Consider the following 124,837-nt stretch of genomic DNA (forward strand, 5'->3'; position numbering starts at 1 on the left):
CATCATCTTACTCCAAGGTGAAGACAGACGTTAGAGTCGGTGTGTACTTCACCATCTTACTCCATGGTGAAGACAGACGTTAGAGTCTGTGTACGTCACCATCTTACTCCATGGTGAAGACAGACGTTAGAGTCGGTGTGTACTTCACCATCTTACTTCATGGTGAAGACAGACGTTAGAGTCGGTGTGTACGTCACCATCTTACTCCATGGTGAAGACAGACGTTAGAGTCTGTGTGTACGTCATCATCTTACTCCAAGGTGAAGACAGACGTTAGATCTGTGTGTACTTCACAATCTTACTCCAAGGTGAAGACAGACGTTAGATCTGTGTGTACTTCACCATCTTACTCCATGGTGAAGACAGACGTTAGAGTCTGTGTGTACGTCATCATCTTACTCCAAGGTGAAGACAGACGTTAGATCTGTGTGTACTTCACCATCTTACTCCATGGTGAAGACAGACGTTAGAGTCTGTGTGTACGTCATCATCTTACTCCACGGTGAAGACAGACGTTAGAGTCTGTGTGTACGTCACCCTCTTACTCCATGGTGAAGACAGACGTTAGAGTCTGTGTACGTCACCATCTTACTCCATGGTGAAGACAGACGTTAGAGTCTGTGTACGTCACCATCTTACTCCATGGTGAAGACAGACGTTAGAGTCTGTGTACGTCACCATCTTACTCCATGGTGAAGACAGACGTTAGAGTCGGTGTGTACTTCACCATCTTACTTCATGGTGAAGACAGACGTTAGAGTCTGTGTGTACGTCATCATCTTACTCCATGGTGAAGACAGACGTTAGAGTCTGTGTGTACGTCACCATCTTACTCCATGGTGAAGACAGACGTTAGAGTCGGTGTGTACGTCACCATCTTACTCCATGGTGAAGACAGACGTTAGAGTCTGTGTACGTCACCATCTTACTCCATGGTGATGACAGACGTTAGAGTCTGTGTACGTCACCATCTTACTCCATGATGATGACAGACGTTAGAGTCGGTGTGTACGTCATCATCTTACTCCATGGTGAAGACAGACGTTAGAGTCGGTGTGTACGTCACCATCTTACTCCATGGTGAAGACAGACGTTAGAGTCTGTGTGTACGTCATCATCTTACTCCATGGTGAAGACAGACGTTAGAGTCTGTGTGTACGTCACCATCTTACTCCATGGTGAAGACAGACGTTAGAGTCGGTGTGTACGTCATCATCTTACTCCATGGTGAAGACAGACGTTAGATCTGTGTGGACGTCATCATCTTACTCCACGGTGAAGACAGACGTTAGAGTCGGTGTACGTCACCATCTTACTCCGTGGTGAAGACAGACGTTAGAGTCTGTGTGTACGTCATCATCTTACTCCATGGTGAAGACAGACGTTAGAGTCTGTGTGTACGTCACCATCTTACTCCATGGTGAAGACAGACGATAGATCTGTGTGCACGTCACCCTCTTACTCCATGGTGGTGACAGACGTTAGAGTCTGTGTGTACGTCACCCTCTTACTCCAAGGTGAAGACAGACGTTAGATCTGTGTGTACGTCATCATCTTACTCCATGGTGAAGACAGACGTTAGAGTCGGTGTGTACTTCACCATCTTACTCCAAGGTGAAGACAGACGTTAGAGTCTGTGTGTACGTCACCCTCTTACTCCATGGTGAAGACACACGTTTGCAACCTGGTGACCACCTGGGGCCTACTTTCACTCTTTGCCTATCTTCTATATATAGTGCAAGCGAGATATTGTGAAAGTGACACCCACTTTGATGCCTGACAACTCGTGTATAAAATACTTCCTATCTACCCCCTCGACATACCAACCTTCACGGTGGAGACGACCTGACCTGGGGGCTTTCTGTTTAATCCGTGGGAGAGTCGGGGTGGGGTGGGGGTGGGGGGCGTTGTTGGGTTGAGGGGTGCATTATGGTGGGTGGAATGTTAGTGTGAAGCGGCGGGGGACAAACGGGGAGTGGAGTGAAGCTTTGGAACTGGTGACATCGCACTTTCGTTTTCAATGCCACACGTTTTAAGTTTAAATATTTGAGTGCACTTTCAGCTTGTTGTGTATATAAATACAGTTAATACCCCTTGTTGGCCTAGCCTATGGATCTGTGTGTGCGATTGAGGACAATGCGTATTAGGGTAATATTTGCGATAAGTCGAAGATGGTAATGTAATGTAAGCTGTCTGCTCAGCTCATCTGATGAGTCATATCTGCAAAACCGATGTCGACTGAGGAATGTTTGAAATTAGAGAGAGACGATTATTTAGACTATTATATAGACAGAGGCTCAGTCTGCGTCTTGCACAGTTCAGTTCTGAATGATAACTTGACAGTCGACCACCTATTGGACAAGTACAAAGATAACGTGTATATTTTATACTATGCGTTGACAATCACTGCGTGTTATGTTCATCTAATAGTCAGAATGTTGTGTTCGAATCTGGGTGGATTGTGAGCGTTGTTCGTTGTGCGTTGTTCGTTGTTCGTTGTATGTTGTGCGTTGTATGTTGAGCGTTGTACGTTGTGCATTGTTCGTTGTACGTTGTGTTGTACGTTGTGCATTGTTCGTTGTACGTTGTGTTGTACGTTGTGCATTGTCCGTTGTGCGTTGTATGTTGTGCGTTGTTCGTTGTGCATTGTTCGTTGTACGTTATGTGTTGTACGTTGTTCATTGTTCGTTGTGCGTTTTACGTTGTGCATTGTTCGTTGTACTTTGTGCCTTGTACGTTGTATGTTGTACGTTGTATGTTGTGCGTTGTGCATTGTTCGTTGTACTTTGTGCGTTGTACGTTGTGCGTGGTACGTTGTTCGTTGTACGTTGTGTGTTGTGCATTGTTCGTTGTGCTTTGTTCGTTGTGCATTGTTCGTTGTGCATTGTTCGTTGTGCGTTGTATGTTGTGCATTTTTCGTTGTTCTTTTAGCGTTGTACGTTGTGCGTTGTTCGTTGTGCATTGTTCGTTGTACGTTGTGTGTTGTGCATTGTTCGTTGTGCTTTGTTCGTTGTGCATTGTTCGTTTTGCTTTGTTCGTTGTATGTTGTGCGTTGTGCATTTTTCGTTGTTCTTTTAGCGTTGTACAATGTGCGTTGTTCGTTGTGCATTTTTCGTTGTACGTTGTGCGTTGTGTTTTATGTTTTGTGTTTTGTGTTTGTATATCTGACTCACTGACATGGCCACAACAAACAACGACATGTCTCCATCAAAGCGGCTTCAATTCTTCATCATCAATAACCTCCACAGGGGTCTCGCGGCTTACACGTGCTGTCACCCCGCCCTTCTACCCTCCCCAAGTGTGGGAGGACTCCCTGACCCCACCTCACTCTCGCTAACCCAGCCCCTCCCTCTCTTTTAGAAGTCGTCTCTGCGTCCCATGTCAGCCGACAACACCAAGGCAATGTCAACGAACTCCAATAATAGCGTGTCAAGTGAAGAGCCTCCGCTCTATTTTGTCAGTAAATTAAAATACGCCTTTCAACTCCAAGTGTCAACGCAGCGTAGCTCAAACTCCTGTTCATATTGTAGAGACATATTGAGGGGTTGGGTGTGTGTGGGTGGTGGGAGGGGGGGGAGGGGGGGGAGGGTATCCGTGGGATCAGCTTTCAATGAACGTATTCACACAAGTGCACCTTCCCCATTCAGCGTTAACGCTGGAAACAGGCGGGAGACGAGACGCCAAGGCGACCGTTGCTTCACACAGAGTGTTATTAATCGTAAAAGTGCATGTCTGCCATGCTGATTTAAAAAACGAGTCTTATTTGAAACCGAAATTGCTGTTAACAAAGGTTTACATGTCACTCTACCCCGGCTCTTTCTAAAGACTTGCTCTGTCAGCTGTTCTTTTAACGTAAATATGCCAGTGTGCACGTTTGCAAATTAATCGACAAAAACAATTCGTTTTCTTTACGAATTTAAAGATTTCTTAACAGAAAGTATATAAGGTATCTTATATTTCTATTATTATTATTATTTTTATTATTTTAAAATACATTTTACGGTTATTATAAGCGTATCAACGCAAATTCCTCTTTTTACTTAACGATCAGAGTACGCGGGTTATTAGGTATGAAAATAATTTATAAATGGATCAGTATAATGTGGACAACCTTTGCGATACAACACGTCACTTTATGATTTTTGTTTGTTTGTTGTTTAACGCCGCACTCAGCAATATTCCAGCTATATGACGGCGGTCTGTAAATAATCGAGTCTGGACCAGACAATGATTAATATCATGAGCATCGATTTACGCAATGGGGATACGACGGCATGCATCAACCAAGTCAGCAAACCTGACAACCCTATCCCGTTAGTCGCCTCTTCCGACAAGCAGCGTAGCTCAAAACCCTGTTCATGTTGTATAGACAATATTCTCTACCCGGTCCGTCACCTTATGAACTATTTTATAACATATAGCTATAACTCTATCCATTGCATAAAAGCTCTTAATAAACCCACACGCACTGATTTCAACTGTCAATATACATGTACATATTTGCATTATGTAAAACTCATGTCTATGTTGAGTGCTTCAAACACGCTGGGTTTGATTTAACTGGCCTCGTGCAGCGTTCCATTAATCCTCGACCGGCCTCCTTGTGTCCAATAACCCCATGCATTGAAAATGTTAAAACTGTTCGCTTAACGTCTAAGTGTCAAGTTTAACACTTAACGCACCCCGAACCCGCCGTCCCCAACAGAGCGCAGAGAACCAATATCACCCGGTGTATGGAAAGCTATGTCTATTTATTTATTTGATACAGATAACGTATAATTGGTTTCCAACCGAAATGACATCTCGCAGACCACCATGTTCAATGTCGCGGCAATTGTTCCATTCTTTCGTCTTTGTATACTATCTTCACGAAGGTGTATTAAAGCAGATCCACATAAAGGTACATGTAATATTATCTATATCAGCGTGTGGGGATATGGTCTGTATAAGTACATCAGGCCAGGGGGACTATTGTCTGCTACCAGAGGCTATAAGCCTATGCAGTTTGGCAAGTCAGGCGTTAATGGTTCGCGCTGTTTCCAATTCGCTTCTAAAAAAGTCTGCCTTGGATCAGAATCTCCAACATGAGTTCAAACGACTCTATAAAGTAATAACCCGAGATTGATTTTATGCCTGACCGATTGGTCAAAACAGGTTGGCGATCTTTTGGCGTTTGATTGGCCCATGTAAAGTCAAACTGGCTCATCTACGTTGTCCAATTGTACCTTGTTTGGATTCCGAGACCATGTTTTGTTTGTTTGGTTGTTTGTTTGATGTTTAACGCCGCACTCCGCAATATTCCAGCTACATGGCCACGGTCTGTAAATAATCGAGTCTGGACCAGACAATCCTGTGATTGACATCATGAGCATCGATCCACGCAATTGGGATACGATGATATGCACCAACAAGACAGCGAGCCTGACCACCCGATCCCGTTAGTCACCTCTTACGACAAGCATAGTCTCCATTTACGGCAAGCATGGGTTGCTGAAGACCTATTCTATCCCGGATCATCACGGGTCCAATATACATGCACTCCCCGTTGCAACTTTGTGTTGGTACTATAATGTCGGTCCATCCTTTCCCCCATTGTCATATTGAAAACTATAACTTTATACTCAAAATAGAAAGGGTTTTATAATCTAAGGTTGTTCGTTATTACAACTGAAGCTTGAAAATGAATATGATTGTATGGGCTTGCATGACGTGTTCACCCATCCATCTGTGTACATTACAGTGCACTTGTCTGTCCAGATTAGAGTGAGTGAGTGAGTTGGGTTTAACGCTTCTTTTAACAGTATTCCAGTTATATCACGGCGCGTCAGCTTAAGGTGGGAGGAAAGCCCGAAGTGATGCAGGTCTCAGACGATTACCACTTCGGTAAAACCCACGAGCACGGGTATGGTGCTGACAAACCTAGAAACATAATCGAGGCGAACCGGGATTCGAACCCACAATCATAGGTTTCTGGCGTGCACAACTCTGCACAGCGAATCGCGGCGCCTTACCCCCCCCCCCCCCCCCCCCCCACACACACACACACACCCCATAACTGACCATTGTCCTTCACATAACAGGCGAACCTTTGACCATTCCTTGGAACATAACTGACCACTGACCTTCACTCAAAAGGCGAACCTTTGACCATTCCTGGAAACATAACTGACCATTGTCCTTCACACAAAAGGCGAACCTTTGACCATTCCTTGGAACATAACTGACCACAGACGAACCTGTATCAGTAAATAAAGCGACAAAACCCTTTCCATGTCCAATAGAAATTCCGACTATATCAACTGTATATGAATCACTATCAAATAGTAATGATACCTTGTGTTCGCTAATAGGAGAGCGTATCCTGCCCCACCGGTGGGGAAATACCTGTGTCGTAGGATGTTACACTGGACTAAGATGCGCCTGTACCAAGCACGCCACATTATCAAGGGGTGGACAATATATTTTAAAGCAAAAAAAACCCCCTGGTCCTTTATAAAACACGCTAAATGATAAAACTGTAACTGCCGTTCACTGACCACGCTCGATGCCCTGAAAACTGTGTTGTCAGGTGTGTTTTGCGCCACCGGCAGGGAATCATTTTGTATGTTTTGAAGCGCTGATTGAGAAAAAAAATCCTTTCTTAAACAACACGCCAAGTCCCCTGCGTATTTGTGTACGTATACTTCTAAACATGGTATAGAGAAGCAAACATTTCGAGAATTTATTTTAATGTCATTATAATTATGAAAACCGCTTGTAATTATGTGACAATGATGAACAAGTAAAAAATATAATGCGAATAAATTTTTGACACAAGCCACAACAATCTTCGGCTTCGATTACAACTATGAAATTGTATGCATCCTTTTCTCAGTGTATTTATAAAATTTATAAAAAGGGTTCATTTATAGTAACATGCATACAACTCCATTGTTTAAATCCGAACTCTCGGCCTGTACATCAGCTGATGTATTATATGAAGTAACGTTTCGGCAATATCGGCTCCTGTGGTTGTTCAGCGATGTGCAAATAGCTCCGGATAAACGCCACCAGATACCTTGAAATTAATGACAATACGAAAAGTACATTTCACGGACTGCACGTGCAATCTGCAGCTGCCTTCCATTGACAGCACGTGCAACCTGCCTTCCACGGACAGCACGCGCATCAGACATTCGGAAGATATGTCAGCCACACTTGACACAAGGAGCGAGGGCGAGAACATCGCGAGTGTGTAAACAGCAACGCGAAAAGCTGTGAGCTCAGAGTGTGTAGGCCAGACACATCTATGTCATATACTAAACAACGAGTTATATATTCAGGATTAAATCTGCTCCGTAAATTGTTTAGAGTAGTGTGTATCTGTCAAATTAACTATATAATAGGCTTAATGATTGTTGATGTGTCATTATTACTAAGGGTGAATAAATTGAAAAAAAAAAGTTAAAATATTTGTCAAACACAGAAACGACAGGCTTATCAATTCAAACATTTTTTGGTAGAAGTTCAGAGGAATTTACTGAATATGACCGGTCCCATGCTCTGACCTCTACTGAGTCTTTTCAGAACCCCTTACTGACCCGTGAAGATCCGGGATAGAATATAAAGGTCTTCAGCAACCCATACTTGCCGTAAAAGGCGACTAACGGGATCGGGTGGTCAGGCTCGCTGACTTGGTTGAAACATGTCATTGATCCCAATTGCGTGGATCGATGCTCATGATGTCAATCACTTGATTGACTGATCCAGACTCGATTATTTTACAGACCGCCGTTATATAGCTGGAATATTGCTGAGTGCAGCGTTAAACAAACAAACAAAACAAAACAGAACCCCTTACTGTCAATGAAAATAGTGTGAGTGGTCGCTGCTACCGATTGGGCAGCACGTGCTTATCTTTTTCCGGTAACACCCGGTATCATCACTAATTTTCAGTGATCCATTCATATATTTTTCATCGCTATTTCGCCTTCTACGCCCAATGGAATATATTCGAAAGATATTCGAAACTTATTATTCTCTGGCGTTGACGTTTTAACACACAAATTCGATTTTCTGTACGTGCATATTCAGATCTTTCGCTGTACGAATAATTGAAAACAATTAGAATTCGCTTGAATTTCACAGTCAATACCTCCAGCAACGAGTATCGTTCAAGTTGCTTGCTTCTTTTTATTTATAAAAAAGTCATATCTGCTGGGTTGTATAATCCCCAGGGAGCTAAGAATAATGAAAGTTGAGTGCATACTGATCCAACTTGGTTAGTAATAATGAAGCTTCTTGAATATTCACTTGGTGAATTAATTGTGCACTATAAATGGACTTATGGATTATTGTTATGATGATTATTATGATGATAATAATAATAATAATAATAATAATAATAATAATAATAATAATAATAATGATGATGATGATGATGATGATGATTGTTATTATTATTATTAGTAGTAGTAGTAGTACATTCTTTAGAAGAGGATTAATAAATTAAAAAAATTCTTTTCCGATCGACATATAAAAAACATGTTTGTAACTGGTTACACGTTTGATTTGCGGCAGCGTTTTCACCGGTGTGTAAGGCCATAAAGTGGGCCAAAGACCCACAGTCTGGTGTCCATTTCCAGGCTAGGTCTAGACAACTGTCATTATAGCGCTATGTATAAAACTGACATTGCCTCCGTGTAATTAGGCCGCAAGCTACCATTGGCTCTTAGATCGATATAACATGACAGAACTGAAACAGCAGACAACTAGAATGTATTTGAACGACTTGAACCAAACTTGCTAGGACAGCCAGACCTCTTTAAAGATAGACATAGCTAGGGTATCACTGTTCAACATATTTGCAAATTCCGTACATGATTTAACGCGAGTTGAATTCAACCGTTGTAGCTCGCCGAAACACGTCAGGTATTTCGCACACAAAAAACGATCAATTATCCACCGTTATTTGCTACTGTATAAGATACAGGCCATATGTGCATTCACTTTGTAAACCCCGATAAGATTATTACAACCGCCGGAAGTGACGTCTAACTGCATTAATTACATTTTCTTCTCTCGGTACGATAAGTGCGCGACTCTTAACTTGAAAAGGTTTCACGGTAAGCAGCTTAAGAACTCCGTACAATGTGGCGTCCACGCGCGGCTGATGTTATCGGACCAGGTATATACACAGTTTATTAACATACAAGGCCGTCTGTGAGGATAGACTAGCTGTGGATTCTCTAGCAGCTTGGTCAGGGTGAAGATTTTAGGCTTGTGAGGTGGTAGGGTAAAGGCTTTATCAATCTGGGATTATCGGATATACCTGTGTCTTAATCTCTCCGTCACTAATCCACCCAACAACACCCAGCGTTAATCTGTTCGAGACCAAGCTATTGCCAGGAAGAGGACGCTTGTTGACAACTGTGGACGTTGTGTGTCGAGTTGGGGCCGTCTTGAGTCGAGTTTGTAGACATTTGGTGACAATGCTGGATACTTGACTGTGACACTGAGATTGTATATCACCTGGGATCACATTGGTTGAATAGTGACGCCCTGTCCACAGAGACGTGAGTGACTATATTTTTATTCTTGGGTCATCCTGACCAAATGGTATTGGCCGAAAGGGAACAATCTTACCAGACCATTGCGTGATGTGGAAAATGTAACGGGTCTGTTTATGATTGTCAAACTGACCGCGTTATTAGGACATAGTTGTCAAGTTCTGGGGGACGCGAGATGGCTCCTTTTTTAAAGTGACGTTATCGTGTTTCCTTGTGTAAAATAAACATTGACATATTTTTTTATACATTGATATGTTATGGGGGAAAAGCGAGGGGTGGAAACAAAAAACATGTATTTGGTATGAACTAATGTGTGTACTCTGAAAAAAATAATAAATTATTCAGCAATGTGACGAACACATCATATTCGAATATAATGCTCTGTAGCCGGTGAATGTTATATTATTGATGTGAAAAATACTGCAATCTTCAGTATATGTAAATCTGCAATATATTTAATGTTTTCTTGCATTAGGAAGGTGCGGGTATTTTATTTAGGGTGTGGGTGTGGTCACAAGAACAATAATGCACCCCCTCGCTGTAGTCCCGTCTCTTAAATAAGCAAACAAATTCTTTGTTATAATGATAAAAGTCGAACGCAAAAATTACTCTGATTGTATAACTTTTTTGTTTGCTGAAAATGAGTATACTTATTATTTTGAAGATGTGGTCTTTATGTTAAACTAACCAGTTGTCAAGACACATCGGGTGGTTTAATGTCGTGTTAATGTGTATGGTTGAAAGAGAAATATCGCCTCAAACTGATGCACACTTCTAATAAGGAATGAAAATTCAAGAACACAAAATGCTTCGCAAAATTTCGCAAAACGTTTTATTTGAGAAATGATTACGATTAATAGAAAAAAAATTATTTAGAAAGCGTAAGGGGTCCACCTGAAATCGAACACATGCGTTATCTTTAATCTTCAAAGAAAAAGAGTGACTTTTGTTTATATGCTTTTCAAAGTCATTACAATGTATATGATATAGGAACATGGTCACCGTTACTTTAGTTATGAGTTTATTTAGTCAAGATCACTTAAAAGTTTTGTATACTTATTTTGAGCAGCGTCAACATGCACATCTACCCGTCTACGTAATAGCCTAATAATGTAATCAAGTACGTTACTTCATATCTGGAAATATTTTCAAGTCGAAATGATACCACCGGCTCTATTGAACAACGTCATTTCAAATTGCCAAAATATAGTGCAAAAGGGCAATCGCACATTCTGGTATTCAGAAAATAATTTTAGCATGACATTACCGCCATTTACAAAGAGTTGTGGTAAACACTGCACCAATTATCTCCTGCACTGCGTTTCTGTATGTACTGATCTAGGCCGTTCACCTGTAGGAGCGGTCGTAATGACTTTCTGAATAGCTAATAGTGTTTGTAGGATGTGTCTATTGCTTGTTTATACGCTACTCTACCTGTCGTTTTCTGTTTGTTATTACCTTCACGTCGCACTATGTAAATCGATATTGTCTTATAGTTCATTGTTCATACTCCACATGTTCATAGTTGAACCAGTCGTCTAAGGCGCCGCGATTCGCTTTGCAGAGTTACGTCCCATGGGCACGCCAGGAACGTGTGATTGTAGGTTCGAATCCCGGTTCGCCTCGATTATGTTTCTAGGTTAGTCAGCACCATACCGTGCTCGTGGGTTTCACCGAATTGGTAAACGTCTGAGACTTGCATCACTTCGGGCTTTCCTCCCACATTAAGCTGACACGCCGTGATATAACTGGAATAATGTTAAAAGCGGCGTTAAAGCCAACTCACTCACTCACTCACTCACGGTATGCACACTAGATTTTTTACGGACTGCCGTCATATAGCTGGAATATTGCGGAGTGCGACGTTAAACAACAAAGAAAGAAAGATCATAACATCTTGTAGAAAATATCACAAAATAATTAAAAGATAGTAAATATAATAGTGACAAAACCCTTTCCATATCCACATGAAATCTCTACTAAAAGTAGAGTCGATTGTACGCATCTGACTGTATCATGAGCGTGTGTTTATGATCACTTTTAAATCGTGATGACACCAGGTGTTCGCGAAAAGGTGATGCGAGTCATCTCCAGATGGTATCATACGCGAATTACAGTATTTTATTTATGGAGAGCTCCATTAAATGTATTTGGCTTAGCCTGTGTCGTGTGTAGAAAATAATGTAAAAATATAAACATTACTGTGACAAGCCGACACGCCGTGAAACAACTGTTTGTTTGTTTGTTGTTAAACGCCGCACACAGCAACATTCCAGCTATATGACGGCGGTCTGTAAATAATCCAGTCAGGACCAGATAACCCAGTGATTGACATCATGAGCATCGATCCACGCAATTGGGATACGATGACATGCATCAACCACGTCAGCGAGCCTGTCCACCCGATCGCCTCTTATGACAAGCATAGTCGCCTTTTACGATTTAAGTACAACAGTTAATGAGATTATGTCGGTGACATCTAAATACCCCATAAATTATTCACCCCTAAAAAAAGTACTAAAAACTTATTCGCTAATCCTGAACTGACAACCCGGACAATTTCTCTTGTGTCCCATACCATCCGGATTAACCCTTGTGATATCAATATTTGGGATACGATGACATGCATCAACCAAGTCACCGAGCCTGACCACCTGATCCCTTAGTCGCCTCTAACGACAAGCATAGTCACCTTTAACGGCAAGCATGTGTTGCTGAAGACCTGTTCCACCCCGGATCTTCAAGGGTCTGTGATACAACTTGAATAAGGTTAAAAGCGACGTTAAACCCAACCCACTCATGGTATTTTTTTATGATTGTCCTATCTAACGCTAAATTACAAGCAAGATCGCCTTCCTTCCACCTGATGGGGTAGCCTAGTGGTTAAAGCGTTCGCTCGTCACGCCGAAGCCCTAGGTTCATTTCCCCACACTGGTACAACGGAAGCCCATTTCTTGTTTCCCCGCAGTGCTATTGCTGGAATATTGCTAAAGCGGCATAAAACCATACTCACTTCTCTCCCCCTTTTTATTCATCCTTCCTCATCCTCCTTGCTCATGTCCCCATTCCCTGCCTCTGAAGCCGTCTTACAAAAACTATATCCTACCGAGATGAGATACATGACTGATTCCATCTAGCCACAGGTACTTAATGTTTCCTAGCAGTACATCACGTGATCCTGCTTATGCCGATCTGCAACCATGAAAAAGGGCCACCTCTCCGGTGCGTTGTTGCATTTAATACACCATGGATATCAGTAACAATTTTACTCTTGTTCCTGAGACAAAAGGTAGACATTGCAAATGACTATAAAATGACCTCCTGTACTATGATATAGATATGACGGCATGTGGTTGAGAGAGTCATTGCCACACCCATATCCTCTGTAGATGGATTTGTCTTGACATTGGGCGAAAACCGACACAGCGTTATCTTGTATTGTAATCGCCGCCAGCCGCCGATGTGACCCCGATGTCAAGACTAATTTACCATACGTTGAGCTGCCATGTGTGTTGGCCCTCCCATCTGCAGGCTGTACAGACTGCTTAAGTGACCAAATCACACAAACACTAGTGACTGAGGTGAAGTCGGGTCCATTTGATAAAATGAGTGAGTGTGTGTGAAGGTCATTGTGTTGAACAGTGTTAAGGCCAACGTGTAGATCAGTGTGTTGAATAGTGTTAAGGCCAGCGTGTAGGCCAGTGTTTTAAACAGTGTTAAGGTCAACGTGTAGATCAGTTTGTTGAAAAGTGTTAAGGCCAACGTGTAGATCAGTGTTTTGACCAGTGTTAAGGCCAACGTGTAGATCAGTGTGTTGAAAAGTGTTAAGGCCAACGTGTAGATCAGTGTGTTGAAAAGTGTTAAGGCCAACGTGTAGGCCAGTGTGTTGAAAAGTGTTAAGGCCAACTTGTAGATCAGTGTGTTGAAAAGTGTTTAGGCCAACGTGTAGATCAGTGTGTTGAAAAGTGTTAAGGCCAACGTGTAGATCCGTGTGTTGATATGTATTAAGGCCAACGTGCAGACTAGTTAAATAACAACCACATTGTCTGGAGGCCAAGTATTGTCCTTAACACCTAACAAGGTGTCAGCTTAAAGCCGACTTGAATAAGCCCCTAATAGAGTAGCAAGTTTGTATTTTAAGATAAAGAAAATATATTAGCGATCAATGAAATCAACCGCTTTGTAACAAGCTTCAGTTTGACAGTGTCAACAAGCAGACCGGCGGGTCAAAGCGACGTATGCCTCCATGCCGACATAATGTATACCTCCACGACCCACCTCGTCTCAATAGTCAATACAGTGTTGTGTTTTAGAAGGTAGTTGACTTGCCTCCCCGGTCTGTCATTTTTATAGAATGCGTGTCAGTAGATAATTTATGATAGACCGTTTGGCTTCTTTTAAAAGGTCATATTCCGTGGAAAAGTTACTCTGTAAATTGTGCTTATTAATCACAGGTCGACATGAAGTGTTCTCGTGATTGACTGAAGATTGACCCATAGCTCAATATATCATCACTAGTTGATAGTGATTCATTAGCACATGCTTATGATGTAGTCAGAATCGTGCCATCGACTCTGCTTTAAGCGGCGATTTCTTGTGAGAATGGAAAGGGTTTAGTCGCTTTTAATTAGATATATTTCTTAAATATGTAACATTTAAACAATTTAAAAAGTCCAAAGAGTGCCAACCATTGTTTGTGTTATTTACACAAGCTTATGTGAAAGATCTAGTTATTCCCATCCCTAATTAGATACAGCAGGTATAGAATTGATAGTCAAATTGAGATGCAAAGTCTTTTTCGCGGTATGCATTAAAATGACATCATTCTACCTTTGTGGCGTATTGCATACACAGGAGATTGAACCGTGTTTAACGTTACAAAGTACACGTCATCATGATTATTATTTATTTTCTGTTATCAAACAGTTTATATACCAAAGTTACGTTTACCTTGGACATTTTCTTTTTTTTATATTGTAGTTAGACTCAAACCACCTTTTCAATGTAGGTCAAATTCACAACCAAACACGTGAGAATAACATTGAATTAATGTTTAAATTACAATATATGTGTGTCTTTCAACCCAGACGATATTTTACCAATACTACACAATCATATACGACTGTTAACTATTCATATGTATTTGTTGTGTGAGAATGGTTTTAAGCCGCTTATAGAATATCGCGGCTAGAGACACCGAGATTTGACCACATCCAGAGTACCCAATAGGGAATCAAACCCGGTCCACGGCATGATGACTGATGCTTTAAACAATAGGCCATTACGCCATCATCTGTTCTGAACACACTGTAAATTCCTTGTTAGCTGGGCATGCTTCCATGTATCAACATTACCGTCGTCTCATCGTTTCATGGAGGAAGTGTTAGTATCCGATGTCCAGTTATTCCAGTATTTTATTGGCTGTCAGTAGGATTGAGGAGAGCTCCAGACCCTTACTCGATCCTTTCCTTTTCAAAAGTACAGAATGATAATAATAATAATAATAATAATAATAATTTATGCCTTTGTATAGCGCAGCATTCACTGAGCATAATGATCAATTTATCAATACATGCAAACAACAGTGTTATTTACAACACAAACATAATTGGATACAAGAGCAAGAAGTAGGCTAATCTTTTTGTTGACAGAATATTGTACAGCTTTAAAAAGGAATTAATTGAAACTGTCATCAGAGGTTGAGACGCCATGTTGATTAACGTACACCAAATTTGGAAAACTCAATAATATTCTACGAGATTTAATATAAACGTCAATGCCAGAGTATAACCAGTCTTGATTATCCGCCGAAACAGATTCCATTTGGCATAAAGGGCAAAATAGCAGTGTAAATTATATGAATGGACCTGAATGTGATCATGAAAATTATATGAATTACGACATTCGATGAAATGATGCAAAACACTTTCAGAATCTGAACCACAATTTCACATATGATATTTTGAATAAAATAAAATTTAAAATTATTGCATGTGTGCCTTGGATATAAAATATGTGCTTGCCTATTTCCTCTCAGATAAATACAAGGCACATTGGTTTGATTTCTGGCATATTTTCTGTTTAAATACTCTAAAGAACATTCTCCTTTCACTACTGTTTAAAGTTGATTCCACATTTATCTACTATCATAAATTATATCCGACATCTGTCTACAGACATACTGGCTTTTGTAAATAATTCTTCCATCAACCCAACCACTAACAATGAAATATTTTGTTTGTTTGTTTGTTTGTTGTCTAACCCCGCACTCAGCAATATTCCAGCTATATGGCGGCGGTCTGTAAATAATCGAGTCTGGACCAGACAATCTAGTCATTAACATCATGAACATCGATCCACGCAATTGGGATCGATGACATGCATCAACCAAGTCAGCGAGCCTTACCACCCGATCCCGTTGGTCGCCTCTTACGACAAGCATAGTCGCCTTTTACGGCAAGCGTGGGTTTCTGAGGACCTATTCTACCCCGGATCTTCACGGGGCAAAAAAAACATGTAGTACAGGTGAATTATTCCATGTAGATAAGTAATACTGAGATCACCAACACCTCGGACAGTTTTAAAGCTCATCTAAAAACGCCAATAGTTTTGTACTGACCCGAATGACGTATACCGCCAGTCGCGCAATCTCCGAGTACTAAGCCTGTATGTACTGACGTGGATCGATATGGAATAGACATCATCCAATCTCCCTCGCGTCACAGAAATGTTTATCTCTAGTACAAATGGTCACATTGACAAGCGATTATACTTGTATATGAACTATGAAATATTACCCTATCTAGCTCACCGTGGAATGAGGGACCGGGTGTAGATGAGGTGGATTTTAACTCAAGTTTGGGCGGGCCGTCAGAGCACGTACCATTTGAGACATGACACGAGGACTTGGTTTTATAATAATTTGTTGTAATGACAAATATTTCTGTTGAAGTATTGAACGTTCTGGATTAATAATGTGATTAATAACATTACTTGATTATATTTGCTGATATGTTTGTCGCTTATGATTAATCGAAATTGCGTCAGATTATTATCACACTTTATTCAAAGGGCATATGTTTTTCATTTAATTCTATGCAGGTGTTTTCTGTTCGCGTTGAAACCCCACTAGCTCAGGCAGGAGTCTTGGAAGAGTAACCTCCCTTTGATTGATCAACTTGACTCGTTTTGAATTGGGTGCATGCTCGATTGCAGACAGTACCATGCTGACGTCAAGACGTTTATTAGTCTGTATGATAATACCTGAAGCATATTTGGCTTTTCTTATCATATATCATGTTTATTTTATCGAGTGATCTGACAAAATAGATATTTTGTTTAAATGTCAACGTTTTAAGTAAGGTTATTAGATGAATAAGACATTTTTTTTTTACAATGGTTCTTTTTACCATATATACTTTTACCTTTGTTTGAAAAGCAGTGCCATCGGAAGCCCACCATTCTAAAGCGCCACTAGTCGCAGTGCGGAGTTGCGCCCCTTTGTCGTACCGGAATCCGGTCATCGTAGGTTCGAATTTCAGATTCGCCCTGATTATGATTCTTGGTTTATGATAGACATCTTTCTCTTTCCACGGGTTTCGCCTAACTCGCACACGCCTAGAACTAACGTTATTTGGGGCTTAGATTCCCCTCCCACATTTAGCTGACCCGCTGTGAAGATAACTGACCGCCTCCGAGGTCTAGTGGTAGAGCGCCCGGAGAGGTACGGGGTTCGATAACCGGCTGCGTCATACCAAAAGACGTTAAAAATAGTACTTGTTGTTACCATGTCTGGCGCTCGGCATTAAGGGGCTAAAACAAGGACTGGTCGGCTCGGAGTCAGTATACTGTGTCTGAGTGGGGTATTCATGTTAAACTGCGGCATGGTATCTCAGTGTGCTAGCAGTATAAATCGGCATCAGTCCGGACTAGTACAAGCAGCCACACACACACATGTACACGCACGTCGCTATATAAATGTAATAATCTTAACGACGTTAAACCACATTTCACCTCACCTCACCCGTGATATAACTGGAATATTGTTCAAAGCGGCGTAAAACCACTCTAACCTTGGTGACAAGTTTGCGATGAAACCTCTGGGACTGTTTTTCCTGAAACGATTAACAAACACGACTTTTCATATATATGTATGTATACTTTGTTTTTTCAGCATGAAAAACACATGACGCTCCCCCAAACAAGACCCACCCACGTCTACTAGCCGCTGGCGACGCCATGGGGAGCGGCTTCAGCACGTGCAACGGCCCAGCGACGGTGGCCGTGAGGTCAAGCATCTCCAGACATGACCAGGAGGGTTTGGCTCTGTCCGACTCCCACGACTCGGGGATCTCCGAGGTCGGGAGGGGCCGCCCGGGGGGTGTGGACGTGAGGGAACTCGAACGCCACTTCTTCGAGTCGAACCAGGAAGGTCCTGGAACACCCCGGTTGTTATACGGGTCGGGATCGCGACATCGACCGGAAATGGCGCCCACTGACCACGGCAACAACTACCGCCTTCATCTAAGACGTAACCACAGCTTGTCAGAGTTCGCCATCACGGAAGAAGACGAAGAGTCAACGCCCACTAGAACCCGGATGGTGAGACCTAAGAGTGCTAACGTGCGGAAGAGGCGTGGCTTGAAGTCTGGCAGAAGACGATCGGGGACGGAGAAAAGCCGGAAGACGGAGTCCACGGGGGGTCTGAGCAGTGACGCTACTGACAGTGACCTTGACAGTGAAGATTCCGACGTCCTCTCCATACCGGATGAAACCGGTCCTTTCCGGTTGAACGATGATTGGTGGAGATTAGATTCGAGCGTTACGCGCGATCCACGTGACTATGGCAGCTTTAGCGTTCGTAGTGTTCACGATGTGAATATCGCCAAGAAAGCAAGTGAACGCTCAATATCCAGTATAATCTTGTTTGATCCAGTTTCTACTAATTCTGATTGGTGTGTCTTTACTAACCCGGATGCTGCTAATATTATACGAAAGGTAAGGTGAACAAAATGTTCCTTTGTTCTAAGAATACAATACATTTTCTCAACATTAATTGGTCCTATTTATACATTGATATAACGCTATCGACATCTTAATCCAATTTGTAAAAATGGATGATATAATGAGCACAATTACACAAAACGTTCATTTTAAGCCAAGTAACCAATTATGCGGTAGAAGTTCCACACCGAAAATAGGGGTTACAATTGATCTTCAGAAACCCATGCTTGTCGTAAGAGGCGACTATCGGGATCGGGTGGTCACACTCGCTGACTTGGTTGATGCATGTCATCGTATCCCAATGGGTAGTTCGATGCTCATGATGTCAATCACTGGATATTTACAGATTGCCGTCGTATAGTTGAAATATCGCTGAGTGCGGCGTTGAACAAAAACTAAGAAATATTAGTAACAGTATTAAAGGGGGTGGAGGGTGGGTTAGAGCCTTGTGGTCAAAGCGTTCGCTCGTCATGCCGAAGACCCGGGTTCGATTCCCGACATGGGTACAATGTGTGAAGCCCATTTCTGGTGTCCCCCGCCGTGATATTGCTGGAATATTTCTAAAAGCGGCGTAAAACCATACTCACTCACTCACTCACTTAGGTTCTGTTCCAGACATCGGTACTCAAGCTAATATATGGTATCCTTGACGTGATATTGTTGGACTACAACTAAAATCGACCTAAAACCCTATTAACTCACTCATGCACTGTTTTGAATCTTCTATCCGATTCACTAACGAATGTGCACGCACCGGATGGTCTGTCTGAGTTTGCATGGACAAGTTCCTATCATATTACATATAACGCATGTGTCAAAGACATGGAATGCCAACTAATACGCATGCCCTGTTGTTTTGAAGTGGTGTAAGATCTCCTTTAAATAACTGCCCAATATCTCTGCTTTTGTGAAGAGCATACGAGAGCACTAACGTGTACAATAGTTTGGAGTGACGCCGTTGTTCCTAACTGTTCTGCAGCACCGAGATGAAATATGTGTTTTCAGAGTGATGCTCATATAACTGCTATGTGCTTCTAAATAATTTGCAGCCCCTTACCAAAACGCCACTTTAAAGTTCCGAATATGTGACTGTGTAATGTTGTTACTATGTGTAGCCGGGTGGCCCAGTCGTCTAAGGCCCCACATTTCTCCGTGCAGAGTTGTGTCCCTTGGGCACGCCAGAAACCTATGATTGTGGGTTCGAATCCCTGTTCGCCCCGATTATGTTTCTAGGTTTGTCAGCACCATGCCCGTGCTTGTGGGTTTCACCAAAGTGGTAAACGTCTGAGACCTGCATCACTTTGGGCTTTTCTCCCACATTAAACTGACACGCCGTGATGTAAGTGGAATACTGTTCAAAGAGGCGTTAAACTCACTTCACGAAATCATTCGCATACGTTAATCTCTCTCTGCCTCTCTGTCTCTGCCTCTCTCTGTCGACCGCCTCCGTGGTCTAATGGTAGAGCATCCGCCCGGAGAGCGGAAGGTCCGGGGTTCGATCCCCGGCCGCGTCATACCAAAAGACGTTAAAAGATGGTACTTGTTGTTACCCTGTCTGGGGCTCGGCATTAAGGGTTAAAGCAAGGACAGGTCGGCTCGGAGTCAGTATACTGTGTCTGAGTGGGGTATTCATGTTAAACTGCGGCATGGTATCTCAATGGGCTAGCATTATAAATCGGCATCAGTCCGGACTAGTACAAGCAGCCACACACACATACGTGCATACACGTCGCTATATAAGTGCAATAATCTTGGACGCGACGTTAAACCAAATTTCACCTCTCTCTCTCTCTCTCTCTTTCTCTCTCTCTCTCTCTCTCTCTCTCTCTCTCTCTCTCTCTCTTCCTTCGTGTTCAGCAAACGTAGAAATTGTGAATTGTTGTAGTGGTTCCACGCACTTTCTGTCCGAGTGTCTTAGTTAAATGGGCGGAATTACCTGTCTGAGTTTCAACTTGTAGCGAGCACTTTTTCAGCACAGATGCCACTAAGGTCAACTCTACCTGTACCAGACTTGCGATCATCAAACCTTAACGTAGCTCTTTGGAAATGTAATTGAGTCCCGTTTCCCAAAGCAATCGTAGCATACGACTGATAAAATTAATAATGAACCTATAAAACCTACGCCACTAATGTTCCCGTTCCGCAACGCGATCATAGCTGTGAGTATCGTAAGTCTATGTTTAAACCCAAGGTCCGCTTTACGAAACAATCTTAGCGTGCGACTGTCTAAAATGTTAACATGGACGACGTCAGTCATAGCGCTTAGATCGCTTTGTTGAACGGGTCATTGGTCTTAATATCCAAGCTTAACATCTGTTTGAATGGGCTTTCCCCAACAGAACATTACAGAACTAGAAGAGGAACTGTGGACGGGAGTGAAAGCGGCGTCGGAGGACTGTCGTGGAGAGATTGGGGACTTTGTCCAGCTTGTGCGGCGATATCGGTCTAGTTTCACCCGCCTCGTTCTGGAATACAGGCAGGCGTCGGAACCCGCCTCCAGCTGGAACAGGGACCCGGATGAGGAGGTATGTTGATCAGTGTTGACACCATTAGGGCTCACCTTGTATAGCATATCCTTGATTATTAAAAGTACAATTACCTATCTCCAGTCTTACTAAAATCAGATCATGACCTGACTATCTCTACCGTTGGTCTTCGCGATCGGGTCAAACGAGATGCGTCTACCCCAAGACATATCTTCTTAATACGAGATCATAAACGTTTCATATACAGAAGACCGCCTCCGTGGTCTAGTGGTAGGGCGTCCGCCCGGCCGCGTCATACCAAAAGACGTTAAACGATGGTACTTGTTGTTACCCTGTCTGGCGCTCGGCATTAAGGGGCTAAAACAAGGATTGGTCGGCTCGGAGTCAGTATACTGTGTCTGAGTTGGGTATTCATGTTAAACTCATGTGGGGTATCTCAGTGGGCTGGCACTATCAAATCGGCATTAGCTCGGACGAGTACAAGCAGACACACACACACACACACACACACACACACACACACACAAACACGCACACACACACACACACACACACACACACACACACACACACACACACACACACACACACACACACACACGCACACACAGGCATGCACGTCGCTATATAAGTGCAACAATCTTGACGCGACTTTAAACACCATTTCATCTCTCCTCAGCCTGTCGTAGTTACCTGTATAGAATCTACATTTTATGGCATTGTCAGTAGTGTATTCCTGCGCTTGTTGGTTGCACTATTTTGAGCACCCGTTTAAGACCTGTATCAATGCACCTTATTCATCGTGACGTTACAGAAATACTGAATTAATCACTTGTCCACAATTTCTTGCAGAAGTTGAAAGCATACGAGGAACAGTTTGCTGAGGGGCTGTACTATCGACAGGCCACGCTCACCCGGCAAGAGTTGTCTACCTTTCTAGCAGAACATCTGCAGCGCATAGAGGGCCAGTTAGAGGCGGAAGTGTGTGGAGCTAGTCATCTTGGTGATAGCGGAAGTGACGTAATGGGTGCTAATGATTTGTTGAGCTCTTCTGAAGTTGACAGTAGATGGGCTAAGGGCACCGCCCCCAAATTACGGGAGGTACCAAATATTGAACAGGTGCGTGCATTTTATGTAAAGTCAACAGAATTCCGTCGGTGTCATATGCCACATTAATTCATACATATCTTCAAAGGCAAAATTAACTTTGCTTATGTTCTCAGACTTACTGGAAGAGCATCAATAAAAAATTCTCTCTTTTCTTTGAAGATTTTAAGTTTTTTGGCATTCAACTTTTCTTGAAGATAGGGGGCGGTCGGGTAGCCTTGTGGTTAAAGCGTTCGCTCGTCACGTCGAAGACCCGGGTTCGATTCCCGACATGGGTACAATGTGTGAAGCCCATTTCTGGTGTCCACCGCCGTGATATTGCTGGAATATTGCTAAAAGCGGCGAAAAACCATACTCACTCACTCAACCGGCTGGGTATCTAAACATCTAAAACAAACTCAAGGTGACATGTTCAACGTTGCAATTTTGGTGTTGTACGCAAGTTCTAATGTGTGGTTTGTGGTTCGTTTTGTATTAGAAGTCTGATCAGCCTGTAAGGCCATTTCATGCATATAATCATTGCTATGCATTATTTTATCGATACATTGGTATGATTAGTTACAGTTAACTTTGTTTATAAGTTTAAACAGTCAATATTGAACTCGTGACATTTTAATGAAACGAACAAACATAAAATACTATGTACATGCAACTGAATGCCATCCTCGATTGTCCGGTGAATTATATCTCCATTCTATTATGATACGTACCTTGAGCCCATTCGCTACCACAGCCGAACCTTAAAGATCCGGGGTAGAATAGGTCTTCAGCAACCCATGTTTGTCGTAAATGGCGACTATGCTTGTCGTAAGAGGCGACTAACGGGATCGGGTGGTCAGGCTCGCTGACTTGGTTGAAGCATTTAATCGTATCCCAATTGCTTGGATCGGTGCTCATGATGTCAATCACTGGATTGTCTGGTTCAGACTCGATTACTTACAGACCGCCGTCATATAGCTGGAATATTGCTGACAAACAAACTAACAAACAAAGGCTTCCATAGCCTCGTTTGTTAGATGATGCAAGTCTCCCGTATAATTACTCTCACACATTTGCCACGTGCAGGATGTCCTGAAAGCATTGGGTTGTAAAAAGGTGATTGTCCAGGCCCTCCCTTCAGAGTTAGAGATGCTTATCCTGAAACAGTGACAAAAAACATAATCTGTCTCCAAAATCGCAGGACCCCTTTAAGACTACATGGTCATTAGGGGAGGTCAGGTAGCCTAGTGGTTAAAGCGTTCGCTCGTCACGCCGAAGACCCGGGTACGCATTCCCACATGGGTACAATGCGTGAAGTCCCCCCGCCGTGACATTGCAGGAATATTGCTAGAAGCGGCGTAAAACCATACTCACTCTCTCATTCACATAGTCTAGCTTAGGGTCTTGCCATTCAAATTGGATTATTTACAAATATATGAAAACCAATTGCCCCATGTTTGACGGTAGCTAGAACGAAGCAAACAAGAAATGTTTATTCCAAGGTGATGTGTTTGATACGGGTATTATAGTCGTGTTTGGACATTACAGTGTTTGCAGTGTTTCGGCGACTGTGTTAATCCTAGTAACGTTTCGGTTACTTTCGTACTTTTTTTTTGTCAAATCCAATTTTCATGTGTATATTTTCTTTTGCCCGGCATTTTATTTATCATAGTTGAGTCGAGAAATAATACACTGGATAATCGAAGTTCTCTGGATAAATGCGACACTTTTTTCTATCCTGCAGTTGACAGATGCTTTGTCTTTAGTCCTTACTCGGAATCGTGTAGCCGTGACCTTAGATGACCTTCTTCCGGTTATACGAAGCCACCATCCACGTGTTAATGCACTTGTGAGTATGACGCATCTTGATAACTCACTCACTCAACTCACGTTGACGGCAAACCCCCTCCTACCAAACGTTGAATTAATCATTCAACCAGTTGGAGGAACAGAATCAAATCGTTCAGTACAGTAACAGATATATCGGTTTACGTGATACCCTAGTCCACCGAGTTCACCCCGTCTATATGTCCATGAAACAAGACTCTGTCACGATATAAGACCACTTCTCACCAAGTGTAGGTAATGCGGCTTGATCGCCTTTAAAGAGGTTCAGATGATCAGGATATTAGAATGAAGCGAAGCCATACCGTCAATACAGACCCTCACACAACCCCTTGGCAACGCTGCAGGGCTAGGCGCGTGGCTGACTGCCCTCGCCTCTCCCGAAAACTCCCCATGCACTGGTAGTCTGTTTGCCTCGTACCAACTGCACTATGTGATGTTTACATAGCTGGTGTAATGTGGCTGTTAGTCACGACCGATTGGTGAAATCGCTTACCCTGGTCACGCTCAATCATACAATATTATGTGATCAAAATGACTGACGGGTGGCAATCATTTTTTTGTCATTCACCCTTGTGCCTAGCCCCCACGCGGACCTGTTTAATTAGCACTAATCTGACACGAGGTTTAACCAACGTGCTGTAGATGGTATTATCAGCTGACGGCTGGATTGTAGCTGACATTGACAGTAACTCGTCACAGCTTCTGGTAGAGCTCATTCTGTTCTGGTAGAATATAAGAGAAGTCGGATGTATTCATTTATGTTGTGGATGTAATTTCATTGGAAGATGTGAGCTGTCATAATCATCATCAGATTCCGTTTGAAGCAGATGTGGATTTTAAACTGTATATATACAAGGACATATTTGTGTTGTGTGGATAATATCGTCAGCCGTGGGTCTGTTATCGTGTCTGACGGGAGTGAAGAGTGACCATCATATCTACCTGTTCGTGTGAGCATTAACCTAAATGTATTCTTTATGACTACGAACTCTTAACGTCTGTATTGCACTTGATAGAGGCAGACGACACCCTCAGACGACCTTAGTCAGCAGACGAGAGTTCTGTAATCTCACACCTTGCTGCTAGACGCATTGCTTGTACTTACCGATTACATCCGTAAGATCTAAACAAGTAATTCAATGGGTTTAGTTAATATTTTAGAAAGTAAATATCACATCGTGCAGACGACAATAAAATCAGAACAATGATCACGGTCAAATTAATGTTAATAATCAATATCGATTGTCGTGTATATTGAGGGTCATTTATACTGTACAAGTCTAACGCTCTCTACATGCTTAATCCGACTCCACGTGAATCCCTATTGATTGAATCTGTTATGAGTTTTATTGTTAAGACTGGGCTCATTGAATCTTGGCTATTTATATTTGTGCACGAAGATGCTCCTTGCCTGGTGTCCACTAACAGTTAAGTTTAACTACCAAGTAAATGAACTCGCAGGTTTTCAGACTGGCTGTGTCGCCTACACCAAGAGACCCGTTTCATCTAATAAGCCGACACATATTAAATTTGTCATAATAGACAAATACCTCCGACACAGGGCTATAGGAAAAGACTGTTTTGAGCGGATATCTTTGATCCTGTAGTAAATGAATTAGTCCACCTAGTCAGATCAGCGTCAGTCATTCAGAAGTAGCCATGAAGTATTTTCGACGCTTTCAAAGGTTAGGCCAAATCAGCTAATGTTCAATTAGTTCCACTGGCCTACAGATCTGATGTGATTAAAACCAGAGCCAGTACCTGTGTCAGAGGAAGCGCCCAGGGGCTTCGGGCGAGAAACGGATAGTTTACACAGGTCTTAAAGATTCTTTGTCGACAGCCTCTTTGATCCGAGACGGTAGCTTACGAACGAAACGTATAGAAGTTCTGATAATACTCGTCACTTGCTCTATTGTCAGAAAATAGTGTACAATAACGACTCGGTCCGAAGAGCTTTATGGAATTGCCGTACAAATAGGTACAATGGTAATTTGATATTAACAGGACCGCCTCCGTGGTCTAATGGTAGAGCGTCCGCCCGGAGAGCGGAAGGTCCAGGGTTCGATCCCCGGCCGCATCATACAAAAAGATTAAAAGATGGTACGTGTTGTTACCCTGTCTGGCGCTCGGCATTTAGGGGCTAAAACAAGGACTGGTCGGCTCGGAGACTGTATACTGTGTCTGAGTTGGGTATTCGTGTTAAACTGCGGCATGGTATCTCAGTGAGCTAGCACTTTAAATCGGCATCAGTCCGGACTAGTACAAGCAGCCACACACACGTACATGCACGTCGCTTATATAAGTGCAAAAATCTTGGACGCGACGTTAAACCCCATTTCACCTCACCTAGATATTAATATGGACGTTGCGAGACATTATTATAGGTAAAACAACCGTTTCTGGTGAAGATTTTCGATGGTTTTGCTGATTCCAAACCTCATTTCAGCGAGTTTTACACAATTGTCTCACGGTTACGTCATGGCGGCCTTCAAGTGAGTGAGTGAGTGAGTTTGGTTTTACGCCGCTTTTAGCAATATTCCAACAATATCATGGCGAGGGACACCAGAAATGGGCTTTACACATTGTACCCATGTCGGGAATCGAACCCGGGTCTTTGGCGTGACGAGCGAACGCTTTAACCACTAGGCTACCCGACCGTCCGCGGCCTTCAAGAGGAGGGCGGGGCAGAACCAGACAAACCAGTGTTAATAATCAGAATCGTCGCCGCTTTCATACTCATGTACAGTAAACTAGGGTTATAACGAACTCAAAGGGGCCACTAATTTTAGTTCGTTATAACTGTAGTTCGTTATAAGCACATATACCACATAACTACAGCAAGAAGTTGTTCCCTGGTGCAAGCAGTGTAGCGCAAGCGCTGCCTGCCCATGGAACCAGGCTGTGTTTGGGATCACCTCTCACCATAATGGGGGGACACGGGTGGCCCAGTCGTCGAAGGCGCCGCGATTCGCTGTGCAGAGTTGCATCCCTTGGGCACGCCAGAAACCTATGATTGTGGGTTCGAATCCCGGTTCGCCCCGATTATGTTTCTAGGTTTGTCAGCACCATACCCGTGCTCCTGGGTTTCACCGAAGTGGTAAACGTCTGAGACCTGCATCACTTCGGGCTTTACTCCCACATTAAGCTGACACGCTGCGATATAACTGGAATACTGTTAAAAGCGGCGTTAAACCCAACTCATTCACTCACACTCAATTCAATGCAGACAGAGGGGACATAATACGCTTTAACGTACATCCTGCTCCTTTAGATGTTAAGCTTCAGCGTGCCCTAGAGGAACTGACAAAGGATAAATTTTACGATTTCAGTAAAACGACCTCGTGGAATGATATCTAGTGTTGTGTGCCTGGCTGTTGGTTATATGTGCACTGATGGCCGTGATCACGTTTGTTTCTTCTTGTAGAACGTGCGGGACCCCAACCTGGAACTGGCCAAAACGTTGGTAGAACGTTCACGACACGGTGGGGTGTCGCGGGAGGAGCTCCAATCGGCAATAGACGTCCACCTGTCCGAGTCACCAGCTGGACCGCGGAGGGCGGTCAGCAGCGCCAAACCAGGAATCCAGGTGAGCTTTCTTCAGTTCCTAGTGCTGCTGGAATAGCAGAACACGCTCTGAACACGTTCATGTACAGGACACGCGCATCCACCCCGTGTCGTCATTGACACTTAGCAATATTGAGTCAACTGGGCTGTGCCTGTTTGTACAGTATTTCATTTATATCGCGCTGTTTGGATAGCCCATAATAATTTATGACGTTACTATGGTGATACAATACCAGGGTTCATAATCGAGAAACCCACGTGCATGGATATGGTGTTTACAACCATGAATCATAACCAGGACTAATTTGGTTTTCGAAGAACAAGTATCGGAGCCTGGTGCGGTTACGGGAGGTAACTCTTGACTTCGAAGTTCTGGCTCTTGGCCACCTGAATGTCTCTCTGACATTGCGAGGTATAAGAATATATTAATTTTGTTATTTCTATCATGCGATAGCGGTCTTCTGTCGTCTGTGGCACCTGCCTTGAGGTACGATGGGATTGTTGGATTCAGAAGTATTTAATAGGTGGACAAACAAATATACAAGATGCTCATGTTTATTTCATGTAACAATTAAATTTTAAATATCATTTCAAATGTGTTATGTCATGGCGTCGTTGCTTCGATTGCCGTTATAGACGTTAAACTTGAAATCTTTCGTATTTTCCATTGTAAATTCCCCTTTGGTCACAGATCGGAGGTCATGTTGACCTCCACATGGACCTGACCAGTGAGCGGAGCAGCATGAGGTCATCTAGACCTTCCACCGTGAAGAGCCAGGCCAGTACAAGTCTCATACAGACTAAACTGGTAGAGGTGAGATTTATTGTACACTTCAGTGTGAAAGACTGAGTTTTCCGAAGTTGTGAGTGAGTAAGTGAGTATGGTTTTACGCCGCTTTTAGCAATATTCCAGCAATATCACGGCGGGGGACACCAGAAATGAGCTTCACACGGCGTGACGAGCAAATGCTTTAACCACTATTCTACCCGACCGCCCCTTGAAGTTGTGAAAAGTGATATATTCATCGCAGTGAACATAAGACTTGATATTTCACTGCAGTTAACATAACACTTGATATTTCACTTCAGTGAACATGACAATTTGACGAACTATTGTCATACAAGAGTCACCTCCCCTCAAATTGTCTCCCTTTATAGCAAGTGTCTAGCCCATACGTAAACTGTTGACACCCTCTTTACGTGTGTTCCACATTGACAAGGCAAAATAATGACAGATGGTCATTTATGGAGTTAATTTTTTATCGATTCTTGCCGTTTGTCATTCTCTCGAAAATGTTTCGTAATAAACGAGTGGACTTACTAACAATGGTATCCAACGAGAATGAGTGTGGTATTTTATTTATTACCCACGTGAAAGATGTATTTAAGTGTAAATACATAACAACTTTCGTTCGTTAACAGACCAAACTGAAAACGGTTGCAAATCTGGATGTGCACGAATTTTGACATATACCCAAATATGGGCATTGTTGACATTTCTATGCATGCGCATTAACAACATGTTACTGCTGTTGTGTGTGCAAACATTACAGTGCCAAGGCTCAAGATCCATTTTAAGAATTTCTTCAACCTATGGTTATTCAACGCTTTGTTGTCAGTGACTGACTGAGTGAGTATGGTTTTACGCCGCTTTTAGCAATATTCCAGCAATATCACGGCGGGGGACACCAGAAATGAGCTTCACACATTGTTCCCATGTCGGGAATCGAACCCGGGTCTTCGGCGTGACGAGCGAACGCTTTAACCACTAGGCTACCCGACCGCCCCCTTTGTTGTTAGTACACAGGACAACTGTAAGAAAACTAAAAAGTCAGTATCGGCAGACAAAACTTGTAGAGGTGAAGTATATAGACATACATGTTTTCAGTCACTGCATTGCCAATGATCCAGATCCAGATCCAGACTAGATTATGGGATGATTTTGGTGGCATGATCACGCGTTTGAACCCGGAAATAACAAAGACTGCCTTGCAATGTAGTGATACACCACTCAGTGATACATTTGAGACCCGTGAAGATCTGGGGTAGAATAGCTCTTCAGCAACAACCCATGCTTGCCGTAAAAGGCGACTATGCTTGTCGTGAGCGGCGACTAACGGGATCGGGTGGCCAGGCTCGCTGACTTGGTTGATGCATGTCATTGTATCCCAATTGCGTTGATCAATGCTCATGATGTCAATCACTGGATTGTCTGATCCAGACTCGATTATTTAAAGACCGCTGGATAGCTGGAATATTGCTGAGTGCGGCGTTAAACAACAAACAAACAAACAAACAAACAAACTTCGTGGAACGGGCTCTGGGCCTCACCAAAGTGGTTCCGCAAACAGTTCTTGAGTTTACTGAAATGTTGTTCAAAGCGGCGTTAGGCTCAACTGACTCACTATTCGATTCGACAGTGGCCCATTTTGTTGATATGATACATTTTGATTATTTTAAGACAACATTATTGAAATTCGGCTCTATCTCTATGTGTTCCCTTATATTATTCCATGAGTATACGTTCTATCGATTGAAGCGTCAAGTGAAGTCAATATGACACAAGGAAACTGCAATTTTAATAGCTCTAAGCTTAACAGGCATGTTTACAAGGCCATAAAAGATTATACAAGGTTTTAAGTGCTCTTCGTCGAGACTAAATCAATATTAAGACTTCATTTATAAACGATTTACTTTTCAACTACAGCTAAAAGCGTAACATCGACAAGTCCGTAAATTATGACTGCACCAAACACGTAGGCGTTTCTTGGGCCAGAAATATTTTAGAAGTTGTGGTTCAATATTGATTCAGTTGTTAAACAGCGTACGCGTATGTCGCATATAATTCGATTTCAATGCAAAATGACGTTCGAACTAGACAATAGAGTGAGTGAGTTTGGTTTAACGCCGCTTTTAACAGTATTCCAGTTATATCACGGCGTGTCAGCTTAATGTGGGAGGAAAGCCCAACGTGATGCAGGTCTCAGACGTTTACCACTTCGGTGAAACCCAGGAGCACGGGTATGGTGCTGACAAACCTAGCAACATAATCGGGGCGAACCGGGATTCGAACCCCATAATCATAGGTTTCTGGCGTGCCCAAGGGACGCAACTCTGCACAGCGAATCGCGCTGCCTTAGACGACTGGGCCACTCGTGCCCCCACTAGACAATAGAAGGCTTGAGTGAATGACATACAGTGCCGGGGTAAGACGGAGTTATTTCGAGATAGAATAGATCTTAAGTGGCTTGCCACACCGGCGCGGCTCTCTGTTGAGCGGGAGTTTATACGCATAAATCCCATTATCTCTTGCACAAAGGGTCGCTGCTCTGGTGGCTTATAGTGAACTCCGGTCCCTTGGCGTGAGGCTACCAACGTGGAATGCCACTGGACGCTGTCTGGCACGGCTTGTCCCGAAATACAGTTGACACTACTCGGCAATGCCCAATGCTATTAAAATGACACGAGTTGTCACGAATGATATATATGTATATACTGACGTAGCGGAATTACCCGATATGGTCCGAATGGGGGTGTTTCTGAGAAGGGTATTGCGGGTTTAGGTTAAAGGCACCTGTAGTTTGATATCGGCCTTAATCGGTTAATTGTTAACCATTGCAGAAGTGATGCCTGGAGAAAGCTATTATACTTGAATATAGTCTCGATAATGGGTAAATTTTAACATAGTCGCTCCAATGTGCTTTTGGTGGATATTGACACGTTGTTGACATTCCAAATGATATCAAATCTGTGGCGATAGTCGTTGAAAGGTGAAGTGGAAGTCAAGTACAATCATGAACTCTTAAGCGTTGATCAAAGCGGGGATCAAAAGGGGAACGTGCATAGTTTGAAAACATTACCCTTTCTTGAAAATAATGACAGCCATGATACAGTTCTAATGTTGGAGAGGGGCGGTCGGGAAGCCTAATGGTTAAAGCGTTCGCTCGTCACGCCGAAGACCCGGCTTCGATTCCCGACATGGGTACAATGTGTGAAGCCCGTGATATTGCTGGAATATTGCTAAAATCGGCGTAAAACCATACACAATGTTGGAGAGTGCGGCGTTAAGCAACAATCACACTTTACAGAAATTTACAATCTGGAGTGAGTGAAAGAAATAATTAGTAATTACTTATCGCTTAATCAACTGTTTCGAGACTACAATTCTGAAACAAAAGTTTTTGTTGGCTGAAACAGTTGGCCATTTTCAGATCGATCTGTCGATGTCACAAACCCCTTTTTGTGTAATGAAATGAGGTGGTGAAATTGGGTTTGGCTGCTTGTACTAGTCCGGACTGATGCCGATTTATAGTGCTACCCCACTGAGATACCATGCCGCAGTTTAACATGAATACCCCACACGGACACACTACACTGACTACGAGCCGTCCAGTTCTTGTTTAAGCCCCTTAAAGCCGAGCGCCAGACAGGGTAACAACAAGTACCATCTTTAAACGTATTTTGGTATGACGCGGCCGGGGATAGAACCCCGGACCTTCCGCTCTCCGGGCGGACGCTCTACCACTAGTCCACGGAGGCGGTTTCATGCAATGAATGAAAACACGTTCGTTTATACAGAATTTGCTAAAAGCTACTATGTCATATGCATGTGTTAATGAATCGCTATCAAATAGCGATGACATCAGGTGATCGCGAAAATGTGAGAGTATCCTGTCCCCACCGGTGGCACCCGACACAAACACATGCAAAGGCAAGGCTAGGGTTCACTGAACAAACACGATACATACGGTACAAGTCAAAATGGGTAACTGCATCCGACACAATTTAGAGCACTGATGCGTTACATTTGGAAATGTTCTGCACATATGTTTACGATAAAACGTTTTGAAAACTTTACTGAGGCCTTGGATGTCGTGTCGTATACAGCGTATGCTTCACTTTACCTAATACGTTCGATATGGTCGATTACCCTATACGTTGGATAAATGTGTACCACGAGTTCAAATAAGCATAATTTGGAATTATGACATATCCAAACTGTGTGTGTACTGTTTCCAAACTGTTTCCATAAAATCTACATTAAAGTGCAGTAAACTACGGTTATAACGAACTCAAAGGGATCACAAGTTCGTTATAACCGTAGCTCGTTATAAGCATATATACAGCAAATGGGCGGGACCAAAAAGCAGTTCGTTATATCCGGCAGTTCGGTATAAGCGTGTTCGTTATAAACGTAGTTTACTGTAAATTCTATGTACAGATACCATCGTTTCACCTCCGCGGCATATAGGAGGGAAGGTTTAATAATCCTGTTAAATAAATAGGGGTAGCATGTGTCCAGTAACGTGGCGCTCTGGTTGTTGGGGGTGACTGGGTACTGACGAGGTATCTGTGTCGCGGAGTCCGGGAGGGTGGGATCCCCCCAGTCAGACAGACATTGAATTATAGCCAGGTCTAGGCAGGGGGTCTGGAGAACGATCACACACTTTCCCACAAGGTTATTCGGTTTTAAGTAGATTTTAGTCCTCAGCACACTCGTGATTAATCCTCCGTTATGCGAGCGAGATTTTGGGACTCTACCACAGAGAAACGTTCTGCACCACTCACGGGGATATACAGGTAAACCGCGCCCAACCGTAACGACTCTATTGTTTAGTGTGTGTAGTGATATGTTTCGCATAAGTCCATATACGCTGGTGTGGGTGGACATGCAGGTAACGGTTTCTTTATAACCCCATTCTGTGTGATCTGAAGGGGGAACCAGTTTGATTAATTCTGCCTGCTTCCCGTTAAGTATGCAGTGCACGTACGTCTGACACAGTGGTTTGTAGAATGCATATGGTACGTTTGTATTGTCTGGTAGGTGTGTGTTGTCTTGGATGTTAAATGGTGTGACATTGATGGATATATTTTGTATCATGAGACGAATACGGGACATAATATGCTTACATTATCTCACCCAGGCAATGGATTTCTTTTTGCATGTCATGTAAATAATATGTATGTGGTCGTTCGCGGGATGTGCCCGCTTGATTTAGTATCACATGTACTTTATAAATCTCTGTCATCCGGTTATGTTGAGGCGAGAGTTGACGTGCATTGTGTATCGGCATTCAACGTCGTGGGTTTGTACATTAATATTCTGGTTTGACTATAGACGTAGATCAGGTATAGCTCTTACGGCTATGTTGAGGCGGGGGAAATGTTCGGAAGTTCACTTTAAGGTTAGGTAATGAAAACCACCGTGTGGATGTTTATGGATTCGGGTATCAAGGCCTTGAGATATTGGTGGGGTATGTGCAGGTGGTAGATATGGGAGATTCGCGTGCAGGATGAGTGTTTCGGAGAAGCGGCTGTTGTTTGAGGTGTGTACAGCGGCTGTTGTTTGAGGTGTGTACAGTGGCTGTTGTTGTTGGGGGTTATTAAGTTGTTGTTTTGTTGTTAGAGGTTTTATATTTGTTGTTTGTGTCCAGATGGACGTCAAGCAGAGGCTGCGACCCGACAGCGGCGTTGTCGTGACGTCGTCGTCGTCAGGTAGCTACTCCAGTTCGGAGAGAAGCAGAGACAACGACGTGGACACAGCGTCCCTAGACTCCTCCTGGATTTCAGCCTCGCTACAGCTGCTAGACGGGATCCTCAGGGTAAGACGGGTGGAGGGTGGATGTGGGGGGTAGAAGAGTCGTGGGTGGATGTGGGGGGTAGAAGAGTCGTGGGCGGATGTGGTGGTAGGAGGTAGTTGGGGGAGGTGGTGGGCGGATGTGGTGGTAGGAGGAGTCGAGGGTGGATGTGGTGGTAGGAGGAGTCGAGGGTGGATGTGGTGGTAGGAGGAGTCGTGGGTAGTTGGGGGAGGTGGTGGGTGGATGTGGTGGTAGGAGGAGTCGAGGGTGGATGTGGTGGTAGGAGGTAGTTGGGGCAGGTGTTGGGTGGATGTGCTGGTAGGAGGTAGTTGGGAGAGGTGGAGGGTGGATGTGGTGGTAGGAGGTAGTTGGGGGAGGTGGAGGGTGGATGTGGTGGTAGGAGGTAGTTGGGGGAGGTGGAGGGTGGATGTGGTGGTAGGAGGTAGTTGGGGGAGGTGGAGGGTGGATGTGGTGATAGGAGGTAGTTAGGGGAGGTGGTGGTAGGAGGTAGTTGGGGGAGGTGGAGGGTGGATGTGGTGGTAGGAGGTAGTTGGGGGAGGTGGTGGTAGGAGGTAGTTGGGGGAGGTGGAGGGTGGATGTGGTGGTAGGAGGTAGTTGGGGGAGGTGGAGGGTGGATGTGGTGGTAGGAGGTTGTTGGAGGGGGGAGGTGGAGGGTGGATGTGGTGGTAGGAGGTAGTTGGGGGAGGTGGAGGGTGGATGTGGTGGTAGGAGGTAGTTGGGGGAGGTGGAGGGTGGATGTGGTGATAGGAGGTAGTTGGGGGAGGTGGTGGTAGGAGGTAGTTGGGGGAGGTGGAGGGTGGATGTGGTGGTAGGAGGTAGTTGGGGGAGGTGGAGGGTGGATGTGGTGATAGGAGGTAGTTGGGGGAGGTGGAGGGTGGATGTGGTGATAGGAGGTAGTTGGGGGAGGTGGAGGGTGGATGTGGTGGTAGGAGGTAGTTGGGGGAGGTAGAGGGTGGATGTGCTGGTAGGAGGTAGTTGGGGGAGGTGGTGGTAGGAGGTAGTTGGGGGAGGTGGAGGGTGGATGTGGTGGTAGGAGGTAGTTGGGGGAGGTGGAGGGTGGATGTGGTGGTAGGATGTGGTGATAGGAGGTAGTTGGGGGATGTGGTGGTAGGAGGTAGTTGGGGGAGGTGGAGGGTGGATGTGGTGGTAGGAGGTAGTTGGGGGAGGTGGAGGGTGGATGTGGTGGTAGGAGGTAGTTGGGGGAGGTGGAGGGTGGATGTGCTGGTAGGAGGTAGTTGGGGGAGGTGGAGGGTGGATGTGGTGGTAGGAGGTAGTTGGGGAAGGTGGAGGGTGGATGTGGTGGTAGGATGTGGTGGTAGGAGGTAGTTGGGGGAGGTGGAGGGTGGATGTGGTGGTAGGAGGTAGTTGGGAGAGGTGGAGGGTGGATGTGGTGGTAGGATGTGGTGGTAGGAGGTAGTTGGGGGAGGTGGAGGGTGGATGTGGTGGTAGGAGGTAGTTGGGGGAGGTGGAGGGTGGATGTGGTGGTAGGAGGTAGTTGGGGGAGGTGGAGGGTGGATGTGGTGGTAGGAGGTAGTTGGGGGAGGTTGAGGGTGGATGTGGTGGTAGGAGGTTGTTGGAGGGGGGAGGTTCGAGGGTGGATGTGGTGGCAGGGGGTAGTTGGGGGAGGTGGAGGGTGGATGTGGTGGTAGGAGGTAGTTTGGGGAGGTGGAGGGTGGATGTGGTGGTAGGAGGTAGTTGGGGAAGGTGGAGGGTGGATGTGGTGGTAGGAGGTTGTTGGGGGGGGGGAGGTGGAGGGTGGATGTGGTGGTAGGAGGTAGTTGGGGTAGGTGGAGGGTGGATGTGGTGGTAGGAGGTAGTTGGGGGAGGTGGAGGGTGGATGTGGTGGTAGGAGGTAGTTGGGGGAGGTGGAGGGTGGATGTGGTGGTAGGAGGTAGTTGGGGGAGGTGGAGGGTGGATGTGGTGGTAGGAGGTAGTTGGGGGAGGTGGAGGGTGGATGTGGTGGTAGGAGGTAGTTGGGGGAGGTGGTGGTAGGAGGTAGTTGGGGGAGGTAGAGGGTGGATGTGGTGGTAGGAGGTAGTTGGGGGAGGTGGAGGGTAGATGTGGTGGTAGGAGGTAGTTGGGGGAGGTGGAGGGTGGATGTGGTGGTAGGAGGTAGTTGGGGGAGGTGGAGGGTGGATGTGGTGGTAGGAGGTAGTTGGGGGAGGTGGAAGGTGGATGTGGTGGTAGGAGGTAGTTGGGGGAGGTGGAGGGTGGATGTGGTGGTAGGAGGTAGTTGGGGGAGGTGGAGGGTGGATGTGGTGGTAGGAGGTAGTTGGGGGAGGTGATGATAGGAGGTAGTTGGGAGAGGTGGTGGTAGGAGGTTGTCAGAGATAGAGGGTGGATGTGGTGGTAGGAGGTTGTTGGAGGTTGAGGGTGGATGTGGTGGGTACTGGGTGTAGGGTGTCCGGATGCGGAGTGTCAGGGTCTACGATATGGTGGCGTAGAGTGTATTTCGGGTGTTATAGTTACGTGGGACGTGTGCACGTGCGTGTGTGCGTGTTGGGCGTGGGCGTGCTTTTGTGTATTAAGTGTAGGGACCAGATTGCCTAGGTTTTGAATGTGTGGGGTGTATGGATTTATGAATGAAACATACAGAGAAACATAACAGATGAGTGGTGGTGAAAGCACGTTCGATCATAGGTTCCCTGTTTTAGTGTGCAAAGGATGCTTGAATGCATCTGAGAAGGTACAGAAGGAATCCGACCCTTCTAGCCAACACGTCATGTGATGGATCTGGCCACACCCATACCAGCTTCTCGAGGCAAGGGAGTTAACTGACTAAAAACGCCCAGTTTCAACGTGGAAACAGAACTTTAACATTCAGTTAACGCCCTTGCCGCGGGAAAATGTACCGTTACACGAAACACATCTCCAACACCTCCCCGTCTGTTTCAGGTGCGTACCGAGCAGCACGACTCTCTGAAGAGTCTCGTGGCGGCCATAACACGTGACTGTGAGACCCCCCACACGAAGGCCCACGCCCTCTACCGGTGGCTAGCCAGCCAGAGTCTGGAGTACTACAGCAAGGCGTCACACAAGCCCAACTCCCCCACGGGGAGGATGAAACAGTTGGCTGAGAAAAAGATCACATACGCCAGCCTCTACCAAGAGATGATAAGGTCAGTATGTGATGAAACGTCAGTGAACATCCGTGTTTCACAGAACTATCCACGAGTGCGCCGGGTAAGGTGGCTAAACAACCCAGGTTTCATTCATCATATAACCCGTGAAGATCTGGGGTAGAATAGGTCTTCAGCAACCCATGCTTGCCGTAAAAGGCGACAATGCTTGTCGTAAGGGGCGCTAACGGGATCCGGTGGTCAGGCTCGCTGACTTGGTTTTTGCATGCCATGGTATTCCAATTGCGTGGACCGATGCTCATGATGTCATTCACTGGATTGTCTGGTCCAGACTCGATTATTTACAGACCGCATTCATATAGCTGAAATATTGCTGAGTGCGGCGTTAAACAACAAACAAACAAATCATTGTGACATAAGTGTTCATACAATGGAATACAGGCAATTTCTAATTAAGTGTGTTTCTAGCTCATTACTGTAAACATCAACATACAAGTATATAAACTGCGTGTGTTTTTCAGTTTTAACAGTTGGGTATTAGTGCCAGTTGGGACAGTTTGGCCTAAGCTCTGAGTCCTGACCCAACCAGCACGAATGTAAAAAAATATCATTTAATACATTCGAATCACTTTGATGTGTGAGTTAAAGGAACGCTATCCATCTTTAACATGAAACTATATCACTACGTATGTTGTAGGGGGTACGGGTGGCCCAGTTGTCTAAGGCAGCGCGATTCGCTGTTCAGAGTTGCGTCCCTTGGGCACGCCAGGAACCTATGATTGTGGGTTCGAATCTCGGTTCGCCACGATTATGATTCTAGGTTTGTCAGCACCATACCCGTGCTCGTGGGTTTCACCGAAGTGGTAAACGTCTGAGGCCTGATCTCCTCCCACATTAAGCTGACACGCTGCCATATAACTGTAATACTGTTAAAAGCGGCATTAAACCCAACTCACTCACTCACGTATGTTGTATTGCATGCTCTGCGCCCATTGTAACATCCGTCAGACGTGCAAGAAACGTAGAGATGTGGGTTCGAATCCCATTTTCCCTGATAATACTTCTTGGTTGGTGTAAGGCACCGTAAATCGCTCTTCAGAGGTGCGTTCCTAACACGTACCAGAAACATATAATCATGGGTTCGAATCCCGGTAGGCCTGATTACATTTCTAGGTTTGTCACCACCACACCCGTGCTCATGGGTTTCACCAACGTGGTAAACGACCTGTATCAATTCCGGCCATCCTCCCCCATCAAGCTGACACGCAGTGATATAGCCGAATCATGTTCTCTCCATGTCTGAATGTGCAGTGCCTTTGGCCGATATATATGAAGTCTAAAGTGTAAAACATATTGTTGCATGCTCAAGCTGAGACCCAAGTCTCAGAATCCCGATTCCGGGGTAGAATAGGTCTTCAGCAACCAATGCTTGCCGTAAAAGGTGACTATGCTTGTCGTAAAAGGCGAGTAACGGGATCGGATGGTCAGGCTCGCTGACTTGGTTGATGCATGTCATCGTATCCCAATTGCGTGGATCGATGCTCATGATATCAATCACTGGATTGTCTGGTCCAGACTCGATTATTTACAGACCGCCGTCATATAGCTGGAATATTGCTGAGTGCAGCGTAAAACAACAAAGCAACCAACCAACCAACTCAGAATCCGATTTAATGCAAACAAATAAGCGTATACAATAAATAAATTCAAAGTAAATAAACCAAATGAATGAAAGCAATTAGGCTGTATATACGTCACATTCAAGATGAAATGCGCCTTTTGTTTGAATATGGTACCCGATATTGATCAATCGTACTGCTATATCTGACCATGGCCCGTGACATTACACATTGACCACGGTGTTTACCTTCCAGATGTGCCGGCCTGAAGTGCGAGCTGGTGGAGGGCGTGGCCAAACACAGAGACTACCTGCCCGGCGACCCCGTCACAGTCGAAGCTTGCCGACACGTGTGGAACGCCGTCCTCCTTGACGGTCAATACCGGCTAATGGATGTCCAGTTTGGGGCTCAGCCTTTTAAATATTTTGTGGAACATTTTTTCCTTGCACCACCCGATGAATTCAAATTGTCCCATCTCCCAAACAACCGCAAATGGTCCCAAATGTCACAGACTACAACCATCGAGGATTTTGAGGGAACGCTTAAGACGTGGCCTGCAATGTTTGCCTTTAACATTCGCCCATTGAGCATGAAAGCGGTCATGCGAACCTATGATGGGAAGTTGAGTGTGACGGTGTTGCTGCAGAACGTGGCTGTGACGCCAACGCTGCAGTACCTGGGTCCAGGTCCGGCCCAGGATTCAGAATCGTTGTTGTATTATATTGACCAAGAGATCCGATCTGTGGACAACGCGGAGACGTTCCATCTGAACCTCCCAAAGGAGGGGACCTACTACTTCACCCTCCTGGTGCATGATGTGGAGGAGGATGCTGACATCCCAGCCTTACAGTACAGGATCGATTACACTGATGAACTTTTATAGGTTAATTGGCTGTGATACGAAAAAGCATCTTGAAGTCTTCATGTATACACTGTGGTCTGGATTAGGCCTACGTCGTTCCGAAAGACTACATTGACGGAAGGGATGACGTAATATCACTGAAGCATACTGGAGAGATTCGTGTTCCTTCAAAAACAACTGGTCCAGTTCAAGTCGGAATGATGTCGGCTGCTGCCTATGAGACCACAAGGTGTGTTCGGAATAGCTTGCTTCTGAAGCTGGCTCCAACACGTTCTGGTCTTCAGGAAGACGAATGATCACTGAAACAAACTGGAATGACTCGTGTTTCTTCGAAAAACGTTGGTCAGTTCAAGCCAGGATTGTTAATGATGTGGATGGTAGACGCGATACTTCAAGTATGTTGGAGGAATAACTTTCCGCTCATCCGTTAGCTGTGAATGGCTACTGCAGGACAGTGCTGCTAGGTGTATCAGATCAAATTAATCTGTATGACCAATGTGCCCGATTTTTATTGGATTCTGTATGTAGGGATGAGTGTTTGTGAGAATGCATGTTTGTGGGATACGCGCCAGTGAGAGAATATGGTCCAAGCCCCGTGTTACGACCAAGGTTGTGTTGTTCGCACGAGGTGTTTCTACCGTGCCAGTCAGCTTGTGTGCTGTGTTCACATATATATGTTTATGTGTTTGCACAAAAACGAACCGTTATCATACAAATTAATAGTGACGACTGGTTCATAATTTGAAAGACTTTTCTAAGGCAGATTAATGGGCTTTGACTGTGTTACAATCGTTTAGGTCTGTTATGATTTGATTTCAATGTGTTTTCATTTGACTCAAAACTGTCAAATTATTAATTCAATGAAACGTCAGTAAAATCCGACGGAAATTTGCATATCGTTAAAAACAAGAAAAACATGTTTACTGTAACTCTGGTATTTGCAGTACTGACATTATAATCAAAATGTATTGTTTGTTGTAGGGCTCCAAGTAGTGACTCGTGTTATATACGCATTGATGAATGCTCAAAAACACGCCCGATTTTATGTCCCGTAGTTCATAACGTTTGTCATGATCACTCAAATGAGTTCATGTAGATACAATTGGTCAAGCTCGCTGACTTGTTTGATGCATGGCATTGTATCTCAATGGCGTGAATCTATGTTGATGATGTCAATCACTGGATTGTATGGTCCAGACTCGATTATTTACAGACCGCCGTCATATAGCTGGAATTTTGCTGAGTGCGGCGTTAAACAACAGACCAAACAAAATGGAGATAAAAGAGATTTCCATCATGTTAAGAAAAACTTCTAAAAGCCGATTCCACTATATTATTCCGACTACACCATAAGCATGTGTTTATGAATCACTCTCAATGGTACTTGTGTTACATACGTTTTAGCCGATGCGACGTGAAATTTTAACTCACTCACATTAGTTGTAAATTCGCAATGAAGTCGCCGACACCACAGCGTCATACATTTCGAATTTTATGCTGGTGTATTTTTACCAAAGAACATTTACTTTCGAGGGCTAGTGGTTAAAAGTATAGATCTGCCTCTTGCTATTTAAAAGCACTTTGGCCGTTAATGCATCCGTTGTATTATAAATAAGTTTAACGGTTTTCGCTGTAAGTGACCTCGTTATTTCCTGCAACTCGCTCTGCAGAGTGATGTCTCTGAGGCGTGCCGCCAGTACCATACCCATGCTCGTTGGCATCACCGAATTGTTAAACGTCTGAGACCGGCACCACTTAGGGCTTTCCTCCCACATCAAACTAACACGCCGTGATATAACTGGAATACTGTTCAAAGCGCGTTCAACCGAACTCACGCACCAACCCTTTTGTGATTATTTCTGATAAAAAGGCATGGTTCTTTTCGCGATTCCGGTGATTTTAACAGTTTCACAAGACAGTGTCAGTCGAGTGTATTAAAGCGAGTTGCATGTCCCGTGTCTCAATATTGCGAACATCACAAATGATAAAGGCGACATTTTATCTCGAGTATCACATTTCCAATGTGTTAATCGTTGTTTCTTAGACAAAAGTCCATTCAACGTGTTTGTTGTTTATATAATCTATACAAATTGTACTATTTTTTATGACTGATTTCCAGTGTGTAACAAAGATTCCGTCCAAAGTTATATATATATTTAATTGTTCATGTTTGTGATTTGTTTATTTATTACATTGTGACATGGATCCGAGAAGTCCGTACAACATACCGTCCAGTTTCAAGAAGTATGCGCCATGTCAGTCTTGATTGTTCTTGAATTATCACGTTCGTGGCAAACCTCAGGGTATTGCGCCAAAACGCAACAGAGTAATCTTACCAGCCATTCTGTTGATTGACCAAAGTCACTTAAATACCAAACATATGAGATTATTTATATATTTTTATCCATTAAAGTTACCTATATGAAAAATATGTTAAAATTGTAGACTTTCGTTTCTATGTGTGATAAAATATGCATTTCCGTTGACTTTTATTTAGCTAAACGCCACAACAAATTAATTATTTGTTCTTTGTGATTTGGGGGACCAAATGAATTACTATGTTTGAAATGGAGAAAAGTTTCCATAACCCTTCTCTTGGTTTATGAAGACAATTCATATTTGTTTCCATTGAACAACGTCCATGCCCCTCACAATTGGTTGGCGATCATATTTCGCTAAAGGGGCAAATGTGTCTTATGATCAACCCCCTAACCCAAACCTTCACTGACCTACCATCTCATTTTAGCAATCTCATTAAAATCAGACCTTAGTTCTCGCTACCGCTAAACAAAGATCTGAAGACATCCCATTAGGGGTCACGTCAGAACGACCTTTCATCCGACCAATCAGTGTGTCGCTTACCAGATTATGAAAGTGACAGTCGGAATGTGATTTCTAATCATGCAATCTCGAAAACTTTAACATGGGGTATTCCGAACGATAATTACGGGTTTAACGACTGAATCCTTACAATCTAGACCACATGTTGAAATATGTTTCGAAGCGTAGTCGCCAATTTGAAATTTGTGCCGTAAAGCACTAGAAAGCTGCCTTCTGATTGGTCATTCCATTGGTCGGTCAAAGTTCGCGCAAGGTCGGTCTGACGTGACCCGTAATGTCCTCAGATCTTTGTTTAGCGGTAGCGAGAACTAAGATCTGATTTTAATGAGATTGCCTCATTATGCAGAACCAAAGACGTGGCAGTTCCTCAATTATCCAGTGTGTTATACGCCCATGCTGTTATGATAAATACCATGTACCATTCGTTTTCACAGCTACGATACAAATACATGATACAAAAAAAGCCGTCCAATCATATTACTCACGAGTGAGCGAACTTTTGTACTGGTTAAAGGAGCGATGGTGGTGCTGACGTCACTTCCGAAACGAAGCTATGGTAGCGGTAGAATCTATTTCTTATAATGGAGATTAAGTACACTGAAAATCTGAAACTTTCTGACAAACACATGATCAGTTCATTGTGGCCGTGCGGTGTAAATAGTGTTGCACCCTATGAATAGTCGTGATCCAAAATAAGATCTTAGCCCTATGCTTAATGAGGTTTATTCATGGGGTGAAACTACAAGCCTAGTGCTAAGGTCACATTGTAGAAAAGGTCTCTTTGACATTCTCGGGGTGTTTTGGTAATACCGACACGAACAAATGCCATCAAAAGCCAACGTCAATTCGTGAGGATTGAATTAATTGGATTAACTTAAAGATGACAAAGTATAGAAAATGGGGATTATATAATCAAATAATTCAGTAACTTGAATCAAAAGGAGAAATATGTGAACACGCTTACATAAGTGAAGGTAGCTTCACATATATACTTGTATGTATCAGACTGTGATACCTTAAGATGAATGAGTGGGTGGGAGTGTTATTCTGAGAGTAAAACTGTTTACAGGTAAACAATCCGAGAGATTCATCTTGTTAACGCTTGATATACTAACTCAGACAGTTCACGCCTATGTCTACAATGTTTTTTATTACTTGGCAAATCTTTTGAATAGTATTGAACATTTATATATTTACCGTATTTCCCCAAATAGACACCGCCGATTGTTTACTGTCCGTAAGCAGCCCAGCGTGCATAAGAGACCCGATCTCATTCGTTTTTTACCCGGCGTCTATTTTGGCGGCAAGGCGTCTATTTGAGTAAATACGGTAAACCATTTGTATGTGGTTACACTGCTTGAATTCTTCTACCGTTTTGTCTCTGACATGCGCAGAGAACTATCTATTCCTTGCCAAAATTGGAAAGTTTTCGACCTTCACCTTCTTTGTCTGAGTGGCAGCCCTGCACGTTCTTTATTATAATTTATTGGTGAGTGTGAGTTACTGTTATACATTTCGTCCAGTGTTTTGTTCAGAGCACACATATAATAAAAACATTGAACACTGTATGTTTTGTTTCGTTTTGAATAATCAACATTTCAGCTGGGCTACACAAGCCATCAGAGTGAGTGAGTATGGTTGTACGCCGCTTTTAGCAATATTCCAGCAGTATCACGGCGGGGGACACCAGAAATGGGCTTCACACATTGTACCTATGTCGGGAATCGAACCCGGGTCTTCGGCGTGACGAGCGAACACTTTAACCACTAGGCTACCCGACCGCCCCCACAAGCGATCAGATATACTACCCGGGGACAACTGAATACATCGGAATCTCGTTAGCCCGGAAACTTTCCATTTAAGTTGTTGTTTGTTTATTTAACGCCGCACTTAGCAATATTCCAGCTATATGACGGCGGTCTGTAAATAATCGAGTCCGGACCAGACAATCCAGTGATTGACATCATGGGCATTGATCCACGCAATTGGGATACGATGACATGCATCAACCAAGTCAGCGAGCCTGTCCACCCGATCCCGTTAGTAGCCTCTTATAACAAGCATAGTCGCCTTTTACGACAAGCATCCCAATTAAGTACAACAGTTTATGAGATTATGTCGGTGACATCTAAATACCCCATAAACTATTCACCCCTAAAGTACTAAAAACATATTCGCCAATCCTGAACTGACAACCCCGACAATTTCTCTTGTGTCCGATACCATCCGGATTAACGCTTTGTGATGTCAATATTTGTCAATCCTCCCATTTTCTACACAAAACATTTATCAAGAGTGTTTGTCCCCAAAACTTGATTCTGGGAAATCACACTTCAAACATTTTTCTCCTTCAATGGGATTTTCAATTACCAGACATTAACACATGCACGTAACATAATAAGTTAACCACCGATATCGAGGGGTATATGGGGTGATGTACCTTGTATGTGAGCCTATGTACCCCGAGCTGTTGGGGGTACATAGGCTCATACACAGTGTACATCACACGCTTTGACTCGCGCATTTTGACAGTCAGCTGACGAGGCAAACGAACCGAGTTACTTCCCTTTACCCAATGCATTCGAATAAACATCGGTTCATTTCAGCTCAACGATTCTTATTCGTGATAAGCAAGTTGCTTAAAGTGTGTTGCGATTGATTTCTCAGGGGGCTACATGACCGCTCTTTAACCATTCAGAAGCTAGTATTTTAATGTAAGGCGAGATAAACACAGTTATTGTATTCCGTTAAAATTTTAACACTTGTAAGATAGTGAACACTCGAGCATCAACCAGCAATTATGGAACATTGTTGACTCATTGTTCGCTGATTGCAGCGAGGTTAGGAACTTGTGTTTATATCTAGACAGGAATATGTAATGATGAAAAATGATATAATTACTGTCGAGCTGTCACTAGCGTAAAACAAAGACCATGATATAGAATCTACAATTATGCGACAATGGCAAACAGGCAGTTTTTTCATGTAATAAGGTGGCCATGGGTTCAACCTACATACACTCACTCACTCACTCACTCACTCACATACATTTTTATTTTTCATATCTCCGAACAATATAGATCAATATATGATTCGTGGCCGTAAATTTGCAAGTAATAATCACTGATCATATGACAGTTTTAGTTAAAAATTAATATAAATATTAACCAAATTTAACACGGTTTTCTGGTATGATAAACTCATTACATATGAAACCATACGTTACAAATGAGTAACAGGGTTGGGATTTACGCCCTATTTCTTCCAAAAGCTTCGTTTGGGAAGAAATGTCCATTTATTTCAATAACTTTTTACACAATATCTCTTGCACATTAGTGCAAAGTAGGTAGACGTTTTTAGCGTGGCGTGTATTTGATCGGATTAAAAACGAAGCTACAGAGGCGAATGGGACCTGAGTATTTACCACAACAGAATGGAAATATGACACACCTAATAGTCTAGGATGAACCAAATTCTTTTTTAGTAAAGTTTCACATTCTTTAATATTTTCTCCTCATAGCAACATCATTGTCTATAATGATTCCTATCGATATATTGCGATACATCGCTATTTCGATGAATTATTACAACCCTCGTCAAGTGAGTGAGTGAGTGAGTATGGTTTTACGCCGCTTTTAGTAATATTCCAACAATATCAAAACGGGGGACACCAGAAATGTGCTTCAAAAATTGTACGCATGTGGGGAATCAAACCCGGATCTTCGACATGACGAGCGAACGCTTTAACCACTAGCCTTAGGCTACCCCGCCGCCCCAAAACTCTTCAAAACTACATAATGCTTAGTGTGCAACATTTATTAACTGGAACATATCCCTAGATCTCTCTGTACATGTACCTGTCAACAAATGTACAAAGACGCGAGGGATCTCATAGTGTAGAGGAAGCCATCGAAGCCACCCAAAGGCAGGAAGACCGGGCGTGACACGTGGGATTAAACAGCTCCCGGAAAGCACGGTCGATGTCTACCTTTAAGACACAACATTAAATCAACAGATCTTCATCTATTGTGAGTAGGTCTTCCGACTCAGGAGTACAATGTACGGTACATATCCAATAAAAACTGGACAATCATCTGGCGCTAACTCGATGTCCCCCATAAAGCAGTACCCCTCATCATCAACCTTGATGTTGGGCAATCCAAACTTGTCTTTCCAGAGACGGTCGTACTCTCGAGCCCCTAAACGCCTGCGACAAGAGTCCATCACAAACACCATGTCACCTTCTATCACGCAGTCTCCGTTTGGGTATAACACCACTTGTTGGCGAGGTCGTGCATTGAGAACGTAGTCGTCGAAAAGGCGGTCGTAGTCACTGTGTAGGATCCAGCGACAGTCAAGTTCCCGGAGGTCCTGCCCTAATATGGTACAGTCGCCATTAGAATTGAAGGTCACCTCGTTTCTCAAAGAGTAGTCGTCTTTGAAGGAGCGGTCTGGACGGCTGGGCACTGTTTGACATATAACATCAGATTTAATTGGATTTGTAACAAAGAACAAAGTCGTAACTGGGGACTGGGTTATTTTCTCTTTCCCAAGCAAGAAACTGGCCGAATTCACAAAGCGATCGTAACTCGTGCCTCAAGAAATATGTGCGACTGCCGTATGGTTACGTACAATCGACTAGTGAACTGAGGCCAAGGCTTTGCTTGTCAAAGAGAATGTTTTGGGTCCACATTGAGAGATTTATCTATATCAGTAAAAACATTTGCCTAGATACCGTGAAGATAGGTCTTCAGCAACCCATGCTTGTCGTAAGAGGAGACTTACGGGATCGGGGGGTCAGGCTCACTGACTTGGTTGATGCATGTCATCGTATCCCAATTGCGTGGATCGATGTTCCTAATGTCAATCACTGGATTGTTTGGTCCAGACTCGATTATTTACAGATAGCCGTCATATAGCTGGAATATTGCTGAGTGCGGCGTTAAACATCAAACAAACAAACAAACTTTGTGGAACGGGCTCTGGGCCTCACCAAAGCGGTTCCGCAAACAGGCTTTGAGTTTACTGAAATGCTGTTCAAAGCGGCGTTAGGCCCAACTGACTCACTAGATCCGCATAATGATTTCGATTCGAAATAAAGGCGGACACGACAAATGAAACATATCACACAACTGGCGTTCTGTATCACCATAATTCTTATTTGTTTTAAATTGTATGTGTTTCAATTGTTTATTTGTCTACTGCACATTTTATGTCAGTGAATAAAATCTCAATCATGTATTGCTGTTATCGAGTTTTGCGTTCCGATATCTTATCTACGGTTTCTTCTCGAAATAGTGTATGGTGAAACAGGCACCATATATATAGTGTCTTGTGATGCGTATAGCATTGCAAAAGAGATACATCGTATCATCTGTAGCTATAGCAACGGATCATTATGATGAAGCAGGAATTATTCTGTATGCATGTGATGGCCATCGCCTGGTTTAGATGTAAGGGTGAGATAATTCGACATCAAATTAACTATGTATGGTCTAAAGAGAAATATTATACCTGTCCCTATATCAACAGTCATCCTGATTTATCGGAACGCTTTCGTCCTTTGTATAACGCAATATAAAAGAAGAATTTACTCACCTTGCTTGGGCACCGTGGCTGCCCCGGCCATCACACTCATGGTCTGGCGACAGCAAGCGAAATACGAAGTTGAAACGAAACAAAACTACATCATATAAACATATAGAAAATGAAAAAGAAAGCATTCACCCATTTTTGGTGTTGGCTAAAATGAAACAAGAACATAGTGTAGTGCTACTGTGTAGTGCTGCTGTGTAGTGCTACTGTGTAGTGCTGCTGTGTAGTGCTACTGTGTCGCGCTTCTGTGTCGTGCTGCTGTGTAGTGTTGCTGTGTATTGCTACTGTGTAGTGCTATTGTGTAGTGCTACTGTGTAGTGCTATTGTGTAGTGCTTCTGTGTAGTGCTATTGTTTAGTGCTACTGTGTAGTGCTGCTGTGTAGTGCTGTGTCGTGCTACTGTGTAGTGCTATTGTGTAGTGCTACTGTGTAGTGCTGCTGTGTAGTGCTACTATGTAGTGCTGCTGTGTAGTGTTACTGTGTAGTGCTGCTGTGTAGTGCTGCTGTAGAGTGTTACTGTGTAGTGCTGCTGTGTAGTGCTACTGTGTCGCGCTTCTGTGTCGTGCTACTGTGTAGTGCGCTTCTGTCGTGCTACTGTGTAGTGTTACTGTGTAGTGCTTCTGTGTCGCGCTGCTGTGTAGTGCTGCTGTGTAGTGCTACTGTGTCGCGCTTCTGTGTCGTGCTGCTGTGTAGTGCTACTGTGTCGCGCTTCTGTGTCGTGCTACTGTGTAGTGCGCTTCTGTCGTGCTACTGTGTAGTGTTACTGTGTAGTGCTACTGTGTCGCGCTTCTGTGTCGTGCTGCTGTGTAGTGCTGTGTCGCGCTTCTGTGTCGTGCTGCTGTGTCGCGCTTCTGTGTCGTGCTGCTGTGTAGTGCTGCTGTGTAGTGCTACTGTGTCGCGCTTCTGTGTCGTGCTGCTGTGTCGCGCTTCTGTGTCGTGCTGCTGTGTAGTGCTACTGTGTCGCGCTACTGTGTCGCGCTTCTGTGTCGCGCTACTGTGTAGTGCTGCTGTGTAGTGCTGCTGTGTAGTGCTACTGTGTCGCGCTTCTGTGTCGTGCTGCTGTGTAGTGCCAGCGAAGCATACCCAGGGAACCAAGCGGATGTATTTGATACAGGTCGCATTGGCGACATTGCACGTCTCATATCAATGAATATCTCACAGCATGGTGACGTGCATATGACGTCTCAAGGAACATGATGGTCGCATTTCACAGTACACGGTAATGAGTGAAGTGCATACTTTCTTTTGACCCCAGTTTAACGGGTTGAAAAGAGAACGTGAAATGCCTGAGAGAGAAGGCTTAATCACTTCCATACTTGTAACAGCCGAGTAAAATGTGGACCTTTTTCTTTTTCAATATTCTTTTTAATCTGTGACCAGGCTGGTTGCATTTCCTCGTGCCACAATGGCGTGGAGCGTTGCTCATGCTGAAAATCAATGGTTTATCTGGTCCTGACTCGGTGCCGGGGTATAGCTGAAATATTGCTAACAGCGGCGTTTAACAAAATTCATTTACTCACTATTATACTGTTTAAGTATCTGAATACTGAGGCTTGGGAATTGTTTCATGAATCAAAGAATATTGTCGATCCACTGAAGTGAATTCTTTTCAGTCGGTACAAACAATTATTGTGTGACACGTGGTCCTGTGAACTGCACACAGGTCACAAATCAGACCAAGTTAAGCAATGTCGGTCGCGGAGAGTAGGTGGATGGGTGACTCCTGTGAGTTTCTATAGGTGTTCGGACCCTGCAGGTTACATGGGGTACGGACGAGGGTTGTACATAGGCTTCTGTTCACCCAGTGCTATACAGTGAATGTGTGCCCGGCAGCTTTGGTTGTATACTCCCTAGGAAGCTGAGAATGAGGTTTGAGAGCACACTGATCCAATGACTGAGGTAATAATAATAATAATAATAATAACGAACAAGAAATTCAGGGTATTGACACCCTCACACGAAGAATCGTGGCAGACAGTAGATCCCACCACCCTCGCTCTTCCCTCAATCGCTTATATTTACCAATTATGGTGGGAGGGCGTGGGTTGATTAATGTGTACGCTCTTCATGATTGAATTGTTTTGTGCACTTTTGCACACATTTATTTGTCTGATGATTCTCATGTGAACCATGCCAAGACTCGTGATGAAAACAAGGCATTCCATAGTTTTCTAAAACGAGCCAAGGATGTGGGGCATAATCTCAATGTCAGTGTTGATTTTGATGATGGTTCTGTACTGCTGGACGGTACAGAAATGAGTGTCAACCAAGCGGAGTGCCATATCAAACTGGCACAGACTCAGTTTTTCACGGAGAGGCGATCTAAACGACCACTGCATCGAGTTTGTACAGTGTGTTGAGATCGTGAGCAACCCTGTAGAGTCCTTTGCTTGTATGTGGTCGGCTGGCCTGAAAAGTGAAACAGAAGACTTTCTGTTTGCTGCTCAGGACCAGTCACTTCCCACTCCAACCCCTCAATATGAAACGTATATTATGTAATGAATTTAATGAGACTGTCCAACACATTGTCAGTGGATGCCCAGTTTTGGCACAAATACATCTTAAGCGACACGATGGAGTGGCTCGATCATTTTATTACCGTCTTCGCCATGCTTGTGGTTTTGACACAGACGTCCATCCATGGTACGACCCGGAATATGTAGAGGGCGTCATGGAAAATACAGCCTCAGACGTATCCAGGCCAACAAACCTGATCTTGTCCTTTTTGATAAATCCAATGAAATCATTTATATTATTGAATTTCTGCCCCTTTTGACACAGATGTGATATGCAGACCTCGCTTTCGAAATGTCACGCTTGCATCCCAAGTACCAAGTTGCCCGACTCCCCATGTTTCTCGGTACCTTAGGTTTGGAACCTCCCAATCTGTTGGCTGACATTGGGAGAGTACCCGGGTTTGCTACCAGGAATACAGACCTTCTGGGTAATGCAGAAGGCTGCCGCGTTGGGGAGTCTTCACATTCTCCGATAGGTTCTGGGTGGGTTTGACAAGGCAGCGCTTCCTGGGAGAAGAAAATGCAGCAAAGAGGGTCAGCTAAGCGCCCCCCCCCCCCCCCCCCCACCCCCCCACCCCCCACCACACGCAGCCCAGACAACTCTCCCCAACTACTGCAGCCTTCTGCCTTTTATTATTATTCACAGATTAAAATACAAAATGAAGCAAAGAGGGTGTTGGTGATCTATTATTATTATTATTATTATCATAAATAGTAGTAGTAGTAGTTGTAGTAATATAGTAGTAGTAGTAGTAGTTGTAGTAATAGCAGTAGAAGTAGTAGTAGTAGTAGTAGTAGTAGTAGTAGTAGTAGTAGTAGTAGTGCTGTTATCCACAATACATCGTGGATGCCTTATATAATAAGCTAACGCTTAGTCTCTGAAAATCTATAAATTTGATAGAGACAAATAACTCCATTTTGATGGAACAGGCTCCCCAGATAGACGGGAACTTGAGATTCCTGAACCTGGGGGAAATCTGGACTTACTTCATTTTGAGCGTTTACATTACAGTAAAGGCTGGGCGGAAGAGAAAATAATATGGTTCAGAGACTGGGAGAACGACCAGCATAAAGGTTCAGTTTAGCGTCCTCAAACTTGGGGTTCTTTTACTGCCGAAACAAAAATAGATGTTGTGTTGTTTTCAAGCCAACTCAGCCCCAATCCACTGGCCACTGTGAGTTACATCCCTCTGAACTGCGGACCCCATGTTCCGCGCGGTGTTTGTTGATGGTCTTGATTAAAAGATTTTCTTGAATAAACACCGGGTCTGAAGGACTTGCGAAAATAAATACACCCTGTCGCGAATACACAAAGCGGTAATGGTGGCCCTTGTACAAAAACAACGTCTACCGTAGAGCCTTTATTACACGACTAACTTGAAAAAACGCTGATATAGGAAGCATAAAAAAATACAGGATCAAATATGCTTCAATTGTATACATACATGTATAGAGGAAATGTACGCTTGTAAAGAAACACATTTTGAAAAACAGGCACATTCCCGTGGTGACTCCTGGTTAGAAAAGGTCCCCCCCGAGACCCATGTTTGTCGTTAGAGTGGACTTAATGGATCGGGCGGTCAGGCTCGATAACTTGGTTGACAGCGTGTCATCGCATTCTAATTTCGGGGATCGTTGCTAAAAATATCTATCATTATAAGTTCGCCGTCATGTAGCTGAAATATTGCCAATTGCAGCGTTAAACACCAAACAAACAAAATGTTGACATTTTTAACATCGTTATTGTTGATATTGTAAACGATTCTTCAACGGCAAGTGAACTTATTTAAAAAACAGACACAGGCCACTATTTTAGGATTTACGGTATGTTGTGTGGAATTGACGTTGACTGCCCAAGAGGGCCAAGAACAATGGATACGAGCATAGCTCCACATCAGAACAGTTACTCAAACATTTAACGTCAACTATAAAAACATATTGATTCTCTAACGTGTAACCCTCATTCCCCCCGTTGTACAGTTGTAATAGTGTAAGACCAGACATTCTAAAAAGTAATAATGATGGTCGCTGTAGGCTTGATAACCATACCATCATGCATCTAATTAACTCACATCCACTCCACACTGTTTAATACACAACTATATTCCCTACTTCATGTCAACTTCACCCCGTTTAAAAGGAAAACCGCATCCTTCCTACAGGTTCAGCCTTTATCCAAAGCTTCAATGAATATGAAAACACACAGCAAATTCATTATTGTGCAAAGAAACGAAATTTGAAAATTAACTTACCAGCGCTAGACATAATATCTTCATGGCTGCAGATAACTTGCAGTCTAAAGGAAGCTGAAATATTTCTTGACGAGACAACTGGCGCGTTCGAGCTTTCAATGGTTGTTTGAAACCCTCATAAACACCAGTTGAACGAACGTCACGCCATAATACACGCCGCAAGGGCAGCTTGTCAACTCCAAAGTTACGGCTTAATAAAGGACGCGCAGTTTGATGTCATCCGAGTGTTGAATCTGAATGTCAAGTGTCAACATTTACCGTTTGACATTTTCATCGTTTAGGATGATTATGATGATCAAATTAAAAGTCGCATTGTCTTTCAATGTTAATGATCTATATTGATAATTGCCTTGATGATGTGATATAATAGCCTGATCATATTTAATAATAGACAAGATTCACAAAACAGATGAATTTGGAATTAGTTCTTTTCAGGAATGGCTTTTGTGGAATTTTGATAATTACATAAATGTTGTATAATTGTTTGACAGAAATATGTGTGAAGGAGTGAGGTTGGTTTTGAAGATTACTAGTATTTCATTTACATCACGGCGTGTTGGCTTGATGTAAGAGACAAACCCGCATTGGCTGGTCACAGTAGTTTAGAGTGAGTGAGTGAGTGAGTGAGTGAGTGGGTGGGTGGGTGGGTGGGTGGGTGAGTGAGTGAGTTTGGTTTAAGGCTGTGCTGAACATTATTTCAGTTATATCATGACTTGACGAGGGACGAGTTGTTTAAACCCACTGGTACAGCTATTGCTGACAAACCTAGACACATAATCAGGGCGAATCTGAAATTCGAACCCACAATGATAGATTTCTGGCACGCTCAAGAGAATGGCGGCGCCCGGAGACCACTGGGCCACCCGTGGCCCATCCATGTGCAGAATGTTTAAACACAGCACATACCCAGATACTGAACACCGGAATTTGCAAACGGTGTGTTCATTAACGTCAGTCGGGAGCATTGCAGTCGAGGGAGTTTTCATGCTGGTACAGTTGTGTTTATGAATGGATAAAAAGCAAATGCTACTAACCTATTTTCAATAAATCCTTTCGCAGTTGAAAATTAATATGTCATGAATCCTAACCTTTACATCCACTATCATGATTGACAGCCTTCATTCAATTCGACACGTATGACTAGTGTCAATAGTGCACACCGGGGCAACTTGACTCACTTTTCTATAACTACGAACTCATACTGATATACTCAAGAGTGATCACGTTCTTATTTAGCATATAGCACGTACGTGTCCTGTCTTAATTGGGCTGAAGATTAACCCACGGGGTTTTCTATAGAAGAACCTAAAACTGTTTGTGTTATTGACACAAGTTCTTGTAAACTTTAGTTTAAATTTCACAACAATAAATCAAAGGCAGAAACGGTGATGTTCAATTTAATCTCAAACAGCACGCCTGAAACAAGCTATGCTGATCTGTGATTGGTTGTATGCACGGCGATTAGAGTGATCGATCTGTTATCCATGTATTCCATGTCGTCTTAATTAATTAAATATTAATTTTCAGTTATGAATAAATTCATATGAACACAGCTACTTTTGTCTTGGTGTTAGTGTAGAGTTTTGAGTAAAGAGCAGTAAATCAGGTGCGCCGAATTCGATATGCCATCAGCGGAGTACGCACAGAAGCGGACCTAAAATCTCCCAGAACCCAGAACCCATGTTTAGCACATGCAAAAGATTATTCAAGAGGCGTGTCGCAGAAGCGGATTTTGAAATAAATGTGATCACTGGTGGTTTTAGTGAGGTGTCAGTAAAGGATTAAACACGACTTCGAGGTTTCGGTAGACGGCAATACCGCAGGGAAGCAGTGACCGAGCTAGTATAACTTAGGGCGTAAGTTATTCCTTAAAACGCGAATTGTTTTCAACGTAAAATGAATGCTTCCATTTCAGTATTATATAAGTATTAAGATGGTTTGTTGTATAAAGGATTTACAAAGGTACATATTGGAACGAAACATCGGCATGTTAACATAAGGTAAAATTAATTATCTATACAGACACATCATATATAAGTTTTTACCATAAAAAATAGAATGTACTTAAATGAAATAAGTTTTATAAGCAAAATCATAATCATAATCATAATGGAAAACTGTCATCATGTGGTAAAAGAATGTCTTAGTGAATAAAACAGGACACACTGGCCCCCAGTAATAAAAAATCTATAGATCTATGAGGGAGGGAAAATAATGTGTTCCCGAAAACAGTTTGGAACACATAGCTGGAATGCAATGTGATTTGCGAGGCAAGTGAATTTAATCACTAAAATGTAAAATGTGCACAAAGTTCCCGGTATGGAAATTCTGGTATAAAACATCATATGAAACAACGAACATGCCTCGACTAACCGCAGAGCAGAGGGAGAGAGCCATCGGTATGTTGCAAATGGGAGCGACGCAGGAGCTCGTTGCCAGGATCATGGGCTGCTTCAAGTGCACTATCGCCAGACTTGTCACACGTCACAGGCAAACTGACAGTACTGCAGACAGACCGAGGAGTCGAAGACCCAAGGTCACGCCCCCACAGGAAGGCCGGTATTTACGGGTGCTTCACCCAATGTTCACATTCCTAACTTTGCCGTCATCATCTGCAACAGCCTTGGACATCCAGTCAGCTGTAGGACCGTTGTTAGACGACTCCGCCTGTATGGCCTCCGTGCCTATCGACCTTTCAAGGGCATGACACCGACATCACAGACTGAGATGGGCCAGGACTGTACAGCAGTGCCAGAAGAGAAATTGGCGACGAGAGTAGCAGCCAGCTCTTCAAGTCTGATGGGCGGGTTCGAATCTACCGACGACGTGGTGAACGGACGGCCCGTTGTTGCGTCCAAGTAGTGGAGCCTTATGGAGATGTTAGTGTCATGGTCTGGGGTGGCATCTGCGGGGACCAGAAGACGTCCTTACATTGGTGAGGTTTTGCGGCCTTTGGTGCTGCCTTTCCTGCAACGACACCCACGGACGCTCGAGTCACTAGCGACTTTCTGAACGCCAACAACGTGACCGTATTAGAGTGGCCAGCCAGATCACCGGACCTGTCGCCCATAGAGCACCTCTGGAACCAACTTGGACGCAGGGTTCGGAAACGTCCATTCGTGACCAACTCGTGTTATTCCGGGACAAGCCGAATAGCGACTCTAGCCCCTCACATATTTTTGCGACCGGGTTCCGTCTTAGCGCAAACAGGCATACCTCGTTGCCTAATGGTTCACATATATTTCCCCATACTTTAAATATATTTCAAATGCAATTTAAAGCACATCGGGACATGCGGAATTATACAGTATGATTGAATATATTTAACTGTGTCTTGAGTATATTTTTAGATGCAAGACATATGTAAAATCAAAAATTATTTCCGAGGGATTCTTTGACGAAGACCTTGAAAGTCATACACGCATTCTGATTGGTTTGTCGTATTTTCGCACATAACATTCATCGAGAGGGGGACGAGTCTTTTCAAATACCGTTTTTAGATAATTGTTTAAAAAAAACAAAAAACATCAACTGTTACTAAATTTTGTTTTAGAACATTTTTTTGGGCGGCGTTTCTTTTGCACGGTAGTTTATGTAGTAGTATGTAGTAATGTAGGCAGTTGGTTCGTGTTATATGGTCGGAGTTCCATGTTTATTAGACAAGATAATAATATTTGCGTTCTATTGTTGTGGATAATCAAATCCAAAACGATTTAAACGTTTTGTAGAATACCTGATAAATGGCATACTGATATTCCCATATATGTCCCAACAGCATATATGGCATCATAACAACTAAAAAATAAGAAGAAAAACGCTGAAAGCTTAATGTAGATTCTATCATGAATTATGAATATGTTCGATTGTGAATTGTAGAGATTTCAAATAGCAGTAACAACCTCTGACTAAAATAGCTGATTTGACCACCACAAGACCGCGGAAGTTAAAATTAATAGGACCTAATTTCTTTCTCATCCGTGGTCGTGTGGGAACAATTAATAATAGTACTAACAAATGTATGTTATAAAATGCAGAGTTATTGTTTGGACAATTTTCGATTGTTTCTAAATTAAAACCTTACTTCAGTAGGGCAGGACATGCTTAGCCTTTTCGCGAACACCTGGTGTCATCACTCATTTTCAGTGAGCCATTCATATAATTTTCACCACCATTTTGCCTTTTACGCTTCCGGGGTAGAATAGGTCTTCAGCAACCCATGCTTGCCGTAAAAGGTAACGCCACGCTCGGCAGTATTCCAGCTACATGACGGCGGTCTGTAAATAATCGAATCTGGACCAGACAATCCAGTGATTGACGTCATGAGCACCGATCCACGCAATTGGGATACGATGACATGCATCAACCAAGTCAGCGAGCCTGACCACCCGATCCCGTTAGTCGCCTCCTACGACAAGCATAGTCGTCATTTACACTAAACATATATCTAGTTAATGGCGTTCGGGTCATCGAGGTGTCACTGTTTTTGCACTGCCTCCTATGCAACGTTCAAGGGCAAACGTCGATTGTATTATCATATTCTCTTCCTCGGGCCGAAAAGGTTGTGTATGGATTTGCGGCCGGGCTTCCAGACGACCTCGGCTGACACTACAACTGCCTTTCTACGGTAACTGGGGTATCATTGGGTGTGGACAGCACCCGCAACTCATTCTTACACTTCACCATGAATGCGGAAGGTTATACTTTCCCCGCTACTCGGAACATTCTGACCAGCAAAATACACCCCTATATCTACTGACCACATTCTTCACAGGGAAGTCCAGCATAGCATGGCTTTCTCAGAATGGAGCCCACGTGACCACGGACAGCTGTAGTGTGTAACCCATGTCCAGGCACCTTGGTCGTCTGGGTATAACTTACTTGAGTAACAGATCATGTTTACATTAAATTTAACTCACTGTGACTATTCAATATATGTCGCGTTAAGGCCCCCCTCTTTTGTGCAATTTTCTTGAACGGGATTTGACTTAGGAATTTAAATTTTGAAAAATAATGTCTTGTTGGTAAAAACAAAGTCTATTTTATTTGGCTGATCCTTTCAAAGAATATCAATTGTATGTCTACCAAGCGCTGAGGGAACAGATATGTCTCAAACAAAAATATCAGCTTGCATGTACTCATGAAATGGAAAGCTAATTAGCACAACACGTAACCATCCGTTCAGGCAAATGTTTTTATCACGTCTTTGATTTGTTTGTTGTTTAGCGCCGCACTCAGCATTATTCCAGCTACATGACGACGGTCTGTAGATACTCGAGTACATATATGTATGTAGTTCGGTGTTCTTTCTGTAACTGACTGCTACGGCTCTCCTATCTTAAGGTAGCTTCACATGACAAACATAAGTCTGCAGGTTTCTGTTTACAAACATTAGTTTTTGTATGTTTGACACCCATCAAACTCAGGTGACTCTTCCATAATGACGCGGGGTATAGGGTGTGTTTGTTTGTTTGTTTGTTGTTTAACGCCGCAATCAGCAATATTCCAGCTATATGAATATGAGTAAATAATCAAGTCTGGACCAGACAATCCAGTGATTGACATCATGATCATCGATCCACGCAAATGGGATACGATGTCATGCATCATCCAAATCAGCGTGCCTGACCACCCGATCCCGTTAGTAGCCTCTTACGACCAGCATAGTCGCTTTTATGGCAAGCAGAATCGCTCAAGTCATTGACAACTCTAATTTATAAAAGAATAGATCCACATCTCCCATACATAACATGAAAAGTCTTGCTTACAAATGTGATCTTATCCATGAGATCGATCGTTGTCGCATGCCTAGCAAAAGTTCATGGTCACATGTGGTTCAAGGTCGAATACAAAGATCTTCATGAAGGTTTAACGGAAAAACCATATTACTAGTAGGTGAGTGTTCAGACTTTGGCTTCTTGCTGTAATACGACCTCAAAACCTTTATCAATTGGCTTTCTTACGTAAGTTACCTTAATATTGATACAGGTGCAACTTAATCTTCTGGGCGCCGTTGTAGAAAACAACCTCAGCACTACGACTGTCGTCAGTCTAAGTCTATGTTAATGTATGGGAGTTACGATCACCTGAGCGTAAAGATCGCTTTGTGCAACGCTGCCCGGGAAAGAAACATGATCTTTAATTCATCTGTGACATACATAATGAATCTGTTGCAATATTGTCGAATGACTGTCCTATTCTAGCTATGGATAATGTGATAATTAATCGGGGGAATCGAAACCCGGGTTGTCGCGTGACGACTGACGAGCGAACGTTTATCACTTGGCGATCCCAACGCCCCACAGATCTTGCTAAACTCAAACCACCAAACGTTATATTATTTACCAGTTTCTCATACGTTCCAGGCCATTCTATTAGTGCTCACTAACAAACAAATTCTGCCATAAAGACTGTTACGCTACATATACTACTCCCAAATAGTAATTTAATAACACACGGTGCATATTAATAATAAATATAAGCCATTTCCATCATCATAACAAACATCTGCTAAAAGCAGGGTCCATTCTACGATTCCGGCTTCTTCATAAGAATTTGTTCATGAATCAATATTACATAGTGATGACACCAAGTGTTCGCGAAAAGGAGAGCGTATCCTGCCCAACATGGCAACATAAGGGAGTCAAATAGGGAATTGCATTGAACACCCTCCCCCCACCTCCACTTGAACCGCCACTGCACGCATGTCCCACCAAGTTTCCAACACACCGATACCCTTTCCACCGCAGCGGCGTTATGCCTTAATTCCACTCATAACCAACAAATAGGTGAGGTAAAATGGGCCTCAATGTCGCGTCCAAGATTATTGCACTTATATAGCGACGTGCATGCACGTGTGTGTGTGTGTGTGTGGCTGATTGTACTAGTCCGGACTGATGCCGATTTATAGTGCTAGCTCACTGTGATACCATGCCGCAGTTTAACATGAATACCCCACTCAGACACAGTATACGGGATCGAACCCCGGACCTTCCGCTCTCCGGGCGGACGCTCTAACACTTGACCACGGAGGCGGTCTTAACCAACAAATAACAACAAATAGAAATAAATGGGGAATTTATGGATATGGCAACAGGTTCTTTCATTCCAGTTTTATATGATATTTCAACCTTCCCCTTAAATGAGACGACAAGGCAAGAAATCACATTGGAAAATGTTTCTTCGTCGGTGGCCTTTATAGTTCACACCAAGAAGATTTTCCTTAAAGTTCATTGTAGCGCGTATATAGTAGACTTATCAATAACTAGTTAATTTCGGTTGTAACGAATACTCACCGCGATGTTTGAATAAAATAAATATTCTCCGGTGTAGTTGTTGACTACATACACGTCTGCTTCTTGAGTCTGGAATTAACGCGCACCAAAAACTCGTGCAACGGAAGTGAGCTCTGATTGGTTAAAATCGTAATCACGACACCACGTGACAATGCTGGTGAACACCTGCGTGAAATATACAACCCCTGAAACCTGATCTGGCATTTGTTTATGTAAGTATCCAGTAGCGGCAACTTTACTGAATGTTTACATGTTGTAGCGATCGAGTTGCAGTGCCTTCTAGGAACGAACATTGTTTTTGCGTAAATGCGTAATATGTAATAAGTAACGAAATGTAGGATATAGTTTTTTGTATTCTTAATAATGCCATAAATGCCTGCTTATATATTGCAATTTATACATTTTATCCAGACGTTGATAAATTGTTTTTGCTTTCAAATAAAATGATAATTTAATTTTTAGATCATCGGGCACTGATGACGTGCCAGGAGCATTGTATCCATGCTCGTGGGTTTACCATAGTGCTTCACGTCTACGACCCTCCCATATGAAACTTCAGCCTCGTAAGTGAAGTTCAAAGGCCTTAAGGCCCAGATCATTTACTCGCTATATTTGAGCATTTAGGTCATAATTATGAACTGTGCAACAGAATGCTTGAAAGTGGGCGGTAGAATAACGGCTTCTTTTGCCCACTGGAAACGTCAAATTTGCTGATAACTTTGAAATACTATGAAAGCATAAGACATGTTAAAATGGCTGACAACTAGCCATTTTTCTTTCTTACACTTGCAAGTTTTTGACTTCTTGGAATACACATAGTATATGGCTAAAATGAGAGAAGGGAAAAATTTTAAAAGTTTAAAGTTTAAGATCCAAGGTTATTTTTTACCATATGTCAACTTAGCTTGGGTTAAAGACTTGCTCATGATCACTTTTATATAAATGCTTCATGAAAAACTCTAAAATCTATCTTTCTGACACATTTTACCCTTACGTATAGGTTTAGTGTTAGTGCCAAACCTACAACTGTTGAAATGAACAGGGGCCGCCTCCGTGGTCTAGTGGTAGAGCATCCGCCCGGAGAGCGGAAGGTTCGGGGTTCGATCCTCGGCCGCGTCATACCAAAAGACGTTAAAAGATGGTACTTGTTGTTACCCTGTCTGGCACTCGGCACTAAGGGGCTAAAACAAGGACTGGTCGGCTCGGAGTCAGTATACTGTGTCTGAGTGGGATTATCATGTTAAACTGCGGCATGGTATCTCAGTGAGCTAGCACTATAAATCGGCATCAGTCCGGACTAGTACAAGCAGCCACACAAACACACACACTTACATGCACGTTGCTATATAAGTGCAATAATCTTGGACGCGACGTTAAACCCCATTTCACCTCACCTCACCTGGAATGAATAGGAAGAGAATTTTTTGGATGTCAACTTCGTTATAATGAGGAACTCAACGTTTCGGAGTAAATACTTACTCCTTCATCAGGTGAATGAAAGCTATGGCTTCCCTTGCTAAGTTTCCATCTTTTGTTATCTTGTTGCTCTTGTTGTTCTGACGTGTACATATACATGCTCTCTGCCTTAGAGCTTTCATTCACCTGATGAAGGAGTAACCTTATACTCCAAAATGTTGTGTTCCTCATAATAAAGAAGTAACTGTTAATATCCATAAATTCTCTTACTTATGTGTATCACTTCCAAATGCCTTTCAAAGACTTGAACAAAGTTAAGTTCTCATTCATAATGGAATACTTCTAAAAACTATCACAAGTACTTCTAAAAGCCTTTTCTCAATTCTTAAAGTAAGCGGGTACTATGGTCTCAAAATGGCCCATATCCTACATTGTCTATGGCGCTTCGACTGTGATGTCACGATGGCGTGAACATGTTTTGCTTCATTTCCTTGAGGTGTATCCACTTAATGTTTTGGACCAGACAATCCAGTGAATGACATCATAAGCATCGATCTACGCAATTGGGATACGATGACATGCATCAACCAAGTCAGCGAGCCTGACCACCCGATCCCGTTAGTCGCCTCTTACGACAAGCATAGTCACCTTTTACGGCAAGCATGAGGCGCTGAAGACCCGGGTATCCACTTAATGTTTATTTACGAAGTAGATGTGCTACACACTATCAATTCCTGTTATAAATGCCACCTCACTGATCTTCCATACAGTTCGCGTTTTATTTTTTCATGGTTGAATAGAAAAAAACCCCACTGAGCTGTTACCAGCACTAAATTTAACATTTGAAACTCTAACTAGCAGATTGATCGGAATAGATCGATTCAATCTATTTCATATTAATTCACAGGTGACTGAACGCAACGCGACGTAACGCGACGTAACGCGACGTGATCCATCCGACGGAAGGCAACGTAACGTGAAGGATCTGTAATGACGTTTCTCGTCATATCTGCTCTCGACAAATAAGAACGATAAGTCTGTGAAAAGGGCATAAAACAGTGAGGAATTGGGTGTAGATGAAATATTCCTGTCAGAAAATGCAACAACAGGATACAGAATTACATCTGCAAATCCTCTCTTGCACAATCAGGTTTTGTTCGTTCGCTTGTTTCCAGTTCAGAATGTGGCGTTAACTTTTTATTCGGTTTGAGAAATATCTTCTTAATTTTCCAAAAAACAACAGGTAAACGTCTCAGTCAAAACGGCAACATCACGTCGGACTTTCCCCCGACAGCAAGCCGACATTTTATAACTGAAATACTATTTAAAGCGGGGATAAACCAAAATCCACTCACTCACTTATATTAAATAGAGACCTGTTTCTGTTGGGTCACATTACTCCCGGTACCCATGCTTGTCAGAAGAGTCGGTCGGAGGACGGGTACCGGATGGCAGGCTCTTTGTCTTTGCTAATTTCAGTCCCAGACGCATTCTGCGATTCCACGTCCTGAAATGTCTTGCTTTCCGAGGTAAGGGAGTTAACTCACTAAAAAATCGGTGGAAATGGACTTGAATACTAAGTTATCCCCCTTAACTCCTAGCCGCGGGAAGATGTGAGTGAGTGAGTGAGTTGGGTTTAACGCCGCTTTTAACATTATTCCAGTTATATCATGGCGTGTCAGCTTAATGTGGGAGGAAAGCCCGAAGTGATGCAGGTTTCGGACGTTTACCACTTCGGTGAAACCCACGAGCACGGGTATGGTGCTGACAAACCTAAAAACAATGATAGGTTTCTGGCGTGGCCAAGGGACGCAACTCTGCACAGCGAATCGCGGCGCCTTAGACGACTGGGCCACCCGTGCCCCCCCCACCCCCCTCCCTCCGGGAAGGTGTTAAAAGTCTAAATGCAAGATATTAAAAGTTTTAAAGAAATAAATGAGTTTGTATTATTATTTTTTAGGTGAAAATGGTTATGTTTCTACCGCAGGATTTTGTAATTTTAGCTGCAGAATTTTGGTAAATCTACCTCAGAATTTTGATAATAATACCATAGAATTTGTCTCGGATTGGCATTGTGTTCATAACGTGACATAGGATGTCGATAATTCCTGGTCCAGACTCAATTCTTTTGAAATTGCGCATGTATTCGATGTGCAGAGTTGCGTCCCTTGTGCTAGTCAGAAACCGATCATTGTGGGTTCGAATCCCGGTTCCCCCCCCCCCCCCCCCCCCCCACACACACACACACAATTTTACTTCTAGGTTTGTCAGCAACATATCCGTGGGTTTCAGCAAAGACGACCATCACTTGGGCTCTCCTCCCACGGTAAGCTGACATGCCCTGATAGAACTAGAATAGTGTTCAAAGAGGCTCAACACAACTCACTCACTTTATGTGAATTTCATGTCCTACTTTCCAGCTAATTTTCTGGAAATCCATTATTTGCTGGCTGTTGTCATACAGCTGGAAGATTGCCAAGAGAATTCAGGATATCTTCGAAATAGGAAACAGTTCTCACCTTCATAAATTGTTTTAAACGGGCAAAAGCTTAATTTACAACCAACAAATATATAAGGGAACTGTTAAAATGATATCGAAAGTGGTGAGGTGAAATTGGGTTTAACGTCGCGTAAAGATTGTTGCACTTATAAAGCGAAGTGCATGCACAAGTGTGTGTGTGTGTGTGGGGAGGGGGGGGGGGGGGGGGGGGGGGCTGTGGCTGTTTGTACTAGTCCGGACTGATGCTGATTTATTGTGCTAGCTCACTGAGATACCAACATGGGCGATACATGCATGACACCTCGATGGCATACTTTTGATTAACGTGTGTATGGTTGCAGTTGGTATTGCCCGGTTCCGCCTGAAGAACTACCATAAGCTGGGCCACTTGGCGGGTGCTGGGTCCCTGGTTTAACTCTTCAGCCGAGACCATCCCACAGATGCTCTATTGGGGACGTCAGGGACATTGAGGTCCAGGCTAATGTCGGTATGACTTCTGGTCTGGCGTCGTCGTGACATTACCGCGCCTGTTCCTTCATGGATGAAGTATTATTACCCTGGCATACTATTTCCCTATAGGCAATGTCCGTATTCCTTCTTGTCGGATACGAGTGGTGACGACCTGGGCCTGATTAGGCCTGGCGTTGTCATGACATTACCACCCCCCGTTCCTTCATGAATGAAGTTTTATTACCCTGACATACTATTTCCCTATAGGCAATGTCCGTATTCCTTCTCATCGGATGTAATTGGTGACGACCTGGGCCTGATTAGGTCTGGCGTTATCATGACATTACCGCGCCCGTTCCTTCATAGATGAAGTATTATTACCCTGGCATACTGTTTCCTATAGGCAATGTCCGTTTGCCTTCTTGTCCGATACAATTGGTGACCACCTGGGCATGATTAGGTCTGACGTTGTCATGACATTACCGCCCCCTACATTCATGGATGAAGCATTATTACCCTGGCATGGTTTCCTTGTAGGCAATGTCAGTATGCCTTCTTGTCGGATGTAATTGGTGACGACTGGGCCTGATTAGGTCAGGCGTTGTCATTACATTACCGGGCCCGTTCCTTCATGGATGAAGATTTACCCTGGCACACTGATTCCCTATAGGCGCACACACTTCAGCTTCAGTGCGCACGAGCACCATATGTTGTTTCATGGTGAATAGATGTTGCATTCAGATGCAACAGGACTGTTTTGTAAACATGCACCTCAGCTACATTCAAATCATTCATTCTTATACTTTGTGTTGGCAGTATATATTCTTGTGTCAACTAAAACAGGATTCAACAAACACTTCAATGTTGTTATTTTTTTTAATCATTTAAAAAAATGCATCCCCAATGTTAATATTGGGCTAGTTACACAAGTTTAGTCTTTATCCCATTTAACCCATAGTCCTTTCACAGAGAACTTGAGACAAAATAATTTACAATTTATATCATACTTTGATTGATGATAAACAAAAACAAAGAAGGGATACAACAAAATCAACACAAGGAAGTCTGTACAGTTACCATGGTTACGTGAAAACACCAGGCGGGTGTGGCAGACACTTTAGTTGACTTATTTTGAACTGCCTGTGCTAATAATGCCCTAGAGCTTAACTGAGGATAGCCAAATAACTGTCATGGACTTGGGACTACTAGAACAGGAAGTTAACTAACTGCTATGGCATAAATTTGGTATATCAACATGAAATGAAAGATGATTCATACACGATATATCAATTAAGAATTTTGTAGTGGCATTTTCATATGTCTTATCAATAATAAGGAAATTATCCTACATATACCATTACCAACCAGTATTTTACGAGAGTTTGACATAGAAACAGGAAACGTTAGCAATCAACTGGAAAAAGACAGCAAGTTCAAAATGAGTGAACCAAAGATTAAGACCATCGTTAAAAAAAAAGGGAGCAAGAACAAAACCATTTCACAAGCAAGAAAATGAATGATTGATAAGTTTATCCCTTGATTAGGATCACAAGGTGGAGCAGTCATCAATTATAGTCATCAACCTCTGATGGATCACCTGTGATTATAAAGTATCTACATGTGCATGATCAGGAAAGATATATAGGAGTATTTCCATCAAATTTCATTGCGGAGTGCAGCAAATTGGTACAAACATGGACATGTCATAGACCTGTTGGCCAACCTACTGAATGGGTGCTATCTCTGTGCCTTCCCAGCTGGGCTGCTCAACTACAGACTCAACATAACAGGATTATGAGGCAGTCCAGGGACTCAAAAGTTTCACTACAAATTCTTTACAAGCAACTGAACATGCTGAAACAGCATAAATCTGACCAAAATAATCTGGTTGAAACTTTTGGTTGAAAAAAGCTTGTTATTTGACGTTTGGGAAAAAATATAATTCAATGTGAGTCCCCACAACTGGCAATGCTAAAACAAAAGACAAACCTCGACACTGGCTAAAAGATACAAAACTGAACATGGATCATACTTAGCATACAAAATTAGATTGATTACAAAAGTATTAGCAATGAAACGTAATATTGATGAGGCGAGGTTGACCCCCCCCCCGGAGCAGGTCCGAGTGCGATGCGGCAATGTCCATGACGACAGCACGGGCAGCAGGAACGGCAATGAGTACAGCGACGACGAGGACAAAGTCACTCACGCATTCTTGAGCTCACCACCTATCTTGTAGCCAGATATTATGATCTTGTTCCAGTCGATCTTGGTCCTGGTGACAGGCAGCTGACGACGTAGTGCCTTAAACGTTGTATCAGACATGGTCTGGTAATTCTCAGACAACGCTCTCTGTGGAAACAAATATGCAGTGTTTTTAAACATCAACTGTCGGTCAGTACATTTGAGTCAACCTGCCTGAACTTATCTCTTGGCATTGTTTTCAGTAGGTTTTACTGTTATTACAAAGACTTGGTTGAGTAAGTGAGTGAGTTTGGTTTAACTCCGCTTTTAACAGTATTCCAGTTATATCACGGCGTGTCAGCTTAATGTAGGAGGAAAGCCCAAAGTGATGCAGGTCTGACGTTTACCACTTCGGTGAAACCCACGAGCACAGGTATGGTGCTGACAAACCTAGAAACATAATGGGGGCGAACCATGATTCGAACCCACAATCACAGGTTTCTGGCATGCCCAAGGGACACAACTCTGCACAGCGAATCGCGGCGCCTTAGACGACTGGGCCACCCGTGCCCACCAGGACTTGGTCGAGGTAACCATGCTTACTTGACTGAACACTTACTGAACACAGGCTTTGATTACTGGCTTTAAAAGACAGAAACATTAACTATTTTCAGATATATATGTGTATAACAGTGGTGTTCCTGTTGACTTTTGAAACTACCTGTCCACCAGCACTTGCAACTCTAAAAATTACCAGTTCCCCCTAATTTTTGTCAGTCCAAACTTTTAGAAAATAAAAAAAGTATGAAAATTACCTGGTTTTAATTCTTTCAACAAAAATGTAAGTCTAACAACTTTGTGTACCCCTCTGACAAGTGTTAATTGGCTCAGCTCGCATTAGGTGGGATGGGACTCAACCCCCAAAAGTACTAGAATACATAATTTACCAAGAAAGTGTTATTTCAAACATAACATATGTTATATTAGCATTTGTCTGTAAATAATTGAGCCTGGACCAGACAATCCAGTGACTGTTATTGTGTGTAACGATCAACGTCTTCGTTGTATGATGACACACGATAAAGTCACTGAGTCTGACCAACCGATCCATTTGTTCGCCTCCTACAAACCAGCATAGGTTGCTGGAGACTTTTTCTAAGACAGAATCCCAACACGGGTCATCAATGTGGATTTCTTTTAACTCACCTGGTACTCATTTTCAGCATCAGAAACTAGGCTTACAAAATTCTTGGCTGTTTGCTCTGCATTCTGTAAAAACAAGGACAGTAAACTTGATGAATCTCGTTTGAACACACACAATAAAATATCAACCTAAGAAGTCTAAATTAATTCTAGGTGAAGTTATCTTTCAAACAAAATACCCCGTCAATCAACTCATAAAAAATCTACATTACCGCAAGCACTAATCTGAAGGAGTGAGTGAGTGAGAGTATGGTTTTACGCCGCTTTTAGCAATATTCCAGCAATATCACGGCGGGGTACACCAGAAATGGGCTTCACACATTGTACCCATGTCGGGAATCGAACCCGGGTCTTCGGCATGATGAGCTAACGCTTTAACCACTAGGCTACCCGACCGCCCCTAATCTGAAGGAATAGCAAGTCAACTTACTGATATATTTAACTTTTCACTACATTCTTTGGAGCTGACTAACTGCACATTCCCATCTTCGTAATAATGAACCTGAAAACATAGTGAGAATCATTACTACATCATGTCCAGACTCGGCTGACGTGTTCATGAACATCCCAAAGTCGCACATATGTAGTCTGGCATTCATGTTAATTAACATTTTAAAAGAATAACATTATCAGAACCTGGAATGTTGAAAAATGTTGACATACGGTTGGGTAAAATTGTATATACTTTTGTTTGTATTGGACAGTAATTCCATGTCTGAACTATATACTTATACACATTATTTTTCACGCGACCACTAATCATGGACGTATCACTGAAGTAGTGAGTGAGTGAGTTAAAATTTTACATCCCATCGGCAACATTGCAGCCATAACGCGATGAGAAAAAGGTAGTTACTATAATTAAATACCTGTCGACAAAGGACAGTAAAACAGTAAGGTACAAGCATAGTCTCTTTTTACGGCAAGCATGGGTTGCTGAAGACCTATTCTAGTTCACGGGTCTGTAAGTCATGTGACACCATACATAAGATAAATGGCTAAATGGGGCAGTTTACTCAATGTACTTATAATGGTTCCTAAGTTACTTCAATGAGTGAAATTGCGTCTTAAACATCGATCATTGTAAGAATGACATTACAGTCAAACACCATTGTGTCCAAGTTGAAGGGACCTTCCCAGTGAGTTAGTGAGTGAGTATGGTTTTATGCCGCTTTTAGCAATATTCCAGAAATATCACGGCGGGGGACACCAGAAATGGGCTTTACACATTGTACCCATGTCAGGAATCAAACCCAGGTCTTCAGCGTGACGAGCGAACACTTTAACCACTAGGCTACCCGACCGCCCCTCAATACGTTCGAACACAACCACAAAAAGAGATAATATAAAAGGAACACACCAAGCTTTTACTTCGAGACAACAGTAAGTTTGACATATCAAAGTTTGACACATCAAAGTTTGACACATCAAAGTTTGACACAACAGTGTTTACCTGTATACGCTAACAGAATCAAACTCGTGTGTGTTCTCGTATTGTAAATATTAAATATGTGGAATAAAAAGTATTAAGTGACCCATACAGAAACGACTGTTAATAATCATGATCTTATCTATTTCAATGAACTGAAAGACTTGCGGCCTCAGCTAGTGCTTACCTGTACTTTAAGTATCCCCGAGAGCTGAACACTGCCACCTGAAGAGGGAAATGTCACACTCCACTGTGAGCGCCATCGACCATTCCTGTAACACACACACATCTGCTGAAACACTTTGGACAAAATCCGGTAAGGGAATGATCATGGACACGACGTCAACTTAAATCTTGTGATTCAATTCTTTTCACACACACTTCCCACTGGGTACCCATTTCTACTGGATGGACGGAGGAGTGAGTGAGTGAGTGAGTATGATTTTACGACGCTTTGAGCAATATTCCAGCCATATCACGGCGGGGGACACCAGAAATGGGCTTCACACATTGTACCCATGTTGGGAATCGGATGGAAAGAGGAAAGTTTCGAGCAGCATCACTTGGAGACTGCCTGTTGCATAAGGCTTAGATGTTATACGAACATCCAAAAGGCTTTGTTTTCAACCTGCATTCTAATATCTCGTCTCTGCATCTGGCTGTGAATTTCAAGTTGGGGCTGGACGTGGCCTAATGCAAGATGTTGCACACAGATCACGTTACAAATTGATTTGTTTTGTTTGGTTCTTGTTAAATGCCACACACAACACTATTCCAACTATATAATGGAGGTATGTCAATAATCGAGTCTGAACCAGACAATCCAGTGACCGACATCATGAGCATCAATCTAATTTGGATACTCTGCATCAACCAAGTCAGTGAGCGTGACTACCCGACAAGCATGGTTGTCTGAAGACCAAAGCCCCCGAGGTCTTCACAGGGGTCAACATTGTCATAGATTTGATGCATATTAGTTTCATTTCAAATTATTATCATCATCAGTCTATATGCCCATATTTTGGTGTCCTCTTACAGTATGAAACATCTCAGTACCCCACAAACTGTTTGAGTGAGTGAGTGAGTGAGTGAGTTGGGTTTAACGCCGCTTTTAACATTATTCCAGTTATATCACGGCTTGTCAGCTTAATGTGGGAGGAAAGCCCGAAGTGATGCAGGTCTCAGGTGTTTACCACTTCGGTGAAACCCAAAAGCACGGGTATGGTGCTAACAAACCTAGAAACAATCATAGGTTTCTGGCATGCCCAAGAGACGCAACTCTGCACAGCGAATCGCGGCGCCTTAGACGACTGGGCCACCCGTGCCCCCCCTACCCCCCCCCCCCCCCCCCCCCCCCCCCCCTTACCTATAGAAATTAATGTGCAAGTTGTGAGGTACACTGAGGAACTGTTTGTACATATGTCAAGAAAAACTAATTAAAAAACACAAAACTGCAGCTTATTGTGACAAATAAGACACTTATATTTACGACAGGACCAATACAAATTTTGAAACTACTGGCCCAACACAATATCTTTTTGCCACGGGCCGACAGGCAAGCGTTTATTTCAAATGTTGAGTAGCACATGAGTGTGTGTGTACGTACCACCAGTTCCTAGGCTGAAAGTGATGACTCTCTATACAGGCAGTGATGGTGATGTCACCGCCAGAGCTGCTGCTGTAGACGCTGGCCACACCGTACTTATAGTGGTTCTCTACGTACAATGTGATCGCCGCCTCGATGGCTGCCCGCCAGCTCTCAGCTTTCTGATCCACATTTGCTGGCTGGAAGTCGGAGCCTTCCTTCCTTAGATGGTCATATCTGTGGGCAGAGGGACACGTTATCTCAACACGCTGTTCGTTGTTTAATGATGCACGAGTCTGGACCAGATAACCATTGATATTATCAGCAATGTCCTATGACACTTGGTAATGTTTGTTTGTGTGTTGTTAAACACGGCACTCAGCAATATTCCAGCTGTATGACGGCGGTCTGTAAATAGTCGAGTCTGGACCAGACAATCCAGTGATTGACATCATGAGCATCGATCCACGCAATTGGGATCGATGACACGCATCAACCATGTCAGCGAGCCTGACCACCTGATCCTGTTAGTCACCTTTTACGACAAGCATAGTTGCCTTTTACGGCAAGCATGGGTTGCTGAAGACCTATTCTACACCGGATCTTCACGGGTCACATGGCAATGGCACACACTGTCCACCCTGATTCAGACCACCCAATCTATCGAGTTACCTTTATTGACATTTAAGGGTTGGTGGGGACTTATTCTTACCTGGAATTTCACAAGGGATATCTCACATCAAAGCAGGGGTCATTATGAATTGGCTTTACACATTGTGGTGAATGAAGCCATCGTCTTTGATATGTGAACACTTTAATTAAAGCCTACCCCACTGCCACCGAACTAGTAGTTGATTTTTGTTCTTGACATCAACCTCACAGGTACCAGTTGTCGTACCAATATGATGGATAATCCAAGTATTATTTCATATATATATATATTGCTTTTGCCACAAGTGAGTGAATATGGTTTTACGCTGCTTTTAGCAATAGTCCAGCAATATCACGGCGGGGGACACCAGAAATGGGTTTCATACAATGTACCCATGTTGGGAATCGAACCCGGGTCATGGGCGTGACGAGCGAACACTTTAACCACTAGGCTACCCGACCGCCCCCTTTTGCATGTGATCTAGATACCTGCACCTGTACCAATACCATAGGAAGACAGTGGATTACCTGAAAGACTGCTTTGTTCTGGGGTCAAGGAAGCGGTTTTCACCTTGGTCGCTGTGCTCTGTGACGAGGGCCTACGAACAAACAATGTGAATATAGTTTTATTATTCTGCATGATAAACTCATTATAGCCGAGTGTTGCCTGACATCTGGCGATACGCTATGTACCCCTGGTATCATGATACACCAGAAACAAATTATCATGAAATCACAACTCTGAAACCTCGGCACATGTTACCCAAAAGGAAGAGTCCACTGTTACCACCACGTCCTTGTGTTCCGCCACGCTTACAGGTGGTGCTATGCTACTTCAGCCATTATGGGAGGTATGTTTGTTTGTTGTTTAACGCCGCACTCAGCAATATTCCAGCTATATGACGGCGGTCTATAAAATAATCGAGTCTGGACAATCCAGTGATTGACATGAGCATCGATCCACGCAATTGGGATCGATGACATGTATCAACCAAGTCAGCGAGTATGACCACCCGATCCTGTTAGTCGCCTTTTATGACAAGCATTGTCGCCTTTTACGGCAAGTATGGGTTGCTGAAGACCGATTCTACCCCGAAATCTTCATGGGTCTTATTGGAGGTAACTCCATCTCTTCCTGTTCTGTTTATGGCATATCACAATCCCACAAACTGACGATTCAAGTATCTTCTTTGATAGGCATTTAGAAGTTTGACTACTAAGTAAGGATAAGATTTTATGGATGAACAACTTCTTTATTACAATTAAGAGCGACGATTCAAGTATCGTATGTTTCTAAGTATCGGCGACACCGTAGGCATCGGTTAATCGTTACAGCCTTACAACTCATGGGCAGCCAACCTATCAACAAGGTCTCACGACAGACTAATTCATTCAGAGAAATTGGTCCTAAATCAGACTATTTGCTGGCTAAGGTACCATCTTATCAAGTCTGTATTTCTCTGCATGTGCACAAAAGTGGTTGTGCTGTTAGTCTGTGATATTTCGATTATAAGGAGATAAACATTTTGTGATTTTGTTGTGTTTTATTGAATATTTGATATTCATGCATCGATAACTCATTAATGCCAACAAAAATGAGGTTAGGTGAGGTGAAATGGGGTTGAACGTCGCGTCCAAGATTATTGCAATTATATAGCGACGTGTGTGTGTGGCTGCTTGTACTTGTCCGGACTGATGCCGATTTATAGTGCTAGCTCACTGAGATACCATGTCACAGTTTATCACGAATACCCCACTCCGACACAGTATACAGACTCCCAACTAACCAGTCCTTGTTTTAGCCCCTAAATGCCGAGCGCCAGACAGGGTAACAACAAGTACCGCTACGAACATGTGTCTACAGCTGGCTTTTCCTTTGACTCCTGCTTTGAAATATTAATAGTCAATTCTTTTCTATGTGATTTGATGTATATATGAGTCTCGTGATATGTATCCTATGGTGACCTTCTGCACTGTTTCAACCCTACTCGATGGTAGACTGCCACTCAGCATAGATGCAGGACTCACCTGATACACTGATCCTTCGACTTTACACGGTGTGAACTGGTCCTTGTTGTACTGGGCAAAAGCACTGAGGACAAACAAAGCAAGGGATTAACACAGACTGTACCTTCGCATCACAAGCAGTGAGTGAGTGAGTGAGTGAGTGAGTGAGTGAGTGAGTGAGTGAGTGAGTCAGTCAGTCAGTGTTTTAAGGCCGCTTTTAGCAATATTCCAGCAATATCACGGCAGGGGACACCAGAAATAGGCTTCACACACTGTACCCATGTCGGGAATCGAACCCGGGTCTTCGGCTTGACGAGTGAACGCTTTAACCACTAGGCTATCCGACCGCCCCGTCTTCAGGCAAGTAGAAGCAATATATCCTTAATATACCAATCAAAACAAGTTAAGGACCACTGATGCTTTCAACTTTTCAAGGTACTATAGTCAATCTGTCATGTTATGATTTTTTTCATTTAGCAGAGACTATAATCATGATAATGACATAACATGATAATAATAACATAATACAACTTGATTTTGAACTTGCATGACTAGAAAACACATTGTTTACGGAGTTCAGCTGGTACTATGAAACATGATAAATGCATGTTTGTTTGTTTGTTGTTAAACACGGAACTGATGAGAGCATGTTCCTGTACACAAACATGGCTGTAAGTCATGTTTTTGTTTGTTTGTTTGTTGTTTAAGGCTGCACTCAGCAATATTCCAGCTATTTGACAGCGATCTGTAAATAATCGAGTCTGGACCAGACAATCCAGTGATTGATATCATGAGCATCGATCCATGCAATTGGGATACGATGACATGCATCAACCAAGTCAGTGAGCCTGACCACCTGATCCCGTTAGTCGCCTCTAATGACAAGCATGGTTTGCATGGGTCGCCTATTCTTACCTGGATCGTCACGCATGTCATACTGCTGGTACGTTTATCAAACAATGCCAGTTTGGGAAATACAACATGAAGCATAAGTGATGTAAAGGTAACAATTACATACCCAGAAGCTTTGTCTTTCAGCAGGTTGTCCTCATTCACAAGAATACGCACATCTAAACACAAAGATTTAGTTTATCAGAGTGAGGGCGTCAACTTCAAAACAGTATTTCAGGAATGTCACCTTAATGCCACGGCATATTTTTTGTGGAAGTAAGGCCTGAAATGATGTGAGTCTGAGATATTTACCACTTAATGAACATGATCTTAAAAAGGGTGCAAATGATACTGAAGAAACCATGACGACAGGATCCTGCCATGCCTAAGGGATGTAACTCTTCCTTCATTGAAATCACATAAGAAGTTAGTGGGACAGAGCAGTACATTCATTATATAACATCCACAATCAGGGTTTTATAAGACACAGCAAACATACATTTTGCATCCAGAGGGACGTACAATTATATTCATTGTACCAAATTCTTGACAAGGATGATAACATAAAAGTCCTTTAATTAACGTAATTACCAAATCTTACAGTAATTAACACCATACCATTTCATTACTGTACAGACCCTTATGATTCCTGTAAGGACCCGTGAAAGTAATTATTCAGTAATTGTTCAATAATTGTTCAGTGTCCCCCTTAATTAACCCCTAGTTTTGTAGGTCAGGGTAAAACCCTCCACATTCCAATAGCCTGTAAAAATCAATTCTCGCCCAGACAAACCAATGGTTAAAGGTGTGGGCATTGGTATTTTTCAGAGTTGAGTTTAACACTGATGTGTTTCACTGTCACACTGAGTTAGGTAGAATACAACTGTGACCTTATACATGCCATAACAAAGCCATGATAAATTCATACTCAAAATTTCCAGAACATTCACAAAATATCAACAAGAAGAAAAGCTGATAGCCAATGGCCTACTGACACGATTGAGTGGTTGCAACAAACCCTTTAAGATACACGCAACCAATGACCAGATAATCACCATGTCCTGTCCTTACCATTGAAGACTTCATTGAACTCCCCGGGAGGAGCATGCAGGATGAAGTTGGAAGCAATGCGGACCTGAAACAAACAACACCAGTGATAGAATTGAGTGAGTGAGTGAGTTGGGTTTAACGCCACTTTTAACAGTATTCCAGTTATATCGCGGCGTGTCAGCTTAATGTGGTCGAAGTGATGCAAGTCTCAGACGTTTACCACTTCGGTGAAACCCACGAGCAGGGGTATGGTGCTGACAAACCTAGAAACATAATCGGGGCGAACCGGGATTCGAACCCACGATCATAGGTTTCTGGCGTGCCCAAGGGACGCAACTCTGCACAGCGAATTGCGGCGCCTTAGACGACTGGGCCACCCGTGCCCCCATCAGTGATAGAAACCAACAGTTCTAGCCCACTAGTCCTTATAATGATAACATATAGCAAAACCCTTAAAAAGGGCAAATTTCTACTAGTCCTTAGGATACCTTTACTATTGGGCAGTTAGGCAAGGTCAATAGGACTAGTGCCAATTTCAAACACTGAACACACATGCATCATTGATGAAGTAATGGTCACTGATTCATCACCATGCTATACAGAGGGGGAAGAAGAAATTGATCAATCAAAATAAGAATCTTGTGAATTTGACCTATTCAGGGAGTTATCTGAACCTGCTTTGAGGTCGATATTCATCATGTCTGCAGCAATTGGTCGTCATGTTCGTAAAAAAAATAAAAAAAATAAAAAAAAAGTAATTCACAAAATGGTACTTCAGGTTTTCTAGAGTTGACTTGTATTTAACTGAGAACAGGACCAATACAGAGGAAGGGGATTTAATGCTTAGCTTTAACATTACTGCATTGAATGGTAAAAGGTAACTTTTGAAAAATATCCAAATTTTGAGCAAAAGAAATATTTTTTCCAATTCACATGCCAAGGGCACTTTGTTTGGAATGCTAAGTTGGTTGGTTTGTTGTTGAACGCCGCACTCAGCAATATTCCAGCTATATGAAGGCGGTCTGTAAATAATCGAGTCTGGACCAGACAATCCAGTGATTAATATCATGAGCATCGATCCACACAATTGGGATTGATGACAGTATCAACCAAGTCAGCAAGTCTGACCACCCGATCCCGTTAGTCGCAGCTTATGACAAGCATAGTCGCCTATAACGGCAAGCATCGGTTGCTGAACACCTATTCTACCATGGATCTTCACGGTGGGAATGCTTATTAGATCTCTGCCATTTGGTTGGAATAACATTCAAGTAAAATCTTGGGGGGGAGGGGTAAGAGGGGTATCAAACCCTGGTCTTCTGCTTTCACCATGGCAACCATGATTATCATGCAAAGGACATTTGTACGATCTTGTCAAATAATCAGATAATCACTGATAATATTTCTCGTTGAGTGACCTGAACAAGGTAATATTCTCATGAGTGGCACAGACATGTATACATATGTATTTTCTTACTGATCTTCACAATCATTTTCTGAAAATCATAGTGTCATTGACGCAGTCTGAAAGTACTTTGGCACAGTGTTAATTCACTAAGCATGTTGAGTTATATGAGAATGATATTCCACTCTAACGACAAGCACAGTCGCCTTTTACAGCAAGTATGGGTTGGTAAAGACCTATTCTAAGTAAAATTGTATTGACTACCCAAAGAAAACTGTCAATACCCTATGTGTATGATAAATGAGCCCTGAGTGAGTGAGTGAGTGAGTGAGTGAGTGAGTGAGTGAGTGAGTGAGTGAGTGAGTGAGTGAGCTGGGTTTAACGCTGCTTTTAACAGTATTCAAGTTATATCACGGTGTGTCAGCTGAATGTGGGAGGAAAGCCTGAGGTGATGCAGGTCTCAGACGTTTACCACTTTGGTGAAACTCATGAGCACGGGTATGGTGCTGACAAACCAAGAAACATAATCAGGGCAAATGGTTGAGTGGAACCAGGTCAGTCTGGAAAGCCACAGAAATTACTTCGTGATTTCACTTGTTACATGTAAAACAGTCTTAATCTACAGGGTTTCACTGAATGTAATTCAATAGTTAAGTTAAACGTCTAAAGCAAAAACACATCTTTTTGGATGAAAAGATGTGTGCAGCTTCCTTCTGTCCATACATCACACCTGTGTCAATAAAAGTGACAAAAAGTATTTCCATAATCACAAGAAACCTCAGCTAAAAGCAGAGCCCGACTATATCACGAGCATGTGTTTATAAATCACTATGCAACAGTGATGATACCAGGTGTTTGTAATGAGGTCAGAGTATCCTGCTCCATGGCACATCACAAACACATGCAAGGGCAAGAACAAAATAATGACCAATGGTCTTGTTATGTATGTCGTAAGCTTAATCAAACACAAGCCCTGAAAATGACATCACATTTTCACAATCAGAGAAATAAACCTTAGAACATGTAGAAACCTGGAAAGCAGCCAAGTTTGAAAACAATGTCATATAGCCAGTTTCACCCTGTCCACAATACAGACATGGGCAAATATCACATCATCAGGATATTTACTACCTGCTAACACGAGCAACCATTGTCAGCATGGCGGGGAGAACAGTGTCTTAGCTATCATAACTACACATCTCACGCAGCCAAATCACACAATTCTCAACAGGATCAACTGAGTTCAAAACGCCTAACTCATGAAGACAGCAAACAGAATTATATAAAACATTCTTAAACACATCAAAATCTATCAACAAGGCACAATAACAACAAATCATAACAGGTTTAAAGGTGCATCTTACTTTCTCTAGTTTCTCCGCCTTACTCATGATCCGACAGTAGTTGATTTTGCGTAGACCTAACTAGAAAGGCTACAGAAAAAGAGATATAATACTTCCTGCTGTACTTATCAAAACTGAATCCGTTTGACCCACACTGGGAAGCTATATCCTTATTTAGGGCCCTTCTTCACTGATAACCTGCCCTAACCCTGAAGTGTTTCTGTTGCCATTTAGCTGCTACTTCCTGGTAGTATCCAAGGTCAACATGACCTTGACCTTGCACACCCAAATAATCTGGCATACAGGAAGTAGTTACGGAGATCACATTGATCAAGAAACACTGGTTTAGTCATTTGGAACGGATACATCTACATGCCCTCAGGTAAAATAGATATGTCTGTGTCGCGATTTCATTTTATCACCATCACGATCTGTTTCCTTTGTTGTGTTCTATATCTCTCTTGTTGTACAGATTGGCAATTATGGATCCTTGTTATAATTGTGATATTGGAAATAGTATATTTAGCATTTAGTGGACAAAAGACTGAAGTACAGAGGCAGAAATTGGCACCAGTCCTTGCCAAACTGCCCAATAGTTAAGGTATCTTAAGGACTAGTAGAAATTTGCCATTGGTAAGGGTTTTGCTATATGTTATCATTATGAGGACTAGTGGAATAAAAATGTTAGTTTCTATCGCTGAAGTTGTCAACAATTGCTGAATACAAAGTTGGTTGGTTTGTTGTTTAATGCCGCACTCAGCAATATTCCAGCTATATGACAGCGGTCTGTAAATAATCGAGTCTGGACCAGACAATTCAGTGATTAATATCATGAGCATCGATCTACGCAATTGGGATCGATGACGTGTATCAACCAAGTCAGCGAGCCTGACCACCCGATCCCATTACTCGCCTGTTACGACAAGCATAGTCACCTTTTACGGCAAGCATGGGTTGCTGAAGATCTATTCTACCCCGGAATCTGAATATAAAGCATTAATAGCAGATAACTATGCCGTCCAGCGGTAGAAACGAACATTTTCAGTCCTCTAGTCCTTATAATAACCTATAGCAAAACCCTTCAAAATGGCAAATTTCTACTAGTCTTATGATACCTTAACTACTGGGCAGTTTGGCAAGGACTACAGGACTAGTGCCAATTTCTAACACTGCCATCACAAAACGTCAAAATCAACATTGATAAACGTATGAAACAATGTCACCTCCACTGATTACATAGTGATTGAATGTTAAGTACACTGTACTTCCTGCCTTATTCTTGTGATCATCTGAACAGCTGGGACGCTCCATACAGCGGCCACTATGAGATCAGTTGTCTTCTTGAATGGTGTTTGTCATGCAAACTGATAATGTTTAATTGACCGGAGTGATTATGTGTCCTAACGCATGTAAAGGCTCATGTATATATTTTGACTGCATCCCTTGTTTCCATAATCATGATAATCATATCTGGACCAGGCAAAACTAGTTGATAGCAGGGATGTCACTGATGGAAATTTTAGTGTGGCTATATCGACGCAAAATCAATTATTTTGTACGTGTATTGATAAATATTACGTATGTAGATGTGCATTTAATCAATTTAATGCTGAATATCAAATCACCTGATCTATTATTATTAAATGTTTAAAATTGAATCTTCTGCTTTCTCACTGTCCATCTTAATCATGTTAATCTTCATAAATGTAATGTTTCTGTGGCCTTGAATTATATATTTTGTATTGATATACATCCGACAAGCCAGTCCTGGAATCCAATTGCATACATAGGTTTCATCATGGTAATTTAGATAATACAAGGGCTTTTGAGTTCTGTGAATTAATAATTACTAACACACAGAATGTACCTTAGCATCAGTTAAGTTCAGTGTTTAAATAAAAAACAATATGCCAGACTGCAATAGGACCCACAGACTTTAGAAGCTGCAGGCCTGAACTCTTCATGTATAAACATCTGCAGCTTATTGTGACAAATAAAATTTAATGCAGGCCATAAGGACCCACACAAATTTGAAATTATGGACCCAGTACGATATCTACTTGCCACGGACCTACAGGCCTGCACTTGTTTCGAAATGCTGCCTAAGTTGGCCAGGTGGAGTGAGTGAGTGAGTTGGGTTTAACGCCGCTTCAAACAGTATTCCAGTTATATCGCGGCGTGTCAGCTTAATGTGGGAGGAAAGCCCGAAGTGATGCAGGTCTCAGACGTTTACCACTTCGGTGAAACCCACGAGCACGGGTATGGTGCTGACAAACCTAGAAACATAATCGGGGCAAAACCGGGATTCGAACCCACAATCATAGGTTTCTGGCGTGCCCAAGGGACGCAACTCTGCACAGCGAATCGCGGCGCCTTAGATGACTGGGCCACCCATGCCCCCTCGGCCAGGTGGAACTTGAATCACTTCGAACTTTGTTTGCCAACAGTGAGTCACTATCATAATTCTTGATTTGCCACCTAAACAACTCTGTGACCATTCAAAAGTTGTACAAGTTGAAAAGACAAGCTGTTTTTCCCCTAAATATTTTACTGTTATATGGACCCGTGAAGATCCAGGGATTGGTCTTCAGCAACCCATGCTTCCTGTAAAAGTCGAACATGCTTGTCGTAACAGGCTCACTGACTTGGTTGATACATGTCATCGTATCCCAATTGAGCGGAATGATGCTCATGATGTCCAGTCTTGATTATTTACATATAGCAGTCATATAGCTGGAATATTGCTGAGTGCGCCGAATAACTACAAACAACCAAACAAATACTGTTACATGTAAACCCCGATAAACGTCCCTAACTCAACAGCTTCATGCTGGTTCAACATGTTCACAATAGATGACAGGGAGCCACTGTTACCAAACAAAGGAAGATGATGACTCATGAAATCTTTGTACAATCACATAACATACATACAAAGTGGCCAAATATACTGGACCAAGTGCATGACTGTTAATTTTGGTTTCATATTTCTCTGAACTTCCTTTACAAGACTGTCGCGTTGGATTTTATTGCACTTATACAGCTGTGGAATGAGGTGTAGTATGTGTGTGGTGTGATGTGTGTGGTGTGGTGTGTGTGTGTGATGTGGTGTGGTATGTGTGGTGTGTGTGTGTGTGTGTGTGTGTGTGTGTGTGTGTGTGTGTGTGTGTAGTATGGGTGTGGTGTGGAATGGTGTGTGTGTGTGTGTGTGTGTGGTGTGGCTGTAGTATGTGTGTAGTATGTGTGTGGTGTGATGTGGTATGCGTGTGTGTGTGGTGTGGTGTGGTGTGGTGTGTTGTGGTGTGGAGTGGTATGTGTGTGGTGTGTGGTTTGTGTGTGTGTGGTGGTGTGTGTGGTGGTGTGGTGTGTGGTGGTGTGTGTAGTGTGATGTGGTGTGGTATGTGTGTGTGTGTGGTGTGGTGTGGTACGTGTGTGTGTGTGGAGTGGTGTGTGTGTGTGGTGTGTGTTTGTGTGGTGTGGTGTGTGTGTGTGGTATGTGTGTGTGTGAAGGTGTGATGTGTGTGGTGTGTGTGTGGGGTGTGTGTGTGTGTTTGTGTGGTGTGGTGTGTGAGTTAGCCAACTGAGATACCATGCCACATATAACATGGACACCCAACTCAAGATACATCTTGTTGTGTGTGTGTGGTGTGGTGTGTGTGGTGTGATGTGTGTGGTATGCGTGTGTGTGGTGTGGTGTGTGTGTGGTGTGTGTGTGTGTGGTGTGATGTGGTATGTGTGTGTGTAGTATGTGTGTGGTGTGGTGTAGTGTGTAGTATGTGTGTGGTGTGGTGTGTGTGGTATGTGTGTGTGTGTAGTGTGGTGTGTGTGTGTGTGTGTGTGTGTGTGTGTTTGTGGTGTAGTGTTGTATGTGTGTGGTGTGGTGTGGTGTGGTGTGGTGTGGTGTGGGGTGTGTGTGTGTGTGTGCGTGTGCGTGTGTGTGGTGTGGTGTGGTGTGGTGTGGTGTGGTGTGGTGTGGTGTGGTGTGGTGTGGTGTGGTTTGGTATGGTGTGGTGTGGTGTGTGAGTTAGCCAACTGAGATACCACGCCACATATAACATGGACACCCAACGCAAGATACATCATACCGACTCCGAGCTTACTAGTCCTTGTTTTAATTCCCTTAATGCTAAGCGCCAGGCATGGTGACGACAAGTACCATCTTTTATCATCTTTTGGCATGACGCGGACAGAGATCGAGCCACCACTCTGAACATGATGAAGTAATCGTTTTGCGCTACACTGTATCTCTATATCCACCTTTCAATGTTATCAGTATATATCAAGGGGTATTGTGGGAGGAAAGTCAAAAGTGACATGGATCAACGGGTTCGCTTCTGACAGATCAAGGATCTCATTCATAAGTGGTCGTAATTTGTATCTGGGATTCAAACACATGATAGTTGGATCCTGGTGTAGCTAAGGAAGACAACCCTGCATAATGAATTGCTTTAGGCCACTGGGGTTAGAGAATGTGTGAGTAAATGTTGTTTTACTCCTAAGTCTACACCATCTACTTCACAACACCAGTTTCTGTGTAGATGTGCATTTGACATCTCACAATCTTTCTATGGAGTTCTAGAACCACAACATGTTTTTTTCTGAGACTGCCTAAAGATACTAAGAAATTCTATGACTATTTATAACATTGACAAGTCATAAATACAGGGCTGCAGAGAACTTTTTGAGCCAATGAGTACTGTAAATACTGAAATTAACCCGAGCGTGAATAAAATGTGAAAAATGCGAGAGGTCTTAGTTCGCATTAATCAAACTTCGCATTTATGTCTCCAAAATGACTATCAACAATAAGACGGCCTCACTGCACACTTTGGACAGCTGAAATACCAACTTAGAAATATACTCAAACATGGTTGAGCAGCATTTGTAACAAGTATATAACAATGTCATTTAAAGAATAGGAATTACACAATAAGCATCCTGTGAGTTATAACTGCTGGGGTCAAGAGTTCTACCCACTTGACAACTCCAATCAGTGAACTGTGGTTGGTTCAATATTTTTATTGCTTTTGATTTGAACTTCCTTGATGCCAGTCAACAAAATAAACATATAAACTGTCTGTTGTTTTTAGAAAAACACTGTTTGTTGTAATTACGGAAGTGGTTTATTCAGTGCTAATAAGCGGTGCTATTTTCTGTTTGATTGGATTAAGGTAAGGATATGTATCATTCCACTGGGGATGGGGGGGGGGGGAGTCACAATGATTTTGAGACGCATTTTTGTCTAGTGGTCAACAGTTGTATTAATTTGGAGACGCATTAATTTCAAGACTTACAGTATTTACTCACAAGTTATCATTTACATTAGGTATTTATAGTTTTCTTTGGGTATTCAATATCTTGTTACTCCCTTGGGTCCAGTCTATTGGATATTTTTACACCAATGAGTACACATATAAACAGAAAAGAATCTACTTGAAATGCAGGGATAGAAATTACTAGTGCCGGGATGCCTGTGGCACACATAAAATAGGAAATGACACGCTTGAATTTTATGTACAGTGCCTCGTGGGCATGGTCATTTTCATTTAAAATACTTACATTAATTTTTTATTATATGTCTTGACAAAATTAAACTGTGAAATGAAATTTTTTCTATTAGTTGCATGTGCCACATTCGCTATACGTCTTCCTGTTGTGAAATCAATCAGCATAATTCGGTGATTTCCGTTTACTGTATCGTACAGACTTTTGACGTAATGTTCAAGATTGCACGAAATACATTAGAATGTAATCGTGTCTTTCCATATTTGGACAGAAAATCATGAGACATGAACATTACGTAAGTCTTGTGTTTCAAACGGAAGTGGTTATTTGTGTTGACTGTTGTGAAAAACCTGGCAGACAATCGCTATTTGTTATAATAATTAGGTAACATAGACAAGGCATACCTAAATTGAAAATGGCACACCTGAAAAGCAGGTCCAGTGCCCTTGGGTACACCTGATTTTTTTTCTAAATTTGAGTCCTTAAATCTGTTCGTGTGCTGCCCCAAGTGTCAACACATGTGGCAGAACTTCACAACAGAGATATCCATGTCTAATCAACAATAAGTGAGACCCTTTTCTTGCATTATTCATTCGAGTAGAGTTCATATACCGTATTAGACGTAATAAGCGCCCCGCTCTAATAAGCGCCACTGGCAATATTTGCTAATATATTGGCAAGTGAACAATCCCAATTAGCACCCCTTCCGATTGATCAACGTACACAAGACTTTTTCATTTGTGTATAATACATGCTTGTGTGTTATATGCACCCTCAATTAATGGGCAATTAAATTCTGGAAAAATATATCTGTTGTATATAAACAGTCAGGCCGTCAGCATAAACCACGAAATGTATCTTTCAACTGTTTTTTCCACCAAAATATTATTCTAATAAGAGCCCCCTATTTCTAATTTTGAGAGCGCCCAGGGCGCTTATTACGTCGAATACGGTATGTATCATGTGCATTCAATCAGTAAACAAAGATATGTAAAGAAATATCGCAAGTTGAAAAGGTTACATTGGGTAATTAATTACACTGAGTGTTCTTGTACTTTGTACACAAGCAAATTCAAACTTAACAGAATAATGTTGATTTATCTAAAGCTCTGGGTAAGCTTGATTGAATCCCATATGTATTGAGCCTTTTCTCCCCTTATGTTTTTCATTTGGTACATCTACTTGAAGTTTTGCAAAAAGCTCTTCAGAGCGATAACTTATCCTCTGGGCTCCAGCCTATGAGGATTATCCAAATGGCATGAAGTGGGATAGAGCTAGCTTTGCCATGTGTGTATGCCCCATGCTCATGTCTGATGTAAACAATGGTTAACATACTGGCAACAAGTAAACCTGGTTTGGAACATATTGACCAATGTTTAGCGTAATAAATACATGTCATGATCATGATATGCAGTTCCTTGTATTGCAAACTATGTGTATGTATTTCTAGCACAAGGATGTCCTGCGTCCTGGTGATGGATTCCACAGGATTCCTATGAAAACAGGTGACAGAGGACATAATGCTCTTATTCATGCCAACTTGATCAATTATCAGGTTGTTATTTACAGATATGGGTCTTATTTTCAAACTGTGAAATGGAAATAGAATAAATGTAGCTAAGAAAACATTAGACTCTATATTCTGAAAAAGTGAAACTTTAAAACATCCAGTGCATGTCTGCTACTTTATTGTAGATGTGTATGTAAATAACTGTCTATGAATATTGTCATGAAAGAAATACTGATATGTTCATGATGTCTTTTCCTCAGATAAATGAATAGAACGTAGGCGACAGTAGTGTGACTACGGACTTCCGATTGATACCTCAGGCAGTTTGGGGTCTTGATGATGTCATTGACATCGAATACATCACACGATAAGTTATTTTTTTCTAATAAATATACACAGTGTCCTCGTTTGAAATTTTGGGACACGAAAGACAATGTCCTGTCTAAAGACCTTAGCCCTGTGTCCGGAAAACAATATTTAATGAACACGCCCATGCTAAAGTAAGCCGGCCTAGGCGGAAGTGCAGACCAGTGGGGTCGACCCCCTGTCATATGCGGGTCTCTAATCATTTGAACAGTGCCACGGATTACAAAAACCTTCACCTATATTCATTTAAGCCGCTTTGATGGATTTAATCACGCAATTAATCTCAAATCACATTAAATAATTAGTTCTTACACGTTCTTGGTCAGAGATCGGCTCATCATAGTCGTCCGCCATTTTGGATAAAAATCGTACACACCCTGTCGCGATAATACGAGAAAATTACAATATCTAAAACAAAATAGCTAAAATGGCATATGTCAAGCTTATGCGTCGAATCAATTATAATGCATCCGTCAAATAAGAGCACAAATTGAAAAATTGCTTTTCACACAGGTGCGTGAAATTTGTTCAAGGGAGGCAACTCTGCTGAACAAAGCTTCCCTGACAACACGGAAGGAAAGAATTTATCGCCTGACATTCAATATACATATCATTAGAATTCAAAATTATTGTAGAATAATGACGGAAAAACCATTGCACAGTAATGTTAAGAACCCCGTGATGTTGTTTGTTGGTGATCCAAAGTCTGAATTTCACTCGGGTTGTAAAGTATTCGATGTGACTTTCCCAAATGTAATTCATCCTGAGGTAAGTGCATATGGATTTTTTTTATAGAACACAGTTTTATTTGAATCATGAAAATACAAGTTGGGGACAAGTGATACTTGTATAAATATTTGTACCCTGTCCAATGAAAAGTTATCTTTGACCTTGTCCATAAAGTATAAAATAACTTTACACATGCATAATACCTGACACCTTTCCGCTGTGTATGTTTGATGTTACTAATAAAGCCACACGCGACAGCATCACTTTTTGAAAAATAGGGCAATAGAGCTCAAAATAAGCAGAAAAGATTGCCCTGCTTGCATTTTTATGGTTTAATATGATTATACCTTGAAATTGAATATCAAAGCGATCCATAAGTGTCATGAAAATTGGACATCAACATCGAAAAAGTACTCGAAAATAGAAGTTCCATCTTAGCATTTGACAACCTCATCAGTGATATCTGTCGGGGCCACATTTCAGCAAACACATTGTGTTTTATATCAACATTGGTAATTACATTTTACCGGCGAAAGCATTTAATTCAATCCTTTGTGTGGGGAGCTAGCCACCCAAAACCCCTGTTATTTTAGCGAGGTGACAAAAAATGGCATCTGAAAAACTTAGAAATCGTTACAAAGGAATGAACTTGTGCACATCCTTTACCAAAATGGCGGAGAGCAGAGCTCCAGATAAGCTGCGTATCTGCGTAAAATACGCATCAGAAATGCAGAAATACGCAGTAAAATAAAATCCAGGCGTATCAAATACGCTACAAACATTACAGATACACTACAATAATATAACTTGTGCGTATCATCAAAATATTGTGAAATAACCCTGCGTATTCGATTAGTAAATCAGCAACTTATTTTGAAATTATAAACGCGCATTCCGTCAACCTTGCCAAACTCCTAGATGACAGTTACATCATGATCATTTGCCATCACACTTTCTTGTGGAAGTATCGTGGTATTTTTGAGTCCTACAAAGCTCTCTAACCCTAACGACACCAGTTTGCAGGGACTAGATGAATAGTGTTTTTAATATTTAACTTAAAGGGGAAGTGTACACGCTAAAATCACTTTCTTTCTTTTTCTAAACAAAACGCAATTTTAGAATTAGTTAATATCTGTGTTTGAAAATGTAAGCTCATTTTTTTCACAGTGAAAGTAGGAAGCTCACAATAGTGTGAAAATGATATGCCGTTATGAGGCCTTCGTTTTTCGAGCTAAACAGGCTTGAGTTATCCCCCTTAGATTATGACGTAATTGGTGCCAATTCAACTGGATCCCTGTCTATTCTCAACGCAAAAGATATCAAGTACCAGTTTTCGGTAAAACAACATGGCCTACGACACACTCCGGCGCAGTGGTGACTCAGCATAACACTATGCTGGCTGGCATCTGAGACGCTAGGATCACACACCTGTACCTACACCACGTGAAGCGGCTCTAACATAGCATGATGACGTCATAATGTTTATCAATTGGCACCAATGACGTCATATTGCAAGGGGCATAATCCATGGTGTTTTTGTTATGAAAATAGAACACTTGGTAAATGTGAAAAATATAAATCGTTTTAATGCAAAACATATGTTAATTAATTGTGATATTTTTATATTTTTGTCTATGACACTACTAGGTTAACACTTTTAATGTGGAAAAAGTACAAGAAAAATAGGTTCATTTCCGTGTGAACTTGCCCTTTAAATACCCACATGTGTAAAAACTAGTGGGTAACAGAAATTTGAATACGCAGATAGAATTACTGATACCCAACGATTTTAAAATGCATGGGTAAAATACCCACAACACCAAAAGCTTATCTGGAGCTCTGGGAAAGTGTCTGTTATTCTGCATTCTTGCCAAAATATCATTCTTCCTGGATAAACTAGATTCATTTAATTATTATAAAGATGATGTTATATCTTATTTCTGTCCTGCAGACATCAAATAGTACTGAGGTTTGAATATCATTAGATCATTCTCTTAATACAGTACCCTCACATCACTCAGCATTTTGTATTTTGTATTTCTCAATTGTTTGTTGTGATTTGCACACATGACTTGTCGTTCAGTGTTTTTCAAATTTTAAAGGGACAGTACCTCGACCATTCTAAAGCTTTGTTTGTAAACATTTCTAATAATTTGTAGCTGATAACGTCCATCTCAGCTCGCCTTTAATTCTGTTTCTGCTCTAGTGACCGTACCGTGGGTGCAGGTTTATCACGTGATCTCTTGTTTGGAAACAAATGCAATTATTCTGAAATAAGAACGGATGGGCCTAATACAAGCCTGTTGGTGCGCTTTAATATTGTTTGGCATTATTATGTAGATATACTACAACAACCTCGACAATAGGTGCATGATCATATAGCTTTGCACATCAAAGTGACCCGTCGCAAGCTCTCCATAGGCATTGTATTAGGGCTTCGACGACAGGACGTGAAGGATAAATACGCAAATGTAAATATTTTTTCCCGTTTTAGGATATTTTCGAAATGAAAGTTAAATGTTTTGTGACATATGCTTATCTAAGTGTGTAGACTCATCTGAAATGAAACAAATGAAGAATACATGAATCATTGTGAATGCACAGCGTTAGATGTGACGATGTGATGATATGACGATGTGACGATATGACAAAGGTACTTGACTGAGCGCAAGGAACTCTGAGTAGGAGAGTGATTGGCTTCATTCGACCAAGACATATTATTTATATTATATTCTAGGCTTTGATTAGCACTGGCTTCTAATCTATTAAGATGACTGGTAGTATTTTGTAACTCAGCCGTAAGAGAACACACAAGCTGTTCTTCATTTGTTCTCTATTATAAAACAAGATTGAGGCCAGTTTGATTTGAAGAATTGAATTGGGCATGTGACACCACACTCCGAAATTATTTCTTGTATGATTTAAAAACATGCAGAACCGTCGACAGACTGTCCCTTGTGGCTATTGTGTGTATTGCAACACGATATTAACAAATGTGCATGCATGTTTAGCCTGATATCAACATGCAAGGCTCGATTTAAAAAACTTGATTTAACCTACACCATGTGCATGTTGACATGAAAACCAAAGTTGCAGCAGAAAACATCAAGCTGAACCTTGTTCCCATAACTTTATCTAACTAAATAAATTTCAGATTCTGATGAATGTCATGATTTTGAATACAGTTAGTACATACTGTAACAGCTTTGATGTGGTAATGTCACCAATGGCAACCATCATATAATGATTATAATAATGATCATCAGTTGGAGAATCTAAATATAAAACGTTATTTGATCATCAGCTTCAGTGACAGATGAAGCAACAGTACATAATCTTGAAGTACGACAGTTTGATGACATCAAGCCCAAGAAAGCATGACATATTTCATGTAACACAGGGATTAGTGATGTGGTATTGTAAATAAAGTTTAGGGAATTCATTGTGTTCAAAGATGGTTGTTGACAAACAAGGTTTCGTCGAGATACAAATTTGAAATTTGTTGACATGTACTTGGTGCATGTAGACATATATATTAGGTTGCATTTTTCAATAATAGGTTGCACTTGTGCATGTCATATATATTTAAATCGAGCCCTGACATGACCAAGGCGATGTCCATTGTGTTCTGTATGTTGCTAAATGCCAGTGTTGGTGTGTGTTTCATGCATCGCTAGGATGAGGAAGTGGTATGTATTACAGTTCTACTGCAATGAGTGACTTTTACAATGCATGCCTTGACTGTTATGTTGAGATATGCAATGAGATATGCAATGAGATATGCGATGAGATATGCAATGAGATATGCGATGAAATATGCAATGAGATATGCAATGAGATATGCGATGAGATATGCAATGAGATATGCAATGAGATATGCGATGAAATATGCAATGAGATATGCATTGAGATATGCAATGAGATATGCAATGAGATATGCAATGAGATATGCAATGAGATATGCGATGAGATATGCAATGAGATATGCAATGAGATATGTGATGAGATATGCAATGAGATATGCAATGAGATATGCGATGAGATATGCGATGAAATATGCGATGAAATATGCAATGAGATATGCAATGAGATATGCAATGAAATATGCAATGAGATATGCGATGAAATATGCAATGAGATATGCAATGAGATATGCAATGAGATATGCAATGAGATACGCAGTGGGATACGCAGTGGGATACGCAGTGAGATACGCAATGAGATACAATGAGATATGCTATGAGATACGCAATGAGATACGCAGTGAGATATGCAATGAGATACAATGAGATATGCATCTCATCCCAATTGCTTGGATCAATGCTCATGATGTGAATAACTGGATTATCTGGTCCAGACTCGATTATTTACAGATCACCGTCATATAGCTGGAATATTGCTGAGTGCAGCGTAAAACAACAAACAAACCAACCAACCAATTGCATGGATCGATTCTCATGATGTGAATCAATGGATTGTCTGGTCCAGACTGGATTATTTACAGATCGCTGTCATATAGCTGGAATATTACTGAGTGCAGCGTAAAACAACAGACCAAACAAACAAACAAACAAATCAAACACTGTTCACACATGGACAAAATTATTCACAGGCATTTTACAGAATATTTCATCCTATACACAAACAAATATAGGATGGATGGAACTTATCTCCACCGAGCTTCAAATTGGACGTATAAGATTATGGTTGTTTGAATAATTGAAACTAACTAACATGATTAAATCTAAACTTGTTCGTTAGATTTTTCTGATATTTCTGTTGTGATAAGCTAAATACAAACAATATCACGCAGTCAGTGTCATTTTTTACGGATTCAAAAAAGGAAGTCCCTTGTAAACAAAAGTAACTCACATTCATAGTATTTTATTTACCTTTGAGTCATGGAGCCTGAACATTGTCCATGCATCCGATTTAGTACATTTTCTTGCTATCATATTTTATGGAATTATCTTGCGTTAAGAGACCAAATAGAATTTTACTAGACGCGGGCTTCGGGTTAGTGGCTGAAGTTGCAGACTGTTGTTGGTACAGCAGTCACCCTGGGATACAAGTTTTAAAGCCTGGGACTCCTAAAACGTATCACCGTATTAGACGTAATAAGCGCCCAGGGCGCTCTCAAAACTAGAAATAGGGGGCTCTTATTAGAATATCATTTTGGTGGAAAAAAAAGAGTTGAAAGATAAATTTCGTGGTTTATGCTGACAGACTGAAATGTTTATATGCGACAGATATATTTTTCCAGAATTTAATTGCCCATAATTAAGAATGCATGTAACACACGAGTGCGTATTATATGCAAATAAATAAGTCTTGTGTACATTGATTAATTGGAAGGGGTGCTAATTGGGATTGTTCACTAGCCAATAAATTAGCAAATATCTCCGTCGGTGCTTATTAGGGTGGGGCTCTTATAACGTCGAATACGGTACTTAGCGTTCCCAGGACTTGCAAATATATAGACTAAGGTAATATCAAGGGTTCAAAGTTTGATGCCTGAAGCTCCACTCGAAAGTAGATTACCGTAATAAGCGTCCCCTCTAATAAGGGCCCATGGTGATATTTGCTAATATATTGGCTAGTGAACAATCCCAATTAGCACCCCTTCCAATTGACCAATGTACACAAGATTTATTTATTCGTGTATAATACATACTCGTGTGTTATATGCACCCTTAATTATGGTGAAATTTAATTCTGGAAAAATATATCTGTTGTACATAAACGTTTCAGTCTGTCAGCATAAACCACGAAATTTATCTTTCAGCTCTGTTTTTTTCACCAAAATTATATTCTAATAAGAGCACCCTATTCCTAATTTTGAGAGCGCCCTGGGTGCTTATTACTTCAAATACGGTTTAAGTATTGGATGAATTTCATACTATTCTTTGGCCATAACACTATGAACTGTGTTCCCTTGGCCAGTGAAGTGCTTGTTGTGAATATTTGTGTTTTGTTTTAAGGATGAAGGTGTGAAGGTATGTAGATATAGCTAGTTGTTCATTAGATGGATGTGTATTTCAGTATATATATCGGTTACCTAGATCTACATTGGTTCTCTGTCTTCTCTTTGTTAGCTCACCTGGCCCAAAGGGCCATATGTGCTTATATTGTGTCGTCTGTCAGTACACAGTACACATTTTTAGGAGGATTTCTGACAATAAAAGGGGCTCAAATATTTGTCAATGATTGAAATTTGTTTTTGAAGGCATAGGAAGCTGTGATGTGATTGACACTGGTATATGTTTTCCAAATTGCCCCATATGCTCAAATATACTCAACAACAAAAGTGGTGTTGGTGTTTATGGCAACGTTGGCAACAGACGACTGCAGTCAGAGACCATCCTCGGAGTGGCAGGCCACTCGTAACCAATAATCGACAAGACAACTGGATTCGAACAACACACCTCTGAAGTCGATTCCAGCCAGCAACAGTGACTGCAAGAAGCATCCCTGGCCTTCGACGAATATCTTCACAAACCGTACGTCGTCGCCTCAGATGTGCAGGGATTGTCGCCAGAAGGACCTGTCAGACGTCCCACTTTGACAGGAAACCACTGTCAAGCACGTCTACAGTGGTGCAGACAGCGTCTACGCTGGACGGCCATGCAGTGGGGACAAGTTCTATTCACTGACGATTCTCGTTTTTGCCTCAGCCACAGCGATGGACGGATTCAAGTGTACTGATGTCGAGGTGAACGTTACGTCAATCATTGTGTCATAGAAGAAGATCGGTTCCGGGGCGGCAGCATTATGGTATGGGGCGGGATTACAGCAAGACAGAGGACCCGTTTGATAGTGGTAGAGGGAAATCTCAAGGAACAGCGCTACCGCGACGAGATCATCCCTGTTGTTCTACCGTTTTTGCGTCGTCATGGCCCAGGCATTACCTTTCAACATGACAACGTCACAGGAACTTTTGTTGTTCAGTATGTGAGGTGTGATTAGTCTTTCAACAATGTAACCTCTGGAATGTTAGAAAAAAAGAAATTGTGATCCCCAAAAACACTTTTTGCAAGATTCTTTTTAATTTTTTAATTTAGGCTTTTATTATTAAAAATATATCTGGCTTTGCAGCTGCAGCTCCATAAAAAATTCCCCGCCCCCAAGAATGTCAAATGGTCGGTCCATAAATGCATTTACTAAAAATCATCTCTTCCATCAATATGCATTAATTTGGGACAGGTGAGCTACAGGCCTCTTGGCGCTAGTTTTCTAGAGGTGATTCTAATTGTATTTGGTTCTCTGTTAGTTTGAATGGGACATGGTAGTTAGTCTTCTCCTCAGTGTGTGATGGATTTAATTCTTTAATTCAGTTGCTAGAATTCTTTCTTTTCTGAATCTGAAAGAATGCCATATCTATCTGTTTTTTTGTGTAAAATTGCTGTGATAAAATATAATTCACATTATGTGGTATGTGTTGCTCCATTTTCATTTGTCGTCTCGTGTTTTATCTCTTTGAAATTCCAGCAATTAAAGTATTATGTTTGTGAACACCCTTGGAACTTACTGTGACAGTACTAGCCGTGGTATTGGTATAATATTTCTAATACTTGGCCTTTCATTTTTTTGGCATGGTTTATGGATCCACTGACAAAAAAAATCTTAAATTTATTTCATATCAATCAGTTGTATCAAGATAATGTGGTATTTGTCAGTTGCATGGGGTCGTGTTACGGAGTTCCCCGTAATCAATGACAACTTTTGTCTCTCTTCCCTCCCATCACTGGTTTATGTTTTTGTTTTAAAGAACTGTAGGATCAGCGAACAAAATAAGAATGCAATCATAAAATGTAATTTTTAAAAATGAGAAGTTAAGGGTTACTACCCCTATACTGACAAACTTTGAATTATTTTCACAACTGAAAATCGTTTGTAGACATAGCAGGAAGTAACAAAGAATGCTTTCAAAATATTGTTTAATCATATTTGTCACCTTATTTAAATCAGATAGTAGTGCTCGCTACCGCTTTGTGTAGTGGTAGCATGCACAATGATAGATTTTAATGAAGTTGAATATTTGTGAATTTTTTTTTTTTTCTTTATGCAATGAAAGAAATATGAAAAAAATAATATTTTCAATAGCTGTTGATCAGGTAGAAAAGGTAGGTAGCATTTCTTTATTAGTAGTTATTTTCATTAACATTGATAATTGGATGTGGAATATGTTTTGTGTTGCAGGTAAAGCATCATTGTTGTCAGTGCTGCATCTGTCTGATATGTCTTGTGACTAACCCTGCCACATTGATGTTGTCGTAAATGGTCACAAATCAGTAGAATATGTCGAGACATTGGATGTTTGCTTTGTTGTAGAGTTGTATGCACATGACAGATGGTTTGTTTCAGCAGCTTCAAAAAGGAGAATATTTGATGACATAAATGTGAAGTCATACTGCATTATACCTGTCATATTCTGTTATAAAAGATCATATTCATTTCCTAATACACACTATGGCAGAGTTGAGACCCTTGGGCACGCCAGAAACCTTTGAATGTGGGTTCGAATCCTGGTTTGCCTCGATTATGTTTTTAGGTTTGTCTGCACCATACCCGTGCTTGTGGGTTTCACCAAAGTGGTAAACGTCTGCGACCTGCATCACTTTGGGTTTTCCTCCCACATTAAGGTGACATGCCGTGATATAACTGGAATACTGTTAAAAGTGCGTTAAAACCCAACTGTGAGTGAGTGAGTCAGTCAGTGTGTGAGTCAGTCAGTCAGTGGGTGTGTCGGTGAGTGAGTCAGTCAGTGTGTGAGTCAGTCAGTCAGTGGGTGTGTCGGTGAGTGAGTCAGTCAGTCAGTGTGTGAGTGAGTGAGTGAGTCAGTCAGTCAGTCAGTCAGTCAGTCAGTCAGTGGGTGTGTCAGTGAGTGAGTGAGTCAGTTAGTCAGTCAGTCAGTGTGTGAGTGAGTGAGTGAGTCAGTGTGTGAGTGAGTGAGTGAGTGAGTCAGTCAGTCAGTCAGTCAGTCAGTCAGTCAGTGTGTGAGTTAGTGAGTGAGTGAGTGAGTGAGTCAGTCAGTCAGTCAGTCAGTGAGTGAGTCAGTCAGTCAGTCAGTCAGTCAGTCAGTCAGTCAGTCAGTGAGTGAGTGAGTGAGTGAGTGAGTGAGTGAGTGAGTGAGTCAGTCAGTGAGTGAGTGAGTGAGTCAGTGAGTGAGTCAGTCAGTCAGTGAGTCAGTCAGTCAGTCAGTCAGTCAGTCAGTCAGTGTGTGAGTTAGTGAGTGAGTGAGTCAGTCAGTCAGTCAGTCAGTGAGTGAGTCAGTGAGTGAGTCAGTGAGTCAGTCAGTCAGTCAGTGAGTGAGTCAGTTAGTCAGTCAGTGGGTGTGTCAGTCAGTCAGTCAGTCAGTCAGTCAGTCAGTCAGTCAGTCAGTATTATAGAATATATTTGGTCTTTGTGAGTTTGTTTTGGTTAAAATCAAAATTTCAGAATCATTCTGGTGAAAAAAACATTGTTTTAGAAAGCTGACATCTGATTGGCTGAAGAGCCCACGATTCCTTCATTTAGACTGGGTGGTCTGCTCAGGGTTCACCTGATGCCACATCCAATGGAGGAGTTGTCAGATCTTCCTGCAGACTGATTTTAATGAGTGATTATCCAGTAATAAAACACTCCTTTAGGTGGAGCATAAAACAATATGTTTCATTAACATTTTATTTGCAACTATTTATATTTGTGCATTTGTGCATGCTGGCTTATATACTGAATAAAAAAGTTAGAGATCATGAATATTTTGGAAGATATTTATTTAGCGAAAAAATATCTCCATAAATAGTCATGACCCCTAACTTTTCCCGTTCAGTATATATTGGGCTACAACCTTTAAATCCCCCATATACTGCAGTATTACACCTAGATACTGTGTGCAGGCTGTGATGGTTGCAGTATTGTTGACATTATGCAGGTGTGGAACACCATTCACTCACTCACTCTGTCACTGTCAGTATGTGCATGTTGGGTTGTCTTGTCTATAATGTTTGATTTCATATGGGTATTTATCTGAACACTGTGATCTTCAGGTGGGTGAGATCCGCTTCAAGAATCACTATGTTGGCATTCTCACCGTCAGAGCCAAGTTCCGCTCAGCAGAAAACAATGGAGAACCAGGTGAGTGGATTTGTTCCATTTTTCGAAATTCATATTTGTTTCTTTTGCATGTATTAGGACATAAAGATACTGTGTTTTCAAGTTGGAAGTATGCCTGTAGATTTCATTTTGTCGGTTAAATTTGTTTGAAATATTCAATTTTGTTTGATAGTCTGTCTGATGTTTCAATCCGAATCTATCACCTGATCTGCATGTAGGGTTGCGACCGGGTACGAAAACTGAACTCGAGTACCCGGCAGACAATACCCGAACCGGACACGAGTACCCGTAGTTCAATGTTGTCCCACTTGTTTGTAATGCTTTTGCGAATAAAAGGTCATCAAACATCTTTTGATCTATTCTAAGGTATATGTTTTTTATTAAATGCCTGCATGGCTTACCTAAAACAGAATATCAAAGTAATCTGGCGCCAGTCATTGAGCACCGTCACCAAAACCACCAAAACAAAAAAGGGGATTAGAGTTATCTCCCCTGAAAATTGGACTCGAGTCCTAAGCTACCCGACCTGTTATCGGGTATTCGAGTACCCATCGCAACCCTATCTGCATGTGCTTCTCTTGATTCAGGGGAACTTAAATGGCGGACATGTTTGCCGCGCATGAAGTTGATGCCGAGCCCACATACAGAGTCTGGCTCTCAGGACTATTTCAGCCTGACCCGTAAACACGTAAGCTAAATAATAATAATAGTGATGGTGATGATGGTGATGGTGATGGTGGTGATGATGATGATGATGATGATGATGATGATGATGGTGATGGTGGTGATGGTGATGGTGGTGATGGTGGTGGTGATGGTGATGGGGGTGATGATGGTGGTGGTGGTGGTGATGATGGTGGTGGTGGTGATGGTGATGGGGGTGATGATGGTGGTGGTGGTGGTGATGATGGTGATGGTGGTGGTGATGGTGGTGATGATGGTGATGGTGATGGTGATGGTGGTGATGGTGATGGTGATGGTGGTGATGATGGTGATGGTGATGGTGATGGTGGTGATGGTGGTGATGGTGGTGATGATGGTGGTGATGATGATGATGATGGTGATGGTGGTGATGGTGGTGGTGGTGGTGGTGGTGGTGGTGATGGTGGTGGTGGTGATGGTGGTGGTGATGGTGGTGGTGGTGATGGTGATGGGGGTGATGATGGTGGTGATGGTGGTGATGATGGTGATGGTGGTGGTGATGGTGGTGGTGGTGGTGATGGTGGTGATGATGGTGATGATGATGATGATGATGGTGGTGATGGTGGTGGTGATGGTGGTGGTGATGATGATGATGATGATGATGATGATGATGATGATGGACTTTTGTAATCCACAATCATGAATCATAGGGCTACAAAAAAATAGAAGATTAGTAGTCAAAAAAGCAAAAAAAGCAATTATAGGTAGTGAAGCATGAAAAGGTGGTTTTGACTGCTTTGAAACAGACCAGAGGGGAGACCGCTTGGTACCAGGAGGGAGAGAAAACAAGGTTAAATGGCCAGTTCTGCATGTAAATAATAAAGTCAGCACTATTACATTATTGTGGATGTTTGAGCCATGCTGTTGTTCCTGAGCCCCGTAGCATCCACAGCGGAAGAAAATAACATTTTTAGTCCACTAGTCCTTATAAGGATAACATAGCAAAACCCGTGAAAATTCCAAATTTCTACTAGTCCTTAGGATACGTTAACTATTGGGCAGTTTAGCAAGGACTATAGGACTAGTGCCAATTTCTAACGCCGATCTATATCCAAGAGAGAGTACCACTGAAGGAATATTTGTCTTCTCTGAGGTTGTTTTTTTGTCAAGATCTTAATTTCTGAATGAAGTTTGGTAAAGAGATGGAACAGAATCATTTTAGAAAGCAAACATATGATTGACTCAAGAATCCATGCATCCTTCTTTTAGACTTGTCAGTCAGATTAACTCAGGATTCATCAGATGCAACTTTCTTAGGAGAGGTATTTATCAATTTTTAATTTTTTTATTTTGATGGGATTGATACAGGTGGTTCTGGTTCCTTCTTGATTTCCATTATATGTGAGTGAGTGTGTGAGTGAGTGTGTGAGTGAGAATGTTTTTACGCTGCTTTTAGCAATATTCCAGCAATATCATGGCGGGAGACACCAGAAATGGGCTTCGCATATTGTACCTATGTGGGGAATTGAACCTAGGTCTTTGGCGTGACGAGCGAACGCTTTAACCACTAGGCTACCCCACCCCCCTCCATTATATGGAGTGGTACAGACCCTACAATAGTTAAAGACTAGTAAATCAGGAATAACTGAAAATATTGTTAATGTTGACAAGACCTCTTGTAATTTTTGTTTTTGAGATATTTTTCAAAAATTCTTGGTTGTAAGGTGGGATTAGTGTTAGTGAAGCATTAAGGACCTTCCTACTTCATTTGTGGTTGGTAACTCTAGAATCATCACTTCCTGAAACCATTAAAAAAATCAGTTTATCACAGTTTTATTGAGGCCTTTTAGGGCCTTTTTTTTCTTTTGTTTTTTTGAAATTTCAAGACACTAAGTTGAAATTTCAAGTTAATATCTTGAAAATTCAAGATCATTATCTTGAAATTTCAACTTTTGTATCTTGAAATTTCAACATAAATGTAACATCTTGAAATTTCAAACTCATGATAAGTTGAAGTTGCAAGTTACTAAGTTGAAATTTCAAGTTATAATCTTATGATTATACTATGAACTTAGTATCTTGAAATTTCAAGAAAAAAAACAAAAAAACAAATGGCGCTAAAAGGATTCCGTACAATTTGGATATCACCATTATAAGCCTGCCTGGTAATAACTATGAAATATTTTTTATGTTTCATTTTAGAAGTAATTTCCTCCGATGTAAAGCAAGTTCATTTTGATAGCACTTGCCACCAGAAGTATAAAAAGAAAAGAAAAAACGTTTTGATATACTGCAGTGTTTCCTCATGACGATACACACTGTCCACTGTAACAAGTTCTGTGTTATTCTGTCCCCAGCTTCTGTTTGACCTGGTGAACCTGACGGCGCTACGCTTCATCTTGCAGCAGCCGTCACCGATGTGGCGTGACTTCAAGCTGGAGGAGTTGAAGGTGTTCCGCACATCAATGGTGGGTCACTGTTTCCGGTCACTGCTGTTGGTTTGTGATACTGGCCCCTCACCAACCTTTCATGTCACTATATGTCACAGTATAATTACTAGTACACGCTGAGCCGACCCGTGAACACCCGGGGTAGAATTCTTCAGCAACCCATGCTTGCGTAAAAGGCGACTATGTTTACTTAGAGGCTACTAAGGGATGGGTGGTCAGGCTCGCTGACTTGGTTGATGCTTGTCATCGATCCCAATTGCGTGGATCGATGCTCATGATATCAATCACTGGATTGTCTGGTCCAGACTCGATTATTTACAGACAGCTGTCATGTAGCTGGAATATTGCTGAGTGCGGCGTTAAACAACAAACCAACCAACTAACTACATGCTGAACCAAGTTGGGATTCCTTGTTAGCCTTGATCCCAGCAGTCTATAAGGGTTGTCGTAAGAGGGTGGTCAGGCTCTGTGACTGGGGGATGAAATGTCATCATGCACTGATGGCATTGATCGTTGTTCTCAGTATCAGTCACTGGATTATCTGGTCCAGACTTGAATATTTACAGGTAGCCGCCATATAACTCGAATACATGTATTGCTAAATACAGTGTTAAAAAAGAAACAAAGTAAACATGAAAACAACAGTATATGCCTAGTATATGAGTTGTGAAAATCTAAATTGGCTAGTTTTTTTTCTCCCAAAACAAAGTTATTATACATGACCTACAAGTCCGAAATGTGCCATGGACCTGTTTATATCCAGTATTCGACTTGATCATGATTCTTGGTTCAGCAGCGCTTACATAAATGTATGTCTTGAAGCACCGGCTGAAACAACAGTCTTCTTCAAAGAAAAGTCAAAGTCCCCTCCCCACCAGAATATAGAATGATTGGTCCTTAACGCCATCATTTAAAAATGAATTCTGAAATATTCAAAAAAGAAAGTAAACAATGTTACCCTATATTCGTGATATGAATCGTTTTCGCCTCCCAGTGTATTCGTTGCAGCCCTAATAATTACACTGATTTTGTTGAAACTAGAGGCCTATGCACTCGTTTCGGTGTATGGAATAAAGATGAGTTGTTATCCTTTATATTGCCATGAGAGATAATCAAACGAAAAGGATGAAATGATAGAGAGTCACATGACTTACAATACAATTACAGTTTTGTCTGTCCTTTCTGATTAATCCCGATTAGAGTTGCTCCCTAGCAATCTACGTTGTGAAGAAGAGGCCTTTTAATGGACTGGGTGGACAGGCTCAGTGCCTAGCAATCCATGTTGTGAAGAAGGGGCCTTTTAATGGACGGGGTGAACAGGCTCAGTGACTTGGTTCAAGGCATGGCAATGTACCTCAAGGGGGGATTGTTGCTCATAATACCATATTCGACGTAATAAGCGCCCACGGCAATATTTTCTAATATATTGGCTAGTCAACAAGCCCCATTAACACCCCTTCCGATTGACCAATGTACACAAGACTTATTTATTCGCGTATAATAGGCACTCGTGTGTTATATGCATCCTTAATTATTGGCATTTAATTCTGGAAAAATATATCTGTCGTACATAAACATTGCAGGCTGTCAGCATAAACCACAAAATTTATCTTTCAACTCTGTTCTTTTCACCAAAATAATATTCTAATAAGAGCCTCCTATTTCTAATTTTGAAAGCGCCCTTGGCGCTTATTACGTCAAGTACGGTATCAATCATATGGATTGTCTGGTCCGATAACTTTCAGGGCACCATCATATCACTGAATATTACTGATTGTTGCGTTAAACGAATCAAGTAATTTGTAAGGTAGTTTTATGCTTGTTTATGTATAGTTTAGAGGCACAGGACTTTTTGTTTAAAGGTTTTCTTGCATTGGATATGTGTTTTCTCAAACTAGAAGTAAAATGAAAATTTATAAAATTTTCACATTCATATTATGGTGATGATCTTACATGAGTTTGAACAAAGACGTATATAGACGTCTTTGGTTTGAATATTGGTGTCTTAAGTTCATTTTTTCCAGAGTTATGGCCCTTGATCCATGATTTTCATCTTTGTACATAGTGTGTGCAATAGGGACACAATTTCTCAGAAACTGCTGAAGTTACATGAATGAAACTTTGCAAGCTTATCTAAGTGATACTTTGAATTTCGAATTTCCAGAGTTACTTCCCTTTATACATTGTGTCAGAAACTACTGAAGTCAGCTAATCTAAGAGATACTTAGGCTTAAAAAATAAAATAATCTTGGTTCTCAGGCACTTCCTGCCTCATCACAAAGTGCGCCGCACGTTTCATTTTTATTTCCATTTTAAAAAACCATCAAAATCCTTAGATATTCCAAATCCAACAGTAGTATTTTACTCCTCAAGGAATACATTTATATAGGGAGGCCCTGTCCCAGGTTGATTGAACACCACTTTTTATTTGTTTACGCAACTGTTTATTTAGTTACATACTAGTTTGAACACCCCCCCCCCAAAAAAAATAATAAATAAAGACACCGCCCGCCCGCACTATATTTTCAAAAACCATTGCCTGATAACCAATTCTTTTATTTTATTAAGCCTTATCAAGACTGAGTTATTTTTTTCAGAGAGCCTCTTGTGTGTAGTTAGTACACATTTAGTCATATATTTTGATAACATAACCCAACCCTGGTGCCTATCTCTTCTTAAACTTTACAGGATTTTTTTCATAGTTTATATTCACTACTATGTGAACCCCCAAATTTCTAATGTGCCTCATGGCGCTGGTAGTGGTAATGCTGTTTTCTTGTTGCACCTCTTGGCACACCAGGATTGAATGATCATGAGTTTGAACCCCACAATGACGAAAACAATTTTTGCCCCTCTCTCTCACTTACTGCTTGTTCTGCTGTTGTTCTAGGGGCGGTCGGGTAGCCCCGTGGTTAAAGCGTTCGCTCGTCACGCCGAAGACCCAGGTTCGATTCCCGACATGGGTACAATGTGTGAAGCCCATTTCTGGTGTCCCCTGCCGTGATATTGCTGGAATATTGCTGAAAGCGGCGTAAAACCATACTCACTCACTGCTGTTGTTCTAGATGCCGCGAAGCGCTCCCCTGCCTGCCTGGCTCACAGAGGAACCCACAGAGCCCAGCGACAGAAAGATTCCGGTAAGACCACGCTTAATGTTCGCATGTAGGTCACATGACTGAGCTGACTGGGCAGGGTTAGATTCATTGTGATAGATCCTGAACGACCACACTGCCTCACTCGTATGTTAGAATTTCGAATTTTAGTCATCCGTGGGCATGTTGAAGAGTCCCTTGAGACCAATATAAAATACACTGGTATTTCTTTGGACCAATGGATTGTTTGTCTCATTGTTGGGTGAATAGGCCTATTCATGTGGTGGGACGTTTAACTGATCTGCAGTCATTGACGCAACTGGTACCCACAGTCAATATGCACATAATTCCCAATACCGTATATCGCTGTGTATAAGGTGAACCCACGTATAAGACGACTCTCCTGCACAGGCCTTCGAAATCAACCCCAAATCCTATACTCCGTGTATAAAGCGACCTGGAATGAAGCACATCACACAAACCTTATAAATGCAATAAAAATATGTTTATCTTGTGTTGTTTTTTTCTGCAATGATTGGTCGCGTGTGTAACTCCAGCACATGTCGCCATTTTGTGTTTACACGGTGCAACACCAAATTGGTGCCCGTAAAATAAAATTCATTTATGAAGTAATATCATTTTCTTAATTTAATTAATTCACATCTTTGTTTACATACATAAGTCCATTCATCATTCAGAATCATACATAAATACATACATCATTAAAAAAATAATACATAAAATCATAAAGGTATTTTCCCAGCTTATTTACAGTTTTGCCCTCATTCTAGGTACGAAAAACTCGCCTCATACACAGCGATATAGGGTACTCAAGCTGATATGAAAAATATTGTCCTGTGAAAGCCCAATCTCATTATAATCAGATCTCCCAGTCCGATAGGATACCTCTCTGAATTAATTGTGAGGGAACTTTGACCTCCCAATCTAAGCAAAGGATATGTGGGTTCTTGAGTCCAGAGGGGCGGTCGGGTAGCCTAGTGGTTAAAGCGTTCGCTCGTCACGCCGAAGACCCGGGTTCGACTCTTGAGTCCAGATGTCAGATTTCTAAAATGATTCGACTTAATTTCTTTTCCACCTCAATTCAGAAATTTTGATTTTAATAGAAGAAAACCCAAATGTATTCCGTTTTGACTTTCGACAACATTATGATGGTGCAGCCTTTTTCATTTGCATTTTGAAAAGGCCATTTACTTTCATTTTGGAGATAAAAAAAATCAAATATGCTGCTCTTAAATGTGTTGCTAAATCGTACTGGGAATTTAGAAGCATCAATTGGCTGATTAGAAAGTTCACCTGACTTTACCTCTTATTCAGGTGTCCCCCGCCGTGATATTGATGGAATATTGCTAAAAGTGGCGTAAAATGTTACTCATTCACTCACTTATTCAGGTGTCATATCAAAGGAACAGATCTGATCTTGATGAGGTGGATGAGAGGAGGATAAATAGTTTTCATTTGAGGACAAGTAGATTTTTACTTTTTATTTGCTTCAGGGCAGGTTTGACAATATTCAGACAATATACTGTAAACAGGGAATTTTTTGCGACCGTTTTATTATTGCGAGTTTTGCGAACGAGACTCAATCGCAAAAATTAAAAACGCAAAAATAAGTATCTATAATACATACATACTTTGTTCATTGCAACACGTCATCAAATGTTGAAATCATCAACCAGAACCACAAGTTTAGTCAATAAGTTAAAAACACAAATGAATGCAGAATGGTCACACAATACATCACAAATGACAGTGTAAACAGACCAATTAGTGTCACTGTTGCCTCACAGTAATCCTGCCTTCTCCCAACCTTGCTTGATTGCGTCCACACAGGAAACAAGCCATCTTGCGTGAATCGGTTTCATGACACTGGTCAACTTTCCGGCCAACTCAGATTAACTAGCTTCGGAGAGAAGCTGTCTATTGTTTGGTAATCGAGGTGTCATCTCAACGTGGCAACTCGCAAAAATATCTCGTCGCAGTATTGTCTTTGGTGTGGTATTCGCAATATTTTAACGGCGCAGAAATAAAGCTGTTTACAGTACATCATTATCATTGGGCATCATATCACATATAAAACATCATGTTTACCTGATTGACTAGTGTGCTGCAGCCTCGGGATTGGTAATACTGTTTGACAGTTGGTCTTGATATACCATATTCGACATAATAAGCGCCCTGCTCTAATAAGCGCCCACGGCAATATTTGCTAATATATTGGCTAGTGAAAAATCCCGATTGGCACCCCTTCCGATTGATCAATGAACACAAGACTTATTTTTTCGCGAATAATACGCACTCATGTGTTATATGCACCCTTAATTATGGGCAGTTAAATTCTGGAAAAATATATCTGTCGTACATAAACATTTCAGTCTGTCAGCATAAACCACAAAATTTATCTTTCAACTCTGTTTCTAATAAGAGCTCCTTATTTCTAATTTTGAGAGCGACCTGGGCGCTTATGACGTCGAATACGGTATTTGAAAAATATGAACATTCAATAACTTGTTTTTTTTGCATGTATGGCGCCAAACAAGAGATCTGAGCAAAAGAGTGTCATAAGAAAATGTATTGCTGCTGTTATAAGGGACATGATGAATATTTTGTAATGGTACAAAGGGAGGTAATTCTTGTGACCACCAGCCTTGTTGGTTTTTTCTTTGTGATACATGTACTGTCTATAGAGGTTAGCTGCAGGTACTGTCAGTATTTTGGTTAGGTTGTCATGGCTGAATAGCCTGACAAGACCCTCATCACCCCATGCATGTTAAACTAGGATGGAAGTCATTTCAGTGGGTTTGGCTCTTTTTTGGCTTTGAACTGAATGACTTGTCTCCAGTTAGTTTCAGTTGTAGAATAGTGCATTTTTATCCTGCACAGCCTAGATGTGATAGAGCTAGCATATGAGGCACATTATATTAAAAAATTAATGTTTTTTCACTAGCGTCAGAAGGAGATCTGTCTTGCTGTACATATATATGTTTTAAGTTTTTACAAAATGGAATGTTCATGATCCAAACTGAAGTTTTACAGGTCCACAGTGAGATGCCCTACTGAAAAGTTAGATATCCCTATTTCACTGCCGGATCCATCTACCCTCCACACCCAGACCCCATGCTTCACTGGCAGCACCCCCCTTCCCCCCTTCTCCGCAGCCAGACCCCCTACTTTAAAACAGGCACTAACAACTGGAAAACCACCCTACAACCATCTTCCCGAGGCAAGGGAGTTAACTGACTATAAAAGTCAAGTTTCCACCCTTGCAGAACTAGGCTGGTATTATGGGGTTACATTTTGGCTGGACTAACGATCAAAATTGCGCCCGAAATTGAAATCCGGTTCCTAAACTGTCGTGCAGATTTCGTTCGATTGCAGGATTTGCAAAGCATGTGCACCGCCAACTCGTTGTCAGCAGATATTGTCCAAATCTTTCATATTTTTTATCAAGGTGCTCACTTGATTTGATGCCTTTCGCTATGTAAGACCTGTTTAATCACGATATAGATCTTGATTATTGATCAGATCGGCACCACCATTTTGTGTGAAGCAAACGCAAGTGATACGAGAGGTGGAATCTGATTGGTCCATAGGAGAGGCTTAGAAGGGACATAACTGGTAATAGCCACTGGTGGTGCTACGATCGAGCTCAGTAATTACTGCCTTATGAGTTCGGCAAGGGTGGAAACTTGACTTTTAAAAGTCAATTAACTCTCTTGCCTCGGGACGATGCCCTACAACAAAACAAGCACATTCCCCACCATTATAAACCTATTCACTGGGATCGCTATTAATTAAGAGAATTCTTTCTATAGGCATTAAAACCTATTGTGAGGTTTTATATTCCAGTCGGGTTAAATCTCATAAACAGGGACGTTGTAATGTCCCTTGGATTTTATATAATATCCCAGGGATTTTATAGGATATTCAAGTCATATTTGCTATACTATCCCAGGGATTTTATATAATGTCCTGGGTATTTTATTAATGTAACGTCCGTTCAGATTGTAACATGTGATGAAATGTAAAATCAAATGACAAATGTTTTCTTTATATTCCCGAGGATTGAACTTGCAACCTTCATATCTGTATCCCAGTGAGTGTACCACGAGGCTACAGAGGTGTTGATAAGCCACACTGGTTTTTAGAATGTCCTTTTCAAGATCCGTACGCCAGCAACAGATATTTTACACGCGTTTCCTAAGGTTCATGGAAAGTATGTTCGAAACATAAAAATGTTCATAAATGTTGTTTTAAGTTTCTTTTTTCGGTTTATAGGCATGGAAAAACACTTTCCCTCGGTTTTGGTAGACAGAGCATGCCCTGGGGGTCGGGAAAAACCGCGAGGGCTTTGCCCCCTTGGTTTTTCCCTCTCCCCAGGGCATGCTCTGTCTACCAAAACCTTGTAAGTGTGTTTTCTCCAATACATATGACATGTCCATTGTGTGCAAGGCATTAGCCCTCCGGAAACAAGCACTACCGCCATTTTCAGTCTAAGTCAAAGCAGTTGCAATGGAAACTTGAAAAATAAGTTTTTCATAAATCCCAAACTATCAAAAGGCAACAGTTCATCACTCGACCTATCTATGTGCCAAGTTTGGTTAAGATATCTCTCATGGTTTTGAGTTGCTCTGGAATTGTGACGGACAGACAGCACCCATTCCTATATCCCCCTTCCACTTCGTGGCAGGCATAATAAGGCATCCAACTCTACTGCAAGAGCTCCCCTATTCAAGGTTTAACAGTAAGTCCTACTCCACATTCCCCCTTGACTCCAAAGTGAAACCAACATACATGTATTGCAAAGTAAGACCCACTGCTGTTCAGTGAGACCCACCTACTGCAAAGTATTATGCCCCTCACGTCACAGAAAGATTTTAAGAAAGTTATTCAGCTATTTTTTTTAAGATTCCTAGGTTCACATGTACTGCAATCTCATTAAAATCAGATCTTAGTTTTCGCTGCCGCTAAACAAAGATCAGAGGACATCCCATTACGGGTCATGTCAGAACGACCTTTCACGAACTCTGACCGACCACTGAAATGACTAACAAGAAGTCGACATCAGCCAATTGATAAGCAGCTTTCTCGAGCTTCACGGCACTCGTTTCAACCTGGCGAATTCCATTTCAGACTACGCTTGAAAAATATGTTGACACCGTTCTCGATTAAGATTTTGAAAACTGACCAAACGAACATTCCGGAATGTCTAATATATGGTTGAGATTGTATTGCAGTGCTTCCCACGTACTGTGCAACGCCTCCTCCGTTCAAATGTTTATCCCAACGTAAGCGAGAGATTGACAATAATTTTGATGGAATCAGTCGTACGGGCTGTGAGGGTCGTTCGGAATACCCTGTGTTAACGTTTTCGAGGTTGCATGATCAGAAAACACATTCCAACTCTCACTTTCACGATCTGGTAAGCGACGCTTTGATTGGTCGGAAGAAAGGTCGTTCTGAGGTGACCCGTAATGGGATGTCCTCAGATCTTTGTTTAGCTATAGCGAGAACTGAGGTCTGATTGTAATGAGATTGCATGTACCGAGGCAGGGTTTCAGGAAAACACCACACAATGCAATATATTTGATACCGGTATCAGTATTCACTCATTGATGAAATATCACAAGGGCACTGCATGATGTTCACTTCCAGCCTTCACGACGACCTCTGACCCCTGCAGCGTCAGGGAAGAGGGGTGATGGGGTAAGAGTTCCCAGTGCCTCCCTCACAGACCTAGTTAGTGGCTTGTAGACAGCTGCATCCACCATCCCTAGCTCTAGTCAGTAGACAGCAGCTTACACCACCACCATCCCTAGCTCTAGTCAGTAGACAGCAGCTTACACCGCCACCATCCCTAGCTCTAGTCAGTAGACAGCAGCTTACACCGCCACCATCCCTAGCTCTAGTCAGTAGTCAGCAGCTTACACCGCCACCATCCCTAGCTCTAGTCAGTAGACAGCAGCTTACACCGCCACCATCCCTAGCTCTAGTCAGTAGACAGCAGCTTACACCGCCAGCATCCCTAGCTCTAGTCAGTAGACAGCAGCTTACACCGCCACCATCCCTAGCTCTAGTTTCTTGCTTCTTCCCAGTCACATTAAATTGATTAATGTCAGATCTGTAACTCTGATGTGATGCCTCTTTGGACGAGATCATACAAATCCTCCATGGAAAGTCACGCCAGGTGAATCCTGAGCTTTGACTTCGAAACCTACCAAGCTAAATGAAGCATGTGAGCCATATCAGCTTTCTAAAATAATCCATTTTTCTTTTCTTCACTACCTCATTTGGAAGTTTTGATTTTAACAAATTGATACCACACAGACCACAATAATTTGTTCAATGATATACCTTTTTGTCTATAGACGCCATGTACCCCAAAAATGACAGATAAATATCAACAATATAATTATTATTAATTTTCGGGACTGTCTTTTTAAGTTCATTATACAGTATGTGACTGTCTTAATGCTTCAGTCACTCATACAGGGAATATAGAAGCCTGATGGTGATTGGCTGATTAGAAGTTAACCTGATGCAACCTCCTATGGACGGGTTTCAGCCATAGAAACTAACATTTTTAGTCCACTAGTCCTTATAATGATAACATATAGTAAAATTCTTAAAAATGGTAAATTTCTACTCGTCCTTGTGATATCTTAACTATTGGGCAGTTTGGCAAGGACTACAGGACTAGTGCCAATTTCTAACGCAGGGTTTTCAGATCTTCACCCAGAGAGGTATCATATCAGAGAAAAGATCTGACTCTCGTTCCACCAGTAAGCATTCAATCGCTCCCTGATACTATTCTCCATAAAACAAGCTAAGAGAACCCCAGTACTTTCATATGACACGTGGGGGCACGGGTGGCCCAGTCGTCTAAGGCGCCGCTATTCACACTGCAAAGTTGCGTCCCTATGATTGTGGGTTCGAATTCCGGTTCGCACCGATTATGTTTCTAAGTTTGTCAGCACCATACCCGTGCTCGTGGGTTTCACCAAAGTGGTAAACGTCTGAGACCTGCATCACTTCGGGCTTTCCTCCCACATTAACCTGACACGTCGTGATATAACTGGAATACTGTTAAAAGCGATGTTAAACCCAACTCACTCACTCACTCATATTACACTCCATGACAGATGAACTGTAGTAGTATGACCATGAAAGCATCGGGTTGTCCTTAACTTTTTTTGAGTAGTATATGAGGCCTGTATTGCTGAAACTGTGCTGGGACGAGTCCAAATTTACTACCCGGGTACCCACACCCCTATTACCCGACCCTACACGGGTACCCACTGTAGGTCTCAAGCGTTGGGAACACAATGTCTAATTGGGAATAGTTTAACTGTTGCCTTGGCAAAAACTGTTTCGATACATGTATGAACCCAGAGACAATAACAGATATATGGTCTCTTATGAAACAATCAAATCATGCGTACGCTGATGTTTACTGAAGCTTTATCTTTCCTCAAACATATACAAGTCAAAAGGAATGTTTGCATCATCATAAAGAAAAGGGAACATTAGCGACTTGTAGTGTAACCACTGAGCTCTAGTGAGTTTTTGTCATTTAACAATGTGTCACGTGACTAACCACGGGTCTGGGTATTACTTAGGGTACCTGGGTCCTACTCAGGACCCGTCCGACCTGGGTACCCGAGTTACCTGTCCCAGCCCTACAGCAATGGTGTCTTTAAGTTACCCACAAATGTTTTATTTTTAGACATGGCAGCCTTTTTGAAAAAGTCCTCTTTAACTGTTTTTTTAGAAATCTTTATGAAAAAATGATAAGTAGTAAGTGTGTTGTATGCCTGAGTGAGAGAGTGGTGTTTTATGTCGCTTTAAAAATATACATCTGACACAGCCTGTTGGTTAATGTGGGAGGAAAGCCTGAAGTGATGCAGGCCTTAGACCTATACCATATAATTTGTGCATGGGTATGGTGCAGACAAGCCCAGGTACAAACAGTGAGTGAGTGAGTTTAACAGCATTCCAGTTATATCACGGTGTGTCAGCTTAATGTGGGAGGAAAGCCCGAAGTGATGCAGGTCTCAGACGTTTACCACTTCGGTGAAACCCAGGAGCACGGGTATGGTGCTGACAAACCTAGAAACATAATCGGGGCGAACTGGGATTCGAACCCACAATCATAGGTTTCTGGCGTGCCCAAACTCATGATCATTGGATCCTGGCCCATCAAGAGGACATAACTCTGCACAGCGAATCGCAGCGCCTTAGACGACTGGGCCACCCGTGCCCCCAGGTACAAACAGAACAAACCAGGATTTGAACCTACAATATTAGGGATGCAGGACTGTTACTGCTTTCAAGACCACCTCCGTGGTCGAGTAGTAGAGCGTCTGCTCGGTGAGTGAAAAGTTGTGGGTTGGATTGCTGGCCACGTCATATCAAAAGACATTAAAAGAATGTATTTGTCGTTACCCTGCCTGGTGCTTGGCGTTAAGGGAAAAAACAAGGACTGGTCTGCTCAGAGAAAGTATACTGTGTCTGAGTGGGGTATTCATGTTAAACTGCGACATGGTATCTCAGTGGGCTAGCACTATAAATCGGCATCAGTCCGCACACACACACACACCACTTCATGAAAATAATGAAAGTTTCACATTGAAATGTATCAATGCATTAATTTTTTTGGAGGTATCTTGTTTTTGACATTAGTCTGTATTCAAATTTAATGTTAATGGACAATTAGTGACACAATTTATGTATACAATGGGTTGCCAAGACACAGCTTAAGAAAAGTCTGTGGTACAAAGTAAAAATCAAAATTCACTTGCATTTCCTTGTGCCTTTTCTGATAAACGGCACCCCAATACGTGGATCCAACATTCTTGTATCGATACTAGCGCCATACCAAGAAATACGAAGAATCAGAGAAATCAGGCTTAAGACGACTACATGCTGGCCAGACTTCACAAATGCTTGCCAATGCTTTTAATATCCACATGAAAACCATCTACAGCTTACAGCAACGATACCAGGGCTCTGTTCCACAACGCGATCTTAGCACTAAGACTGTCGTAAGTCTGTGTTAAAATATGGAAGTTACGATCGTCTTACCGCTTTGTGGAACGGGACCCAAGTCTTTTGTAGCATGATCATTTGTTGGGCTGCATTTTGGCGACCCATTACATCCATTTTTTGTCATTTTTTAGTCGTTAACAATAAATTTAGATACAGATTAATGTCAAAAATGAGATACCTTCAAAAAATGCGTTGATATTTCAATGGAAAACTTTCAAGAAGTATTTTCATGAAGTGATGTTTCTTTTGCTGTTCAGTATACTAGTACATATTTTATATGTGTTGTTTCCTGGTAACCATGTACGACTTTTCTGATCTCATACGAAAAATTAGGTCTGGTCCTATGTTATATGGAGGTGTGTGGTCATGAAAAAGTGTTACATGCATTTGGGTGGTGCCAGGAAAAGATGTTACATAGATGGAGGGTCAGGAAAATATGATACTGTGCTATAAGACCAATCCCGCTGGTCCCATCCTATAATAAATGACCAGTCCCTTTTTAAAATTCTTCTTTGTATCCACATTTTGGAAAAAAATATCAGAGAACAAATATTGAAATGTCTGTAGGCAAATTGGGATGTAGGTACAAAGGGATTGGACCATTCATAGTAGCAGAGAATAAACATGTACCGTATTCGACATATGAGAGCCCCGCTCTAATAAGCGCCCATGGCGGTATTTGCTAATATAATCCCAATTAGCACCCTTCCGATTGATCAATGTTCTCAAGACCTATTTATTCGCGTACAATACGTACTCGTGTGTTATATGTACCCTTAATTATCGGCAATTAAATTCTAGAAAAATATATCTGTCGTACATAAACATTTCAGGCTGTCAGCATTAACCATGAAATTTGTCTTTCAACTCTGTTTTTTTCACCAAAATAACATTCTAATAAGAGCCCCTTATTTTAAGAGCGCCCTGGGTGCTTATTACATCGAATACGGTATATAGAAAAAGTACATAGCAAACAATACGCACAAGACTGAGAAGACGTTGACAAAGCATTATGCACAACACACCTTACACTTGTGGAAGTGTTGTGTAATTTGAATTACACACTCAACAGTGTCAAGTTTTGAGAAAACTGAAGCAATGCTATGAACACAATGTTCTTCATGGCCATACAGGCAGCCTCCGTGGTCTAGTAGTAGAGCGTCCGCCCAGAGAGCGGAAGGTCCAGGGTTCGATCCCCGGCCGCGTCATACCAAAAGACTTAAAAGATGGTACTTGTTCTTACCCTGTCTGTCTCTCGGCATTAAGGGGCTAAAACAAGGAGTGCTCGGCTCAGAGTCAGTATACTGTGTCTGAGTGGGGTATTCATGTTAAACTGCGGCATGGTATCTCAGTGAGCTAACACTATAAATCGGCATCAGTCCGGATTGGTACAAGCAGCCACACACACACACACACGTGCATGCACATCGCTACACCAGTGCAATAATCTTGGACGCGACGTTAAACCCCATTTCACCTCACCTCACTTCATGGCCATACACAGACACTAATCCTGTGTTGTCTACCAGGAGTGGTCCACCTCGGGGCAGTCGCTCTCGTCTTTAAAATAACACCAGTCATTTTCAGTTAGAAGTGAAAATAATGGGAGATCTTTTTCCACTAATAGTACTAACGATGTTCACGGTCTACAACTTATTTCAATTCTGAATACCACATCACAGAGTTTGGTGACAATCTAAGAACTCTAATTAAAAAATTGCACTGGCAAAGAATCCAATGATGGGTCAATTCTACCATGGAATAACTGTAATGTCTGTGATTCTACAGAACTGAACAAAATACCTCGTGGTATCTGAGATTCCTGTTTCCTTTCGTATTGGTAATCTTCAGAGTGAGAGTTTAGAGTTGGGTTATGAACTGTATTTCTGATCAATGTGTTTCAGTATATTACCAAGCATGTGAATATGTTTTATTTGTAAATATTGCAAAATGCTTTATGATCATGAAATTTGACTGTTTTTTGCTATTTTTTGTATGTTTTAATTTTTAGAAATTGATGGCTGTTACCATGGCTACTGGACCTTGTTGGTTGTTTGTTGATGCAAATGAAGGATTTAACTATTTTGACTCATCATTGTGTCATTTTAGTGATGCAGGATGTATTTGTGTTACAGGGCGTGCCGAATCTGGAATCTCTCTCTGCGAACCTTCAAGAGTTGTGGGCCTTGGCAGAGGTGGTTTCAGCCAATCAGACAACAGTAAACTTGGGAAGATATGAGGTATTTATAAAACTACGAATTTTAAACACTGTCATGTTCATTGTAGCTTTCATGTCATGGTAAAATGCTTGATAGTTTGTGATCAATCTTTTTAAAATCAGATATTTAACTCCGATACAATAGCTCTCTGTGTGAAGACCTGAGGGGACCGCCATAGGTCACATCAAGTGAAGCTTCTAATCAACCTAAATTTACAGAATCCTTTTAAGGCCATTTGTTTTTTACTTTTTCTTGACATTTCAAGATAGTAAGTGGAAAATTTGTGATAATGATCTTGAAATTTCAAGTTAATAGTTGAAATTTTAAGATTAAAACTTGAACTTTCAACTTATTATCTTGAAATTCTAACGTATGTATCTTGAAAGTTCAACTTAGTATTTTGAAATTTCAACATAGCATCTTGAAATTTCAAGTAGTATAAGTTGAAATTTTAAGATGCTATGTTGAAATTTCAAGTTATAATCTTAATAGAAAAAAAGAAGTGGCCCTAAAAGGCTTCCATAAAAATTAGTGTTGCAGCTTCTAAGTTCTCAGGATGAGTGAGTGAAGTACCGGGTATATCTGATTTCTGTATCTTGTAAACAAATGTAATCAGAGTGTTCTGAATGGCAATAGTGATAGCCATGCTGTTCTGTTGCCATAGATATGCCATAAATCCTGTTTTCCTGTCATGGCATCAAATGCTCCCATCACACCAAAGTAGTTCTATCCCGTTCTACCCCGTTGTAAACAAAATACTAGAACGGGCTGTGATCACGGTAGAACGCGTAGTTTGGCGTAAAATACGATGCTAGTTCGTTCACAAGCAGTCCTCAATACGTCTATCTTGTTCTAATCTCATTCTTAGCCAGTCTACAGTCCTTTTGTATCCAATTCAGATCGTGTACAAGTGCCCGTACTCCTCATCCCGACAACGTTTCGAAGCAGTACGAGCACGTCCGTAGCCGTTCTCAACCTGTTCTTAACCCGTTCAACCTCGTTTTACCTCGTTCACAATACGTCTAAGCCAATTCTTACTAATTCTAAACCCGACCAACTCGTTCGCAGTGATGTCCTCATCTCGTCCGAAGTGTGTGTTATTCGCGTCCCGGCCCGACTCCTATGGATACCGAGCGCGTTGTAGCCAGTCTTCATTCAAGTTCAGGGCTCCGAGCCTTACACATCATGCCTCCAAAGAGCAGTCAAAGTGGTCGGTGTGCACACGTTCTGAAATTTACGTCCGACTGCACCACGTCGTAACATGTCCCTAGTAGGTTCAAAGTACGGCAATTCCGTTTGTAATACGTCTTTCTCGTTTTAAGTACGTTGTCAATCCGACTAATTGCAGAATGGGATGGACAGGCTAAAATTTTTAGCAGACTCAAAGTTCTCGAGCACCCTCCCCGTTCGAGCCCGTCCATGAATTTGTAAAAAGACTGTCAATAGTTGCTACTACGTCCACTACGTTCATACACAGTTGAAGCCCGTTCGACGACATTTTCACGAACGTATTGACTAGTTTGGTGTGATGGGGGTATAAGCAGAATGTGTACTATTGAGGGTTTATTTCTGTTCTGTTGCCGTAAGCTGTTGCCAAGATCAAAATTTGGGTCAAGAACCTGTACAACCATTTAAATTGGGCAGTCAAATTTCACCTGGTTCACCTGATGCGACCTTCTATGTAGGTGTCCTCAGATGTCGAGAGAGAGAGAGGTATAATATCAGATCATCCTCTACATCTCCAGGGCACACATTTCGGTAAACCTACACTAACCAGGCCTGGTCCCGTCCACAATGTTTTCGGGATCTTAAATTATGTGGCCTTAATTTCTTTCAGCAAATTTGATTGGCTATGCTACTAGGTCTAAAGTACCAATCAGAATGCGAGTTACAAACCAGCCTCAATGTTGGGTTGGCGATATTATTAACGTAGTGGCCAGCCCCATTGATTATGATAGAGTTTGCGAGAAATTCAACGTTGAAAAACTGACATACAAAATAAAGCCCTCAGAAATCCCTCAGTGGCTTGATTTCTAGACAGTATGAGTTACCTCCCTTACTCATTTTCTTTTACCTTTTCTCGACATTTGATTGGTTGGTAAAATGAAAAGCAAGGGCAGGTATTTTATGATCTCGAAAAACCTTGCGGATGGGTCCAGAAATATAGAGGATATGTAAAACTAAAAGATTGGTGTAGGTGGTTTTTTGCACATATATTTGTGATTTGTGACATGGGTTACCTCCCTTTTTTGTTTTCTTCAGGTGGATGGGTGTTATGACATCAATCTGTTGTCGTACACATGACCTTACAACCACTGTGTGATTCCTGACACCGCTGATTGACGGACCAGCTTATTTCAACACTAATGCAGTGTTGGACAAATGATGTCAACATTGTTGAAATGACAGATGGTACTGTGGAGCAGACAACATGGATACTGGATTTCCTGTCTATTCAGTGATCATGTGACAAAGGACACACAAATGGACAACATGGCCACTGTTTAACTAATCGTCAAGTGATCCCGATACCTATATGTGACACAGTTCTGTATAGTATGGTGACATCTCAATAAGTGAGGTGAGGTGAAATGGGGTTTAACGTCACGTCCAAGATTATTGCACTTATATAGCGACATGCATGCATGTGTGTGTGTGGCTGCTTGTAGTGGTCTGGACTGATGCTAATTTATAGTGCTAGCCCACTGAGATACCATGCCACAGTTTAACATGAATACCCCACTCAGACACAGTATACTGACTCCGAGCCGACCACTCCTTGTTTTAGCCCCTTAATGCCGAGCCCCAGACAGGGTAACAACACGTACCATCTTTTAACGTCTTTTGGTATATGCGGCCGGGGATCGAACCCCAGACCTTTCACTCTCTAGGCGGACGCTCTACCACTAGACCACAGAGGCGGTTTCTCAATAAGTAATTTTAGCCTACATCCCCTGATTACTAACTGGTTACTGACAGAGAATAGAACACAAGGGTGTGCAGATAGGATGTAATATCTTTAGCTGTATAACATGTGCTGTGTCACGTGATTAGCAGCAGTGAGTATCGTGGGAGATGTTGAGGACAGGAAAGTCAACTATTAGTTTCATAAACACCATGGAAGGGACACCACGACTTGAAGGCCACATGACAAGGAATGGATAGATGGATTGTTTATGTCATCTGCCTGAAAATGTGTTACAAGTCTCTCAAAAGCCTCTGAGTATAACAGTCTAAACCCTGACCAAGAATGCCATGTCCTCTACTATGATAAGTGAGTAGGCTGAACCCTGCTTTGAGAAGTGTTTCAGTTACAATAGGTGGCATCTTCCCGAGGAGAGGGAGTTAACTGACTATAAAAGTCCAGTTTCCACCCTTGCCGAACTAGGCTGGCATTATGGAGTTACATTTTGGCTGGAATAACGAGTCTGTGCAAAGTCCAATCAAAATCGCGCACCGAAATCGAAATCCGGTTCGTAAACTGTTGTGCAGATTTCGATCGATTGCAGGATTTGCAAAGCATGTGCACCGCCAACTCGTTGTCAGCAGATATTTTCCAAATCTTTTCATGTTTTTAATCAAGGTGCTCACGTGATTTGATGCATTTCGTGATGTAAGACCTGTTTTATCACGATATAGATCTTGATTATCGATCAGATCCTCCTGACTGGGCGCCACCATTTTGTGTGAAGCAAAAGCAAGTGATACGGTAGGTGGAATCTGATTGGTCCATAGGAGAGGCTTAGTGGGGACATAACTGGTAATAGCCACTGGTTGCGCTACAATTGAGCCAAGTAATTCCAGCCTAGTTCGGCAAGGGTGGAAACTGGACTTTTAAAGTCAGCTAACTCTCTTGCCTCGGGAAGATGAATAGGGGGTGTCAAAGCTTGACATGGGAGAAAATTCCAAAGAGATGCAAGTTTTAGTTTTTACCACTTTGGTGAAAGTAGTGAGCATCGTGCTAATGAACAAAGGTGTAATCAGGGATTTGAACTCATGATAATAGGATCCTGACACATCTAAGGGATGCAACTCTGAACAGCAAATTATGATGCCTTAAGAGACTGGACCACCTGTTTGGCTTTGAGGTAAAGGAAGGTCTATGAGTGGATAATTGTAATGGACTTGGAGTCTGTCTACCTCAAAGAGTAGATAAGACAGATGATTTATTGTAGGCTTCGATTGGACAGCACTAAACTTGGCATTCATTGGTCCTTAGTATCGAATGAAAACAATCAACAGACTATATGAAGTTTGTGAAGTAAACCTGTTCTCACCAAACTTAACATCTACAGATCTTTGTTATACTTTTATTGCTGAAAATATAGTTTCAAGGTGTAGAAATGTCTCCATGTGTATTCACAGTCAGGAAGTGAGTTGGGTTTAAGGCTGCTTTTAACAGTTTTCCAGTTATATCACAGCATGTCAGCTTTACATGGGAGGAAAGCCCCAGTGAGTGAGGCTCCCAAGCAGGTCTCTGATGTTTACCACTTTGGTGAAACCCACATGCATGGCATGGGCGGATACAGCTGTTTTGAAAAGGGGTGGTGGTGCACAATTAAGATCTATTTATTGTCTTTAGTGGTAATTTATACAGAAATAAAGATTTTTTTCAAAATAAAAAGGGGGGGTGCGCACCCCCGCTACCCCCCTCTGTATCCACCCATGCATGGGTATGGTGCTGACAAACCTAGAAACATAATTGAGGTGAACCAGGATTCGAACCCATGATCCTAGGTCTCTGGTGTGCCGAAGGGACACAACTCTGCACTGCGAATTGCGGCGCCTCAGGGGAGTGGTCATCTTCCCGACGCAAGGGAGATAACTGACTATATAAGTCCAGTTTCCAAAGGTCAGTTAACACCTTTGCCCGGGGAAGATGGGGAGTGGTCCAACCCTGTCCCCACATTCGTAAATAAGGAAGCTACGCATGCATGCACACCTGATATGGTACAGAATTGTTCTTCACTCTTTGGCCTCTGCCTGTTGGTGAAAAGTGCGGGACCAAGTAAGACAACAGTAACATGGATGGGTGAATGTTTAATGATAACATTCAACAGACTAAATTTTGACCCTTGTTTGTTATTTTCTGTGTTCTTCAACACTGCACTCAGCAATATTCCAGCTATATGACGGTTGTCTGTAAATCATAGAGTCTGGACCAGACAATCCAGTGATTGACATCATGAGCATCGATCCACGCAATTGGGATACGATGACATGCATCAACCAAGTCAGCGAGCCTGACCACCCATCCCTTAGTCGCCTCTTACCGCAAGCATAGTCACCTTTTACGCAAGCATAGTCGCCTTTTACAACAAGCATAGTCGCCTTTTACGAAAGAATGGGTTGCTGAAGATCTACTCTACTCCGGATCTTCACGGGTTGTTTGGAACAAAATGTGGGGTATATATGAATGAATGTTTATATGCCAGTCAGTTTGGATGTGAGCCAAACTGCTTTGTTCTTATTCAGTCATACAGTCCACTTCATTCTTCTGTAGGGGCGGTCGGGTAGCCCAGTGGTTAAAGTGTTCGCTAGTCACGCCAAAGACATGGGTTCGACTCCTGACATGGGTACAATGTGTGAAGCCCATATCTGGTGTCTCCTGCCGTGAAATTGCCGGAATATTGCTAAAAGCGGCGTAAAATCAAACTCACTCACTCGTACGACCAACGCCGAAGACCCGGTTCGATTCCCGACATGGGTACAATGTGTGAAGGCCATTTCTGGTGTCCCCTGCCGTGATATTGCTGGAATATTGCTAAAAGCGGTGTCAAACCATACTCACTCACTCATTCTTCTGTCTGTATTTGAAACACAACTGTGCAAGAATATAAGTCATCAATACAATAATTTGTATGACATTGTGTTTAAATCAATATTTGTCAAAACACGTATTCATACTGCATTGCATAGTTTCATGGTGATAGTCGTGCTGCACAAATATAACGGATTACGGCCGCCCAGTGATAATTTGTTTAACATCGCACACAGTAATATTCCAGCTATGTGACGGCAGTCTGTTTATAAACGAGTCTGAACCAGACAATTCAGTGACCTTCGTAATTCGGTACGATGACCTGCATCAACCATGTTGCTGAAGACCAATTCTTACCTGGATCTTCACGGACCTACCTTGTGTAGCAGTAGCACTTAGCTAGCACTTAGACCTGATTATAATTAGATTGGTCCCAACATCCTGGGCACCCGACACCAATCCCAGAATATTAGAGGGTTGGCCCTACTTAAACCCCTATGGGATTCTGGCGATAAACGCCGTTTTGTCTGAACCAGATCAGTTTAATTGATTGCGTGTCTGCTACCACTAGGTTACTTGGAGGGGATAATGAGTGGACCAGTGGGTCATTTCCTTGTGCCAAGTCTCGTGCCAAGTCGCGTCCCTTTGCCACTGTACGTTCTAATCTCGGATTCACCTAGAATATTACCCCTGATCGTTCAGCAGCATCACTAGTGCTGATGGTTGGTTGGTTGGTTGTTTTTTTTAACGCCGCACTCAGCAATATTCCAGCTATATGACGGCGGTATGTAAATAATCGAGTCTGGACCAGACAATCAAGTGATTAATATCATGAGCATCGATCCACGCAATTGGGATCGATGACATGCACCAACCAAGTCAGCGAGCCTGACCACCCGATCCACCTGTTAGTCGCCTTTTACGACAAGCATAGTCACCTTTTATGGCAAGCATGGGTTGCTGAAGACCTATTCTACCCCGGAATTTTCACGGGTCAGCGCTGATGGACTCCATGAAAGGGTATACCTGGGACTGTGTGTGTGTGTGTGTGTGAGAGAGAGAGAGAGAAGCTTATATGGCTGCCTGGAAGTCATTTGTCAGAGGATCATATTCAACAAAAATCCGGGGTTGGTTGTTTTACAATTAACAGTCTACCAGATATCACATCGACCTGTAAAGTAATTGAGTGGAATGATCAACGTCTCACACAGTCGGGGGGTCTGAATACCACACTCTCATTCATCCTGTTCTTCCGACAGGGGGCATTCGGGATTTTTTCTGAATGTGAATACCCACAGCGGACTTGGCAGTCTGATGTTACGACAGGATTGAGTGAGTGAGTGAGTGAGTGAGTGAGTGGTTATACACTTCTTTTAGCAATATTCAAGCAATATCACGGGGAAGAACAACAGATTCGGCTTCACACCTTGTACCCATGTGGGGAATCGAACTCTGTTCTTCGTCTTGACAAGCGAACGTTTTTTAGGCTGACCCACCACCTCTCTTACGACAGGAGGTATTTTGGATCGTTTCTGACTGGGAATACCCAGGGTACTTGGCAGTCTGTGATTGTGACTGGGGATACCCACACGGGACCTGGCAGGCTGTTCTCGTGACAAGTGGTATTTGGGACGTATTGTGACCGATTTAACCCACACGGGACCTGAAAGGCTGTTCTCACGACAGGAGGTATTTAGGACGTATTGTGACTGGGAATACCCACACGGGACATGGCAGGCTGTTCTCACGACAGGAGGTATTTGTGACGTATTGTGAGCGGGAATACCCACACGAGACATGGCAGGCTGTTCTGACGACAGGGGGTATTTGTGACGTATTGTGAGCGGGAATACCCACACGGGACATGGCGGGCTGTTCTCACGACAGGAGGTATTTGGGACGTATTGTGACCAGGAATACCCACACGGGATCTGGCAGGCTGTTCTCACCAGGACTTTTAAGTACATTCTCAACCTTTCAAAAAGCTGAAACTTTGCGCGGTACCCTGTATGACATAAGATGTATAATCCCTGGTTAAGTTAGTAAGTGAAGTAGGTTGATATTAAGGCAACTTAAAGTTAGCAAACGTCAAACGTTTCATAATCATCAAAGCCCAAGGTCCCAGGTCGTACGCATTTCAAACAATGTTGTTTGTTGTTTGACGCCGCACATAGCAATATTCCAGCTATATGGTGGCGGTCTGTAAATAATCGAGTCTGAAACCAGACAATCCAGTGATTGACATCAAGAGCATCGATCTACACAACTCGGATACGATGACATGTATCAACCATGCAAATCAGCGAGCCTGACCACCCGATCTTGCCATCTTACGACAAGCATGGGTTGCTGAAGGTCAATTCTTCCTCGTATCTTCACGAAGCGCTTCCACCGTGAGCTGACACGTCGTAATATAACTGAAACAATGACCCAATCACTTTAAACCAAATTAACTGGAACATCTTCAGGTCCCTACTGAAATATCTGTTACATGCAATTTTATCATGGTTTCGGTTATGTGTGGTTGTATCAAGGTGTCGGTAATAAACGTGATTTTTTAAGATTATTTCATAGAAAGTCACTATATATGTTTCAGCAGGATTGGAGATCGACGCTTGAAAACACTTCAAGATATGTTATGTTTAGATCTTTCAAATCGTTGATTGAACCTGAATCGTGTTTAAATGTTATAATATGCGGTATTTTTTTCTTTTTATTCAGTTTACTACAATACAGTGCACATGTATCAACATTAGGTTCACTTGTATTCAGTGTAACATGAGACGTAACACGTGTCTAAAGCTACCCACCCATGATGTGTACTCAAGCTCCAGCCCAGCGCGTCATACCTTTTTTACCTTCCCGTACCATCTCAACGGTTGTGCAAAAAGGAAGCACCCGGAACAACGATTCGCTGTGAGGAGCTTTTGGCATGCAGTGTGCAGGGGGACAATGATCTTTATGCGACCTATTTATATACACGTATTGCTTCAACGATCATTGTTTTGGCTTATTTTAGTGTAACATTAAATTTAAAATTATATTACCGATATTTCTGTTTGAAGCGTATACTGTATGACCGGTAATGATTGATCTGTTTTCTGTTTGTTTGTCGTTTAACGCCGCGCTCAGCAATATTCCAGCTATGACGGCGGTCTGTAAGTAATCGAGCCTGGACCAGACAATCCAGTGATTGACAACATGAGCATCGATCCACACGATTGGGAACGATGACATGCATCAACCAAGTCCCGTTAGTCGCTTCTTACGACAAGCCTAGTCGCCTTTTACAGCAAGCATGGGTTGCTGAAGACCTATTCTACCCCGGATCTTCACGGGATTGTTTGTTTACTAATATGTTTACAAATATCCTGACGTTGTCCCCTTATTGTGAGGGAAATACATTGTGTAAGTGGATGAAAATAAAATGCATGTCGTATGGACAGTGAAACATAGGAACAAAGGTATATTTCATAACTTGGTCGAATCTGTGCATCTTGGATTCGGACCCACGGTCCGCGGATCCTGGTGCAAACCAAAAGATTCAGAGTCACATAGTGAAACCCCGTTGATCAAGACGGCACCGTGAAGAGTGAAATCGTCCGGATGAAGGAATCATGTAAAAGTGGCACTTTAATTAATTCGACTTGTTGACGGTAATCCTTACAGAAGCAGCTCCCCGATTAAGGAATCATGTAAAAGTGGCACTTTAATTAATTCGACTTGCTAACGGTAATCCTTACAGAAGCAGTTCCCGGATGAAGGAATCATGTAAAAGTGGCACTTTAATTAATTCGACTTGCTAACGGTAATCCTTACAGAAGCAGTTCCCCGATTAAGGAATCATGTAAAAGTGTCACTTTAATTAATTCGACTTGCGAACGGTAATCCTAACAGAAGCAGCTCCCCGATTAAGGAATCAGGTAAAAGTGTCACTTTAATTAATTCGACTTGCTAACGGTAATCCTAACGGAAGCAGTTCCCCGATTAAGGAATCATGTAAAAGTGTCACTTTAATTAATTCGACTTGCTAACAGAAGCAGTTCCCGGATAAAAGAAACATGTACAAATGGCACTTTCAATTAATTCGAGTGGTAACGGTAATCATCCGAGAAGCAAGTTCCGGATAAACGGAGTCCAAACTAAGGGGTTTTCATTGTATACAGGAACATATCAACAGTTGACTTGAACCTACACCAAGTACCGACAGCTAGGTACACACACGGGGAACATGCGAAAGTCATCAGAGAAAAAGCCTTTGTGAAGGTCTGTTTGTTTCTTGTTTAATGCCGCACCCAGTAATATCACAACTATCCGAAGGCGGTCTGTTAAACATCGAGTCTGGACCAGACAATCCAGTGATTGTTATCATCAGTTTCTGAAGTCACCTCACGAGAGATACAATGATATGCATTTTTCAATAATGACAGCATTTAACAGGAATAATACAAACTAATAAGTAGATACAAATTAATTTAATAATTGTATCATACACATGATTAAGGAATTTTGAGCGACCCTTTAGATGTCTTACACTACTAGATTTGGCAACTTAAGATACTTTTGTTAAGGGTTCATTTTGCTGTCAGAGAAAAACGATTCGCAATACAGCTTATAGCTTTATCTTCTTTTAAATATATAATATAGACATTTAGCTAAATTGTGTTCCAGTGATTCCTCTTGCATAATAATAATCAATTTGTCTGAGCTGCCTAAATTTTAAAAAAATACATCGAATCAATTTTTACGATCCTGTAAATGACATAGCAGTTTCTTTTACAGATTAAGAGTGATTTATTTTTTCATGGTCATACATTAAAATATTCTTGTTTTGTTTCACAAGCCTAACTGACACAGCTACAAAGATGTCGTGGGGGCCTAAACTGGTATGTTATCAATCGCTTGCACGTTGTAAATATGCACACTGACAGGCATTGTATGAGATATAGAGCCCCGAAAAAAGGATATATATATAGACTTCATGTCCGTTATTCAGTTATATATATATATATATTCTTGTGTATATATGAAGATTTATCTAATTGTTAAAAATATGAACATTGCCAGAGGTAACCTGTTCTAACACAACATTATATACATA

General features: G+C 42.0%; 4 protein-coding genes across 6 annotated transcripts; 2 read left to right on the forward strand and 2 right to left on the reverse strand.

The window, feature by feature from the left end:
- The first annotated feature begins 17,727 nt into the window (after window positions 1-17,727).
- LOC139445488 (uncharacterized) lies at window positions 17,728-44,072 on the forward strand. The gene is made up of 9 exons (XM_071226630.1): window positions 17,728-18,545; window positions 20,891-21,076; window positions 21,890-22,156; window positions 23,868-23,972; window positions 27,396-27,557; window positions 28,227-28,349; window positions 33,970-34,137; window positions 37,030-37,253; window positions 39,089-44,072. The coding sequence occupies exons 1-9, from the start codon at window positions 17,787-17,789 to the stop codon at window positions 39,714-39,716; spliced, it is 2,622 nt and encodes an 873-aa protein (XP_071082731.1). The 5' UTR covers window positions 17,728-17,786; the 3' UTR covers window positions 39,717-44,072.
- Window positions 44,073-46,254: 2,182 nt separating this feature from the next.
- On the reverse strand, window positions 46,255-53,073 carry LOC139445969 (uncharacterized). The gene is made up of 3 exons (XM_071227218.1): window positions 52,899-53,073; window positions 48,135-48,177; window positions 46,255-47,002 (listed from the first exon to the last, which is right to left on the reverse strand). Exons 1-3 carry the CDS (start codon window positions 52,920-52,922, stop codon window positions 46,560-46,562), a joined length of 510 nt encoding a protein of 169 aa, XP_071083319.1. The 5' UTR covers window positions 52,923-53,073; the 3' UTR covers window positions 46,255-46,559.
- A 12,351-nt stretch (window positions 53,074-65,424) lies between these two features.
- On the reverse strand, window positions 65,425-86,045 carry LOC139445073 (F-actin-capping protein subunit alpha-like). Of its 2 annotated transcripts, none has more exons than XM_071226153.1 (10): window positions 85,995-86,045; window positions 75,578-75,641; window positions 74,634-74,685; window positions 73,637-73,700; window positions 72,137-72,207; window positions 70,979-71,194; window positions 69,560-69,644; window positions 68,374-68,445; window positions 67,947-68,009; window positions 65,425-66,908 (listed from the first exon to the last, which is right to left on the reverse strand). In XM_071226153.1, the coding sequence occupies exons 1-10, from the start codon at window positions 86,034-86,036 to the stop codon at window positions 66,762-66,764; spliced, it is 876 nt and encodes a 291-aa protein (XP_071082254.1). In that variant the 5' UTR covers window positions 86,037-86,045; the 3' UTR covers window positions 65,425-66,761. The 2 variants fall into 2 exon arrangements, with proteins under 2 accessions (XP_071082254.1, XP_071082255.1); XM_071226154.1 differs by lacking the exon at window positions 85,995-86,045 and adding an exon at window positions 78,326-78,474.
- Window positions 86,046-86,258: 213 nt separating this feature from the next.
- On the forward strand, window positions 86,259-117,337 carry LOC139445074 (nicolin-1-like). Of its 2 annotated transcripts, XM_071226155.1 has the most exons (8): window positions 86,259-86,450; window positions 96,440-96,527; window positions 97,094-97,194; window positions 99,506-99,616; window positions 102,664-102,735; window positions 108,364-108,414; window positions 113,892-113,996; window positions 116,238-117,337. In XM_071226155.1, the coding sequence occupies exons 1-8, from the start codon at window positions 86,322-86,324 to the stop codon at window positions 116,277-116,279; spliced, it is 699 nt and encodes a 232-aa protein (XP_071082256.1). In that variant the 5' UTR covers window positions 86,259-86,321; the 3' UTR covers window positions 116,280-117,337. The 2 variants fall into 2 exon arrangements, with proteins under 2 accessions (XP_071082256.1, XP_071082257.1); XM_071226156.1 differs by lacking the exon at window positions 108,364-108,414.
- The last annotated feature ends 7,500 nt before the right edge of the window (window positions 117,338-124,837 follow it).

Source organism: Haliotis cracherodii, unplaced genomic scaffold, assembly GCF_022045235.1.
Source record: "Haliotis cracherodii isolate W230 unplaced genomic scaffold, xgHalCrac1.p SCAF_6, whole genome shotgun sequence".
In the NCBI taxonomy this organism is placed as follows: Eukaryota; Metazoa; Mollusca; class Gastropoda; order Lepetellida; family Haliotidae; genus Haliotis; species Haliotis cracherodii.

What these genes read in the sequence shown, in the direction of transcription:
- LOC139445488 (XM_071226630.1), top strand. Translation starts at nt 17,787, where the DNA reads ATGGGGAGCGGCTTCAGCACGTGCAACGGCCCAGCGACGGTGGCCGTG. An exon ending in ACAGGGACCCGGATGAGGAG is followed by an intron (nt 21,077 to 21,889) that starts GTATGTTGATCA and finishes AATTTCTTGCAG; the next exon opens with AAGTTGAAAGCATACGAGGA. An exon ending in TACAGACTAAACTGGTAGAG is followed by an intron (nt 28,350 to 33,969) that starts GTGAGATTTATT and finishes GTTTGTGTCCAG; the next exon opens with ATGGACGTCAAGCAGAGGCT.
- LOC139445969 (XM_071227218.1), bottom strand. Translation starts at nt 52,922, where the DNA reads ATGAAGATATTATGTCTAGCGCTG. An exon ending in AGATATTATGTCTAGCGCTG is followed by an intron (nt 48,178 to 52,898) that starts GTAAGTTAATTT and finishes TGCTGTCGCCAG; the next exon opens with ACCATGAGTGTGATGGCCGG. An exon ending in AGCCACGGTGCCCAAGCAAG is followed by an intron (nt 47,003 to 48,134) that starts GTGAGTAAATTC and finishes TATGTCAAACAG; the next exon opens with TGCCCAGCCGTCCAGACCGC.
- LOC139445073 (XM_071226153.1), bottom strand. Translation starts at nt 86,036, where the DNA reads ATGGCGGACGACTATGATGAGCCGATCTCTGACCAAGAACGT. An exon ending in CGATCTCTGACCAAGAACGT is followed by an intron (nt 75,642 to 85,994) that starts GTAAGAACTAAT and finishes TGTTTGTTTCAG; the next exon opens with GTCCGCATTGCTTCCAACTT. An exon ending in CGGGGATACTTAAAGTACAG is followed by an intron (nt 68,446 to 69,559) that starts GTAAGCACTAGC and finishes CTATGTTTTCAG; the next exon opens with GTTCATTATTACGAAGATGG.
- LOC139445074 (XM_071226155.1), top strand. Translation starts at nt 86,322, where the DNA reads ATGACGGAAAAACCATTGCACAGTAATGTTAAGAACCCCGTGATGTTG. An exon ending in CAAATGTAATTCATCCTGAG is followed by an intron (nt 86,451 to 96,439) that starts GTAAGTGCATAT and finishes TGTGATCTTCAG; the next exon opens with GTGGGTGAGATCCGCTTCAA. An exon ending in TAAACTTGGGAAGATATGAG is followed by an intron (nt 113,997 to 116,237) that starts GTATTTATAAAA and finishes TGTTTTCTTCAG; the next exon opens with GTGGATGGGTGTTATGACAT.